Here is a 124,932-nt window from a genome sequence, read left to right as displayed (position 1 = left end):
TGAAGAGCTAACAAAACTTATCGAAACATCAAAAGCCACATGTATGTTAGATCCAATACCAACTAAGCTCTTAAAAGAGATATTCCCTGTAATCTCAGAACCTCTTCTTAATATTATTAACTCCTCGCTATCCTTGGGACATGTCCCAAGAAACTTTAAAATGGCAGTTATCAAACTGTTTATTAAAAAGCCACAACTTGATCCTGGAGAACTGGCTAATTATAGACCGATTTCAAATCTCCTGTTTATTTCGAAAATACTAGAAAAGTAGTATCCTCCCAAATATGTTCATTTCTACAGAGATATAGTACAATTTCAGTCAGGATATAGGTCCCATCACAGTACAGAGACTGCACTTATCAGAGTTACAAATGACTTGCTCTTATCATCTGATCATGCTTTTAGATATTAGTGCTGCATTCAACACGATAGATCACGACATTCTCTTGAATAGGCTAGAGAATTATGTTGGCATTTGTGGAGTTGCATTAGCATGGTTTAGGTCCTATTTAGCAGACCGCTACCACTTTGTCTATGTAAATGAGGAATTGTCAAACCAAACAAAAGTATGGAGTGCCACAGGGATCAGTTTTAGGGCCTCTGCTTTTCTCCTTGTATAAGCTTCCCCTGGGAGATATTATCAGGAATCGTGGAATAAGTTTCCACTGTTATGCCGACGATGCCCAACTTTATATTTCTTCAAAACCTGATGAGATTTCACAATTCTCCAAATTAGCAGAGTGTATCAATGAAATAAAAGAAATTTCCTTCTAATTATTGGACCAAAAACCTCTAAAAATAAGCCGCTAAAATATAATTTGACTCTCGATAGATGTACTGTTACATCATCTTCAACAGTGAAGAACTTGGGTGTTATATTTGATACCAATCTGTCCTTTGAAAATCAAATTACCAATGTTTGTAGAACAGCATTCTTCCACCTAAGAAATATTGCTAAATTATGACACATGCTCTCTGTTGCTGATACTGAAAAACTATTTCATGTGTTCTTGACCTCAAGACTAGATTATTGTAATGTATTACTGGGAGGATGTCCAGCAAGATCAATAAATAAAGATCAATTGGTTCAAAATGCAGCAGCCAGAGTGCTGAGTAGAACCAAGAAATGTGATTATATTAGCCCCATTTTATCGCCGTTACATTGGCTACTTGTTAAATTTCGTATTGATTTAAAAATTCTGTTATCTACGTACAAAGCTTTGAATGGTCTAGCTCCGCAGTACTTAAGTGACCTTCTACCACGCTATATTCTGTCACGTTCATTTAGATCGTAAAAGTCTGGCCTGTTAATGGTTCCTAGAATATCAAAATCCACAAAAGGAGGTAGATCCTTTTCATATTTGCCTCCTAATCTATGGAATAGTCTCCCTAACACTGTTCAAGATGCAGACACACTCCAGCTCCATTCCTGCTTCTTGTTGGACTCCGCTGCTACGTGTCGCTGAGTGATGATGACTAATAGCAGCCGGTGCCATCTAAACATCACTCCAGTCTATTACGATGTACTTCAGAGGATGAACTGATGCCAACTCCAACCATAAGGCATGGGATACTTCATATGCCATTGCCTGAACCTTGGATTTAGGATAGACATCACCGAAATTACCGGCCAGGTTGAACTGCGATGCACCTCACTGAGCTCTGCCTGCATCATCTCGGTCTAATGATGGACTACACTCTTGAAATGGAATACATAGACTATCAATTAATTGCCAACAAAACCCTTCATCAGCCAACTAACAAGCACAATGCATCTACTTGAACTTCTGCAGTTAATCCAGGATGGACTTCAAAGACATTAGTCATTAATCTTACAGTTCATTCAAAATCTTTAAGGGTCAGTGTTTAAAACACTTACTTAGTTTAATCATTTTAAACTGTGAATTGCACTATACATAAGTAATATTGGCATTATATTCATGCTGTTAGCCAGAGGGGAACTGGCCCCCACAGTGAGTCTGGTTTCTCCCAAGGTTTTTTTTCACCATTAACCAACATCTTATGGAGTTTTGTGTTCCTTGCCACAGTCGCCTTTGGCTTGCTCACTGGGGTTACAAACACACTTCACAATCGTACTTTATCAAACTACACAATGATGACTCTAAGATTTCATAGATATTACAGTTTCATTTTCTGTTAATGATTTTCTGTAAAGCTTCTTTGAAACGATGTGTGTTGGGAAAGGTGCTATACAAATAAAAATAACTTGACTTGATAAGTTGAATGGGTGCCAAAATTTTGAAGCTCCAAAAGTCAGAATTAAAGTAATTCATAAGACTCCAGTGGTTTAATTAATGTCTTCAGAAGATATATGTGTGGATGAGAAATGGATCAATATAAAAGTCCTTTTTTACTATAAATTCTACTCCCTGCTCAGTCAATCTCCACTTTAACTTCCACTTTCACATTCTTCTTGTGTTTTTGGCGATTCACATTCTTCACGCATGTTGCCCCCTACTGGGCAAGGAGAATTTCTAGCAAAATAGGACTTAAATATTGATCTGTTTCTCACCCACACACCTATCATACCACTTCTGAAGATATGAATAAAAACACTGGAGTCGTATGGATTACTTTTATGCTGCCTTTATGTGCTTTTTGGAGCATCAATTTTGGTACCCATTAACTTGCATTGTATGGACCTAGAGAGCTGAAATATTCTTCTAAATATCATAATGTGTGTTCTGCAGAAGAAAGTAAGTCGTACACATCTGGGATGGCATGAGGGTGAGTAAATGATGAGAGAATTAAAATTTTTGGGTAAACTATCCCTTTCAGCATTTCTACAAGACAAAAAGTGGCTTAAGTCAAAATATAGTTTTTATTTTCATATCATTGAACATAACCCTATTATCGGCCTACTTCCATCAGAACTATTTTTAATTGTTGGTCTTTGTGCTCATGTGTCAGACGGGTGCTTTTGGAGCATCTCACTTTGGTTGCATTGTGTCTCTAATCATGAGTGTTGTGTTTTTTAAATGCTTTGTCAAGTTAAATGTAGTTTGAAACATTGAAAAATGTGTCTTAAGGTCCCTGCATTCTGACGTACTCTGTTCTGCTGTCTTTGTTTAAAAGCGCATCTGTTGAAGGCTGTGCTGCCTGTTGCTCTAGTTGGTTTGAAGAGGCGCGCTGCCTTTACAGCTGGAGTGCTGACTGTCCCCTACACGTGCGCACATTGGATAAGCTGATAAAAATGGCAATAAAGGTGTTTACATGCAACACAAAATACCCTGGTAAAAGAAATCAGTTTAAGACGTTTACATAACCCTACACCTAGTCTATTTTTTTAAGCGTATTCGGTCTAAGAATTTTCATGTATAAGTGCTCAATGTAGACAAAAAGCTTGTCACTGTTATCCTATTGCATTATATACAGTTAGAACATGTAGCCTAATTCTTTTTCTATGCCAGGTTGCGAAAGTACTAAATCTTTATGATGTGCATTTGTTATTTTGTTGCCTTATTTCACTTGAAGCATGTGCTTTAACTATGTGAACAGTATGTGTTGCATAAAAACAGAATAGTTTTGTAATAACAGCCATAATCACATCTGTAATTGGACAACAAAAATAATTATAAGCTATCTGTATTAGCAAAATGTCAACATCTGTGAATGCCTGTCATTTTAAATAAGCAGGGTTGTAGTTCAGTGTTAGGATCAATGTTAGCTTTTAATGCCTCTATGGCGGACATCAAGAGAACAGATGGGAGGAGTGTTTCTGGAAAACGGTTTACATAGAGCTGTGGACTTCAGATTAGATTACAAAGCAAGTTCCTGCAAGGATATTTTTCTCTCTCTCACTTCTCTACCTGAGCATTAATGTATGTGTCCTCTGTCGATTAAACTCTTGTTCCAGTCTTTTTGTTCTTCCAGAGTGCAGCAGCCACAGCAGCAACTTTGGAATTACCCACAGGTGTAGGACCAATTCAGCAAATTATTACCCCTCAGGGTAAGGCATCACACTCTGGCAGATGTATCTTATAATGTCTTTTCTTAACAATAACATTTATGCCCCAAACTCATTGGTTGAGCCAATGTTGCTGTGTCAGGCTGGTGGCAATGTTTTGACAGCGCCATAGATCAACAGAGTTTACACTTTTCAGGAAAATCAAGAATATCAGTCACAATTTTTCTTTACTCATTTTATCAATCTGGAGTGTGATTATTATTATTCTTATATATATATATATATATATATATATATATACACACACACACACACACACACACAACTGGATTTACAATGTAAAACGTTTTTTAGATAAGAGATGGTAACTGGATGCAATGGGCTGATTTTGACAGTCATCTGACAGCACTGTAGCACATTACTGTTTGATGCATTTATTTTTGTATAATGCATATACTTTTATGCATTACAGCATTTTTTGTGCTATTTTGTACACCCTATAAATTTTTTAAAGTATGGACTATTTTATATAAAATTGTAGTTGGTATTCAATTGTGTTTACTGCACAGTATAAGCAGTGCATTAGTATTGCATTCTGGCCATAGCCTGTCTCTTGGTAATCACTGATGCCCCGTGTTTTCTTTTACTGCTTTTACTGTAATTGTTTAGTGTGGGGATCGTAAACTTTGCATGTTTTTATCTTAAGTGGACAAGGTTTTATTTAATTAACTTAAAATCTAGTTATTTCTGCACTACAGGTCAGATCCTGCAGCTGGTCCGTACTGCCAACAGACCTCAATACATCATTCAGCCGCAGCAGCAAATGGTGTTGCAGCAGCAAGTCCTGCCGCAGATGCAGCCTGGTGGTGTGCAGGCCCCCATCATACAGCAGGTCTGTGCTTTATACCTCACATAAAACCTGAAAACTCTTTCAATGAAACACTCCAGTACATACTGAATGTACAAATGGTGACACATTTCTTCTAGTTCAGTCACAGGACGCCACAAGATATGTTTTGATAGCATAGGCAGGGTGAGGGTGATTAATTTCCATTTCAGCAGAGGTCCATATCATAGCTAGCTATTCCAGATAACGCAATCTGTCTGTCAGCTGTTTTAGTGGTTTACAAAGCAAATATCAGAGCTGATGGAGAACTGTTTACTTCAGAAAGACAACAACACACGGGCTCAGCTTGCACTGCTTATGAAAGGAGATTTTGCATAACAGCTCATCCTGTCATTAACTGAAGTGGCCGATAAAACATTGCTGTTGTCATTCATATGATTTTTATCGACTTCAATTCACACATTTGAACGAAAGCATTCAGCTAACAATAAGAGTGCAGTACACTCTTATTCATTTTACAAATTATACCACATTTAAATAAACTCTTCATACACTTATATATATATATGTATATATTTTCCCTCAAATCAATGCTGAAAATCAGATTAGGGTCTGCAGATTCAGTCTGGGTCTGTTTATGACTCTGTCTGGGTTTTCTCTCTTCTTGCAGGTGTTGAAGCCTCTTCAGGGAGGTATTCCTCAGCAGGCCGGTGTCATCAAACAACCACAGCAGATCGTCCTCACAGGAAACAAAGTACAGCAGAACACTCAGGTCAGCTGTTTTGTCAAAGGTCTTATTGCCATTGTTACTAAGGCCTTCAATCGATTACATTTTTAATCAAATTAATTTCATGATATGCAGATTTAATTATTTGCATATATACAGTAATTATTTGCTGAGAAAGGTTTTCAATTAACTATTCAGTATATAATGATTAACTAATTATAAATGCATTCAAATAGTTTTAAATATAATATATATCATTAAAATTCAGATAATTCAAATGCATTACATTATTGTGGTAGACGAGTAAAGCATTGATTAGACATTACAAAAAGTGGCTTTTTAAGGCAATATATTGTTTATTTCTATATTATTAAACATAAGCCTATCATTGGCCTACAGTCCACAGCAATCTAATTTTGCAATTGAAAGCGTCAATCTGTCCAAGATAGATTTATTATAAGGGCTTTTCTAAAGAGGCGTCAATGTACACATTCGTCAGACAATCGCTTTTGGAGCGTCTCACTTTGGTTTCATCCCGTCATAAACAGGGTTTTTAGGTCGCTGTTTTAAGTTAAACAGTTTGAAACTTTGAAAAACAATCTCAAGATTCCTGCTTTCGGAATTGCAATCTGTCCACCTGTGTTTGAATGCAAGAACATGTTCTCACCTTGTGCTGTTGCTGGTGTCGAACAAGCCTAAAGGCCCCTGCATACTTAATACGAAACTGAAGAATGAACGGGTGTGACGTCATTTACAGTGCTGTGAAAAAGTATTTGTATCCTGATTTCTTTTATTTTTGTGTATTTTTTTTCTTACTAAATTCTTTTAGATCTTCAAATGAGATATAAAACAAAGGCAACCTGAGTAAACACAAAATACAGTTTTCAAATATATATATTTATTTATTGAAGCAAAAAAGTTATCCAACATCTTTATCACCCATGTGAAAAACGAACTGCCCCCTTAAACTTAATAGCTGGTTGTGCCAACTTTAGCAACAACTGCAACCAAAAGCTTCCGATAACTGGAGATCAGTCTTTTACAACGCTGTGGTGGAATTTTGGCCCACTCTTCTTCGCAGAACTGCTTTAGTTCAGCCACAATGGGGGGTTTTCGAGCATGTATGTATGACAAATAATCACTAATGATCACCTGTTGATGATATAGTGTTTAATGAAATATGACAATGTTTACTTTTAATTGTTTATATTAATACGTTGTGACAACATAATATTCATATTAAAGGGATAGTTCACCCAAAAAATGAAAATTCTCTCATCATTTACTCGCACTCATGGCATCCCAGATGTGTATGACTTTCCTTCTTCTGCAGAACACAAACAAAGATTTTTAGAAGAATATTTCAGCTCTGTAGGTCCATACAATGCAATTAAATGGGTACCAAAATTTTGAATCTCCGAAAAGCACATGAAGGCAGCATAAAAGTAATCCATAAGACGCCAGTGGTTTAATCCATGTCTTCTGAAGCGATGTAATTGATTTTGGGTTACACTTTCTAGTGCCATTTAGCGCTCTGCGCATATGTCAAGCACTGGGAAGTGTAATTGAGCTTGAAGTCATGATCGTGCCTAGAGACTGTAATAGCAAATTGGAAAGTGAAAAGGGAGTTACATTTTTGGTGAAATCTTTGTATCTCTCTCTCTCTCTCTCTCTCACTCACTCACTCTCTCTTCCTGTCTCTCATTCTCTCTGTCTGTTTCTCTCTCTGTCCTTCCCATTCGTCTGACAGCTCTCTTTTCCTCTGTTGAGGTTAGGTATCTTCCCTATGAGGATATTCCCATGTTTATTCTATTTTTGGCCTTCCCAGCTTCCAGTATTATGAGAGTGAACCTTGTCGCTGAGTCTTCTCTCTTTCTGTCTGTCAGTCTAGCTACATGCTTTATTGTCTTTTATCTTTGTTTAGCTCTGTTGAGCTTGGTGGGATTCAGACTGCTCTGAGCACCTGAAACACAAACTGACAAATCTCAGTTGCCTCCGCGTCTGAGACCGTCAATCCGCGCATCTTATCACGTGGCTTGTTGAGTGCATTACCGCAGCGACGTAGCGCGTGTGGAGGCTTCACGCTATTCTCCGCGGCGTCCACGCACAACTCACCATGCGCCCCACCGAGAGCGAGAACCACACATTATAGCGACCACGAGGAGGTTACCCCATGTGACTCTACCCTCCCTAGCAACCGGGCCAATTTGGTTGCTTTGGAGACTTGGCTGAAGTCACTCAGCACGCCCTGGATTTGAACTCGTGACTCCAGGGGTGGTAGTCGGCATCAATACTCGCTGAGCTACCCAGACCCCCCGCCTGGCGCTAACTTAAATTGACTGGTGTGTTAAGATGACCTTTTTACTGCTAATTTAAGCATTTGTTAGTTATTTATGTAGCTGGGTCAATCATCTGAATCCTGTTTAAAGCAAAGCGTCCAACTTGAGGACTATTTCTTCATCGGTTTCAACCTTTCACAAACACTAATACCAACTAAAACAAGCAAATATTTTTAGACCTTTGTACATTTAACAGCAAAGATACCAATGAACAGGCAAGATAAGTTTAATGTTGTCAATCACACTCAGTTCATGTGTGTTTTTAGGTATATCATAGTTTTAGTTTTTTTCTCTAACTCTGGCTAAAGATTCGCTCTGTCAGTATGAATCATGTTTGGGCAGACAGAGCTTGCGTTGTCCTATATCTATATGTGTTTACTATTACTGCATTAGGTGTCAATGAAGTGCTTGGTCTGGCCATCCTTCCAACTGTTTATTTATTCCTGAAGCTCAGGCAGCGTCATATTTTGGGGGATGAAACCGAACTGTGCTCTTATGAAAGAAGTGCTCCTTTCAGTCTGTTTTCTGCTGAGGAGAATTTCATCACATACTGCTGTTGCTGTTCCAACAGCATGATCCATTTTGTGCATTGTGGAGCTTTACTGGATTTTGTATTTGACCCTCCATATTTTGTTTTATAATGTTTGGTCTGACTTTTTAAACTGTGCCTTCACACAGTCTGTGACATGATAGATTTTGTTTGTGTGCGTGTGTGTGTGTGTGTGTGTGTGTGTGTTTGTTCCATTCAGAGTATTGACATTTTTCAAATATGTTCATGCTAAAGATTGTTCAACTAAATGGGACATCTCGTCACCTTGGACAAGTGTTGCTTTATTTTTGAGGGAAGTATTTTGAAAAGTTTTAGTGTAGTTCACTATTATGCTCCTTGTTTTTGTGCCTTCCAAATTTATTGTAGATATCAGGTCTTTGCCTAAAAATGGAGAGCCTTTTAACAATAAATCCTACAAACTTTACATTTCGCCTTTTATTTTAATGGCAAGTAAACCAATACTTGTGAAATACTGTCTGGATTAAGTGAGGGAAATTATTAATTCATGGATTAATATACTGTTTTACCAATCAAACTGCTCTGTCTCTGATTTTTATCTCTATGAAGGCTGTTATGTAAGTAGAGTTCTTTTAATATTTTGTTGAATCATTGAAGTTTTTTTTTTTTTTTTTTTTTTTTTTGCATTGGCATTTGCATTTGCTGAACTGTTAATAAAGCACTTTTAGATTGGCTATTATTCTTGGGGTAAGTTTACCTTTTGCAAGTCATTTTACACTATTTCATGCTTGCTGATCAATGAAGCCTCAATTGCAGAGATGGACACACACACTAGTTCACCCAAAAATTCTCACCCTCTTGTCTTCTCAAACTCGAAGGACTAACTTCCCGCAGAACACAAACGAAGATATTTTGAAAGAGGTGATATTTTTGTCCATACAATGCAAGTCAATGGGGTCCAAAACTTTTCAAGCTCCAAAGTTCATAAAGGCAGCATTAAAGAAATCGATATGACCTGAGTGGTTCAGTCCATGTCTTCTGAAGCGATACAATCAGTTTTGGGTGAGAAACAGACCTACATTTTGACCACATGCAAAGGAAGTGTGAGCGTGCTTTTCTCATGAATGCGCCAAAGAGATTGACGTCAAGATTTATAGTGAATGAGGACTTCAATGTTTCTCATATTGCTTTAGAAAAAATTTATGAAACCACTCGAGTCATTTGGATTACTCGAGTCGAAATTCATTTTTGTGGTAATCAACATCATGCCAAAAATGCTGTCGATTGAGCTTAATTTGCATTAAACCCGGAAAATTCCTTTAATGTTAACATGAACTAAGAGTGAACAACGCTTTCACCGAACTTGCTAATCTAAGGTAATGTTCATTTAAATGATACTTTTACATTTTTAGAATGAACATTTTTAAATGGCAACATTAATCAATGCGATATGAACTTACACTGAACAAATTAATGAAGATGAATAAATGCTGTTATAATATTTTGTTCATTGTTAGTTCATGATACCGAATGCATGAATGTTAACGAATTGAACCTTGTTGTAAAGTGTTACTGAATATTTTATCAAATCCATCCTCCTATTAATGTTACAGGCAATTTAACAGAAACTAAACATTGGTTTGTGACTTATTACATTATTCATAAAAAACAATGTAGGCTCATAGATGATCTAGATGACTACATGTAATGGTCCACTAGGTGGTGGTGGTAGTCTCTAAAAAAAAAAAACCATATGTCCATATTTTTATTATTTGCAAGTATATAGCATGTGTTGGACTATTTCAAAATCGTCTTTAAAATTTTGCTTCACTTTCTGCAGCAGTATTGACAATTAGTAAAGCGAATGGTGAGCTAGAAGTCATGATTTTGCAAAGAAAGATAAAAACAGAATAACACTAAATGAAATGGGTGTTTATCCCTTTTTCTTTCTGCCATAACTACCACAACACTAACTTCTTCCTCTGGCAAGACATAAATGCTTCATCTGCAGTAAAAATTCACTTAATTGCAGTTCCCCGTCCACACATACGCTCCTGAATCAGCACTTTGACACCAGCTCTGCAGTGTTGCCTTCATGACTGTTTCTCTCAAATTTTCAGTCATAATGCATGTCCTAATACCTATCCTTTCCTCCCACCCATCCCTTTCCTCTCAGGTCAGGATGCCGTACAGGTTTATGTATTTTCACCAGCTGGGTTTATATGCCTCATTTACCTTCACATGCACTCCATTAGGCTTGTAATAGAGAGCACAGCTGTGTTGATGCCTGAGTTTCATATACAATTTATGCCTACAACAACATCAGCTGATTGAAATTATATCTCTGGCTCTCTCTTTAGTATAGGTATGTTAGGATGTGCATGCGCAGAGTACAGCAGAAGCCATGAGCTTTTATTTTTACTACAATCTACACCCACTTTACAGCTCTTGAGTGTCCTTTGATACCCCAGCAGCTTGTTCACACATGTATGGAGTGCTGTGTATTGAACTCTGCTCTCCACGTGGACAGCCTGATAGTCTAGTCCTTGCGTACATTATTGAACACATGAATAACACAGTGGTTATGCAATGAAGGTATCAGGCGATTCAAGTAGCAGCAAGACACAACAGACAAGAAATGCTTTGATTCCAGACAGCAATGTTAATGTATTGATTCAGTTAGGCTTGAGTTATCTGCAGATTTACATGCAAAAAAAGTCCCCATCATTTAAATACTAGGCAATAATTGTTCGAAACTAAAATGTTGTTCTAGGACCTAACCCTGTCCCTTTTACCAACTGTAACTCTAACCCTAAAATCAGTTCGACACTAGAACTAATGTAATATAAACAATTATGCCCTGTTGAAAAACAACAATGGATAAATAGGTGAATGGGTGATAAATGGGCATTGCCCCCCAAGATTTTCCTTGTGCCACCAAACGCTCATCCGGAGCAATTTGTCTGTGTAACCAAGCGGCATGCCAGTGCAGCTCCTACTTGAATGGGGAAAGACCAAAATCTCCAAAACGAAAAAACAAACAAAACAAAGAACATTTTTCAAATCAGCAGTAAAATCTGACTACACCGGTATCATAAATTGTGCTTCTTTACCTCAGATTATGCTAAAAAACACTATTTTCCCTACTTGTATAGCTTGTGCGCATTTCTTAAGTTAATTGATAGGCAATGTCTTTATCTAAAAGGTGATTGGCTCTTTTATCTGTAATGCGGGACTTCCTTTCTACATCCGTTGACCGTTGGGCCTTGGGCGTTCCAATTTCTCCCATTTTAATAGAAGTGACCCGTTTCTGCTAAATACTCTCTGGTGGTCCTGGAGTAACATTCCTATTAAGCAATCATTGCCCTTCTGATTTTAGGGTAAAGGTTATGGTTAAGGATAGGGAGAGCGTTAGAACCTGGAACAACATTATCAGTCCTCTGATTTTAGCTTTTGAGCTATCATTGGTATGATAAAAAGTAAGCAAAATGAGTCATTTAATGTGATTTCTGTATAAATTTCTGAAGTCAAAGCCTTATATTCAGCCTTTAAAAGATATTTTGTTAGTATTTATCTTTTGTCCATAATGTGCTTGAAAAGGAAACGATCCTAAAAATGTTTAAATATAGTTGTATAAAAGATACACCTTTGTATTTTTATTTGTTCATGTATGTGCAGTAATTTATCTTTCATAATAATCACTGTGTGTTTTAACATTACATCAAAAATGCTCTATAGTGTTTTTTTTTACAGCAATGTTGTTGATTTATACCAGCTGCGTTTTTATGCGCAACCTCGTAACTGAGTCATCAATGTCCTAATGTGCAGTGGAGCAACACCCTTGCTAGAGACTAAATTTGTGTTCACTTCTTGGAAAAGAGTAGGGGTGTAACCCTGGTGTCCTGGCCAAATCCCAAATCATTTATGTTCTAGATCAGTTCACCATAGAATCCCTGAATGCTAAAAAGGGAAACTTTCGGGCTTCGGTTGAATGTAACTGGTGAATTGGATATTCTGAGAATGATTGGAAATTATTTCCATAAATGTGGGGCAAGGATGGAAAAAAATCTTGGTTTCTTGACATGGAGAAAATCTGATGAAGAGGGAGCAAAGTGACGAGAAGCAGCTAAATGCTGCAGTTGATATGGTGTACGGTTTGATGAGAGATTCGAGATAGTGGGGAGCAAGACCATCAGCAGCACTGTAGGCCAGAATCAGTGTCCTGAATTTAATCTATATTAGACTGTCTATTTTTGACCACGCTCTTTTTTTTTCTTTTTTCGGTGAAGACATCAACACTTGTCGTGGAATAAAAGGGCTCTCAACCTCTCCTGCTGGCTACACTACCTGCAGTAAGATAAGACTTGGTCAGCTCACATGCTGGACAGTGGCCTTGTGGGTTTAATGGCCTAAGAGGCTATAGAAGGGTGCGTTGAACAGAAAAGCTAAACTGGCCCAGAAACTGGTACTGAATTTGAAAACGGAAAGAAACTGGCCGCATCAGACCAGGAGAGACGAGACGGGGAGGGACTCAAATCAGACAGTCCTACCAATACGATATGAGCAGGGGCCCTCTGACCAGACTGAGACTGTCACAAAAACACACTCACATGCATGAATTTGTGCATGTGTTGCTTGTATGCAACATTTGAGACAGGAACAAGCAAAGTGATATGCTGTAATGTACACATGCAACACACCCACAACCTTAGATAATGAGGACATTGCCACAACAAAAGGATACAATCGAACTCCAGCAAGACCCCTCCATAGTAACCTAGAGGCTGGAGCATACTTTAATATTTTACATGAAAGACAGCAATGTATAATATTAAATTTATAATAGATTGACAAAGAATTAAACTTTAAAGCATATCTTAGACACTGTTCTAGAGTATAGCGAGCGGCACTATACTGATCCAGGATCAGTCTGAAAGAGGTAGTAAATTCAAGTGACTGCCCTACAGTGACTGAGTAAAGGCCAAAGTAAACTTCAGTTGTCTGCATTGCCAGTAGTCAGACAAATGTAGATCAAGGCCACGTCCACACTAATACGCGTATTTCTCTCTACATTTTGGCCTTCCTTCCACACTGCTTTTTGAAAACGCTCTCCCAAGTGGATACGTTTGAAAACGCCATCTTCACGTTGTAGTGTGGCCTGGGAAAACGGATGAAAATGATGACGTATATGTTGTTTAGTGACGCAGTCATGTGATCCAGTGTTTCCCAATGTGCCGTGAAATAACGTCAGGTGTGCAGTGGAAAATGATCATATTCCACAAAATAAATGCATAACTAAAAAATTAATTCAGGGATGCAAACTCCTCACCTTTCGCAGAAATTTGCCGTTTTGAAACCATAATCGGACACTTTTGTGATTGTGAAGAGCTACGATTAATGTGTAAAAGTGTCTGATGTTTATACACATTGAGGGCTTTCACACGACTCGCGTCAGCACTGCCGAATACATTGAAGTCTATGGAGTGACGCCACTTCACACCAAAGTGTTCAACACACGTTTTTGCCTCACAAATAATGTCTTTGAGAGTTTAAAGCAACAAGAACATCAGCGAATATTGACGCTGACTACCACCACTGGAGTTGCGAGTTTGAATCCAGCGTGTGCTGACTGACTCCAGCCAGGTCTATTAAGCAACCAAATTGGCCCGGTTGCTAGGGAGAGTAGAGTCACATGGGGTAACCTCCTTGTGGTCACAAAGAGTGGTTCTCACTCTCATGGGGCGCGTGGTAAGTTGTGCGTGGATCGCAGAGAGTAGCATGAGCCTCCACATGCTGTGAGTCTCCATGGGTCATGCACAGCGAGCCACGTGATAAGATGCGCGGATTGACAGTCTCAGAAGCGGAGGCAACTGAGACTTGTCCTCCGTCACCCGGATTGAGGTGAGTAACCGCGCCACCATGAGGACCTACTATGTAGTAGGAATTGGGCATTCCAAATTGGGGAGAAAAGGGGATAAAAAAATAAATAAAAAAAAAACTGTTCAAATTTGTGAAGAGATACTGAATGTCTCATAATTTCTATTAATTCAATATTACCTTATCGTTGCCGAATATCAGAGACCCTAGTTATTGAACTAATTTAAATTCACCAAGGAAACACTAAGACCTAAACATAAACGAGCCCTTTTATTACTTTCTGCCAGGGGCGTAGATTCCAAGTACAACCCCCCCCAATAGTTATCCAGCGATCAATGCAAACATGTAAATTCTTCACACTGTAACCCCCCCAATGTTCAAGCCAAATCTACGCCCTTGCTTTCTGCTATCAAAGCAACTGCCATTTTTTTTCTTCCAAATAAATGTTTTCAACGTTTATTGTTCACACCTCCCGCTTTCTTACGTGGCAAACTCTTAAAATCGCCCCTCCGTGGCGCTTTCTGCAACGCTTGTCATGTGGAGGGCAATGTGGTGCTTAAACGGAGCGTTGACACCTCGATGAAATACTGTAGGAAAATGATACAGTACATCTGCTTTGTGTTTATAATTCTTAAACATTCTACTGAAGTCAGTAGAAATGACATGCAAATTTTAATGGAGAATGATGTTATTGAAACTCACTATTAATAGACTATTAGGCCAATTGATGTATTTTTGGATGAAAAATAATGCTCAGACTGAAGGAAAACTATAGATCTGCTTTGTTCTTTTAATGCATATTTTTTATTCGTAAAAAGTGTGCCGTATCAGAAGAAAGGTTGAGACACACTGCTTTAGTGGCTCGTGCACTTTCCAGTTGTGACTGCTGGTGTACTGGATAATGCACTGTTTTCTCTTTAAATCTGTTTTAGCACTGAACGTGCCAGCATTCATCCATCCTTTTAACCGTTTCATCTAAGATGTTTTCCTGATCAAATCAGTTAGTTTTACAGCCCTTATCAGCAATTTGAAGTTGATTGTATCTATCCATTTCAATCACTGTGCATTATGATTGAATTGTATCTGTCCATTTTAATTACTGTATATTTTGTCTTCTGCTTGTATTCTTGCACTGTTTGTACTTCAGTATTGCTAATTACCTTTACTGACACTGAATTACAATCGTTTCCTTCAGCATCTTAAATCTAATCTAGAACATTATATTCACATGTAATTTAATCTGCTTTTTTACTGTATAAGGAAGCCCCGCCAACGGCAGGGCATCAAAAAATTAATTTATACTCATAGTGTTCCTCCCCACGGAAATCTTTAGTAAAAGGCGAAAGATTTATACGATCTGAGAAGAAACATGAGTGTACTGAAGTTAAAACGCAAACCTCCAGGTCCTAGACCATGGACAGCACACTTCCTAACAACGGTGACACCAACAGTAATTATTTTCACACATTTTAGACTCTGTTAAGCATTAGCAATAACTCCAATAAGTGTATATCATGTATTTACCAATCATAATGTCTGACAAATTGATTAATAAAATGTAAAAAGCTTTGTAAAATATAGTACATCGCGTTGCATTGTGGGTAACGTGCTTCAGTCTCTTCCGTTGAGTACGTGACGTCACTGACAGAGAACCCTGATTCGCGATGCTTCGAGAGACTCTTTTATACCGAGGTGTTTTCGACCGTTTGCGGATGCCATACAAATGAATGGAGAGAGCCGTAAACTGACACCTTCCTGTCGCAATGTTGTCCGGGATTTCGCTTATAAAACAGCAATTATATCGTAGTAAACTTCACACATCGTTTTCTCCAAAATAATTGTTTAGTGTATAAAATGTTAAATATTAGCGGACAGGCGGTCAATTCATTAAGTGATTAGCTGTTCCCTCACAAAAGCAGTTTATTAACACACCGAAGCGTCTCCTCCATAGACATCCATTCATAGAGAACGGCCTCTGGTCTCCTCGCCAGTTTACTTCCGCGTTACGCTTTGTTTTGCTAAATTTGAAGGCTCATTCGGTGGAAGTATGTTGTGTGCTACGTCGAGAAAGTATATACAAACTGTATATATGATTATATAGTTTATCTGTTATACTATAATACAGAATAAACACTGAAACAGCCACTGGTTATTCCACGAAATAATACTACTATCACATACTAAAATACAGCATACAAACAGCGAGGACTGCGGCACGTTGCACTAAACCATCCTACCGGTTACATTTCGCTCTATTTCCCTGATTCAACAATATATTTTTATATTTATCGTGTGTATGAAACAATATTTCGCATGGATTTACACAAACTCGGGGAACAATTTTTCCACAGATTGCTATTTCACCTTTTGGCTACAGGCGACACCTACCGGTGAAAGACACACTTACACTCTCTTAACATAAACATCACAAGAACGATAAACAAATATTATAAATCAAAGCCATCGTTGTCATAATCTTCTAATGAAAGCTTTAGTTCGTGTATTAACGACACCATACTGCAAATGAGATAATCTATTAAAGCACACACGTTTTCCAAACAGCCTCGCCAAAACCAGTTAATTATTCTAAACAACATGTCGTGAAATTACTAGATATAAATTATATAAAGTTGATTTAAATATATCCTAAAAGTTCTTTAGTTGAAAACAGACCCACCCTCATCATCATCATCTTCTTATGTTGCACACACACACACACAAACACACACACACACACACACACATATATAATTATAATTTTAATTATAATAATTTATAATTTTCTTTATTTATCACATTATACATTTGCACATATACAGTGAAATTCTTCTTTTTTCACATATCCCAGCTAGGCTGGGGTCAGAGTGCAGGGTCAGCCATGATACGGCGCCCCTGTGTGTGTGTGTGTGTGTGTGTGTGTATGTATATGTATGTATATATATATATATATATAAGCTAGTCAAAGTTAAAAAATAATAGAAAATTAATAACAACCAGGCAAATGACAACCTATCTCACATCACTAACACCCCTGAACAGATTTATGAAATATGCACAGGGTTATCACGGCAATGCCAATCAATTTAACTACTTAGTCTTATTCCCTATTTGTAAATCTATCGGAGAAGAAATATAAACAAAATCTTAAAAATGTCAAAGGCAACAAATGCACATGGCATAAATATTTTCCTTTCTGTCTGTGTGAGAGATAGACTCATAGGCCAAATTGTAATCCAATGTAAAATTTTATATATGAGTGTTTTTTTATTGGTTAACTCTGGATTGTGGCATCAGTGTAACCAGAATGTTCTTCTGGGGCTTTATTCTTTGCAACATGTGCCGGAGACACATTTTCAGCACAAAAGTATCTCTTTGCACTGACTTTGCAATTATGTGAGAGGCAGAGATTTATACATAATGTATGCATGTGTTTTTTCTTTTCTTTTTTTTTTCTTTTTTCTTTCTGTTTGAAAGCACTCAGGCCTTTGATTTAGTGACATTTTGTGTGCTTCTGCATGTGTGCATAGACGGCAGTGTTTGTGTGTGATGCTGAGTTTGAGCCTCTGCTTAATGCAAATGATCAAACATAAACTACACACAAGCAGGAAGTAATAATTAGCATTCTCTGCTGACTTTGCACAAAACAAACAAAAAAAGGCCACTTGCCTATGAAAGAGCAAACTCTGAGCAATACAATTTGGCAGAGGCCATTTGCACTAAGTGCACATAGCGAAAGATGCAATTTGCATGATAGATGCTACACTGAATGTAAGTGTAAATTGCAATCAAAGGCATCTTCTTTGTACTAAGTGCAAATAGTGTTAAATGCCTTTGGCACCCCTAATTAAATACTAACATTCAGTTTAGGGGCTACAGTAACCATGGTATCAAAATTAAACATGGTTACTATATCAGTACCATATAACTGTAGTAACACCATGGTTAAAGGTGCAATATGTAACACGCCTTTTTTTTTGCCAATGTGTGAACGGCTTGTAGCGCAACTTAAAAAATGAGCCCTTCCCAGACTTCCTAGGTTGCCTATTAAAGCCTGTAGACTGATTTTCATTTGAAGGGAGTGGGTCGCTTTTGCCGGGAAAATTCAAAGGATGTGACGTTTTGCGCGCTCCCGAGAACCTTGCCTCAGTGCTTCCGCTATTTAACAGTGTCAACAGACAGTCTGCAACACTAGGTAACATTATCTTAGAGATGGAATCCAGCAAACGGCCGGCTCCAAACACAACACTGACTCCTACACAAACTCCGAGTAAGCCTAAAAAAATAATTTAAAAAAACATTTACTGAATCCCGTCTGGCTAAGCGGGAACGTGATCGTGGTCGAGCGAAAACTAGAGTGAACATTGGCAAGGCATTTGATTCCTGGAGGGACCTTCGTTCGGTTTTGGGGATCAGAACTGACGTTCTTCTTATTGGACAGGTAAGCTTACATAACTGCAAATAATGTGAAATATAGTGCCATAAGGACTGATCTGTGTCATTTTAGCTAACTTTACCTTGCCTGCTAACGCTGACGAATTGCAAGCTACCTTGCTTCGTAACTTTCAAATAATTTCAATAATCTTCTCTTTATACTAAAAGTCAGGTCAATGTTAATCTATAATTATTTAGCAAGGTAAACTACAATAATACATGAAATGAATGCTAGACAATGTTCAAGATAATGCAAAAAGACCCATTCATTAGTGTAACATAACTTGGTTACACAGAAAATATATACAATCTATTATTATAAAACAATAGTGCATCGATATATCAAAATGACAGTTGTGATGGAATCACATCAATACTGAATTGTGTCAACATATTTATAATGTACAGTCTATTTTATAAACAGCTACTGTCATCATCCACCAAATTTAACTAACAACTATTGATAAAGCTGGCTAGCTAGCTAACGCTGACATAGGCTATCGTATAAATGCAGTCAATATATCTTGCAAAGAAAAGTGATTACTTCAAACTACAGTCTCGCATAGTCAGACCTATATCCACATTTTGTTTTAGCCCTGTTCCAGCACTGGAGAGCCAAATATAATATACAGTCTCAAAGTTTCTAGTAAAACAATCATAACTGTGTAATTTTAATTTTTCTACCTCATCTGTCAGCATGATGCCGGTGAATCACGTTCATTCTCTTTGTTTTGGTCATTCTCGCTCGCGTCCCTGTGGAGTGTGTGCGCGTGATCACACAACAGGCTGCAGTTCACTTAACGGCCACAGGTGTCATTAATAACAAGGGTTTCTGAATCTTACATACTGCACCTTTAATTGCATTAAAACTATGGCTTCCTTCCGCAATATTACTATAGTAAAACGATGGTTAATTTTCACCATCACCATGACCAAATCACTGCAAGGAAATCAACCTTGATATAATTTTTTATTTATTATTATAAGTAGTATTAAAGGTAATATTAAAAGTGGAGACAGGAAACAGGATGGGAAAAAGTGGGAAAAAAAGGCAGAATCGAACCCAGTTTGTCTACACAAAAAAGTACATCCACAGTGTCATTACTCATCATGCCACTGCAGCGGCACTAGGGCTGTAGTTTGTCTTCAGTGTGTTTCTACCTGAAGGGATGAATAGCCAATTCCCTTTTGCTATTACAAGTTATATCCCATCTTTTATAATCCTCATTTATTCTTATTATATTAATCAGTTTTCTATTTTCCTTTTACAATAAGGTGCAAGTAACATGTATGTCATCTGAGGGGTGACTGAGGGTCTGGCCCATGCCAGGAATACAATATCAGTGATTATTTATTTAGCCCGGCTCCTGGAGCCAATAAATATGCATTTATGTTGTACTGCATTTATTCGCAAAAATATATATATCTGTTATAATTATTTCATAATTGATCAAATGTTCTGTAACCATTTGATTCTATTTTTATTCAATCAGTAGTAATTGTATGAGAGAGAGAGAGATTTTATTATTATCCATGTTTTTATATGGTTCATAAAAGAAACCATGGCATACAATATATCTACCTCATGTAATCGTTTGAACTTGAACTTCGAGTTTCTTTATGTGATTTTATTGTCATATTAGGTGACTATGTGCTGCGTTTTGGCCTTGTGTGTGTGTTCTCTTGTTTTTCTCCTGGCTCTGTCCTAATTTTCCACAGATGGAGAGGCCCTGCATTCCTTCAAAGATTAGGGAGAAAGTGCCTACATGTTGCAATGTCTAAATCATTCAGTGTTTGGATTGTTTATGGTGCCCTATAACATGAGACATCTGCACATAAGTTCAGTAAAACCAATGATGGGAACCTGATTAATGTTATGGCTAACTAATTGTTGTTTGCATGAAGGTGGAAACAGACCATATTTGTAAAGTGCTAAGATGTTTGAAGTAAGTGACCTATCAGAATCTTTGAAAGAGTTGAAACCTCTAATTCAATTTGCATATGACTGTAATTGCTTGTGAATGTTTTTGAAAGGGGAGTTCTTCTTTTTCTTCTGTCTTTCTGAACTATTGGATTCCATTGACTTGTGATGCTTATTGGAACTGCAGAGAACAATCGGTAAACTCTATTTCAGTTGATTGCAAACCTGAGTCAGAGTTTTTATTCCTCAATATTCATATTGGGGACCCAACTGTTACCCCCAACACACCAGACTACTGGAGAGCAAATAGCCGCACGGAGTGGCAGGTGCTATGTACACCTAGTGCAAATATTCTCTCCAATTAAATTGTCCACTGAGTTAAAGAAAAGTTTTCATTCCTATAACAAATAACTGAGAATGAACATGTAGGTTAAAGTCCAAACAGAATATTTTACATTCACCTCATGCCACATGTTGGTCTCTCCCCAACTCACTCTTTCTCCAGGGGTTGTGCCTGGCCATGCATCAGGGCATCTGACAGATGACCCACCCATTAAATAGTAACAAAGTCTCCCTCCTCAACTTAAACTGACATGCTGGAGACGATCCAGGGATGAAAGTTACACTAATGAGCCCAATCGTTCAGTTTACTTTGGCACTTACCCTAGAATGCTAGTGCACCTTTCAGGGCACCAACTACCGCCCTATATACTAACGCGAACTGGATCTTTATCCCCTCACACCTGTCTGGCTCACTTAAGGTTTCCTCATCCCTTGGATGGACTCCAGAGTGTCCATTTGCAGATGAGTTTCTCAGATGAGGACTAAGAGAGAGACTTTCAGTAAAGACGTTCTATTAGAGTCAACTTTTAAGATAATGGATATGTATCTAGTGGGAAATTGTGGGTAATTTTATGGACATAATCATTGAGTGCACTGACATGCACACCAATACGCTGATAACTACCATAAAACAGCTTATTTAAAAATCTGATAATGTAAGAATGAGATTTGGAATCACTGGGTTACTGGGCTCTGCTTTTAAAACAATAAGCAAAAGCACACACATCCAATGGCGAAAGTGCACTGTGTAGGATGGCCCGGATGCTCAACCAAAAAAGGGGAAAATATCATCAAAAGAAGAAGTCGGAATTCCCACCTTCATCAGACCATAAAAACACAAAAAAAAAAACAATCCTTAAATAACCCAGAACAATTTCTCAGTTAATGTCACATGACTAGACATCAATCAACAAGGATATTGGTTACACTCATTCTCCAAAGTACATAAATGTACAATACACCAAAAAACAAAAATAATGATCTCATTATAATTAAAGGTGCACTCAGTAATGTTTTCCTCATTAAAACATTTTACTCCTAAAGAAATGAATTGTAATTTTGAAACTTATGCATTAAATCATGACCACTCACATGATATGAGGACTCTAGTCTTATCAGTAACCTTATAAAAGCTGTTTTATTCTACGTCGGGCAGGGGCGCCTCATGGGGGCTGCCATTTTAGAATCACATGAGCAGCTAAATACTACTCGCTTAATCTCAGTAACCGTCTTGTTATTGGACAATTTCACTCTTGGATTAAAGTAATCATGGCTGATTGTGAATAGTGAATTTCTACAATGGCATCTGTAAATGAGGATCACTGAGTGCACTTTTATATCATCATAATAATAATAGAACTTATATTTTAAACGACAAAGACACGTGACCTAGACAAAAACAATATAACAATAAAACAAATCGTTAAACAGAACGTCCAAAGGCAAAATATATCAGGTATGGAATACTGTCATATGGAGTTAATTAACAGAGGTTCTGGAGGAGCATGTTAATTTTAATCTGACAAATCACAGCCCACGAGCAGGAGTATATAAGCCGCTGCTTACCTGCTTCCTGTGACAACTCACCTGACATCCCACCTCCACCCCATCTCCACCTATTCTCTAGATTCATTTATCTAAATAAGTAAAGTCCGGGGGGGGTAATCAAGACTCGAGTCAAGTCTCGAGCTCCGAGCCCTCCAGTATATGGACAGCAAACCAAATACATTTACTGCTTCAACATAAGAATACATTAATATACAAACTACTGAAAATGCCATATAGACAAGGGGAAAGAAAAGAGGTTTACTAAAGCATTCAATAAAGGTAAGGAAGCTAAATAAAACCCAAAAGTAAACACACTCATCAACAATCCACAGTGCCAAAGATAAGTATACATAAACAATATGTAGAAAATGTTTCCTGTTTTTGTGTATTCTGTTCTTTTTTGTGTAATATTTATTTATTTGTTTTCTATCTATATGCATATACATAATGGCGTTGGTAGCATGTTTGTTTCAACTGTTTTTACACATGGACCTACATATCACACCGCAGCACTAATTTATATATGTATTTATTTCCGATATTCCACACATCCAATATAGAGTAACGGCCCCCAGTCATAGACAGGGTTGGGAGGGTTACATTTGAAATGTATTCCACTACAGATTACAGAATACATGCTGTAAAATGTTATTTGTAACGTGTTCCATTAGATTACTCAAGGTCAGTAACGTATTCTAAATACTTTGGATTATTTCTTTAGCACTGGTAGATTTTTTTAACTTGTTTTGACTATAAAAACTCTGCCAGTACAGTAAGACAAAATACACATGTTAAAAATACATTCTCTGGAAAACCTAAATATCTTATGCAGTGTTGTTTCTAAAACAAGATAAATCAAACTGATTAAGGAATTTTAGATATTTTTACAGGAAAACTATACAAAAATTATTATCAAGAATACGATTTTTGCCCTAAGATCAAAGGTCTTACTAGAAAAAAAGAAATAATGATCCAACGTGAATTTTCTTGATAAAAAAATATGATCGTGCCTGGTAACGTGTGCATGTAAAATGGCTAGAAATATAATTTTAGCTTAGCGTAAAGCTGACAATTTACACAAGGTTTATTTCTATTTCTTCTGCTCCAAACTTACTTCAAACGTACTTCTCTGTCTGCTCGTATGAATGTAACACATCATAAGAAAGTGTTTCACTGCTGTTCAAATGCACTTTGGATCGCATCATTTATATGTATAAATGTTTTCCATCTGAAAGGACTAAATATTAAATTAAACAAATGACAATAAAATGCAAAGTGATCTCTTCAGTAATCTAAATACTTCTTGAATGTAACTGTATTCTAATTACCAATGATTTAAATTGTAACTGTAGTGGAATACAGTTACTTATATTTTGTATTTTAAATATGTATTCCCGTTACATGTATTTCGTTACTCCCCAACCCTGGTCATAGACAACAGCATTGGATTGATGAGTGGGCTCACCTGTGGGAGGCCTAGACAGATAAAGGCAAGTATTACAACCACATACTCCACCACAATAAAAGTTATACAATCAAATGAGTCACTGTTATGATTATGATTTGCACATGTAGGCTTGGAAAGCCCAGGGAGGAATGGAGATGATAACCAAAAATAGTTGCACTCACCAATGATGTGCCCTCTTTGTTCATATAGGATGATACAATGATTCCCCTACAACAATAATAGAACAGGCTCCATGTTATAGGACGTGGATATCATGTTTCTTTTGCATCTGCGTCAGCTCAAACACAACAGTCTCTCTCTCTCTCTAGATCACACTATCTGTCTCGCCACACAGACAGAGGCAGTCAAGATGGTCAAAGTCAGGGGCTGTACAGTCTGTCCCTACACCGTCTCTGCTACATCATGGATGAAGACTTGTCCACACATGCATTAGGTGCTATGATGATGACCGACACACACACACACACACACACACACACACACACACACTCACACACGTGTCAGATAATGAAATTATAGGACAGTCATGCTGGCTTGTGTGTGTGAGACACATAGATAAACAGTGCACAAAATCCATGCCTTTCCCCAGCATGCCACTGTATTTTCCTTGTTATAAGTGACAGCTATTTATCTCTCACCACAGCTCACACACAAACTGATCTTTGAGAGCTTGTGTGCAAAACAATCTCTGTAATTTAGTTACTGTGTAGTAGTCTCTATAGTAACTCTCTTTTTCCTATCCTTTGACTGTCTACTATACAACACCAAGGTTATGGGTTCAATTCCCAGGGAACACAAAACTTGATAAATATTTACTTTGAATGCACTCTTGCTTTGGATAAAAGTGTCTGCCAATGTATATTATAGCTTCCTACTATACACAATATACAGTATATATATATATACACACACAAAAATACATTATGTAGCCTACTACACTACACTACACTACACTACACAGAATTCATGTATTATGTATTTTTTTGTTTGTCATGTATACTTACTATAGCTACACTATACATATACTATACTATACTATACTAAACTATATACTACTCTATACCAGTGTCGGCCCTACCTATTAAAGGGATAGTTCACCCAAAAATGAAAATTCTCTCATCATTTACTCACCCTCATGCCATCCCAGATGTGACTTTCTTTCTTCAGCAGAACACACACAAAAAAAAAAAAAATATCTCAGCTCTGTAGGTCCATACAATGCAAGTGAATGGTGTCCAGACCTTTGTATCTCCAAAAATCAAATAAAGGAAACATAAACTTTCCGATATGAGAGTGAAACTAACGTGTGACTTTCAGATGTAAAAGTGAAAGTGGAGATTTAGGGTAAAAAGGGACTTAAATTTGTATCTGTTTCTCACCCACACCTATTATAGATTTAACCCCTGCAGTCATATGGACTACTTCTATGTTTCCTTTATGTGATTTTTGGAGCTACAAAGGTCTGATCACCATTCATTTGTATTGTATGGGCCTACAGAGCTAAGATATTCATCTAAAAACCTTTGTTTGTGTTCTGCTGAAGAAAGAAAGTCATAGACATCTGGGATGGCATGAGGGTGATTAAATGAAGAGAGAATTAGCATTTTTGGGTGAACTATCCCTTTAAGCGACATAAGTGGCTGCATAGGGCCACCGCGGCCACTAGGGGGCCTCCTACCACTAGTTCATTATAGCCAAATAATTTTTTTCAATAAGTGTAAATAGCACTGGCCACACAGCCCGGCTGTATGCACGTCAATAGTCTAATGGAACCTGTCAAAACAATAAGAAATATTACATATGCTTTGAAGGAAAGACATGGAGAGGTAAGTATTGGAATTTGACCGTCCTTATCCTAAGAACTAGTGTGGTGACATTAGGACAACAGTTGATTAGTAGTGTGGACAATTGTGGTTCAAGTCTGCCTTTTGCCAATTTCACTGTTCTCCCCTTATCGATCCATGTAAGCAAAGACAGATAGTGTCTACAGGCCATCGGAAAGTCATTTATTTTAAATAAATACATTTAACCAATAGGGTTGCCCATTCCCTGAACCTGAAGAGCAGTAGCGGTTCGAGCTTGTATGGCGCCCTGGGTGAAACACGCTTCAACACGCCCCCAAAGTTGTTGACCGGTGTGGGGGGCTAGGTGATTGTATGGCGCCTTGGGCGAAACCCGCTTCAACATGCCCCCAAAGTTGTTGACCGGTGTGGGGGGGCTAGGTGATTGTATGGCGCCTTGGGCGAAACCCGCTTCAACACGCCCCCAAAGTTGTTAACCGGGGGGGTCTGTGTGGGTGCCTCGTGCCGCCCCCCCGCAAGATGCCTGCCTGGGCAACTGCCCATGTCGCCCATGCCTAAATCCGCCACTGCTGAAGAGACCACTGTCTCTAAATTTTTACGTTTTATGATTTTGAAGAAACAGATGTGTTTATTTGCATGATTTTAAGCTTGCTAAGTTATTGATGTTGGGTGTGTTTGGATAGATGTACTTGTAGGTAGGGGCCCCATTTTGAAAATCTGCTTAGGGCCCCAAAATGGTAGGGCTGGCCCTGCTCTATAGCTACTACATTACACTACACTATACTATACCTAATACTGTGTATTCTATACTATAGACTATTACGGTGTACGTCTTTAGGGTTCCTGTAGCTCAAGTATGGCGCTAGCAACACTGAGGTTATAGGTTCAATACCCAAAACTTAATAAAATGTAGCTTGAATGCACTGTTGCTTTGGATGAAAGTGTCTGCCAAGTGCATAAATATATAGCTTACTCCTATATACAAATTATAGCCTATTATATACACAGAAACATATATACAGTATATGCTACTACATTACACATAAATAATGGACTTTATTTTTCGTTCAGTCTATCATGCATACTAACTACAAAACACTATACATACATACTGTATAGTGCTTTACTATGAATATACACTATATACAGTAGGTTACCATACTACACCATAGCCTACTGTTATACACTGTATTCAATTCTAGAGACTACATCAGTATAACTTTATAGGTGGACACCAGTTGAGCTATTCCAGCAACACCAGTGTCATGGGTTTAATTCCCAGGGAACACAAAACGAAGTAAAAATTTATACCTTAAATAGACTATTGCTTCGGATAAAAGTGTCTGCCAAGTGCATACATGTATAGCCTACTACACACAGAACATACATTATATGGGCTACTAAACTTCACACACACTGGCTGTAGCCTATTGTCTGTCATGTATAGTTACCATAGCTACTATTAACTAAACATACTGTATAAAGTACAAGTATGTAACCAATATGCACTATGTAGCTTACACTACTAGTATACTATAATTTGAAGTAATTTTCACATTTTCTAAAGTCAGCTCCTCATTTGGCTGAATGTAAGTTACACCTGTGAGCTCTCAGAGCACGTGGACTCTTGTGTTCAAAGAGGTATCAGGTACTTTGCTCTTGTGTAAATGAGCGGGACGCGCAATCTGTCAGTGCAACAATCTCTCTCTCTCTCTCTCTCTCTCTCTCTCTCTCTCTCTCTCTCTCTCTCTCTCTCTCTCTCTCTCTCTCTCTCTCTCTCTCTCTCTCTCTCTCTCACACACAGCTGCAGAGAGAAGTTGCGCAACACACACCAGAGACAAGCCACAATACAAGAACATTACGATGGTGCGCTTCAGGACTGAGTCTTGTATATGAAGTGCGTTTAAATACGGAATCAAATTTATGGACGTGAGAGACAATTAATTTAATTTAACTACGCAAACAGCAAACGGAAAAAACAAACTATTTTCTGGACCCCTAAAATAACACTGCAAAGAAGATGGACACGGAACGAGCTGATGGGGATCTTCACAGAAAGTGATTTACGCAAAGGACTTAAAGCGAGATTAAGACGCGTGTGGAAGAGGCTCCAAACAACAGCATCGACTAGGTAACATTTCAGCGGTCCTGACCGGCAATAACGACCGAACCGGATCACACAGATCAATGAAGAATGCGCGAGTGCACACACAGTTGATGAAGCCGGCGGCGGTATCATGCGTGTTTTGCCCGAGCCGAGCGCGCAATCATTGCGGCTGGTGTTCCTATTCATCTTCGTCATGGATGTAGCACCGTCACCGGCTCTCACCGCCGGCTGCCCGGACCTCTGCGTGTGCGACGACCAATTGGTGGTCCAGTGCGCCGGGCAAGAGTTAACCGACTTCCCCGTGGACCTCCCACTGGCCACCCGGCAGCTCATCATCTCCAACAACCGGATCGGTGACCTGCCGGCGCTCCAGCTCAACTACCTGTCGGACCTGGTGTACCTGGACTGCAGCAACAACTCGCTGACGGAGATCTCCGAGTCCACCTTTGGCAACCTACGCAAGCTCGCTTACCTGGATCTGTCTTTCAACACCCTGACGCAGATCGAGGACCGGACGTTTGGCCCGCTGGCCAGTCTGGTCATGCTCAGGATGACGGATAACCCGGGGCTATCGGAGATCCACCCTGATGCGTTCGCGGAGAACGCGGCGCTGCAGGTGCTGGACGTGAGCCGCAACAACCTGACGGCGCTTAACATCAGCTCGCTGATCAGCCTGCCGGCGCTGCGCTCTCTGGGGCTCAGCGGAAACCCCTGGAGATGCGACTGCGACACCGAGGACCTCTGTCTGTGGATCCAGATAGAAGGGTTCAAGTTCCAAGGTGAGGTGCGCTTTGGGATTCTTGCTTTCCTTTTGGGATCATAGGCGAATGCAATGGAATTGTCTATTTTTAATTAGCCAGTTAATTAATTTATATTTATTTATTTAATTTTCAATCGAACCGCACAATGATAACTTACAGCTTCATTTTCTGTAACAAGGTAATTTCTGTAAAGCTGCTTTGAAACGATGTGTTGTGAAAAGCGCTATACAAATGTCAAATGACTTGACTTACTTTCCTTAACACCTGTTTGTCACTGTACACTTCACTATACAATATATCCTTGATCCATGAGGTCATCACGTGCATCACGTCTTAAATTTGATTTAGAGGTAACCTAATATTTAAAGGTGCACTCAGTATTTTTTCCCCCTGTAAAAAAAGTTTTACTCCTGAAGACATGAATTGTAATTTTGAAACATATGTATAAAATCATGAGCACTCACATGAGATGAGGACTCTAGTCATATGAGTAACCTTATATAAGCTGTTTTATTCTACATGGGGCAGGGGCGCTCTCATGGGGCTGCCATTTTAGAATCACATGACCATCTGAATACTACTGGCTTAATCTCAGTAACTGTCCTGTTATTGGAGACTTTCACTTTTGGATTAAATTAATCCTGGCTGATAGTGAATTTCTACAATGGCATCTGGAATTGAAAATTATTGATTTTGAATGATGCTGCATCCACACCACTAGGTGTCATTGTAAGTCCAAGATGACACGAACAAAAAGTTACTGAGTGCACCTTTAATATTTTTTTAAATGTTGCAAATTTATTATGAAAATCCCTGGAATAATTACATTGTTATTTACATTTTTTTGTTCAAGGTGATTAAATCTTTTGGAAGTTTTTTAATGGATGGTACTTGGGGTAAAAAGCCCCCCCTTTTGCAGGGGATAAAGCCCCCCATTAAACATATTGTTTAATATATTTTATTAACTTATTCAATAATAAATTTGTGATTATATTAAGAGGAAATGGTCTATAGTTAAAAATATAGTTATTTTGAATTAGCATTATCTTAATTTGTTATTTAAAAAAGCATCTTGCTGTCTCAAAATTATTAGCATTAGTTGACACATTTTGCACTATAACTATTGCCCCTCTATTGTCTTTTACCCTAAATGTGTGAGCCTTTTACCCCACCACCATTTTTTGAATCAAAACAACCTTCTGTTATTATTTCTTTTTAATCAAATTATGCTGCTCCATCAATATTCAATTTTTTCCCCCTGACCTTAATACACTGTGTTTCCAGAAAAAAGCTAATTTTCTTAAAGGTGTGCCTTTAGCCCTGTTGTACCCTACACTTTTCACAGAGACAACCCCCCTGGTGCAACCTCGCTCAAGCACACATTGGTGTCACAAATCATCTTTTTCAGATAACTTTCAGTTACCAGTCTAAATCATTAGCCACTGGTCTACTGAGTGTTTTCGCTTTTTCCTTCAGGCATCATACCTGATTATAATGGAACTGCTATTTATTAATCATTTAGCTGATGCTTTTATCCAAAGTGTATTACTGAACACAGTGCCCCTGGAGCAATGCGTTGAGTGTTTTGATCAAGGACACAATAGTGATAGTTCAAGGATGTATCAACATATTCAGGACTGTGGGACCAAATAATTTATGAACCAACCATTGGAAATGCTTATCAGTTATCAGCACTTATTTTAATATTGTGGGGGACATGTCCCCATCAATGTGTGAGGTGGTGGTTACAGCCTATAGTTCAGTTACGAGCCTAAAGTCTTTATTCATTACATTACCGAAGCTGCTTCTTTTTCCTTCAGGCTACACTCAATGTACAACTCAATGTTAAATAGTAAAATTGTCATTGAAATGTCACCAGAAAATCACATGAATTTGAAATGCAATTCAGATTATTTTACTGATGACCTTTGAGGTGATTTGAGGATTTTGTTCCAGTGTGTCTGGCCCAACAAATGACCTTAGTGTGAAGGAGAGAGAGGAAGAGAATGAAAGGTCTGCCAATTACCTCCATCATTAGACCTGCAGAGTGAGGAGTTCTTTAATGGGCTTATCACCCCAGTTTGCTTTATCAAGTCATTCAGGCTGTTAATTTGATCTGAAGACTGTGTCTCAGTGGAACAGAAAGGATGCTGGGACAAAACATGCAGGCAGCCCCTTCTCACCTTGCGTGAATGCAGAGCCCATGAAAACACCACTACAAATGATGTGAAAGATGTAGACTAGAAGAATGTGTTTGGTAGTTAGAAAAACAGTCAGTGCTATTTGTATTATTTATTTATGTATTTATTATTATTATTATTATTATTATTATTATTATTATTTGCAGGGCACTTTCCATGAGAAAAATACTTTTTTTAAAAATAAAAGTACTTTTTATTTTATTTTTCAACAAATATTCAGTGAAAGGAGGTGCTTAAGAAAATGTTGATCATCAACCTGAGATGATTCAACTAAATATTATGTGAGCCGTTTATATTTCCTTTTAATTTTAAACAAGGTTTCCAATTTTTGTAACACTGTTAGCAAACTTTGGAAACCCTGATTTATGTAATTTTGTAATGTTTTAGCAATGAAAATAAATAAATGAACAAATAAATAAATATGCAAATTAAATAAGCATTTATGAAGCTAAAAAAAAGATAACATTTTAAAAACTGCTGTAGAATGGGTTACAGGAAATTTGCAAATTTAACCTAAATTAAGCTCAGTAGGGGCCAACTCATTTCTGACTAAATGTTGGTTTATACTTGTTGATAAACTTATATTTCCCATAAAATAAAAAATATATATACACTGGTGGCCAAAAGTTTGGAATAATGTACAGATTTTGCTGTTTCGGACGGAAATTGTTACTTTAATTCACCAAAGTGGAATTCAACTGATCACAAAGTGTAGTCAGGACATTACTGATGTAAAAAACAGCACCATCACTATTTGAAAAAAGTCATTTTTGATCAAATCTAGACAGGCCTCATTTCCAGCAGCCATCACTCCAACACCTTATCCTTGAGTAATCGTGCTAAATTGCTAATTTGGTACTAGAAAATCACTTGCCATTATATCAAACACTGCTGAAAGCTATTTGGTTCATTAAATGAAGCTTAACATTGTCTTTGTGTTTGTTTTTGAGTTACCACAGTATGCAATAGATTGGCATGTCTTAAGGTCAATATTAGGTCAAAAATGGCAAAAAAGAAACAGCTTTCTCTAGAAACTCGTCAGTCAATTATTGTTTTGAGGAATGAAGATTATATAATGCTTGAAAATGCCAAAAAACTGAAGATTTCATACAAAGGTGTACACTACAGTCTTCAAAGACAAAGGACAACTGGCTCTAACAAGGACAGAAAGAGATGTGGAAGGCCAGATGTACAACTAAACAAGAGGATAAGTACTTCAGAGTCTCTAGTTTGAGAAATAGATGCCTCACATGTCCTCAGCTGACAGCTTCATTGAATTCTACCCGCTAAACACCAGTTTCATGTACAACAGTAAAGAGAAGACTCAGGGGTGCAGGCCTTATGGGAAGAATTGCAAAGAAAAAGCCACTTTTGAAACAGAAAAACAGAAAGAAAAGGTTAGAGTGGGCAAAGAAACACAGACATTGGACAACAGATCATTGGAAAAGAGTGTTATGGATCTTACCCCATTGAGCTTTTGTGGGATCAGCTAGACTGTAAGGTGTGTGAGAAGTGCTCAGCAAGACAGCAACATCTATGACAAGTGCTACAGGAAGTGTGGGGTGAAATGTCAGCTGAATATCTGGACAAACTGACAGCTAGAATGCCAAGGATCTGCAAAGCTGTCATTGCTGCACATGGAGGATTTTTTGATGAGAATTCTTTGAAGTAGTTTAAGAAGTTCTGAACATTTTTTCAAATTGTAATAGTAATTGTCACGTTATTAATGTCCTGACTATACATTGCCATCAGTTGAATGCCACTTTGGTGAATAAAAGTACCAATTTATTTCCATAAGAGTAAAATTTGTACATTATTCCAAACTTTTGGCCACCAATGCCAAAAAGTTTCACATTTTTTTCATACAATAACTTGGGTAATCGGGTTGAGTGGTTAAGATTGACGAATTTAGTCAACACTAACCATGTCTGTAAAAATTTAAGGAATGTTACATTTTTGTAATCGTTGGGAAATTATTTAGGGTTTACAAGCAAAATGTGGGATACAGCTAAATATGATGTTATTGTTTTTACTTGTGGTGAAAACAAATATCAGTTATTAGTTTGGTTATCAGTTATCAGCTGTGGGTTAATGAATGAAGTGGAACAGGCCAAAATCACAATTTTAATGAGGAGATACGATACAGTTATTGATGTGTTTAAAATGAACTACTTTAATGCTAGGATAATTTATTGTTATATGATAGTTAATACATTTTTATAGACCTCTAATAGATATTTAATACACAAGAAAAAATGTGGAATATGTGCCCCAAAATATGCTTTCAAAATAGACATGGGCCACCAAAGTGTACCCTATCCATTGAAAACGGCAGATAGCAATTTGGTTCTTGGTGCTTTATCAGCTGTTATAAGTTAATTAAGCTGTTAAAGATAGAAAGTATAGAAATAATAACAATGTACACAAGCTGCCTAATCTATCTTTCCGAAATAAGTCAATGTAGACTTGGAACTTAATTGCGAAAATAGAGCTTTTCTTTTGATTGAACCCTGGCCTCTGCTGTTATTGGGGAGCAAAACCCCAAGAATGCAAAACCTAATTTCTCTCAGTCTACTCAAAGACACACTGTCTACCCCCTCGTTGTCTCTTCCCTGATTGGATTCTCTGATGTTTTGGTGGTGCTGTGTCCACAGAGAGCAGATGGCTAATTATGGCTTTTTTTAAAAGTGGATATGAGAATTCTTGTCCCATTATATAATCCTGTCAGAGCACTCTGGCTGCACCAGCTTACAACAGCACTGATGCTGCTTGCTCTGGGTTTCGAAATATCACCCGCTTCTACCGAGAACGTTTGTGTGTGTGAGTGGGTAAATGCACTCTATGTCTGTTACTAAAAATGTAGAAACGAATGCATTAAGTATGTAATATGTAATGATACTCATGTTTGTTGGTGTGATATACAGGCTATTAAATGTGTTTGGTGGACTCGGACAGTAGATGGAGTGACCACTGTGTGTGATTCACACCACTTTATCATCTGTGAGTCATTACATGTTCTCTGCCTCTCATATTCTGAAAAATACTCTCAAAAGAGATCTACTAAATGCTTCTGTTTACATGAGCCTCAGTCACTATTCACTTTCATTTCATCTTCTTTTCCCAGACTGATCACACAATGAATTCGGCAACAGTACATGTAGGTGGAAATTTCTGCTGCTGAAATCAATCTGTACTTACCAAAATTAGAACCACTGCTCCCAGTGGCCGAAGCAGGAAGCGTTCACATGGCGGCGAATTGTATTTTAGTTGTTAATAATGTAATACAGTCAGCAGGAATGCACAATTTATTAATCATACACCTTAACCCAAACCCCAATCCTAAACCTAACCATCAGTGGAGTAAACCTGTAATTTTTAGAGCAAAATGCAACCTCCTTATTATGCTCACCGTTGAACATGATACTTCTGGTTTCCATGGGTCCAGACTCTCGCTGTGTCCAAATATGCATACTTCCCTACCATACAGTATGCCAATGGAGTAGTATGTCAGAATCCTCAGTATTCATTAAACAGTAAGCGAGAAATACCTGGATGACTATTTCTGGCGAGATTCTGAAGTGCGGATCAACATTTTATGATCCAATAATCCCTCGGGAGCTGAGGAGAGCTCACGTTCAAAACACTGGATTGAAAAGAATGGCGGTGAACCTCAAGTCGGATGGTTCTTTTCAACTGTAAGTGGTATATCCACAAAGAAAGTTGTTCCTTGTGCTTAAATGGTGCTTTTTTAACAAAACTGGATTAGATTATTTTTGCGGTTGTTGTTCTTATGTCATTGTATTCGGGTCAGAGGACAATGCCCACGTTTCTGGATGAAGTATGTCTGAAATGTACGTTGCACACATATTCTGAACTTGTTTTCGCAGCACCACAGTCGAAAAAAAAACAAAAAAACTTAACCATGCCAACTGGCCCGGATCACCAAGTAACGGCACGGTTTCGCAACGAGAACTATTTGGCCCGATGGTGGAAAAGCGGCTTGTGATTCAGCCTTAGCAAACTTTTGACACATGAACCAATGTTTTCATTCATACTGTGTAGCACTTTATTTGAACAAATACAACTCCAATGTTTTTAAAATGAATTATTTAAATTACTAAAATTATTAAAATTAATTGATATATTTTCATTTGATTAAAGTTTAAGGAATTCATTTGATTAGTCACTGTTTTGATGATAAAATGTAATCAAACCATAAAACATGGAATGCAGAAAAATTAAAACGCAAAACAAGGAATTTGGGAAAAATAAAATGGAATTTAGGATTTCATAGGACCCTACTGAGGCTGTCAGGGCCTTTTAGCCTTCTCCTTGTGTGTTCTACGGAAGAAAGAAACTCAAACATGTTTGGAACAACTTTGAGGTTGAGTAAATTATGGCAGAATTTTCATTTTTGGGTGAACTATTCCTTTAAGAAGAGAAACTGTCGAAACCAATGATAAAGAACTGAGGTCAGCATGAGCTATGAATGCAGAATGAAAGTCTGATCTATCACCATCCTCCTTCAGCTTAGGATATTATTGATTGGCAAGAAAATAATTTTTCTGCAGAGATCTCCTCTGCAGTTCCCATCTCAGATAGACACATGTTGTTTTGGGCTACAATCTGCAGATTTCTGGAAGACATTTATCTGAAGATAGTCAAAGCTGTCCCTTCATACCTGCTTCATACCACACACACACACACACACACACACACACACACACACATTGGTGCAGCTATCATTATGAGGACTCTCCATAGACATAATGATTTTTATACTGTACGAAATATAGATTCTATCCCCTACCCTACCCCTAAACCTAACCCTCACAAAAACCACATTTATAGCATAATACCCTTGTAATTACCAGTTTGTAACCTAAAAAAAGTTCCTCGTAAACCACCCACCCACCCACCCACCCACACACACACACACACACACACACACACACACTTACTCATAGCTTGAACACACCATAAAGTGGTTTGACAAACAAAATGTTGGCATATTTGCTACAGAAACAGGGGCGGGACATTTCAAATTGCTTCTCCTCTACAAAAAAATAAATAAAAAAAATAAATAAATAAAAATAAAGACATTTGTGTTAAATGTGTGTTAGTGTGAAGTGTGAAGTCATCAGTGTCAATGAGGCATGTTTTGCTAAGAAAATCAGTTTCCTCACCCACTTTATCTCTGACCTTAAAATCTAAAAGCCCCTACTGACTTCAAACCAAGTTTTACTTCAAATGAACAGAAATGTCCGACAATCTTGGAGGCTTCATAGCAAAGGCACATAATCAATTTTGAATCCATCTCTTTCTAAAAATGTCACATCCTGCTCTGTGACAACATGTTTTTCTTCTGTTTTGTGTTGTAGTGTAGTAACATAGATGTGTGTGTCTGGATGATCAGATGTGAAAGGTAATTGTGAGTCCTCTGGCACAGTAAATGCAGCGTATGGGAGTTTGGGTGTTGCATACTGAGTGGATGCAGAGGCATGTGGCGACACCAGATGCTTGTGCTAATAGGGTCTGATTTAAAGGAGAGCCTGGGGCTCCCACTAAGTTGATAAGTGTGTGCACAAAGTGAATTAAAACAAAATGTGACAATCTTACATAGTGCATTTATAGACACCATTTAAGCTGCAATGTACTGCATGTAGACCCCAAAATGTGTTGGAGTTGTGGCCTAGTGGTTAGTGCACATGCCCTAGATATTCTCTGTGCCATGGTGCACAGAATATCAGGTTTGAATCTGGCCTATGTTGTGTCATGGTAACCACTTAAAGGGATAGTTCACCCAAAGATGAAAATTCTCCCATTATTTTCTCACCTTCATGCCATCCCAAATGTGTATGACTTGACATATGTCAATCAAAATGTAAGTCCTTTTTTTTTCACTCTAAATCTCCACTTTTTCTTTCACCTTTACATCTGAAAGTCACATGTTGTGCCTGTTTAGTTGCACTTTCACATCTGAAATTTAGAGCAAAAAATTTAAATTTTATGGATTACTTTTATGTTTGCTTTATATGATTTGAGGAGCTACAGATGTCTGATCACCATTCAATTGCAGAGATAGTCTTTCTAAAAATCATCATTTGTGTTCTGCAGAAGAAAGAAAGTCATACCCATTTGGGATTGCACGAGTAAATGAAGAGAGAATTTAAATTTTTGTGTGAACTATCAATTTAAGGTACGGTAGACGCTATAATTTACACTTACTGAAAATAGTGGCACATGCTATTTGCACCCTAGTGTAAATTGTGGCAGATACGATTTGCAAAACAGTGTATCATTGTGTATTCTAAAACAGTATATTGGCTAATATAACAATATATTCATTGTATGTAATATAAGTATTGTGTCGGAACTTAAATACATCGCTAGCAGTGGGACAGAACACACCTGAATTGTCACGTAATTCTGTCCTGTCACTTCTGTCTTTAAATGCTGAGCATGGCTCTAGAGAGACCATTCTCCTCCCTGTGCCCATATCATGACCCCCGCTCTCCACCAGCCAATGTGATGTTGAGACGCTGAAGAAAGCCGCCACCCACGCGCATTCGTCCAACAACCCCTCACCCTACCTTCCCACAAACCCTTCTCGGGCTACCATAAGCATTTCACTATAGACACTAGAAAAGTCCTGCCCCTTACTGAAACAAAAATAATGATTGGTTAGCAAATATCCAGTCATATCTGAAATGAACGTTCTGATTGGTTGCTCAGCTCGGACTGTCTTTCTTGCCCGTGCCTTTAGTTTAGCACTCCCAGCTCCCACTGCTCTGTTCGCTTTTAGAGAAAATCTCTGTACACTTTGTAAAATAATAAAATTTTTTAAAAAAATCACTCAACAGTGCTGCGGCATCACCTCAGTAATACTGAAAAGTTATGGATCAAAAGCCTACTCATTCTGGCAGCTATTCATAACATTACTCATTTTAGTCGAGCATACGCAAAATCCTCAGAAAGATAGATGGCATATGTTTACGTATGCGCTAGACTACACTAATGGTTATTACTCATGTAAGTACAACAACAATAAGACTGGTCGCTTTACAGTACATGTCAGTCAGATGCTTTCTTACTGTCAAAGTGGGTGGTTCTTGGACAGAATAAGCTGAAGTGCATACTAGACTTTATGCTGATTGTCAAAAGTCCACTGGATGCTCATGGTGTTTTCTAATTATCTCTAGTTATGGTTCTAGTGCCCATTATGAGTTTGGTGCATTCACATTCTGAATACATATTATTACATTGTACTGTGGATTCACATTTTGTCCCCATGCGTCCTCATTTTCTGACTGCAGATTGGATTGTGACACGCACTGTATATCTCTTTCTGCCTCAGTCTACTATATGAGCAGAAATTATAACCAAGGGTGTCATTAAGATAAGGGAGATTGCTGCTTGCTCAGCTTCTATTGTATCTCGTAATAAACCATTGTCCAGGGCAATTTGATTCCTTATAATTGTGATGTAGTTTGTTAGAATGCGCCTGTGCTCGAGCCCCTCCATTTTGGACAGCACACCAAATCTGTTTACCTTAATGTGCCCCAGGACTATATGAACCTGTGAACTCATAAAACAAAATATTGTCCTAATGAAAGTGAATGAGGACAGGGGCTGTCAAGCTCCAAAATTACACAAAAGCACAATAAAAGTATAATGAAAGTGTTCCATGTGGCTCATGCATTATATTCCATGTCTGCTAAACCTATACAATAGATTTATTTGAGGAACAGACCAAAGTCATTATAGAACAACATGAGGGTGATTAAATGATAACAGACATTTCATTTTGGGGAAAACAACATGAGGGTGAGTAAATTAAACAGACTTTTCATTTTTGGATGAAATGACCAAAGTTCAGCCATGAAACGTTATATGGCACAAGCTTCTTTGAACTTGTTATCTGTTAGCCAAGTGGCTCACTCACGTGACATGTTAAGCCAATCGGCTTGCATGGTGTAAGCTAACTGGTCCTTTGACATGGTAATCAGATAGCCAATCAACTTGCATCTCTCTCTTTGTCTAATATTTAAATTGTTCAGTTTTTAAGTAAAGCCGGTTTCACTGCAGCGTGCTACGAAAGTTTTTCTCTGTAACCCACCACCACCCCAAGTTCACCTGTCTATATCCTCTACAGGGGGATTGTTTGTAATGTCTATTTGTGCAGCAGCATGTCCTACATGCTTGATGCTGCATGTTTTGCATTGTGCAGCAGCAGCAACATGTCCACATGCTTAACTCAGTATGTCTGTATATTTTCTAGCAGTAGCAAGTCTCCGTACTTACTTTTCAGCAGCAGCAGCATAGCAGATCTGGTCCACCAAGACCAATATCCTATCAATTTATCATACCCACATTAATAAGCTAAATCTTTCCGAGAGTTGTCATGACTGAACTATCCCTTTAAAAATTATGGTCATCCTATCTCTGAGGAAAATTGTAAAACAGTTCTTCAAATTTGAACTGTGTTATTAATTATTTGAACCCATATTAAATGCAGTCTGGGTAATTACAATTTTTGGGGGGATACAAGAACATCACGTGACCAGTCCATGTAGTCATCTGTGCCGCGGTCACATTTACCTTTGGTCAGCAAAATTCTGCGAGCAAAGAGGACGTGGGCAGAATGTGAAGCTCGTGTGAAACCAGCAAAAAACCAATTGCCAAGCAGACTCTTTTTAATGCTGCACTTAAGTTAAAAAAGGGGGGGGGGGGGGGGGGTTTAGACATGATACCATGGTACTACCATCATTTGTAGATGGGTACCATGGTAGTACCATAGTATTCCTTGTAAATAACATGGTGCATAAATATGGTAATCATTTTCTTACATTTGGTAGCCATCTGATGCCATCACTGTCCCATAGTACTTTTAGTGTGTCTTAATCAGACGTGCTGTAGTAAATCGAAAAGCGATAAAAGCTCCCTATTTAATAGACGCAACAGGCAGTGAGTGGCAGGACATGTTGTTTATTGCTTGGTTTCTATTTCTGTGGCATTGCACTTGGTATCCCTACCCACAGTGAAATCTCTTTGGTCCAAAATTCAGCTCTACATCAATAATCAAAGTTCAGCCATGAAATACTATGTGGCACAAACTTATAGGTTCTTTGAACTTGTTATCTGTTAGCCAGTTGGCTCGCACACATATGACATGTTAAGCCAATCAGCTTGCATGGTGTAAGATGATTTGTCCTTGTTGCCAATTAACTTGCATCTCTCTCTTTGTCTAACATTTAAATTAACAGAGTTTTTCTCTGAAAACCACCTCCACCCCAGTTTCATTTGTCTAGATCTGCTACATGGGGATTGTTTGTAATTTCTATTTGTGCAGCAGCATGTCATACATGCTTGATGCAGAATGTCTTGCATTTTGTTTAATTTTGCAGTAGCAGCAGCATGTCCACATGCTTAGCTTAGTATGTCTGTGTATTTCCTAGCAGTAGCGAGTCTCCTTACTTGCTCTGCAGCAGCAACGTAGCAGATCTAGTCTGCCAAAACCAATATCCTAGCAATATGTCATACCCACATTGCAAGTCAAATCTTTCCGAGTGTTGTCATGTTTGAACAAATAACATGTTCAAAGAGTTGGCATGGTTGAACTGTACATTAAATGTCAAAAATGTTCACCACACAATCTGCTTTTACAATCTCAGCATTCAAGAAACAGCTAAAAACACATGTGTTCCATGAATATTTAACCAATCCACACTAAATGCACTTACTATTTAACAATTTAAAATAAAAATATTCCTTGTCTGTCTCTTTCTTCTACGATAGCATCTTTACTAGTCACTGTGAGAACTTGGCAGTGTGATACTGTAGATATTGGTGCCTTTTGTGTGACAAATAGCTTGTTATGTTCCTCATTTGTAAGCCACTTTGAATAAAAGTGTGTGCTAAATGACTAAATGTAAATGTAAATGATTGGCTATTATTGTGTGGTGTAGCATATTTGTGTTCAATGTGGACAAATTGCTTGTCGCTGGAAACTTGTTGCATCGCTCCTGGTTGGAACACAGTAAAAAGTTCATAAAGTGAGCAAAACATTTGAGAATAGTTCTTCATACTTGCTTTGCAGCAGCAGCATAACAGATTTGGTCCATCAATATGTCATACCCACATTAACAAGCTAAATCTTTCAGAGAGTTGTCATGACTGAACTATTTTATCCCTTTAAAAAATATATCATCTCTGAGAAAAATTGAAAAACAGTTCTTCATACTGCATATCAATTGATTTAGACAGATTACAAACAGATTTGTCACATGACCTCCATCCATATCGGGAAAGTCATAGAATGCCCTCAACCTCAGATGTTCTCTGGTATCTATATATGCGTAGTTTTGTGTGTGTGTTTTGAGGAGGCAAATTTGGGGTATTAGATTCATATCTGCAGCAGTGAGAACGATGCCCTAAAGCAAGTGTTGCTAAAAAAAGGAGAGAGCGTTGCAGTTACAGTTTGTCTCAGTGAATGCTTGTGTTGTTCTCTGCAGTATGGTGTAGGTCTTCCCCTGTCTCACTCTCTCTCTCTGTCCCAGTCCCTTGATGTCCTTTGCCCTTTTCTTTATTGCTCGTTCTGTCTCTTGGTGATGTAGCTCAGTGGTTGGCTGAAGGGTATCTGGACTGGCCAGCTCTGCTCTCATAGGCACAGTGCCAGAGAACTGGGTGGGCTCAGGGTTAGAGTTAAATATTCATGAAGAAAAGGATCAAAGGGAAAAAAACAAAAACAGAATGAGTGAGTGTAGAGAGAAAGATAAATAGGGAAGTAGATATACAGAAATGGAAAATGATGGCTGTTAGTAGTTTTTACTGAGCTAAAGCTTAAAAATACCTACTGTACATAAATTTGCTGCAGGCAAATATGTTCAGTCTTTTTCTCAGCATGTCAACAATGTTTCAAGGAATTCCTGTCTCTTAGACTCTCTGTCATTATTTAGACCAGTGATTCTCTAGAGAACCCAGATTTTACAATACAAGTGGCGATCCAACACAATAACAAAATTGTTCATCTTACAAAGGTAAACTAAAATGTCAAAGTTAAAATCAAATTTGAAATGTGTTATTCATTATTTTAACCCATATTAAATGCAGTCTGGGTCATTACAACTATGTATTTTTGGGGGGATGCGAGCACATCACGTGACCAGTCCATGTTGTCATCTGTGCCGCGGTCACACTTACCTTTGCATGACGAAATTCTGCGGGCGAAGAGGACGTGGGCAGAATGTGAAGCTTGTGTGAAACCAGTGTTACCGGTCCTGCTCGACCCACTCAAAGTGAGATTCAAACCGGCGTCAGCTGGCATGGGAGCCGGGTGTGCTATGAGGAGGCTACAGCCTCTAGCGTCAGTCGCTAGTGCGCCTCTTGAGGCCAGGGGAGTGACGGCCAGGGGAGTGACGTTTACACATACCGCACAGCTATCACATACCAGCTGGCTCTCCACCAGCAAAAAAATCTAATTGCCAAGCAGCCTCTTTTTAATGCTGCCCTTTATACTCTGGGAGATTGAAGTTAAAAGAAACTCACTGCTAAAATGATATCCTTGTCCATCGTGAATATTCAATGTAGCTGTGTACGAAGCGTCACCCACACAGAGGTCACTGTGAAATCAAACAACTCCCTATTGGTCAATGCAGTTATTTCATGTGTCAAAGTTCACCAAACTTAAACTCCACAGGAAATCCGAGTTGGGAAATTCCTGATCATGAGGATTCCCATTGAGATGACTGTATTTCACCCACGTAATTTTACAGTGCGAACATACACTTAGTGTGACCGCGCCTTAATTTGGCTGATTTCTAGCAAGTGACAGATGAATTTGTGCCAAAATACTGTAGAGTTTTATTGGACGAATAGCATTTGAAGTCAACTGCAAAAGATATGGGAAGCGTTTTCTCCTCCTTTATTCAAGCCTATTTATTTTGGCATCCTAACTATGAATGATTATATTGTTAGTATTGCTTTGTCCCTTCTGTTTGCCATTCTATCAGAACAGACCTGCAGACAGTTAAGAACTAATTTAGACATTCCCAAATGTGACACGGGCCTTGGAGTTGTGTGTGATGTGTTTGATAATGGCCTCTGCATGAGAGCTCGTACTCCACAGACTCAGAGGAAGGTCACCAGACAGAGACTGATCATAATCTACCTCATGATCCCCTCTGATGTCATTGGCAGGAATGAATGTTGTCAAGGGCTTTCTCTGTTCCTTTATTTAGTAATAGTTGACATTCAGGAGAGTTTTATGCCATTTTTGCACACCAGCAAGACTGAATTTTCTTTACAAAGTCATTTTAACATAAGCAGTAGATGAAACTTTTTGCTTGGTGTAAATAATACACATTTTCCACAAACAAAAAAGTACCGTGGTACTATCATGTTTTTTGGGGGGGTTTGTTTAGGCATGGTACCATGATACTACCATGATTTTTAGATGTGTACCATGGTAGTACCATGATATTCCTTGTAATTAACATGGTGTATGAATATGGTAATCATTTAGTAACATTTGGTAGCCATCTGATGCAATCACTGTACCATAATACTTTTAGTGTGTCTTAATCAGATGTGCTGTGGTAAATCGACAAGTGATAAAAGTTCTTTCTTTTAAAGGGGACACATTATGCCCCTTTTTATATGATGTAATATAAGTCTCAGGTGTACCCAGAATGTGTCTGTAAAGTGTCAGCTCAAAATACCTCACAGATCGTTTATTCTACCATGCCTTTATACCCGTTTTGTAGCTTTGTTCCAAACGGGCTGCTTTAGTGTCTGTAGCTTTAAATGCAAAGGAGCTGCTGCTCCCCACACTCCTTTCTGGAAGTGGACTGTGCCTTTCCTGCTGGTGCCATGCATACCCTGGCAACAATAATGCAGGAGAACTTAAACAGTTAAAAAATTATAAATAACACGGAGGACACACTAAGTCAATCATCAGCCATATCAACCTGTAGCTCAAGACTGGTTGACCACTGAAGCTAAGCAGGGTTGAGCCTGATCAGTACCTGGATGGGAGACCTCTTGGGAAAACTAAGGTTGCTTCTGGAAGAGGTGTTAGTGAGGCCAGCAGGGGGTGCTCACCCTGTGGTCTGTGTGGGTTCTAATGCACCAGTATAATTATGGGGACACTATACTGTAAAAAGGCACTGTCCTTTAGATGAGATGTTAAACTGAGGTCCTGACTCTCTGTGGTCATTAAAAATCTCAGGACATTTCTTGAAAAGAGTAGGGGTGCAACCCTGTTGTCCTGGCCAAATTCCCCCATTGGCCCTTATCAATCATGGTTTCCTAATAATCCCCATCCATTAATTGGCTCAATAATTGTACTCTCTCCTCTCCACCAAGAGCTGGTGTGTGGTGAGCGTACTGGCAAACTATGGCTGCTGTCGCATCATCCAGTTGGATGCTGCACACTGGTGGTGGTTGAGGAGAGTCCCCTGTTCACTGTGTAAAGCACTTTGAGTGTAGTGTCAGAAAAGTGCTATATAAATGTAACGATCATTCATTCATCTTACTGTATTGTGCATAACAAAGGTCGAGTTATGAAATATGAAAAACAGATATAGTTGTCGAAAATACCACTATCGTTTCATAATCGTTTTTGAAATAATTACCAGTTTTATTGCACGGAAAATTTTCATTGCATGACCACTCAAGCGGGACTGTGGAGGACACCAATCAGTTTATATCGTAACCGAAACAGAGCTACAGCTTCATTGTTATGGAATAAGGTAGTTAGGGACTAGTTGCCACATTACACAAAGCACAGTGTATTCACAACAAGCGTTTTTCACACAACGTGCAAACAAGCAAATTCAGAAAGCCAAATTGCCAACATTAAAAAAGTATAAAGTGCGAAACTTACGACTTGCAAATCTGAAGTTGGGTCATGGAGAGTTGGTATCAATCCATCCTTGATCCTTAGCTTTGAAGCAAATCCAGCCTTGTGTTGACCATCGTTGATGAAGCAGTCCGAGTTAGCACAAGCGGCTCTAGCGAGGAGATAAATATGGCAGACTGTGTGCTGCTCGCTCAAGTTTTAATGAGGGCGGATCTAAGCTACTTGGGTGGATCTCTTCACCAGCCGTGGGCGGTACCTTTCCCCTTTTGACGTCATAAGGGGCTGCAAACCTGAACAGCTCATTCGGAGACATGGTTTTTTTATTGATGTAGTTGTCTACACACACTGGGAACACATAATTATGTAAAAAAAAAAAAAATGTAAAAGTGGATTTTGCGGGGGGCCTGGGTAGCTCAGCAAGTAAAGACGATGACTACTACACTTGGAGTCTCAAGTTCAAATCCAGGGCGTGCTGAGTGACTCCAGTCAGGCTTCCTAAGCAACCAATTGGCCCGGATGCTAGGGTGGGTAGAGTCATGTTGGGTTAACCTCCTCGTGGTCACCATAATGTGGTTGTCGCTCTCGGTGGTGTGCGTGGTGAGTTGTGCTTGGATGCCGCGGAGAATAGCGTGAAGCCTCCATACGCGCTAGGTCTCTGCAGTAACACGCTCAACAAGCCATGTGATAAGAGCCACTGAGATTTGTCCTTCGCCACCCAGATTGAGGCAAGTCACTACACCACCACGAGGACTTAGTAATTGGTAATTGGGCATTCCAAATTGGGGAGAAAAGGGGAGGAAAAAAAAGTGGATTTTGCATAATATGTCCCCTTTAATATGTGTTACAGGCGATGAGTGGCAGGACATGTTATTTATTGCTTGGTTTCTATTTCTGTGGTATCCCTACCCACAGTGAAATCAAATTGGTCCAAAATTTAGCTCCACATCAATCGTATGATCTTCATGACTTTCACAATATTCAGCGCGAAACATACAACATTACCGGTATTGCATTAATCTTATACTGATGCGCAAGTTATGAATGTCCAACTCAAAATGACATAAGAGCTGTTGAGGTCTCACAAGCCTGAAGTACAACATTAGACTACATAACACAGTCTATACTGTCTCTGAAATTTTAACTGTTATGTTACTTCAGACCTGCGAGACTTCAATCAAGCAGTGCAGTTACTGACTAGTGTTTCATATTACAATGTGTAGTTAAAGATACACACAAGTTTTGTTGTAATAAGTGGAATTTTAAATGAATGAATGTAAAATGCCATCACACCTCTTGTTTGTTAAGATTTCTTATTTAAAATATAGTTAGGACTAATTATTGGATTGCATTTGTCTCTAAAAAGTCTGCAAAGAAACCTTTTATAAGAATTTAAGAAAAAAATTATTTCAGATTTTTAATATCTGCTCTGTAGAAATCTGAAATGATCCCATCTTTGGCAACAGACTGCAGAGGGCACATAATCCAATAAAAATAGCATTTCTCATTTCCAAATAATTCTTCCTCAAAAATACTAAAAGAATGACTGGAAACGTTACTGGAACCTTTTAAGGAACCGGCAGTACCGTCGCTCCCTAGACGAATTTTACACAGTCTGCGTAGGGCACCAACTCCCTAGGGGGGCACCATAAACTCCAACAGCTGCTCTTACTATTGATCGCCATCCGGCGATCCTGGAGCTCTGAGTAGGGCACCAATTTGACCAGCGGTGGCCCTGGGAACCGGAAACGTTAAGAGGAATCGGAACCGGAAACTTTAAATTCCTCACGATTCCCATCCGTAGATGAGACGCAGCCGAGTGTATTCACATCTGGTTGTTCAGGCCACCCTCATAAACTTTACTTCTCCCTGATAGAACTGCATCAGGATATGTAAGTTTGGGCGTCTTGCAATCTACACAAGAGCGAGCAATCATGGATGAGAAACATGGCTGGAGCAACCATGAAACTCAAACACTAATATGTGTTTGAGAGTGTTCAACAGAAAGCCTCAATAACGTATAGAAACAAAAAAGTGCATTTCTCATTTCCAAATAATTCTTCCTCAAAAATACTAAAAGAATTACTGGAATCATTACTGGAACCTTTTAAGGAACCAGCAGTACCGCCGCTCCCTAGACGAATTTTACACAGTCTGCACAGGGCACCAACTCCCTAGGGGGGCACCATAAACTCCACCGGCTGCTCTTACTATTGATCGCCATCCGGCGATCCTGGAGCTCTGAGAAGTGCATCAATTTGGCCAGCGGTGGCCCTGGGAACCGGAAACGTTAAGAGGAATCGGAACCGGAAACTTTAAATTCCTCACAATTCCCAATCCTAGATGTGACACAGCCGAGTGTATTCACATTTGGTTCTTCAGGCCACATTCATAAACTTTACTTCTCCCTGATAGAATTGCATCAGGATACGTAAGTTCGGGTGTCTTGCAATCTACACAAGAGCAAGCAATCATGGATGAGAAACATGGCTGAAGCAACCATGAAACTCAAACACTAAAATGTGTTTGAGAGTGTTTAACAGAAAGCCTCAATAACGTATAGAATCAAAAAGGATCTTTGAAATCATAGCAAAAATTTTCTGCCTGGCATTAGCATAATAACAAAAGTGAACAGCATATAGTGCAGAAAAAGTAGATCGTATTTGTTTTGCAGAGACATTTATGGCCAAGTGTAAATGAAATGTGCATTGCCAATCAATCAAGACGCATGAAAACACAACAGAATGAAACTCACTTCATACCGCATACAGAGTGAAACGGCTCTGTATGATAATCTCCATCCCCCGGCCCCCACTGCACGCTTATCAGAAAGTCCATTCTCATTGATATGCAGAATGAGAGTGGGAAAAAGTCTCCTACCACTTCATCCTCTTAAAGATTTAACATATGCAATTACAAAATTAGTTGGTTTAAAAATAGCAGGCTGCTCTGCTGAATGCATTTGAACTCAGGGCATTTGAACTCAGCCACGCAGGGTTAATAATACCTGCAGCTCACACTCCACTACTGCTTGAGAAGTTAACAAGACAGGTTTAAGAAATGTGCGTGTACATAAATGTTGGAGCAGCAATTTAAAGGTGAAGTTTGTTATTTTTTCTGTTAAAATGCTATCTCAGTTCAGTGTACAGAGACAAACCATTCGTAGGTTGATTTATGAAGTGTGTAAACATTGTGGTACTGTGGCAGTTTCAAAAGCTTACTCTTTTATTTTGAGCAGTTTGACTTGCAAGTTTGTAAGTTTTGGGCTGGACTACCTGTTCTCTGAACAATGGCAGAGCAAAAGACAACCTGGTCTCACAGGATCATGTTACCATACCTACATTTTTACTAAATTATTGTTACATAGCTCGTTCCGTGGCAATTTCCTCGTGAAATAAACTCTAAACCTGAAGAAACAACAGATAGAGCATTGCACATGCGATGCAAAGGACCAAAGTATGAGTCCAGAACAGCACGCAAGCCAACACAGTTGACAGGCATCTGGTATTCGACAGGCATAAGGTTTTGTGAACGAAAATCGGTGGGCCAGCTACTCGGAAGAAAAGCTGTGAAATATCTCTTTAAAGGGATTTAGTCATGGAAGCACCAAGATGCATGAATCACATTTTGGATGACGTCATTTTTCCTGGAGCAATATTTAATGAGCATTGAACTGTGGATGATGTTTTTTAGGTTGATGCAAGCTCTCCCTTTCTAAGTCCCTGTTTGAAAATGCAGTTTTCTTGCTAGTGTAGAACCTAAACTGTATATGCAAGAAGTGCTGCTGATTCATACACAGGCAATGTAGAAGACATGGTTCTTTTGCAGCACACAGCTTGGCACCAATCTCCAAAAAGCCTTTCCAGTTCTCTCTGTTACTGTATATACCACTTCAAAACCTCTTAACAGCGACAAATGTTTCCTGTTATTTTACACATTTTCAATGATCATGATTATTGTGTCAGCCCCTCAAGAAATGCTGAACTCTTTTAGCCTTTTGCATGTTCAGTACATCATGATCGTAAAACACAAAGTATCTCTGTTTAGTCAAGCCCTAAGTTGGTTTGCTGATTATATGAGGGCAAAGAACGTAAGAAACTTCCCTCACAATTCGTAAATAAGCAAAAAGATACTGTCAAATCAAATTAAAGCTTCCTTTACAGCAGGAGATTTCAACTTTGTTTTACTTGCAAACAAGTACTATGGCAGTGATGGTACAAATTCCATTACTAGATTTCAAGTAATGCTCTACACCCTTCAATGAATGATACAGTTAGCCTTTGTAAAGATTCGTTAGCCTATGTAAAGATCCTTTGATTAAATTTGACACATTTTAATAAAAAAAATAATTAAATGTATACAATTTGTATTAAATTCGTCAACAACCCGGTTGGAAAGCCCTGCTGTACTGGATTTAATCATTCATCACACTCACCTTTTAGTAAAGTTTTCAGAAATTCACCTAAACCTGTCCTCATCCTTACCTTAACAATCACTCCCTGCATCTTTAACTAACCCTTAGTTGCCTTCCCCTTCTTTCAGACTATAATTAGAAAATCACGGCTTAAGAGAGACTGAGATAACTTGCAAGTTTTCGGCGCCTTCGCTCTCCTTAATAAAGCTCTGCGTAGGTAAAGACCCTAGTGACTGAAGCAAGGCTAACAGTAAAGCTGCAGGGCGTTGTTTAATTGTGGGTGACACAGCGGTATTGACATTAACCTTGAGCAAAAGTGTCACTGAAAACACAACGGTTTACTGAATAATTCACAGCAATTACCAGCCCTGTGGGAGTTCCGGAAGTTTATGCTGAATAGGGAAAAATTTGGTTTAGCCAAAGCAAACACTTTATCTGTCTGCATTTCTTTAAAGCCACTTTTTGACATTCTGCGACCTCCTGATAACACGGTGTCCTAACCAGGTGTGATGTGACAAGTTTTCAACAACAAGCAATTTGTTGGTCCAGACTGAATGTGAAACCGCTGCGCAACGTGACACAATAACAGCCAATCAGAACATATTTGATGTTTAATGTACAGTTATATGGAGCATGATTTTAGACCAGTAAGATTTTACGCTGGGCAGGGCTACACAACGCCACGCTGCAAGAAATATAAACCAAATGATTGTAGCTTGTTGCAGGCGCAGCTGGTTAAGACAAAAACACAGATTTATATGGAATTTTATTGCTTGTCACATCAAGTTAGGACATGATGTAAGCCTGTTGCAGTAAACCCATCGGGTGTCATTTGAAACTAGGGACTAAAAACAGTTCAAGGAACGAAAACGAAAATTTTTTTTTTTTTTGTTTCCAAGTTTTCACTTAATTATTGTTAGATATGATGCAATAATACAGATTTGCTGACAGGTTTTGACTGAGAAGCAGATCTGTAATTAAATTATACTTAACTGTTAAGTAACTGTATTCTTGTTATGTTTTGTATGCTGATAAATACACCACATAGGAAAACAATTAACTGTTTTTTTTCTTCTTTTTTTTTTACTTATTTTGGTGAGGCAAATGTGTCTTATTTTGGGCTTGTTTTTCCAGACCATGTTACTTGTTTCTCTTGTGAGATCTGGCAATACCACAATTGATATTTCACCTACCCCTTAGTGCAGAGTACTGTGATTTTAAAAAGAACGTTATTACATTTTAACTTTTATTTTGTTCTAACCGGTAACCTTTTGGAAAGGAGACTGAGGAACTTCTGAACCGGAACAAAAAAAAAAAACAAATACAGTTTTTGCTCAGAACGAACCAAGATTCAAAACATTTCATTTTTATTCCCTGTTTGAAACATTGTTCATTGTAGTTTTAGAGTGGGAGAGAGATGGCATTTACCTCGGTGGAATGATGGATAATAAATGACTATACCACCAGCTTTATAAGACAAGTGACCAAATGAACCAAATGAACTCACCCTTATGCCGTCTCAAACTCATTTGACTTTCTTTCATCTGTGGAACTCAAAGATATTTTGATGGAGATATGAGGTGTTTTGAGGTGTTTGCATTTGTAATCTTTAATAAAAAACCTAATAACTCATCCTCCTCTGAAATAACATGAAACTTGATTCATGTTATTGATATCATTTCTCTCTGTCAAGAGTCCACTTCTAACCAGCTGGCATGATTATGTGGGATTACATAAGGTTTGTGCATCTCCAAAATGAAATCCTGTTCAAATAATTACACAAACCTTTTCTGCACTCGGCGAGGCCTGCAGCCTGCACTTGTCTAGAGCTCTATGTCCAATAGTGGAACAACACATCACGACTCGAGAGCAATAAACTAATTGGAATCTTTGAAAGAGCTGCTGATGGTAAAACAATCAAGACATGATAAAAGCATTTGTCTGGTAATCAGGAATTTGGAAATGGCAACAGATGTTCTATTATATTTGTCCTGTCATAGTCACAGGTGTTTCTGTATAATAAAAATAATGAAAATAACAGGATGAAAGGTTATGAGGCTACAGCATGCTGCATCCCTTAGACAGCATGCCATATGTGGACTGTTTTTTGTTAGCAACAAACAGATACAGCGAGCCTTGCTTTAGTTGTTGTGATACAGTATGTGTGAAGGTATGTGTCAGCCTTAACTAGAACATTTGCAATGCTACATCTTTCTTGTAAATTAATGAAGTACTAATTATCTAATTAGGCTGAGGGTACACTGTATGACAGTACAAATTAACAGTTCAAAGTCTGCAATCATAAGTCAGAGATTTTCATATGAAATTTTCTCATCAACATTTCTCATCAAACTCTTTCAACACCCAATTACAATTAACTAATGAGCTATGCTATCCATGGATTTAAGAGCTCTATTACCCTATGCCAACAATTGTCTCATTTGTTTCTATTTCAAGAGAAATATCTGAAATTGATAGCATTGGAACAAAGATGAGCCTCTGAACAATAACATGTTCCTTTGATGTGGAATGCATGTGGTCAGCTATATGAAATAGGGTGAACAGAGAGACAGTCCTCTCACATGATGTCCAGGTCATCTGAAGGAGGCATATCTGACAGGAGTGTCCACATTGGCGTAGCTGGGAACGACCCCTCTCCGAGACCTTAATTACTGAAGCTGACTGACGCTGTATGATGCAGGCAGGACATCACTCTCTGTACAAGTTTATGTGGCTGCTATTAGGCCCATGCAGGGTGTTCAACTAAAATAGTTCCCCCTCTGCCCAGGTTTCACACAGGCTGACTGGACTGACTCAGTAAAGCAGCATATTTTGCTTCCCTGTCAGTTTTTGCTCCAAGAACCTGTTGGTATGGTAGATTAAAGCAGACACCAGACACAGTTTAGCAGAGACGGACCACTGCAATTAAAATGAATGGGAGAAATTGGAACACACAAAGGCAAATGGATGTAGAAAAGAAAAAGAGCCAATCACATTTTAGATACAGACATTGCGTGTCAGTCAACTCAAGAACCCGCATGCACATTAGCTGAACCAGCCTGAAAAATAATGTGTGTTTTTTACGTGATCTGAGCTAAAGAAGCACAATTTATTATACCATTGTTGTCAGATTTTACTGCTGAATTGAAATATGTTCTTTGATCATAATCTTGACCAACAGTTTTGGAGATTTTTCCCATTCAAGTAGATAGGAGCTGTACTTTAAAGCCACTTGTTTAAATTGAAAATAGCTGCCACTCCTGCCAGGGTGCATCCCAAAGATGTCTGACTTGCCTTGAAATGGACTTTGGTTAAAGTGAAGCCTTCAAATTTAAAGGGATAGTTCACCCAACAGTGAAAGTCTTTCTGGAATCAGAGGTGCTGAAACGCTGTTGCCGGAAAACCGTTCCGTACCATTCTGCCCCAATTTAACTTCTGTCAAACTTTGTACTGCGGCACTCAAAGTTCAAACAATTGTAACTTTGATCCAGTTGCTGTTGACTTTTTAAAAAGTCAGCCAATGATTAACAGACAATTTGTCTTTGTAATGGTCCAACTTTTTTCCAAAGTTTGTGATTTTTCACACATGCTTTTGCCCCACTAAAGATGTCTTTTAGAGTATAAAACAACCAGAAATATTTTAGAACTGTAGAGAGAATGCATCATAATTTAGTTTTATTCATTAATATTTACTTTATATTTTCCGATCATCTGAAGACTTCTATAATTAATTTAAAATTCACCACGAGCATCCCATGATGTGTCATCTACACTGCAATGAATGTATTATATTGCCAGGACCTTTTTTCTCTTCTTCTTTGTGAGTCCAAATCCATGTTTCATGGCGCTATCTGCAACACTTGATGCTGCCGTTGAGTTGATGTTCCAATGCAAATACTGTGGAAGCCCCTTTAGGATTCAACCTGGTTTAACCAATCTTCTTTCATTATAAAGATGACCCTTACCTGAATCATGCCTACCATTGTGACAACAAGTTCTTGTCTTTCCTATGTATATAAAACACCAGTCTCTCTCTCACACACACATATACTGTTAATACAGAGTAGAGAAGACATTGTTTTTTCACAGATGTAATATTGTCCAATTTTAAGCAACAAGACATTTTTGTATATCTTTAGGGTAAGGGAGAATGTGACTTTTGGGTAGTTCGATGGTGTGAGGTTATCTCTGTAATGACACATTGTGAGCAATCTAATGTGCAATCGCCCTCTTAGAGAGTGTGTATGTGTGTGTCATATACGATGACGAGGACTGACGCAAGAGAGCTAATATGCCCTCAAGGATAGAAGCAGGGATCAAGCGTGGAAAACGAACAAGAAAGTTAGGCTAATCATAGAAGGAGCTAGTTAGATTAGACATAAATGACAGAGTTATGGTTATGGGATTTAAGAGAATGAGAGAGAGAGAGAGAGAGACAGAGAGAAAGAGAGAAACCCCTTTAGTCTAATCTCTAATGTAATGTAAGGTCATATTTTGGGTAGGGGTGGAACAGAGAAACTTGTGTTTAAATGTGTGTGTGTGGGGGGGGGGTTGAGAGAGATTAAGACAGCAAAATAAACATTTTCTCTCTCAGAGTGAGTATATCACGGTCAGTTTAGTGTCACAATGTGTTTGTGTCTTGGTTTGTTCACTGCGAATGCCTTGTGCATCTGTGATCCATGTAGTGCTTCATCAAAACCCAGTGAGTTTTTAAGGCATCATAGACAAAATGTATTTCACTGTAGGGACAAATCGGCAGTCTTTGATTGCTTAATGTAGGGTTACCAACTGTCCTGGATGTTGGTGCAAAAGAACAAGTCCCGTTTTGAAGGCATCATGTCCCATACTGAAGTGGCAAAATGCTCAACCCCCCACCACTGGGTGGACAGCGAAACGTTCCGTATTGAAGCACTCAAAATGCTCAAGTGCTCCTGTATTCACGTGATGAAAAGTTGCCAACTCTAGCTTTGTGTAACAAGCTCACAGATGGTTGAATAATTCCCTTTGCAAGGAAGCTTAGCCTTCAACAAAGTTCTGTCAGCATCAGAAAATTTTGGTTGCAATACTGTAGTGTGAATGCTCCTACAATAGCCGTCTAATGAAAAACCAATACGATGCTCAGCAATGAGCATCAAAAGTATTGCTAAAATAGTTCAATCTAATTAAAAATTGACTATTTTTCTTTGTATTTTTAGCTTATTCGACTGTGGAGTGCAACAGTCTGGTTCCAGAGGTAAAAATCCCATTTGTTTTCTTCATGGGGAAATAGATTTTTAACAATAACTTATAAACCAAAAAAAGACAGACCTACCATGAGCATAGAGGTTGTTTATGCTTCTGCTTAACCATAAGTCTGCTTTATTTCAACTTCATTATGTCAAAATCATGTTTAATAGTGGAATTTCTGGTGAAGAAATACACTATCCATGATCCTAAAGGAAAATTATCCACTAATCAGAAACTTGAATAAAACCCACCAAAAGAGCCCAGCAGTGACCGCCCACTCGCATAACGCACTGTGCATGACGCAATCAAGTTGATCTCCCAACACCCCCAAACACCTTATTTATTGGAATATTTAACAAGAAAGTTTGAATATATTCTTAATGATAATCAACAACTTTTAATCAATAGCTTCATGTTTTTCCATTGTTTTTAATTTGATTATGTCATTTACAATGCTTCATGGGATTGTAGTTCATTCCCTCATTAAAGACGTTACGTTTAAAAATACTTCTGGAAACAAGATGGCTGAAAAAGTAAACTGGCACTGTTGTATTCTATTTCATTGTTAGCTCTGCAAGGTGTTAGCTTAGCAACATGTTAGCCTCATACTCTATTGGAATCAATTGTGCATATTTCATATTGAGGTTATTGGTGTGGCGCTGCCTTTATATAGTGTTCCAAATCAGTCACTTTTAAGGTAATGTTTCAGTCAGGATGCTGCCATTGTCGACAGCAGACAGCAAAGCTGCTCACTAGGTTTTGGAACAGAACTATTAATTTCTGTCACCACAGCACTTCCTGTCAGACCAAACCATATCACCCCTAGCGCATGTCCCTGAAATACATCCAAATATAGCTCATATGTACGCTCATGCAATCTAATGTCCTGTCACTGTGAACTCAAATAATCCAATGAAGGCTTAAATCAATGCATGGATATTCACATGGGAAAGACTGTCATGTTGGAGGATAGACTTATGAGATCTTCATTTGGTTATGTGCTTATAGGAAGACAGTTGTTATATTTTTGAGCTCATTGAGATGTTCTTGCCTGTAAATAGAGTGTAAAAAACTCATAAAGTTTTTTTTTTTTTTTTTACACAAAGGCATTTATAACACATGTTTTGGAAAATATCTCTAATAAAATCTTTTTTTTGAGGGACTAGCTAAACTTATTCTGTTTGGTACTCAAAATAGAGTTGGTAACTGTCCATAGAGTTTAATTTGTGTTTAACCAGGGATTACCATGCAAGATGTGTTGTGACTATTCTAAAAGGACAGGACACCTCAAATAGTTTCATGTTATTCCTCATTTGACCTGATATCACCTCATAGCTCATATGGCTGTAGTAGAAGACCAACTTGACAGTAAATAAAGCCCAGAGGTCACACTGTCTCTGCTAATCCAGGTGGTTGTTCTCTGTGGCCCAGTTCACAGGGTATGGTACGCACTAATCATCATAATGACTTGCATAATGTCTGTCTGCTATTTTTGTCTGTATGAGAGTAGATTATTTACCTTAATCCCTTTTCTTTATCACCAAGTTTGCAAATGAGTGGTCCTGAACTTACCTTTCCACATATCTCTGTCTGTTGAACATGGGTCACACATGTTTGTTTTAGTGTGTATACTTGTCAAAGCATTTTAAAGCAATATGTACATGATTCCTATTGGAATTTCTATCATCAGTTGGAACCAAATCCTGTAGGACCGTAATGTGAATTTTTCTTATAGGATACAGAAAAAAATAAAATAAAATTATTGTGGTGAGCACAACATTTCTAATCAACATAAAACCTAAAATGAAACATCAAAAAATGATTTTAAAATGTTTTTATTTTATTTTAATTTATTTCATTTTAAATGTAAAATTATTTACTCACCCTCATGCCATTTCATACCTGTATGATTTCTTTAAACACAAAAGGAGATGTTTTGAAAAATGTCCTGGCTGCTCTTTTCCATAAAATGAAAGTGAATGGTGACAGATGCTTTCGAGCTCCAAAAATGATAAAACAGGGGCATTTAAGTATTTTAAAAGTAGTTCATACATCTTGTGTGTCATACAAGTCTTCTAAAGCCATATGATAGCTTTGTGAGTGTGATAGGTGTGACGGTTCCATCACTTCACCACCAAAGGGCGTCGTCACCTGAATACTGAGTTTCTGGGACTCTGAATCATGTAATTAGCCTCTCTGTGTATTTATACACGGTCTCAGCCCGTTTACTGCGAGTATTGTATGTGCTTTCTACTGCAATTTCTGAGCGTATTTCTATGGATTGGTTTTTATGGTACTCTGACTGTTTTGCCTACTGTGACAAATCTCTATGTCTCTTTGAAGGAGGAAGCAGGAGCTGGAAAAACAATCCAACGTAAGTTGTTTATTGTCAGCACTTTTCAGTCTAATACATAGAAAACGAAATGGCTTTTCAACACGCTTAATGTCACACACAGGAATACACAATGCTTCGTGCGTCTCTCTCTCTCTCTCCTCCGGCAGTCTGGACTGCCCTTTTAACCCCCTCCAGCTCTCATTGCAACACAAAACAGCTGTTAGAGGTGATTTCCCACAAGTGTCAATCCTTACCACTCTTCATCTCCCGGCCTTGCTCTCCACAGATGTCGCTCGGCCACGCTCACATCACCACACCTACTTATTTGGATTTTGTGCTTGTCTTGCCTCTTCAGATTTATTGGCCTCTTTTCTGGACAGACTCCTTGTTAATGACCCTATGCCCTCTTTTTGTGGATTTTGCCTATATCCCTGCGATTTGGATTATTGTTTAATTAAACTCTGCAATTAGATCCCTCACATTCGTCTCGGCCTGATGAGTCACAGAATACTTCACCAAATGTCGATCCAGCAGAGTCGACTAATATATCTTCTGAGCTTGCTGAGCTTCTAAGCACTTGCTAACAATTAGACAGGGGCGTTCCACTGCTGTTGAATACACACTTACCAACAGACCCCTAGATGCACAATGTGGCTGGGCCGACGAAACTCTCAAGGTTTTGTATCGCAACGGACTTACTCGAGCTTTACATTGATAAAGCTGTAGCTATCTCTGCTTTAACTGACTCTGAGTCAGCAGCAAATCTTATTGATTACGATCTTGTTCAACAACTTGCCCTCACTACTGTTCCCTGTGTGCCTCCCATCCATATTACAGCACTAGATGGCCATCCCCTGGGCATGAGAATGGTCCAATCATCCACAACCCTCCTCACATTACAGATTGGAGCCTTACATTTAGAAGAGATTTAACTCCTAGTAACACATTCCCCCAAGAATACTCTTGTTTTGGATTTTCCCTGGCTCAAGACTGCGTTTTCCACTCAAAACAGGCACTATGAGTATCAGGTCATGCCCTTTTGTCTGGCCAATTCGCTTTTGGTGTTTCAAGCATTTGTCACCGACCTATTCAAAGACATGATTAACAGATGGGTCATTGTCTATATTGATGACATTCTAATCTACTCCCCTTTTGTGGAGACTCATATCCGGCATGTGCAGCAAGTTCTTCAGCAGCTAATTGAGAATCAGTTATATGCCAAGGCTGAGAAGTGTGAATTCCATCGAACTACCATTTCCTTCCTTGGCAACATCATCAGCGCACAGGGAATAACTATGGACAATGCCAAGGTACAAGCGGTTCAAAATTGTCCATAACCTAAATCTGTGAAGGAACTTCAACGATTCCTAGGCTTTGCTCATTTCTATCAGAGATTCATTCACAACTTCAGTTCCATGGCAGCCCCACTCACTTCGCTGTTGAAAGGTTAGCCCAAACAACTACAATGGTCAGAAGCTGCTAACAAGGCTTTTGAGACCATGAAGACTCGCTTTACTAGTGCCCCCGTACTAAATCATCCTGACTTTTCCAAACCTTTTATTGTGGAGATTGATGCCTCTGAGTGCGGAGTGGGGGCCATGTTATCCCAAAGACATAGGTCACCACTTAAATTTATCCCTGCACATTCTTCTCATGCAAGCTTTCCCCTTCCAAACAGAATTACAATGTGGGGAACCGAGAACTTCTGGCCATGAAATCTGCCTTTGAGGAGTGGCGGCATTGCCTGGAGGGCACATCACACCTTTTCTGGTTCTCACAGACCAAAAGAATGTAGAATATATTCAGGGGGCCATATGATTAAGTCCCAGACAGGCCAGAACAGCTTTTTCACCTGTTTCAATTTCATTGTTTCCTTTGTTTCAGGATCCAAGAACATCAAGGTAGATGCTCCGTCAAGGTTTTATGACTCTCCCCTGCACAGGTATTCTGAGGACACCATTCTTCCTTCATCATTGATAGCCACACTAGTGAGATGGAAGATCATGTACAAGATTCAGCATGCACAAATTTCTGATCCACCCCCGAGCACTGTCCCAGTGCTAGAACCTATGTTCCTGAGCAGGTATGCATACCTTTGATCCAGTGGATTCATTCTTCATTAAGCTCAGGTCACCCAGGCATCCAACAAACCCTGAATCCGTACAGAACAAATTTTGTTGGCCCACATTAGTCTCTGATGTAACCACATTTGTCAAGAGTTGTAACACTTGTGATCAGTCTAAATCTCTGAGACAGCTACCAGCTGGTAAACTAGAACCATTACCCATTCCTCATCGCCCTTGGTCACACAATGCAGTGGACTTCATCACAGACCTCCCTACCTTCCAAAGTAACACAGTAATTTTAGTGGTGGTGGACCGGTTCTCTAAAGCCATTTGATGAAAGTCATTTGATACTCTTGAAAAAGTTGCTCTCTGCCATGGAGACAGCAGAGGCAATTTTCAACCATGTATTTTGCTTTTACGGATTACCTGAAGACACTGTATCTGACAGGGGACCTCAATTCATTTCTAAACTTTTTAAAGCTTTCTGTCATCAACTTAACATTGATGTCAGTTCCACCACAGGTTATCATCCACAATCCAATGTTCAAGCTGAGAGACTTAATCAGGAGATCGGACGATACCTGCGCTCTTACTGCAGCAATAATCAGCAGGACTGGAGCCAGTACTTAACGTGGGCGGAATATGCACAAAATTCCCTGGTTAATGCCTCCACAAAGATTAATCTGTTTCAATGTGTACTGGGCTACCCACCCCCCCATTCCCTTAGTCCGGTGAACCGTCGGATGTTCTATCAGTAGACGATTGGCTTAAAGGAGTGAGCAGACCTGGAACTCTGCACATGTTCACCTTCAGAGAGCAGTCAGATGCCAGAAGATCCAGGCTGATTGTCACCGTAGACCCAATCCCATTCTGCATCCTGGTTAAAGGGTGTGGTTATCCACTCAAAATCTACGTTTGAAGCTGCCATGCAGAAAGTTCAGCCCCAGGTACGTGGGACCAATCAAAATTCTAAAACAAATCAATCCTGTCCCGTATAAGCTGCTATTACCCTCTCACTATCGCATTTCTCCCACCTTTCATGTGTCCCTACTCAAATCTGTGGCCACGGAGAGCTCCATGACAAACTAAGATCCAGTTCCTCCTCCCCCCTTAATGATCAATGAAGAGGCTGCTTACAAGGTCAGGGCCCTGCAAAACTCATGTCGGAGGGGAAACAGGATGTAATACTTGGTGGACTGGAAACACTATGGCCCTGAGGAGCAGTCATGGGTATCTGCTGAGGACATCTTTGACCCCTCTCTCATCTCTGACTTTCACCGGGATTTCAACACCTGAGGGCGTCATCACCTGAATACTGAGTTTCTGGGACTATGAATCACACACCTGTTTTCAGTGTTGTAATTAGCCTCTCTGTGTATTTATACAAGGTCTCAGCCCCTGTATCATTGCAAAGTATTGTATGTGCTTTCTACTGCAATTTCTGAGCGTATTTCTATGGATTGGTTTTTATGGTACTCTGACTGTTTTACATTCTTATTTGGATTTTGTGCTTGTCTTGCCCCTTTGCTTTTATTGGCCTCTTTTTATTGGACTCCTTGTTAATGACCCTGTGCCCTCTTTTTGTTGATTTCACCTATTTCCCTGTGATTTTGGATTATTGTTTCATTACACTCTGCAAATGGATCCCTCACATTCGTCTCGGCCTGATGAGTCACAGTGTGAGGAATAGACAGAAAAAAAAATCCACTTTTAAAATACCCCATTCATGTCTTTATGTGAGGCATTATTCAAATACAAGTGAGGCTCTGTTGTATTAACAAAATAGCCAATAGGATGCTTAGAATTTAAAAAATCTGTAGGAATTTCGGTTTATCCATTACAATAATTTCATGAGGGTTTGTATTATTTTAATCCAAATTATGATAAAAAAATTCAATCACAATCCTGACACATTCTGGTAGGATTTTTGACTAGGGGTATTTACATTCTTAGCTATCCATATTACATTATTAAAATCATATAGCCACCTGATGTACAGTAACAATTATTGTTTAAGTGCATCTAAGCACAAAAAAGGTGAACCAAGTCTGACACGGTCTTAGAGAAATATTTGACAACTATCATGCTTGACTGTATACTGCTTAGTATGGGTGGCAATTAAAATTTTTTGGCTCCATTTTTAATTAAAACATAATGAGCTGTGCTGCCCTCTCATAATGGCTGATCACAGAGCTTTAAAGTACTTTTGTCTGTGGTCGAGGTGCACAAAAAATCTTTGCTGAATGCATAACACTTCCCAGGACTGCGTGACAAAGAGATTAATTATTACCGGCCAGGTTCGCCCACAGTCATTTCTCTCCTTCCAGAAAACGAATGATTTTTGATTAACAATCTTCATAACAACTCACACTGCCAATCCACTGAACATTCATTAACATCTTTAAAGAGAAGTGACAAGAAGATGAAGAAAAATTGCCCGTGGATTTTTGTCTTTTTTATTATTCCAAATTCACTTTAGGGAGGACATAGCGTGTGTAATGACAACTACTGCTGGTTGATTTGTAAGAGATCACAGTTGGACTCTAGCTCTGGCCAGTCTCGGTCTGAGTGTGTGTTTGTGTCATTCTGTCAGGGTGATATATCGAGCTGACAGACTGATGCTCTGTTGGGTTTTAGACTCTAAGAAGGGAATGATGGTTACTGACCTGTTTCTTCTTTAGGGCCACTGCTGGAGGGCCCAAGACTGTGTGTATGTTATGTGTGAGTGTGAGACATAAAGACAGAAAGGATGAAACTGTGTCAGAGACAGATAATAAGACGAGAAACAGGGCTTAAGCAAGTTTATTAACAAATACTGTTCGGATCTGTAAGCTCTAGTCTAGTTGTTTAGTGTTGTTTGTGTTTTCCAGAAGGACAATTGTAAAAACATACATACATTATATCTTATTAATCATGATTTAGAAGGAAGTCTCATAAGGAAGGACCTAGATTGGTAAGGTTTTGGTCTGGTTGGTGAGGGGCATATAGTACAGAATAGTAGTGTGTATATCCTCTATATACCAGTATATATCGTATAAATTGCAAGATGTTACGTTTAATTAATCGAAAATTAATTGCATATATCAATATTTAGTGAGAAAGCCCCTAAATAAATAAACTTTAAAATATACTATAATTTAAATAATTATAAATACTGTACAATATAATATAGGCCTATAATAGATATAATTCAGATAATTCAAATAAATTACATCCTGTACATACTGTATATTGTGGCAGAGAAATAAAGCATTTAGACAATACAAAAAGTGTTACTGACTTTTAAAAGTCAATATATTTGTTTGTTTTATTTCCAGATCATTGAACATTACCCTATTATTGGCCTACTTCCATCTGCGCTATTTTGAATTGTTGGTCTATGTACTCATGCTTCAGACAGATGCTTTTGGAGCTCTGGTTGTGTCGTGTCACTAGTTTTCACTAATTTACTGCACCATTCTAATCTCAGAAATCATAATAAGAATCAGCATTTTATTTATTTTATTTATGCACCCAAACAATTATAAAGCAATTTTAGCTCTGTCTACTGGAGGGTAGTGGACACTGTCCCTCCATCGTAACCGAGCCCACCACCCCTCTAATGGGCACCCCACAAAAAACACTTATAAATACATGTGATATAGAATGTATTATAGTCATTTTAGTCTTATATCTTATATGCCAGTGAAATACTATGATGTCAATGATCCCAGAATGTAACTTATAAATTTTTTCCCTTTTTTCCATTTTTGTATTCCTTCTCTCATCTTAAACTCCCCACTCCCACACTTCCTATCTTGTCTAGATGAGGGGCAGACAGTGTGCCAGGGGCCTCCGGACATGTTGGGTCAACGTCTAGCAGAGGTGGGAATGCAGCTGCGATCGGAGTGCCACCAAGGTCTGGGTTATTGGGACTATCTTTTCTTCATTGCCATTGGCTTCATCATCTTCAGCGCTGGGACGGTGTCAGCATGGGTGATGGGAGTGCTTATGGTTCTCTACGAGCGATACAGCAAGAGGAAGAGTGAGGAGCTAGACAGCGAGGATGAGGAGACGGCCACCCGAGGAGGAGGAGGAGGGGGTAGCCATGGCAATGGGGACCTGAACAAACCAGGCATGCAGGTGTGACCACAAGATGGAGTAATGCTTGGAAAACCTTGATGAAACATGCCTGGAACAGAAAGCGAGTGGACAGAGTCGCAAAGGATTCTGGCAATCTGAGCTTTCGTTTTCTATAAAGAGGTTTTAAGTGCACTTTTTAAAAATGTGTTAACATTAGTTTTAGATTAAGTGGAAGAACCAAATGAGAACAGAGGGCAAGCATGGGAGATTAGATTAATTTAAATTCTGAGGTGAACTCAGACCGGCTGAGTAGATCACAGTGTGTCTAGATCAAGTTATCCTTGTTTCTGAAAGATCCAGGGTTCGGTCTTGGTTAAATGCATATTAGTAATGCTCACACACAAAGCTCGCCCCAGTGTTAATAATGTAATTGGGGCAGAGTGATAGCACTGTGCTTTTACTTTTGAGAGAGAAACAGTGGTTACGTTCACACATAGTTCAATTATAAACAAGAGTGACAACCGCATTGTACAACCAAAGTGGCTCCATTACATTTTCAGGACTCATACTCTCATTTTAAGAGTTATAAAAATAATAGGTGTCATACACTTACCTACTTTGTAAATGGTTACAAATAAATTCTGTCCATCACACACCAAACGACTGATGATCACACACTACCCAACTCTACCCCTTCAAGAAGCAGCATGACAGATGTAAACAAATGTGTATGGGAGCACTGCTGTTATTATTGTTGCTGTTCTGTGTTCCGAGTCGTGAAAAACACTAGAGACCTCAATGCCAGTTGGAAGTGAGTGGTGTTAAAAGTTAAGCTCCACAATGAGGGGGCCTGGGTAGCTCAGTTGTAAAACAAGCTGGCTACCACCCCTGGAGTTCGCAAGTTCGAACCCCAGGGCGTGCTGAGTGACTCCAGCCAGGTCTCCTAAGGAACCAAATTGGCCCGGCTGCTAGGGAGGGTAGAGTCACATGGGGTAACCACCTCGTAGTCACTATAATGTGGTTCGTTCTCGGTGGGGCACGTGGTGAGTTGAGCGTGGATGCCACGGTGGATGGCGTGAAGCCTCCACACGCGCTATGTCTCCATGGCAACGCGCTCAACAAGCCACGTGATAAGATGTGTGGGTTGACGTTCTCAGATGCGGAGGCAACTGGGATTCATCCTCCGCCAACCGGATTGAGGCAAATCACTATGCGACCACGAGGACTTAAAAGTACATTGGGAACTGGGCATTCCAAATTGAAAAAAAAAAAAATATCCACATTGAGAACTTGTTTGAAATCTCCATTTCTTGAGCTTTGTGATCCCGTACGCTCGATTTCCATTGGCTGCTGATTATATGACTTAAAATTTGAGTTGTGGACAAAATTGCCTTAACAGTAGGCTCTAAAATATCAAACATGTTTGATATACTCCAACTTGTTCGAAAAACAATTTGAGGTTAAGAAATCTTAGTCGGTACCATCATATACTGTGAAATTTTCTGTAAGATCTGTCAAATCCAGCTGGCCCAAAATCTGCAAAATGGAGCCAACTTGCATGAACTAGCTCCGAATCGGACGGATGTTAAAGTCGTGTAGTGTAATCCAGCCTTTTGCCTGTGCTGTGTGAACGGAGTCGCACTGGACATCTAGTTGTCTGTCACATCATGCAGTTCAGTGGTTACCCAAAGTTTTAGATCCAATTTCTGTCTTCCACCAAAGCTATTCCTATCGGTTTTGTGGTCTGGGCACAACCCAAATGCTGCACTCTTCAAAATAAAAAGATTGCGCTCAAGGTCATTGTCGGTTAATTAAGATTAGACAGATGCGCCTTGAGTGTACTCGTTTAATAAATTACATTGTGTCAATTGAGACTTTACAGAGTTATGGAAGTTGCCATCATTGTTGCCATCACCATGGTTATAGGCATTATTCAAAGCTGTTGCGAGAATAAAAAAGGAGCTTGACTTTGGTTGTACTTTCATACCAACAGTATTCATCTGCTGTTGTATGAACAGAACAATTCGAGAGTCACACTTGTTAGTTAATATTGATTATCAGTTCCAAACACTGAATGTGTGAATGTAGCCAGCGAAAGGCAGTAGACTGAACAAGAAAACAAAAAAGGAGAACGATAGATAGGTAGAATTTTGAAAGAAGTGACCAGAATTTGAAGACTAATCCAGTAAACTGTCTAATTTTTTATTCACAAGCTTGGAATAGATATAGATGATACACAGGACAGTCTCTCCAGACTCATGCAGTGTGAAAAGAGAGAAAGTAAGATGGGAGACACTTCTAAATTGTCTGCAGATAACTCCATGGAAGGATGAAAACACTTCTTTAAGGGTCATAGACTCATTGACTGGTCATCTGATGGACTGATAATATCTGTATGCCTGTATGCACTGCACCGAGAAGCCTTACACACTAGATGTAACCAGTCCAGCAATAACACTCCTCCAGGTAATACTGAGAGCAATAGAGGGAAGTGTGTGTGTGTGTGTGTGTGTGTGTGTGTGTGTGTGTGTGTGTGTGTGTGTGTGTGTGTGTGTGTGTGTGTGTGTGCGCAGAGGCGCACACAAAACTGCTTTAGGGGTTGGAGATTAAGTATGTCAGCATTCTGTAATTTTAGCAAGGCTTTAATTTTTTTTTTTTTTTATCAAATGCAGTTCCTCCTGTGGTTACCACATGCCTCCCAAGGGCAGAGCTAAAGTCACTCCTCTTGCCTCACATTGCACCATCAACACTGGGTGGAATTCACCAAGAACTGACTGTACACGCTGATAGCATTGTTTATTTGCACATGCTGTCTATGTTGTTTTAGCACCAACTTCACAAAATAAATTACACAAATCTGTTAACAGTACAAACATGACAAATGAAAAAATAAAAATTTGTGCTCAATACAATTTACAGTGCGCAATTCCCCATTTTGCTGGCCAGCAGAATGCAAGTATGCGGAGAGTGCAGCAGACTACTGCAATCTGTCATTCTTTAATTTGACGAAAGTGTGTGCATTGTTATAATGCTCTTCTCCATCATTTTATCACCCCAGATAGCACACGTACATCTCCGAGATGTCTGTTTTAGATCTTTTCATCTGGAAAGCATCACAATATAATTAACATCTTCTAAACATCTTAAAAAGATAATATTTACAAATATTCTAAATCATAAACGTCTCAAAGACATCTGCTGAATGTCTTATTGACATCTACGTGGACACTGGAGTGAATTCTTCCCTCACTTACCATCCTTACAATAATGAATCTCTACATTCAGCCTCAGAAAGAGAAGTGTAGCGCATTCACAGCTCTTCTGCCTTCTTCTGTCTTTAGCAGAAAGCCAAAGCTGTTGGGTTGTTGTGTGATTGAGAGTTGCTAAATCCATCTGTAATGGGTTAAAGAGCTTAGGGGGATGATAATGGTGGACTAGGCTGCTGCTTTTATAACAACATATACTTACTAATCTATGGCTATTATAGCTAATATTCTTTTGACTTTCTGTCCTCTTCTTCTGTCTAACTTTAGAGTTAGTTCACCCTTAAGGTGAGCTAAAAAGTGTCCACCTATGAGGGTGAAATTATGATGACAGAATTTTTATTTTTGGGTGAACTATCCCTTTATACGTAAAAGCTGCCATCACACCTGGTCCCACATGTTAACTGAAGGTGCGTTCACAATGACAGTGCGTAAAATCCTGTTGGTTGCTGGTAGCCGTTCCTACTCGACTGCAGCATCCAACTGTATCAGGCAGCGATCATCTGAGCTCCACTGTATACACTCCTAAAGGTTGTCGCCCTATCACGTTCATGAAGTTGATCTCAACTGCTCAATTTTGTTGCATCACCAGCAGTCTCTGTCACTCATGTATACTCAAATCGCTAGCTCTCATTAAAAATTAATGACTTGCATTTACTTTGTGTGAACTCCCCTAAAATCTGATGAAAAGACCAGCGTAGATAAAAAAAAAAATGTCTGATATGGTTATGGTTATGCTTATGGTTAATACTGGTTTTGTGCTGGTCTATCTGGTGAACCAGCTTAGCCATGCTATGTCAGTCTATAAACGCTTTAGACAGGTACATGTCCCATCTCAACATGTCCCATTTTCAGCGCATCATTCTCTCCCTTTCTGTACTCTCTTTGATGCTCTCTGTCTCACCTGCTGTGTGGCAGACAGTGAGACGTTTCAGATTTCAGGTCATACCGGGGTGTCACCATGTCAACAGTGTCTGGTGTCCCAAAGTGTTAACCCCACCTGAGACAGGCAGTGTAATAATACAATGTGTTATGGAGAAAAGGATTATGAGAATGTGTTTGTGTACAGTTGTGCCAGGAAATATCTGAAGTAACTTCCTCAAAAAAGGAAAAAACAGCTAAAAATTATTCGGCAGGAACTTACGGTGGAGGTGGAATGAATCATGCTGATATTAGCTTCCTGCCAATATAAGGATGAACAGTAGAGGTGGTAAATTTGACCACCTGCTCTGAATTCCAAAAGTGAGCATACATTGCCGTGTCATCGATCTTCAGAAAAAGAGAGAAATCGGGGAGGAGATGTTTTAGTATTTTATACCTCTGTGAATATGAATGTGTAATATAACAGGAGATAAAGAGGATGAGCCCTAGTGCCATCCATTAGTCCAGTTCAGCTCAAGAACAGAACTTTATCTGAGGGCATTTTCACACCTGGCTCGTTTGGTCTGTTTGTTTCAGAACCTGGCGCGTTTTCTCCCTTGGTTCGGTTCATTTAGGCATATATGAACACGGCAATCGCACTCGGATCCACACCAAAACAATCACCGATTGCAACCGAACTCTGGAGAGAACAATATCCCTATAAAAACCATGAACATAACTGAGGGCTCTTTGGAGAAGACATCTGTAGATCAGCACTTCTCTGTAATTCATCATCAAAACATGGATATAACCTTTTGGCAACAATATTAGATATAATTGCATGTTTAAAATAGGAGCTGTTTTATAATTCCTGAGGGAATTGTAGTACAGTCGTTTCTCTATTTTGTATAGCGGCAGAACATAGGTAGGATGGCGTTAGCAACTTTTTGACAAATAAAAAACATTTTTACATGGCTTTACTCTGCTGTTTGTGTGTGCGTGAGTGTGTGTGTGTGTACATGCGAGAGAGGGAGGAGAGAGATCTGTGAGAACAGGCACGTTTCAATGGAGAAATAATGCAAAAACAACTAATGACGGATAAAAGTAACTATGACGGAAACTCTACAACTCATATCCATCTGAGTGATGGATAATTTGTATTTGGAGCACAACATCTAACAGGTCGAAATGCTTGAAAATTCTCTAAAATGTTTAATGGTTGACACATTTTTTTACAGGCATACATTTTTAACCGGTATATCAATGGATGAGCTTAATCCTGGAACAGCGAACAAACTTAGTGACCAATAAGTGGACAGCTTGCTCACATGTGACTTTTATTGACATAGTTTTGGTCTGTTTTGAAATGTTGCCTTGTAAAAGCGAACCAAACCAAGAAGAAAATGCAACATTGTAACAATGTAGTCCCTGTTTCGGAACAAAGCAAACAGTCTACAGGTCTGAAAGCATACAACACAGCAGTCTACCCTGCTACAAACCGCAATTACCATAAGCAGTGCAGCGGGGTGGCCTGAGTCTGAAAGATCTGTAGAGACACTCATATTCCCACATACACATACACAAGATAAAGCTAATGAACCACAGCAGCAGCACTTACAGTGTTTTCCCAAGCAGTGTTATATCCTTGAGAATGCACAAACATGCATTAGAGAATGTATTAATAAAAATTGCCAAAAGTGTATGCAGTTTTCATTAGAAATTTTCAAGGTAAATTAAAGTCCATCAGTAGAATATTAGCACTGGTCATTGTTAGCATTAGCTATTTTGCTAATCTGAGGCTGAAGCTAATGCTGTGTCCCATTCAACTCGGAAAATTGGAATTAGCTGCTATTAACTTGGTAATGTGCGGTAGAAGGGCACTTTAAGTAGGGACCTATGAAATCCATTACATTTTTTTGTCCAAATTCCATTTTATTTTTTTCCCCCAATTTGGGGTTTTCTGTTTTAATTATCTGGATTCCATTATTATTATTATTATTATTATTATTATTATTACATTTTATTGGTGATTTAAACTATTTAAATTATTTAAATGATAATTTGTAAAACTGGTATCCATTTCATCACAAATTTGTGAAATAACATGAAATTCTGCATTTAACAGTTAATTCCATTCTTAAAATCAGAATCAGAATGAGCTTTATTGCGAAGTATGCTTACACATACATGGAATTTGTCTTGGTGACAGAAGCTTCCAGTGCACAAACTATACAACAACAACACAGAGATAATAATAATAAAAACATTGACTAAAAATAAATAGCAAATAGAAAATATAAGTATATATAGAAATACACAATAAAAAAATTATATATATATATATATATATATATATATATATATATATATATATATATATGTACAAATACAAATCTGTTATATACAGATAGTCCAAGGGAATGTATTGGCAGAAGAGGTAGGATATGTTGGATAAATATAAATAGACTAAGCTGTGTATTGCACATAATTATTGCTCAGTGGGGCAGTTTTATCTGTTCATGAGATGGACAGCCTGAGGGAAAATCTATTCTTGTGCCTGACGGTTCTGGTGCTCAGTGCTCTGTTGCGCCGTCCAGAAGGCAACAGTTCAAAACATTTTCCAGCCCTTTTCCTCACTCTGGAAGTGTACAGTTATTGAAGGGAGGGCAGGGGGCGACCAATAATCCTCTCAGCAGTCCGAACTTTCTTTTGTAGTCTTCTGATGTCCGATTTCGTAGCTGAACCAAACAAGACAGTTATTGAAGTGCAGAGGACAGACTCAATGACTGCTGAGTAGAACTGTATCAGCAGTGCCTGTGGCAGGTTGAACTTCCTCAACTGGTGAAGGATTCACAATGGAGTCAATGTGGGTCTCCCACTTCAGGTCCTGTGAGATGATAAAGCCCAGGAACCTGAATGACTCCACCATTGCCACAGTGCTGTTCAGAATGGTGAGCGGGGTCAATGTTGGGGTGTTCGTCTTAAAGTCCACTATCATCTCCACTGTTTTGAGCATGTTCAGCTCCAGGTTGTTTTGACTGCACCAGATAGCCAGTTGTTCAACCTCCCTTCTGTATGCAGACTCATCGTCATCCTGGATGAGGCTGATGACAGTAGTGTCATCTGAAAACTTCAGGAGCTTGACAAAGGGGTCATTGGCAGTGCAGTCGTTTGTGTACAGGGAGAAGAGTAGTGGGGAGAGCACACATCCCTGGGTGGCACCAGTGCTGATTGTACAGGTGCTGGAAGTGAAAGTGATGTCCTTCAGGTGGGCCAATGCCCAGTCTCTCAAAAGACTTCATGATCACAGAAGTCAGAGTGACGGGCCTGTAGTCATTAAATCCAGTGATTCTGGGTTTCTTTGGGACAGGCATGATGGTGGAGCATTTGAAGCAGCAGGGAACTTCACACTGCTCCAGTGATCTGTTGAAGATATGTGTGAAGATGGGGGCCAGCTGGTCAACACAGGATTTTAGACAAGTGGGTGAAACACCGTCTGGGCCCTGTGCTTTCCTTGTCTTTTGTTTCCGGAAGACCCGGCACACATCCGCTTCACAGATCTTAAGTGCAGGTTGAGTAGCAGGAGGGGGAGGAGGGTGGTTGCAGGAGGTGTTGATGTTTGTGTGAAGTGAAGGTCAGAGCGGGTGTGGGGTGTGAGACTGGGCTTTTCAAATCTACAGTAAAACACATTCAGGTCGTCAGCCAGTTGTTGATTCCCTACAGTGTTGGGGGATGGTGTCTTGTAGTCAGTAATGCCTTTCAGGCCTCTCCACACTGATGCAGGGTCATTAACTGAAAACGTGTTTTTCAGCTTCTCAGAATAGCTTCTTTTAGTCACTCTAAATTCTTTTAGTCACTTTAATCTATTGTGTTTCTGGCCTGATTGTACAAGATTTTATCCCCACTTCTGTAAGCATCATCTTTGGCGAGTTTTGTTCTGTCCAAATTTTTCTCAACACAGAAATCATACGGCCTTTAGTTAGACTTCCAAATTGGAAAATCAAAGTCTGAAGACTTAAATATAAATGAATAAGAATAAATAAATTGCTAAATTATTTGCAGTCAATACCACAATACAAATCTTTCAATCTTTCAAACAGAGTTTAACCAGAAGCCCCACAATGATCTAGCAGACCATTTGAATTTATTTCCTTTAGCATTAGCTTTTTTTCATGCTAATGTGAGCTTGAAGCAAATGTTGCATTCCATTCAACTCTGAAAGTCTGAATTTTTATTTTCCTACTTAGAAATGTTCAATAGAACACCACTTTCCCACAGTCATGGAAAACTTGGAAATGTCGGAATTTTACAATTAGCAACCATGGCAAAGTCATGGAAATTAATAAACAGAGTGAGTCTTTGCACTAGGTGTAAATAGCACCTGCCACACCATGTGGCTATTTGCCCTCAGATAGTCTGGTGGAAACAGAAAATAAAGACAAACTGTGACACCATGTGTCGCTGCAATGGTGTATTGTGTTAAAATGTTGTGGGTGTGCTTTTTTTCATGTGGACGACCCGTGTTCGATTCCCCCTTTTGTCACACTTTTCCACATCCTGTTTCCTGTCTCCGCTCTTAATATTTCATTTAATGGTACTTATAATAATAAAAACAAATTAATATAAAGGTTGATTTCCTCACAGTGATTTGGTCTCTGTGACTTCGGCGAGTTGAAAGAGAGGTTTGATCTGGGTAAAATTAACCATAGTGTTACTACAGTAATATTGTGTTAATGTAGTAACGATGTTTTACTTTTTTGGTTACAATTATTTTACTATAAAATACCATGATGATACTTTGGTTACTGTAGTAACATTTTTTAATTTTTGTAAGGGAAGGTTATATGGTTAGGTTTAGGTGTAGGGGTTGGTGTAGGTGGTGTCTGAGATTTCAAGTAGGGATATCCCACATCCGACTTTAAATAAAGTGCAGAAGAAGGCTGTAGCAGCTCACTTGCTTTTGAGATGCAGCCAAAGTTTTTCTTTTGTGTTCTCAATGTGCCAAAAAACTTGTATGAAAGTGTGGTGCAGGCTTGATAGAAGCTTAAATAAGATATACCTGTATGCAGAGAGTAACTGATTTGAAGAAGTGTTTGTTTCAGTTTTAAATACAGAATCTGCAAAATAGTACAGATTTGAGTTCTTTAGTTCCCTATCTGTCACTCACTCGACGTTGTGTTGATGTAGTGACACTAGGGGTCACTCTTGGGAGCCCGAGACACCTCTGGTCTTTCATAAAAAGCCAATGAAAATTGGCGAGTGGTATTTGCATGCCACTCCCCCGGACATACGGGTATAAAAGGAGCTGGTATGCAACCACTCATTCAGATTTTCTCTTCGGAGCCGAACGGTCATGCTCACTGAGCTGAATACTACTGTTCATTCACCTCTGCTGGATCTGACGGTGCATTTCAGCGGCTTCTCCCCCCTCTGCACTGGTGCACTGCAGAGAATGCCCCTGGGCGCTTCGGCAGGAATAAAAGAGAATATTTCTGTAAAAGAGTATATTTCTCTAAAAGAGCAGCACACATGGAACGTCTTTTTAAAGACATGTCTTTCTAAAGATGCTTTTCCGATTGTGTGTTATTCCTGGTTGCGCTCGTTATCTCTCGCCTTCTACGTTCACGATCACTGTCTTTCGTGTCTGGGCACTGCTCATGCGGAGACAGCGTTCGTGGATGGTCATATTCTCATTGCGAGGATATGTCCATGGCAACGTTGCAGTCACGGCTTGCCTTCGTAAGAAAGCAAGCCACCCCAGAGGCTCCCCGCCTCGGCGCGGCTAGCACTGGGATTTGGGGACCCCAATGGGACCGCCTCCGCCGGGTATCCCCCCGCGGACCTCCCATTCCCCAGCACGCTCGTCTGCCCCAATCGGGCTTCCGGATGAGTCCGCCAGCTCATCTCACGGCGAGTTCGACCTCTTATTCGGAGCCCGCGAATGTGATGAGCTCTCGAAAGCAGCATCGGAGAGTGGGCTCGTCCAGTCGGAAGCCTCAGCTGGGCTCCTCCCTTCGGGGACGATTGCCCAGTCACAGGCTGATGTGGAGATGATGACATGCTTTCCCGGGCAGCCGCGAGCATCGGCTAGAGTGGAACCCTCTGCTCTTCCCTGAACCCTCGCGGCTCGGTGATTGGTTCCTGGACTCACGCCGCCGCTCAAAGCCGCGCCCCGCCCCCGTTCCTTTCTTCCAGGTCACGGGAGTGCTTTCCTTCCTGCAGGAGAGGTTGGAAGGGAGGCTGTCCCCTTCCACCTTGAAGGTGTACGTTGCCGCCATAGCAGCACACCACGACGCAGTCGACGGTAAGTCCTTAGGGAAGCACAACCTGATCATCAGGTTCCTAAGAGGCGCCAGGAGGCTGAATCCCTCCAGACCGTGCCTTGTTCCCTCATCGGACCTCTCTGTAGTTCTTCAGGGTCTACAGAGAGCCCCCTTTGAGCCTTTGCAGTCAGCTGAGCTTAAGGCACTCTTTGAAGACTGCCCTCCTGTCTGCGCTCACTTCCATCAAGCGGGTAGGTGACCTGCAAGCATTCTTTGTCAGCGAAACATGCCTGGAGTTCGGTCCGGGTTACTCTCACGTGATCCTGAGACCCTGACTGGGCTATGTGCCCAAGGTTCCCACCACCCCTTTAGGGACCAGGTGGTGAACCTGCAAGCGCTGCCCCAGGAGGAGGCAGGCCCAGCCCTTGTCGTCGCTGTGTCCAGTGCGCGCTTTACGCATCTATTTGGATCACATGCAGAGCTTTAGAATCTCTGAGCAGCTCTTTGTCTGCTTTGGTGCACAGTGGAAAGGAAGCGCTGTCTCCAAGCAGAGGATCGCCCACTCGCTCACTGACACCATAACTATGGCATATGTCGCCCAGGACATGCCGCCCCCGGTAGGGCTACAAGCCCATTCTACCAGGGGTGTAGCGGCTCCCTGGGCCCTGGCCAGGGGTGCCTCTCTAACAGACATTTGCAGAGCAGCGGGCTGGGAAACACCCAACACCTGTGCAAGGTTCTACAACCTCCGGGTGGAACTGGTTTCATCCCAGGTAGTGGCACACAACACAAGCAGATAAGCCCGGGATAGCTGGCTGCTTGCACATAGCACTTTCCACCTCCTTTGGAGCTGAAGACGTGCACCATTAATTCCCAGTAGTGTTCACAAACTTTGTTCCCTGGTTGACTTCCTCCGAGCCCTGTGGCAGTCGAGTCTTCGGAGAGATTCGCTGCTGGCCCTGTACACGCACTAACTAAGAGCCCTGTTCTGGGGTAGGTGCTCCGCATGTGGCGGTTCCCTGTAAGGCTAACCCCATGCGAATATATATCTTCTGCTAATTCATTTCCCTGTTGGCAAACTGCGTCTTCCTTGGACAGAGCCCCTCTGCCCCAGTCTCCATGTTTGTAGTAACTCCTCCCCCATTGGGCAGGATCTACCTTGAAGACTCTCCACATGGTTGGAAAGACCATGTGATGTATTTTTCCACTTAAATATCCCCCCCTCTCTTTGGGTGAGGTGTGGTCTCCGCAGTGTCTTCCCCTTGGGAGGGACACCCCCCGACTAGACCTGGCGGCCCAGTCGGATAATCCCCCTTCTTTTTTAGGGAGTGGAAAAAAGAAGGGGAAAAGAGGCCATGACTGGGTTAAGCCTGTCTCTATCTTTTGGGTAGTCGACTTGTCCCCAAAAAGGGCTGTTCGACCTAGTGTGCTGGCTATGAGGCACACAGTAATCTGCCCACCACACACCGCCAGTTCACGTAACACAGTTCAGCCAATTGTGGCGTTTCGTGTAGGAACCCCTAGTGTCACTACATTGACACAATGTCGAGTGAGTGACAGATAGGGAATGTCATGATTACTTGTGTAACCTCCGTTCCCTGATGGAGGGAACGACACGTTGTGTCCCTCCTGCCACAATGCTGAACTACCCGCTGAAATGGCTGGACCTTATATCGGCTCCTCAGCATAAAACCTGAATGAGTGGTTGCATACCAGCTCCTTTTATACCCGTATGTCCGGGGGAGTGGCATGCAAATACCACTCGCCAATTTTCATTGGCCTTTTATCAAAGACCAGAGGTGTCTCGGGCTCCCAAGAGTGACCCCTAGTGTCACTACATCGACACAACATCTCATTCCCTCCATCAGGGAACGGAGGTTACACAAGTAACCATGACATTTTTAACTGTTATCTGGATGGGCTCAATGATGAACTGGATGAGTGTTTCTGTACCCTCTGCAGTAAAAGGCTCGAGCTGTGCTCTGTGAATCTTTAGATTTGCTGGATCGATTTGCTCTCTGCAGCAGTGTGTCAGTCACACTCTGTCCATCATGCATGAAGCTATGCTACATTTAAACACATAGCTGCAACCATCTCTTCTCTTCTCGTCTTGCCTCATACTCATCTCCTCTAATTCTTTTCTGTTTTCTTCTTTTCTGTTATTGTCGTCACATCTAATTCTTGTCTTATTCTCGCTCGTCTCCTCTCATGCTCATATCTTCTGTTCTTGTATTTTCTTATCTTGTTTTTGTCTCATCTCTTCTCATCTTATTTTCATCTCTTTTCATCTCTTCTTGTGTTCTCTCATTCTCATCTCGCCCAAATCTCATCTCCTCTCATAATCTTCTGTCATTCTTGTCTATTCTCTTTTCATCTCTTTCTGTTTCTTCTTTTCTTGTGTCATTTTGGCTCTTGTTTCATCTCCTTTCATTCTCATCCTTTTTGTCTCTTCTCATTTTGTTCTTGTCTCATCTCTTTTCATCTCATTCTCATCTCTTTTCCTCTCTTCTTGTTTTATCTCATTCTTATCTGCCACATTCTTGTCTCCTCTCATTCTACTCTCATTACCTTCACTTCTTTTTATTCTGTTTTCATCTCCTCTCATTCTCCTCATCTTTTTTCTTCTTTCATTCGCGTCTATTCTCATCTCATTCTTATCTTTTTCACCAGGTTTTCTCTCATTCTTGTCTCACTTTATTCTCATCTCCTCTCATTATCTTCTCTCATTCTTGTATATTCTCTTCTTGTCTCATCTCATTCTCCCCTCTTCTCATCTTGTCTCGTCTTCTGTTCTCTCATTCTTGTCTCTTCCCTTCTTGTTATCTCATCTTTTTTATTTTATCTCATTCTCATCTTGCCTCATAATCGTCTCTTCTTGTCTCCTTTTATTCTTATCTCTTGCTCTCTCATTCTCATCTCTCACTTTGTTATTTCTTTTTTCTCATCACATCTCTCATTTTTGTCTAGTTTCTTCACATCTTGTTCTTGACTTGTCTTTTCTTTTCTTGTCTCATTCTCATCTCTTTTTGTCTTCTCTCTTCTGCAGTAGGCTGGCCCTCCTGTCCCCCTCTGCCCTCACCTTTGTTATCTCTGCAGAGCTGCTTTTGTGAGGGTACTGCTTTTGTAAGCTCTCTTCCTGTGTGTTAAGGAAGAGGAGGACTTCATCAGGGCAGATGACAGCTTTCCTCTGGGGACTGAAGCTTGCAGACTTCCCCTCTGAGTTCTTTCAACCACTTCAAGTGCAGTGTGGACTTGTCTCCTTGCAGCTGGGTGTGTGTGGACATTTTAGGAATGTACCTCTATTATAATCATTTATCAAAACATTTGAAATAAAAACTTATCTGAAAGTATCTATAACAAACCAGAGAAACTCCATGGCATCTGTTCTGAGCTGTATATAGCTGTATATGACCTTGTATGCAGCACATGAACATGTTGCCTGACTTCATTTCAGAATGTTATTCAAACCTGAAATTATATCTTCCATATTAGCCCCATATACATGGTCACTGATCAATTTAATGGGGTGTGTGATGGATTACAGGATAATTTAGAGGCAACAGATTACTTCCCATGCCAAACATTTGCTCAGTTTGCAAGAGAGGTCATCTACTCTGATAACCTCTCTTGAGCTCTTGGCACACTGTAAGACAGTAGAAGGTTCTGCTGCAGTTCAGATCAGAAAGATGTGGTCCAGGCAGAGGTGTATAACAGACCGGGCCAGTGCCCTGGGCTGCAAGGTCTGGCAGCCCATCAACTTTGAAAACATATGTTTATATATGCCTGAATATGTGGCCACCACAGCTGTCAGCTTATACAAGGCCCCCTTAACAGGGCTCTGTGTCTTTGAGGGCCACCAGCCCACTTATAGGACCCTTTTGCCTTCCTGTTTCTAATTTTAAAAAATTTGAGCCACTCTTTAAAAAAAAATTTCACTATTATTTCATACTTTAGGCTTTATAGAGTTAAGCTTTATGCTTTGTATGAAAAGTGCTGTCGAACAAAAATATTTATTATAATATTCATTGCTATAACTGCATTTCTCTCCAATATTACAAAAATAACAGGGCTTAGGTGGTTGGGAAAAAGAAGATATTGATATTTTATTTTGTGTAGTACAAAAGTGCTGACCTATAAATGTAAAATTTGTCGAGACAAACTATAATGTTGGTGTGACAAATCCTTGCCTGAAAGTTTAAAGTAGTTATAAATGCTTGAAGGTAGACATTTTTACAGGTCTTACAGTAAGAGAAAGAAAGAATGAAAGAAAGAAAGCATCTTAAAGCAAAATAAAGGTCTTGTGTGTACGTTTTGACCGCTGAAGTTTGAAATCATGAACATTCAAAAACAGACTCTTAGATCATTTAAACATTTTGTTAATATAATCTACTCTAATGTGAAAGACTAAGGGCTTACATGATGCCTTCACAGGACTTTCCGATGGGAGAATAGTAATGGTAGCCAAGCTGAAGGGTCATTGCAAACAGAATTTACAATAAAATGTCCAAATGACTACTATTTTTTGAGTCCTACACCTTTCAGCTCATTGAAGCTCTCACAATGGAGGGTAAAGTCTTGAAAGGAAATAGGGAATAGGGATGCTCACTTCTGAATGGAACATACCTCATCATTCAGATGAGTTAGAACTGAACTTTTTGCCAAGTTTCACCAAACCCATATGTACATGCTGTAGGAGTCTATTTGTGAAATTCTTTTATTTAAATGTCTGATGAAGTTAAAATATGTCATAATGTATAATGTACTCTTGTTTTTTTGGATGCATAATTTGTAGTATTTACAAGTATTTACATTGAGTTTATGTTATGTTTAACAGGGGGTATTCAATTAAAGTTCCAAGAGGTCCGGTCTCTACATTTCCTTCCCAGCAAAGGTCTAGAGTGTCAGTAGTCAGTATACCGTAGCTATGAAATGACTTCAGGAATGCTTAATCAATTTTATGAAATAGTTATTATAAATTTACAAATTGGCAGCAATAGTACTTTGTAAAAGAAAAAAGAAAAAGTCATAAAGTCAAAACAGTCTCTTCAAAATTATGCAAGGATTATGACATTGGGGCCCCAGAGACAAAGCCAAAGTAGTGGGGTTTTGGGAATATTCTACCAAAAGATTAAAATATTTCAATAAGTTCATCAATCGAGTGCACTTTGATATGAATATTAAAAGATCAAATCACTGTTTGTTTTGAAGCTGAATACAACAGTCCAGTATTTGTGTTTGAATATTTTAGATACTTAAGTGGTATAGCAGGCCTTATGACTAAAGAAAGATACATTATGGGAGTTCAGGGGTGTCCCCCGAGAGAAAATGTGGAAAAATTTAAAAGTCTGAATGGACCGTTTTTATATTTTCCATAAAGTGAAAATCTACCAACAACAAGTAATGTATGTCACAATAGTAAAGCTTAAAATACTGTTAGCTAAAGTTAAGGAGGACTATAAATGGAATTTAAATATCAAATAATGGAAACAGTCTCATGAGAACTCCACTAAATTACTAGTAATATCAAATTTCTGGTTGTTTTTCCTTTCCATCTATACCAGAGATGATGACATCTTTGATTAATTTTCAGTCTGTTTGTGAAAGACTTTAAACATGCTGATCATAATACAGGCAATTTTTGATGCAAAAAAAACAAAACGTAATTGTTTCAAGGCGCTCTGTGGTCGCGTGGCGCCATGCTCTGCACGCATTGCTGGTTTTAATACATTTTATGTCATAAACCAGTGAGATTCGATACACCCTGTTCCATAACTGTTCTAAGAAGACAATATGTCAAAGAATTCAAAATCCTCGGGCTCTGGAGACATTAAAAGACACTAACGTGCTCAAGCTGAAGCCCCTGAGCAGCAGGCCAAAAGCCTGGGACTCAATTTGGCCAGTGAGGTGAAAGAGATTCAGTGTCAATTGTTGAACATGTCAGCAGTGCTGACGAAGGTCATTGCTGACTTGGAGGATCTTGCTGTTATATGTTCATTGATCACTGCCATAGAGACGAAATTCACTGAGTTGGTTACAAGAGTGGCGGTTGTTGAGAAAAGGGTAGATTATCTGGAGTCATCGGAGAGGGAATTAGCTGCTAACCTTTTAGCGACCAAAGTAGACTTGGAGCGCGTCTGGGAAAAGTTGGAAGACCTTGAGAATCATAACTGGCGAAACAGCTTCTGAATTGTTGGAATTCCGGAAGACAAAGAAGGCCGAGGTATGGTGAAATTCCTAGACGAGCTCTTCTTGAGTCTGCTCGACATAGGCCATAAGCTGGAAATCGAGCAAGCTCACAGAGTTCTGGCTTGGACATCCGTGGAGGGAGACAGGCCCTGATCAATTCTGGCCAAATTTCTGAGATCATCCGATAAAGATATCGTGTTACGTGAGGCGAGGCGAACCATGGCATTTTCTTGTTCCTAGACTTTGCGAATTCGACAAGAGAGAAACGTGATTGATTCAAGGAATGCAACAAACTCTTACATCAATGGAAGGTCACTTTTGCACTGATGTTCCCGGCCAAATTGAGAATAGATTCTAAGGATGGCTGCAAAATGTTTACATGCCCACAGCAAGCGATGTCCTTCATAAAGTCAATGGAATGAGTAAGTCATTGTATGATGCTCTCGATGCAGCCAAGTGGCCCTGACTCACTGAACATTCACTTGACTGTCCAAGGAAAATTAGCACCTTTTTGTTTCATTTTGTGCTGGTTCTGCTAGCGGCTGGAGCTTGTTTTGTGTAGAAACACACCTTCAGGACAGTTATGTGGATGAATCTACACGTTCTTTGTGTTTATTCCACCTATTGGCTGGAGTTTGTTTTATAGATTATTTTCTGTTGTGTAATTCTGTCTCACAAAATTTGTATAGAAGCACCGGACTTGAGCAATCCGATGGCAAAGTTGTTGCGGAGACTCTCGTAGGCGTACATGGACTGTTTGAGTTTAGAGGGATGGACACTGGTTGGCGCTGTCATGCGCGGGGTTAATGCGCACATTTTTCTTTTTTCTGTTTTTTTTTGGGGGGGGGGGATTGGGGTTTGATTGTTGCACCAATGTTGGAATGTGGTCTTTATAATTTTATTTTTGACACACAATCTATTTTATCTAATATGTCAATATGTTAGTATGAGTGAATTATCTCTCTCCATGTGGAATGTGAAAGGGTTGGGGCACCCCATAAAAAGAAGGAAGGTTATTTCTTTTCTTAAACATGAAAATATGATATAGCGTTTCTTCAAGATAAGCATCTTACCCCGCAGGAAACTGAAAAATGTGGGAAGATATGGGGTGGACATGTTTTCTTTAGTGCTATCTTAAGTAAGAGCAGGGGAGTCATTACATTGATAAGTAAATCTACAATTCAAATGTCTCAAACAAACTAAAGATAAATTAAGAAGATTCATTTTTGTTTTAGCAGAAATTCAGGGGCGAAGGTTGATTTTGGCTAATATTTACACACTTAACGCTGATGATCAGGGCTTTTTTATAGATCTTGAAGGGATGTTGCAAGCCGCTGGCACCCCTCATGATATAATATTGGGAGGAGACTTTAATCTTTTGATGGACTCAATCCTTGATCATAGTGAAGCAAAAGTGTGTAAGCCCCTTAGAGCAACATTGACGCTTCACAGGATGTGTAAAAATCTTGGTCTTACAGATATTTGGAGACTTTTGAACCCATCTGGTAGGGACTATACATTTTTTTCATCAGTCCATAAGATTTATTGTAGAATAGATTTTTTTATATATATCTAAGTCCCTCATTTCATCTGTTGTGGATTGCTCAATTGGAAACATCTTAGTCTCAGATCATGCCCTGGTGAGTTTAGAGGTGTTGCCACATATGGAGAAAAAGAGATCATATAGTTGGCGCTTTAATGTATCCCTTTTGCAAATTCCTGAATTCCAACATATGTTAAAGGCTGAAATCAATGTTTATATGGAGATCAACTGGTCCACAGTATCCTCTGTGGGTGTGGCTTGGGAGGCACTTAAAACAGTCCTTAGATGTCGGATCATACAGTATGCCTCATTCATCAAAAAATCCAAAGCACGAGAACTTAAAAGTGCAGAGGCAGAGCTGAAGCGCCGAATGTCATCTGATGGCCTCAGAGAATTGACCTGATTGAAATACAGATATAACACTATTTTGTCGCGGAAGATGGAGTTTTGGCTGTTCACGGCAAGACAGTCATACTTTGAGTCGGGGGACAAAACAGGAAAACTTCTGGCTAGATATATAAAGCAGAGAGAGTCTTTTTCTTCCATTCCCTCAGTGTAATCTGCTGGTGGTGAAATATTTACCTCAGCCGTTGATATTAATAATGCTTTTAAATAGTTCTATCTTGATCTCTATAGCTCCACATCTTCGTCTACTGATGAAGATATTAGAATTTTGTGGAACCATCAGAACTCCCTAAACTGATGGCTGAGAAAAATAAATCTCTTGATTCTGAGATAAACTTGGAGGAGCTTGGTGAGGTAATTAAGGCCTTGCCTACAGGCTTCGGGGCCAGACAGCTTTGCCGCTGAATTTTTTAGATGTTATGCTACAGAACTGGCTCCACTTTTGTTAGAAGTTTATATGGAATCATTAAAGAATGGAAAGCTTCCGCCAACCATGAAACAAGCCCGGATCAGTCTGATTCTTAAAAAGGACAAATATCCAAGCGAGTGTAAGAGTTACCATCCAATTTCCCTGATCCAGCTAGATGTAAAAATATTGTCAAAAATTTTGGCTAACCGATTCAGTAAAGTTATAACATCTCTTATACATATAGATCAGGTGGGTTTATTCGGGGCTGCAGCTCTTCTGATAGCATTAGGCGTTTCACCAATATCATGTGGTCAGTGGCAAATGATCAGACTCTGGTCGCTGCCATCTCACTTGACACCAAAAAGGCATTTGATATGGTAGAATGGGATTATCTTTTTAAGATTTTGGAAATATACGGGTTCGGAAATACTTTTATTGGATGGATTAAGTTACTTTATAGACACCCGGTAGCGGCAGTACAAACAAATGGATTAATTTCAGATTATTTTACTCTGGATATGGGCACACGGAAGGGTTGCCCTCTTTCCCCATTATTGTCCTGCCCTGGAACCATTAGCAGCCACGATAAGAAGGGAAGATGATTTTCCAGGGGTGGTGGCGGGAGGTATGGCGCATATGCTTTTGCTGTACACTGATTATATTTTATTATTTGTCTCCGACCCTACTATATCTATGCCTTGCCTCCACAGAATTATTAATTCCTTTTCTAAGTTCTCAAGATACAGAATCAATTGGTCTAAATCCGAAGCTTTGGCTCTGACAGCGTACTGTCTGGTAACGGCTTTTCAGCCGAGTGCCTTCCAGTGGCCCAAACAGGGCATTAAGTATTTGGGCATTTTATTCCCAGCAAATTTGTCTGATTTAGTTAAAGGTTTTTGATCGATGTGGGCAGGTGGGCTTCATTACATTTATCTATGATTGGGAAGGTTAATGCAATTAAAATGAATTGTATTCCAAAATTTAACTACCTGCTACAATCTCTCCCTGTAGATGTCCCCCTCTCTTATTTCAAGCAATTTGATAGCATAACGAAGTCCTTCATTTGGAATTGTAAACGTCCTAGATTACATTTCAGTAAGATGCATAGGCTGATTGACAAAGGTGGGGTAGGCCTACCCAAGATTTTGTTTTATTATTATGCATTCAGTCTCAGGCATTTGGCACATTGGTCGCTTCCACCTGAGAGAGCCCCTCCCTGGTTTTGTATTGAACAGGAAGTTCTTGCCCCTATTTCACCATTGCAAAGCCTTTCTATCAAACTAATTAGAGAAGTTAAGTTACAGCCTGTTATCTCGCATTTGCACTCGGTATGGACAAAAGTGTCCAGAGTGTTTAATTCGGACATTTATTTAAATGTTGCCTCAAGCATATGGCTGAACCCCAAATTATGTATTAATAAGTCCCCTTTTTGCTGGTCAGAGTGGATTGTGAGGGGGGTTACTTCACCCTACACTACTAATTCAGAGTCTGGGGACGGAGCTTTAACTTCTATCAAGAGATTATGGGAGAAAGATTTAAACTTGGTATTGGAGGAGGGAGTGTGGGCTAGGATTAAACAAAAAGTCAAGTCTGCATCTAGAGATGTAAGGGTGCAATTCAAGATTTTACATCGATTCTATTGGACCCCCTCTAGATTGTATAGGCTTGGTCTTAAAGACACACCCACCTGCTGGCGATGTCAGTCAGAAGATGGAGACACAACCCATGTCTTTTGGAAGTGTGTTAAGATCCAAGAATTTTGGTTGAAGGTTCAGAGTTTTATGTGTAAAGTATTGGGCACTCATATTTTATTTTGCCCCAGACTCTGTATTTTAGGCGATGGGGCAGTCATCAATATAGAGAATAAGCACATAAAAAATTGGGTCCTAACCAGCATCATGATCGCCAGACAGATAGTTTTAATGGATGGAAGTCGGCCAGAGTGCCCCCATTTCAGGAGTGGTGCTCGGAGATGGGGAGGGTGGCAGCTTTTGAAGAGGAGTCATCCAGAAGACTGGGGAATATGGACTTGTTTTTGGGTAAATGGGGCAAATATCTGGCGTTTTTGGAGGGCTCTCTGTGGAGAGAGAGGTGTAGTGGTTAATGTGTGTGATTATTATATATATATTTGTGTGTGTGTGTGTGTGTGTGTGTGTGTGTGTCTATAATCAAGTGACCATTGGGGTGCTGTTGGGGGTCAGGGTGGGGTTTGGGATGGGGGGGGGGGGGGGTAATAGTGGGGGTTAAGTATTGATTCTGTTTGTATATGTTTTGCTTTTCTTTGTTTAATATATGAATCAATAAAAAACAAATTTATAATAAAAAAGGCAATCAGGAAGCACGTAATCCTGTCACAAACCTGGTTTTACTGAACCGTCAGATTCATTTCAGACACATGAAGTTCACTTTGCTTCATTCTGGTTTTCTGCAGTGTGTTTTAGCAAAAGATATTGCTGCTTACTGTATTTTTCTGCTACGGCCTAATGCACGCAATTGGATAGGACGCAAATCTCGTCACGAGACTAATTTGCATAAATGCATGCGATTGGATAGGACTTGACCCCGGGCTGGTGTTTCTTCACCACTGCTAGAGTCAGAGAGAGGCTGCGCTGCGCTGCACTTGGTAAATGGCGCCCAGTCAATCATGTTTGAAAGCTGTCTGAAATTAATTTATTGACTTCGATATCATTACGTTTGGTGCTGTTCGGTCCATATTGACCCTTTGCTGGGTCCGGACACGGACCGTGGTCTGCCATTTGAGTGTAACTGATGTACAACAAACATTAAAATGGTACTGTCTCTTTAAGAACAGGGTCTGTTCAGCAAATCTGGAGCTATTTTAATGGGGGAAGCATCTTTTTAATATATAACGGGTTATATAATTAATCTTCTTTTCAATCAGAGCAGTTCTCATTAGAGGTCTGACTGCATGGGTAGTCAAATATCATGTGACCCTACAGTCAAATTTTAAGCCCTACCCGAACCAAACCAGAAATAACTCAGTCTCTTTAGAATTTCTTCTCCAGGCAAGTAAATCTGTTGCTAGAGACTGTACAGTATTTTACAGTATTTAAGCATCGTAGACAACGTTTATAACAGTGTATCACATTCGAACTTAGCACACCAAAGTAAAAGGAAAAAACATTGGTTTAATCAAGCACAGAAACTTTCCTTGGTGCTGAACAATCTGGAATCATTTGTTTCAGTGTAACAATCACAGGGGAATAGTTCACCCAAAAATTAAAATTCTTTCATCATTTACTCACCCTCATGCCATCCCAGAGGTGTAGGACTTTCTTTCTTCTGCAGAACACAAACAAAGATTTTTAGAAGAATTCTTATGCTCTGTAGGTCCAAATAATGCAAGTCAACAGGGTCCAAAACTCTGAAGCTAAAAAAAAATCACATAAAAGCAGCACAAAGTGAATCCATACAACTTCAATGGTTAGATCCATGTCTTCAGAAGCAATATGATAGGTGTGGGCGAGAAACAGATCAATATTTAAGTCTTTTTCTATAAATCTCTACTTTCACTTTCTTCTTCTTTTGCTTTTGGCGATTGACATTCTTCATGCATATTGCCACGTACTGGGCAGAGAGGAGAATTTATAGTAATTTTCATTTTGGAGTGTCTATTTGCACCCCGGTGTAAATAGAATCTGCCACACAGGGCAGCTATTTGCACCCCAATAGTCTTGTGGAACCACAGAAATATACTATAAACTAACCAATAGATGTCGCTGCAGTGGTGTGAGGTGTAAAGATGGTGTGTGAATATTTAGTGGTGTCCTAGTGACCGTGGTTTGAATCCACGTTTTGTCCCACTCTTTTTCACATCCAATTTCCTGTTTCCATTCTTAATTCCTTTAATACTGTATTACTTAAAATAATAAATAAAAATTAATATAAATGTTGATTTCATCGCAGTGATTTTGTCACGATGAACATCGGGGAGTGCAGAGAAGGGTTTGATCCGGAGGCAGGGTCTGTTGATCGCACTCGTTCTCGTGTGAAACCATGGTTACTGTAGTAAAACCAAGGTTATTTTTTCTTAGATAAGGTTAAGGTTAGGTTTAGGGGTTGAAGTTAATGTAGTGTGTCTGTGGGACTCTATATAAACACAATAAACGCACTGCAGTGATGCCCATACTATATGTTAGTATTTAAATATGGGTGCAAATAATATCTGCCATTATTTGCACTGGGGTGTAAATAGCAAATACCGTTATTTGCACAAGGGTGCAAATAGCATCTGCTTTTTCATTTTTGGGTGAACTATTCCTTGAAGTTCTCTTTCCCACCTGAACTTCAGAATGTCAAATCTTTGTAACATGTGCACTAAAAAAAAAAAACTAAATTCAGTGCAACAGAACACAGTTGTCTCAAGATGCATTTTTAAAAATGTAAGTCTGTTTTAACTTGACACGGTGTTTGAAAAATGTGGCGGTCCTGTGCGAGACACTGAAAAAACAGCAAGATGCGGTGAAAGGATAAAAAATGTCAGCCCACCATATTTTTACATAGAAAACAATTGAAAAACAGCACAGATGCACGCAAAAACAAGTTAGCTATGAACAGCGTCATTTTTTATTAATTGCAAACCTGAACCCTACTGTTATAAAGTTATTCTTGAAAAACTGCACATAATCAAATGCATCAGTGAATTGGCCAAAATGAATCGGACTACTTGAAAAAACTACTTGTCACACCACTTCTATCAGGAAGACTCACAGACTTGAGTAAAGTTTTAGATTACATTTATTTGATGAATGTAAAACAGGAATGTAATGTCTCTTTTTGGCGTAAGCCCAGTCTGACGGTCCGAAGTTGTACTCGGAACCATCAGATCCTGCTGGAGATAGGAGGCAGGGGCGAGGAACCTACCCCCGTGCAGGACAGGACTCAACTAGTGGCGGTGGGGTGGTGAAGGTTGCCGTGTTAGCACACTGAAACAGCAATGTGATAGATTGTGAGCAGACTAATAAAGCGATGGCTTATATGTGATTGGCTAGGAGTTACCTATCTAATGGTGCGATGATGTACAGCTGCTAGTCTTCCCGCTAGAACTACGCTGCGCTTACATTGAAAAGTTACATTTTGTCATTTCTGTGCCACTAGCATCACCAAATGGAATTGCAAAAATAATGATTGTTTTCAAACATGTTTCCCAAACACTCCCCCCATCTTCCATGGGCAAACAAATAGCCCTGCCCCAGATCCAAAAGAACAGGAGAAATTAACAGGTGACTTAAACAGGTGATGTCAAAGCTGTTTTACGCAAAGAGAGACAGTGGGACCAGAGTGAGGCTGGAAAGGAAATGTGAGAATTTGTTTTCATCTTTACATTCAAATTCATTTGTGGTTGTTTTCGAAGCAGCACAACATGAAATATTCAAGAGCATTTAATCTCTGCTTAGTGACATTCACATCTGAGCTGCTTGTTCTTTAAATGTAAGTGTGCATGTGTGCACGTGTGTGTGTGTGTGTGTGTGAGCACTGACAATTGCACATTCTGTAGGGATTTCATATGAATCTCTCAGACAGCTGCCTGCTCGTTGTGTAAGGGGTGACACACAGAATCACAAAGGGGCCCAAGGGGGCCCCTGACCTATTTACAGCCCTTATCCCTCTGGTCACTTACAGCCAAGCACACACACACACACAAACACACAGTCTCTGTCACATTCCTACACAAAAAAAACATACACAAACATAAAATGGCAGTGTGTGAGAATGGATGTAGAATACCAAACTGAGATATGCACCATTCCCTATCTGTCACTCACTCGATGTTGTGTCGATGTAGTGACAATAGGGGTCACTCTTGGGGGCCCCAAACTCCTCTGATCTTTTTTAAAAGGCCAATGAGAATTGGCGAGTGGAATTTGCATGCCACTCCCCCGGACAAACGGGTATAAAAGGTGCTGGTATGTAACCTCGCCGAGCGGTTCTATTCATTGAGCTGAATTCATCCGCTGAGTTCATTCACCTCTCTCTGCTGGATCTTACGGTGCATTTCAGCGGCTTCTCCCCCTCTGCATCTGTGGTTTGCAGAGAATGCCCCTGGGTGCATCGGCAGAACATTTAAAAAGAGTATATTCTAATAGAGTACATTTTCTTTCTGAAAGAGCGGCACACACCTTTCCGTTTGTGTGTTATTCCTGGTTGCGGTCATTATCTCTCCGCTTCCGATGGCCACGATCGCTGTCTTACGTGTCTGGGCGCTGCTCACGTGGAGACATTGTTCATGGATGGATCGTGTCCTCATTGTGAGAACATGACCATGGCAACATTGCGGTCGCGGCTTGCATTCGTAAGAAAGCAAGCCACCCCAGCGGCTTCCCGCCGGTCCTTCTACCTACGGGTTTGAGGCCATGTTGGTTAGCGCTGGGGGTGATTTGGGGACCTCAATGGGACCACCTCCACCGGGTATCCCCCCCACAGACCTTCCATTCCCCAGCAAGCTCACTTGCCCCGGTCGCACGCTCGGTCGAGATCGCTGGCTCATCTCAGAGTGAGTTCGACCTCTCATTCAGAGCCCAGGAAGAGGACGAGTTATCGAGAACAGCATCGGAGAGCGGACTTATCCAGTCAGACGCAGAAGCTTCGACTGGGCTTCCTCCTTTGGGAATGGTCGCTCAGTCCCAGGCTGACGTGGAAATGACGGACATGCTTTCCCGGGTGGCCGCAAGCGTCGGGCTAGAGTGGAACCCTCCACTCTCCCCTGAACCCTTGCGGCTCGATGATTGGTTCCTGGGCCGTTCACAGCCATGCCCCGCCCTCGTTTCTTTCTTCCCGGAAGTGCATGAGGAGCTGACAAGATCGTGGGTGGCACCTTTTACTGCCCAGTCCTGATCTTTCAGCTCCCCCGCTTTCTCTACCCTCGATGGTGGAGCGGCCAGGGGGTATTCGATGACCCCCAGGTGGATAAGGCAGAAACTCCTATCCAGGGCCTGTAGGTTTACATCGTCCCTGACGGCTAAGGCCTATGTTGCCGCTGGACAAGCCGCCTCTGCCCTGCATGCCATGGCTCTCCTGCAAGTACACCAGGCTAACGCACTAAAAGAACTGCACGAGGGCAGTTCTGACCCGGGAGTGATGCAGGAACTGCGCTCGGTGACCGACCTCGCTCTCCGGGCGACGAAGGTCATGGCGCGGTCTCTCGGGCAGACGATGTCCGCCCTCGTGGTCCAGGAGCGCCACCTTTGGCTCAACTTGGTTGATATGCGAGAGGCTTCACGATGCGGTAGATGGTAAATACTTGGGGAAGCACGACTTGATCATCAGGTTCCTGAGAGGCACTAGGAGGTTGATCCCCTCTAGACCGCGCCTCGTCCCCCCGTGGGACCACTCTGTAGTCCTTCAGGTTCTACAGGGAGCTCCCTTTGAGCCCTTGGAGTCAGCTGAGCTTAAGGCACTCTCTTTGAAGACTGCCCTCCTGACTGCGCTCACTTCCATCAAGAGGATAGGGGACCTGCAGGTGTTCTCTGTTAGCGAATCGTGCCTGGAGTTCGGTCCAGGTTACTCTCACGTGATCCTGAGACCCTGACCGGGCTATATACTCAAGGTTCCCATGACCCCTTTTAGGGATCAGGTGGTGAACCTGCAAGCGCTGCCCCAGGAGGAGGCAGACCCAGCCTTGGCGTTGCTGTGTCTGGTGCAAGCTTTACGCATCTATTTTGATCGCACGCAGAGCTTTAGAAGCTCCAAGCAGCTCTTTGTCTGCTTTGGTGGACAGCGGAAAGGAAGCGCTGTCTCCAAGCAGAGGATCACCCACTGGGTCAATGATGCCATCACGATGGCATATCAGGCTCAGGATGTGCCACCCCCTGCGGGGTTACGAGCCCATTCTACCAGGAGTGTGGCGGCCTCCTGGGCCCTGGCCAGTGGCGCCTCTTTGGCAGACATCTGCAGAGCAGCGGGCTGGGCAGCACCCAATACCTTTGCGATGTTCTACAATCTCTGGGTTGAGCTGGTCTCATCACGAGTTGTGGCAGGCACGAGCAGGTAAGTTCCGGGACAACTGGCCGGGTGTACTGCTTGCGCATAGCGCCTTTCCCCTCCCTTGAGGGGAAGACGTGCACTCTTGACTCCCAGTAGTGTTCACAGACTGTGATCCCTGGATGACATTCCTCCTTAGCCCTGTGGCAGTTGAGTTTGCGGAGAAACTCGCTGCCGGCTCAGTAAGTGCGCTAATGAGGCCCTGTACTGAGGTAGGTGCTCCCCATTTGCTGGTTCCCCCGAAGGCAACCCCATGTGATATTTTCCACAAAATCATTTCCCTGTCGGTAAACTGCATCTTCCTTGGGCAGGTGCCCCTCTGCCCCCGGTCGCCATGCTTTGTTGAAACTCCTCCCCCTTTGGGTAGGACCTACCATGGGACCTCTCCACATGACATACTTCCGACAAGGCTCAGTAAGACCATGTGACGTATTTCCACTCAAAATACCCCCCCCCCCCCTTTTTTTGGGCGGGGTGTGGTCTCCGCAGTGTCTTCCCCTTGGGAGTGACACCCCCCCGATGTAGACACTTAGGGCTCCCAGTCAGTTAACAAATTCCACTCCTTTTGGGGAGAAAAGAGAAGGAAAAGAGGCCTCGGCTGGTCTAGCCTGTCCACCTATTCGTTGGGCAGTCGACTTGTTCCTGAAGGACTGTTCGACGCTCATAAAGAACGTTGGGGGAGGTTACGTGACGGCCTGGTGCACTGGCTACGGGGCACACAGCAGTCTGCCCATCACACATCACCAGTTCACGTAACTCAGTTCAGTTAGTTTGGGCATTTTGTATAGGGACCCCTAGTGTCACTACATCGACACAACGTCGAGTGAGTGACAGATAGGGAACGTCATGGTTACTTTCGTAACCTCCGTTCCCTGATGGAGGGAACGAGACGTTGTGTCCCTCTGGCCACAACGCTGAACTACCTGCTGAAATGGCCGGGACCTTATCTTGGCTCCTCAGCACAAAACCTGAATGAGTGGTTGCATACCAGCTCCTTTTATACCCGAATGTCCGGGAGAGTGGCATGCAAATTCCACTCGCCAATTCTCATTGGCCTTTTAAAAAAAGATCAGAGGTGTTTGGGGCTCCCAAGAGTTACCCCTATTGTCACTACATCGACACAACGTCTCGTTCCCTCCATCAGGGAACGGAGGTTACGAAAGTAACCATGGCGCTGTCTTTAGCAGATCGATATGGGTTTTTCAATAGCATAAACAGATATGACATCAAGAGAACAGAGTGGCTGATGGCCGATGTGTGACCACCTCAAAGTTTAAAAGATTTGAGATTGAATATTTGCTATAAAGTCAAGTCAGATTGTGTGTGTGTGTGTGTGTGTGTGTGTGTGAACCATTTGATAATAATGCTGCCCTAAGATGGTGTGTATTGGCATATTTGGGCTGGGCTTCACAGCACATTGGCACTTTTTTATATGGGGATGTTCAAGAAGCACAAGAAGATGCTTAAATATTCAAGTCAATGAGGCTTTTGATCATGCAGTGCAGAAAACAAAACACATAGACATGCAGTGACAATGAAATCTCTACATCACTGCAGCCTCTTCAGATGGTATAGGGATTCTTAAGGAATCATTTGGGGTTCCTCAGATTCCACATTTGCAGAACCCCTTTGAAGAACCTCTTAGCACCATTGCTCTTAGTTCCTGCAAGAACTCTAAAGACTTCAGTAACCCCATCATAAGGAAAAGGTTTCAAGACACTTAAAATATAGAAGCTCTTAGAGCACATACTAAAAAGGATATTTGAAACTCCTTTAAAGGGTGCCTGGAGGTTCACCAGAGGGTTATAGTGTGTGATACATGCAATGCGCTTCTGACCAATCCTGTCTTAGCAACTGTTGCCCTGCCACCATTACTCTGACACACGTGTGCTATTTTCCAATGACAGCCTATGGGAAAAATGTGGGTTTGAGGGCTTTTAAGCAGGATTTTATCAAAATAATAAAAAAAAAAATGTAAAACACGTTGTCATTTGTAATAGTGACACAAGTTACACAGAGGGGATACCTGCAGTATTTTGCTTTCGATGTTTTTTAAATAATCTTAAAAAAAAATCAGGAGAAGAGCATATTATGGATTAAACTGTGTCAGCCCTCATTCCCAAATGAACATATAACATTTGCAATAACACCTAAATTTGCTCCAAGGTAAGTTAAAGCTAATAAATGAACGTTAATTAATTCGATTCAAGTCATAGTAAAAGCAATAGTAAATAAACAGTTCACAGCATCAAAATGAGTGTTATGAGATGTTATAAACAGCTCTGTTCACCTACGCTAATGTTATTAGATGTGTAATCGATAATAAATGTTAAAAAAAAGTTTTTCTCTTTTAAAGTGACTGAAATAATCATTTGCCTTGATTCTGATTCTGTCTCCTCAGTTTTTAATCAAATTACTATGTAATTTAACCATTTCTTTTACAAAAAACTTAAGATAAATATGCACTACAATGTCACTCTTCATACCAGCCCACATAAAAATATTATCCATTCCGTTTATGAGAATATTTAGCTAAAAACCACGTCATTCACACCAGTCTTCCATTCATTCCAATGGGGAGTTCTGCAGAGCTTGTCAGAGTGAGCGACCTTAACTAAGGATGGCGGAGCTTAGCGAAGGGTCAATTCCTCACTGTATGAACATCTAGGGCTCTTTCAGCTCTTCAAGAAGCTCTGTCTATTAAATAAAACTCTAGTAACTTATATTAAGTTACATATCTTAAAAAAAATATCATTGAATATACAGTTTATGGATTTTTTGTTGATCTGTGTTGCTGTTTTATTTTCTTACTCTGGTGTGAAACATCACCTATATTAGCACAAATGTGGAGGATGCAGGTAGACAAGATCAGCAGTTTTCTTCCAGGCTGCCACTTTTGCTTTAGTCTAGAGACACTTTGAATGAACCCTGTAATGAGTGAGCCGTGTAAGTGTGTGTATGGCTGGATGTGTGTGTGCATGTGGCTCATGTGTTCATGCACTGCAGCCTGTCAACTTTGTACTTATATTAACAATAAAGGTCATTTGAGTGAAGGAGGTGTCTTCTTTGTCTTATTACTGATCATGGTCCTCTCTCTCTCTCTCTCTCTTTCTCACACACACACACACACACACACACACACACACACACACACACACACACACTCACACACACACACACACACACTGTTTTTGGCCAGCACAGCACTCTTTTTTCTTTGAGAATGGTTAAAACACTGCATTGATGCAGGGATGAGAAAATGATATTCACAAACCCAGTCGCAAATACTTCTTTAAAGAAGCCATATTTGACTTATTTATATTTAGAGCAATTAATGTTTGACAGGGTTTTTTTGCACTAAAAACTGTAGGAATTTATTTTTTACCTTATTTTGTATTTATTTATTTTATTCCTAGTGCTTTTATTCCAATATAATAATCTTTATAGAATAGCTAATAATAACCACATAATAAAATTATATAATCTTATCTCATCCCTCAGAATTAAACCTGTTTTCAGATGTCAACGACGTCTGTTAGGTGTAATATGATTACAAAGTAATTATTTACTGTAATCTAATTACTTTTTTTATTGAAAAATCCCATGTAAACATTACATTTTAATTCTTGTAATCAGATTACAGTTACTGACATTCAATTAAGTACTTTTAAGCACATTACTTGGTTTACACATATTTCTAAAGTAATATTTGTGTAGAATACATTTAAAACATGAATTGTTTATGTGCACATCTGTTTGTGTTTCTGTGACAGCTGAGGAGTCACTAACGAGTTATAGTAAGGAAGAAACTTGAGGTGCTCAGCATGACTTGTGTGCGACAATGAACCAAAAACATTTCTGTGAACTTTTTTCCATGTAGTAATCATTTGAGTCATCTGATTACAATTTAAAAGAAGTAATTAGTAATTGATTACTTCAAGTAACTTTGCTATGATTGGCTAATAATGCCACAACCAAATTGCAGAATACTGATTAAGCCTTGATATGTAAATATGGGTGGTCGTATGTCAGTGGGCCCATGGTTGTGACATCATAACTATGACAAGGGGATACTGTACTTTCCATAAGTGGACTGGAGAGGGAGCTTTGCATTGTGAACATTTGAGTATGTATATGTAGTACATCAAGTTAAATGGGTCAGAGCACAGTGACAGACAAAAGAACCCCCTGGAGAAAAATAAAGGTTACAGCTTACTCATGGGCAGTGCAAAGCTCAAACCGCTTGGTTACTGTTATCCAAATAATTGTCAAAAATGTCTCTGTTCAGGCTGTTAATCAGGTACATAAATGCAATCTTCTCTTCCATAATCTTTACCTTCTACAGTCACTTTCTTATCCAAAAACACAACTTCTCCTACAACAGAAATTACTCCACATTAAAGGGTTTATTCACCCAAAAAAAAATTTTTTCATCATTTACTCACCTTCATGACAATCTTCATGCTGTGCATGCTTGTCCAAATATTGAAAGCATATAGTGACCAAGAGCTGTTAAGTACCCAAAAAAAGGTACTATTAAAGAAGTCCATATAACTTCTACACTTTATTCCTAGTGAAGCCATACGATTGTTTTTTGCAAGAAACAAAGTGAAATATAATCTCATTTGCAGCACATTCAAATTTGGCACATCATAATCAGTTACAAGACACATAAGAACCAGTGTCATTTGCTGTCTATACTGTGTACAGTATTTTCTGTATCTGTTGTTTTATCATTTAAAATGTAACAAGCTTCTTTTTGATACATGTTCTGCTTGAAAATTGCAAATTTGTTTCTTAAATGCAAAGTAATTCATTAATTTTTAAGTTAAGCTTAAGCGTCCAAATACTTTTTGGGGCCATTGTATACAGTATATATATATATATATATATATATATATATATATATATATATATATATATATATATATATATACTGATCAGCTACAACATTAAAACCACCTGCCTAATTGTGTCCCCCTCGTGCCGCCAAAACAGCACCAACCTGCATCTCAGAATAGCATTCTGAGATGATATTCTTCTCTCCACAATTGTACAGAGCGGTTATCTGAGTTACCGTAGACTTTGTGAGTTCGAACCAGTCTGGCCATTCTCTGTTGACCTCTCTCATGAACAAGGCGTTTCCATCTGCAGAACTGCCACTCATTGGATGTTTTTTGTTTTTGGCACCATTCTGAGTAAATTCTAGAGACTGTTGTGTGTGAAAATCGCAGGAGATCAGCAGTAACAGAAATACTCAAACCAGCCCATCTGGCACCAACAATCATCCATGGGATTATCTAATCAGCCAATCATGTGGCAGCAGTGCAGTGCATAAAATAATGCAGATATGGGTCAGGAGCTTCAGTTAATGTTCACATCAACCATCAGAATGGGGAAAAAATGTGATCTCAGTGATTTGGAGCGTGGCATGATTGTTGGTGCCAGATGGGCTGGTTTGAGTATTTCTGTAACTGCTGATCTTCTGGGATTTTCACACACAATAATCTCTAGAATTTACCCCGAATAGTGCCAAAAACAAAAAACATCCAGTGAGTGGCAGTTCTGTGGACAGAAATGCCTTGTTGATGAGAGAGGTCAACAGAGAATGGCCAGACTGGTTTGAACTGACAAAGTATATATATATTTGCCATATTTATCTACAAATACTGTATATATTGGTGCATGCACACTGGCCCCCACACATACTTTCTCTTTTGTGTCACTTCATCTGTGTCTTTCTTACTTTTTCTTTCTTTTATCATCTTTTTTGTCTCATCTTATCATTTAGAAATGCTTAACACATACAGACAGGGTAATCCAGGCCTTGTGTCGACTGCCAGTTCACTGGAAACACAATCACAGCTGACAGTTATGTGTCATCAGCACAACAGCACGGCGGGGTAGAGATGGCAAACGCACAAATCCAGCCTGCACATCGATATACACACAAACAGAGATGTCTTCAATCACAGGATTATGCACACACACACACACACACACACACATACACACACACACACAAACACACACACACACACACACAGAGAGAGAGAATAATGCCCTAAATGTTCGGCTCTGACTATTTTGGACAGAGGGAAACACTGAATAATCTGTGCTATTACAAAGAGAAATACATTTATATTCATTGGTTTATAGACGCCAAATTAGCCCATCATAATATGAAGAGAAACCTACAAGTAAACCATTAAAGTTTAAAATGTTTATACTGTGGCGCTTTTAAAACATTGCTGTTTATTCGAGTATCTCAACTAGTCTGACATAGCAACATTTGCTTAACCGATGGTGTGAGTTTGGGTTTGGCTATCTTTTTGTTGGCCAATGGAAGATGGGGGAAGTTTTTGGGAAAGCTGTATGAAAAGAGTAGTTCATTTTGCAATTCTGTTTGGTGTCATTAGAGCCACAAAAATCACTCAATTTACCTTTAAAGTGCATTTAAGGTACACATTTTATCAGAATGTGTGTGTAACGGGTAATGATGGGCAAGGAGGAGGCGGGAATCAGCAGAACAGTCAGCATAACTTTAATGACATAAAAGAACTGAAACATAACATAAAACACATAGACATGCGCGCACACACAGTGGCCGCATGTCTCTCTCTCTCGAACTGGCGCCCCTGGCTCGTCTTTATCCCCCTCCCGGCTGATTAGGTGACTCAGCACCATGCTCTCCTCCTCGTCACTGTGTTCCCTGGTAATCGAACCCATGACCATTGGTGTTTCTAGTCCCATGCTCTCCCAGCTACAGGAACAAAAAACTGAAGAAATAATGGGGAACAGTGATGTAAAGAAGGAAAGAAACAGAGATTGAGTGACCTTGGCATCTAGTCTACATCTACCACCGTGATGGCAACACTCCCTCAAAGTAGGCAACAGGCACCCTAGTCTGACCTCCCTTCCCCTCTCTCCTCGATATGCCTCTTTTTATAGCTGGCCATGTTCATAAATAGAGAAGGTTCCTCCCAGGAGAACAAAGCTCATTACAGAACTGCAGATCCTCAGGATCCCCGTTTGGGATCTTTCTCCGGCAGGTCCGCACCTTTTCCTAATTTGGACGGTTTTGGCAAGAATTTCCCATCTCAATCTCTGCTCTTTCTTCACTACTCCAGCGAGATAAAAATAAATAAATAAATAAAAATCATGAAAAAGAAATATCCCTTTCGTAATGAGGTTTGCTAATGCATGATAACCGTCTGCTATGTCACACTTCTACAATTACAGATGCAATGTTCCTTTCATTGCTTCCTGGATGCACAATTGAAGAATTGAAAGGCTCATATCTTAGTTAGCATTTAGTGTACTGCATTACAGTTGATGATATCGCTGATTTCATTTCAAGTTCCTGAAGCTCAGTTGGTGGAGCATTGCACTACTAACACCAAGGTCATGGATTTGATTCCCAGAGAATACATTAACTTATAAAATCTATATTCAGTACATGTGCCTTTATTACACTGCATGCTGCTTTGATAAAAATGTCTGTCAAAGGAATAAACGTAAATGTAATCGCTGTACAGCTGTACTGACAAATTTAAATATTATGTCTGTCACTCAGCACTCAGGATTCTTTTCTGGTAAACTGAAATGTGTTACACTCCAAGCTGGTGTTAAATAATTAGCTGTATAATTGGAGCAGGGTCACTGTTGGCACATACACATCTTGAACAGGAACATTGGTGCTATGTACATTATGCAGTTCTGATTGCCAGTGTGCCATTCTGTTTCTTGTGTGCTTTTGTGTGTGTGTGTTACAGAGCGCTGTGAGGGATTTCTATCATTATCACTGAACAATTATATCCTAAATATAACCGTGCACACTGACTCACACACACAAACATATACGCAGTGACCCTGAGGCCTATCAAGTGGTTTGCAGTGTATAAAAATTACGTTTGCAGGTAACCCAAAGTCGTCAGCACTGTTTGTGAGGGTGGGGGCCATTACATATTTCTTACCTCAGTCTATCTCATTGTAAACAAATAACATGAAATACTATCCCACATAAATACATCAAGAAATGCTGTGGTTTCATTAAGTTGTTAATTTTTATCCAATTATTAGTGTTAATGTGTCACATTACTAAAATGGATTTAGAATACAGGAAGAAGTTTATTTTGTCTGCCTTGTTAATTCCAGACAATGTTATGTAGCAATGAAAATGCCAATTTTTTAAGATTTGTAGACATGTTGTTTAGCAATTTCAGAAAGGTAATATATGAAACTTAAAGCTGCACTACGTTGCCATTATTGATTGAGTAACCTACATAAACACTATACTATTGGGTCAGATTTGGCCCGAAATAACTGTCTAATGTCATTCATCCTTGCGTCGTTACGTCATGTCCGTAAACATAGGAAAGAAGTACCGGCTGTCTCGTTTTCCAGCTGAGGACACTGTTCAGTTCAGTGTCACACAGTTCAGGATGGCATCACTGCAGACTGGATGGATGTTTATCTGTTATCCATTTAGTGAAGTTGTTTACACGTTATAATGCTTAGATATGTAGGGCTGGGTAATTTAATGCAATTAATATTTTTTGTTTAACGCTTTAAAAAAAATTAACACAAATAACGCAGTGTCCATTTTTTGTACTTCCTGAAACTTCACGCGATAGGAGAAAGGTGTCCCGAGTTGTTCCGATTAGGGTGGGGTGGGGCTAGGGCATCTGCTGCCTGCAGGAACAAACCCAATGGCTTTTACAATGGCTAAAACTTGATTTTCTCCACTTTCTGTGGCAAAAATTGGCATATACATTTTCAGGAGGTGCACGCTGAACTCAACTGCACATCCAAACACAGAAAGGAAACTGATTTTGTGGAGCAGTGCATGCTAATTCATCACACGCAACGTATGTCCTAGGCATAATAAACATGGGAGCGGATTTACTGTACGGAGAAATATGTACCCAGGCATATGAGAAATATGGGCAAGCTGCCCTATCTCAATAACTTTCATCTGCACCACTTTCAAAAGTGGAATCGTCCGAGAGAGACCCAGTGTGCAATAAAGAACTGAAGGACCAGATTAAATTTTGTTGCGCTTTTGTGTAGTGTTAGAAAAGCACTATAAGTGTAAAATTATTTATTCAAAATATGTAAATAAGAGTGGTTTTAATCTTCATCAAAGCAAGTAATATTTCAGTTTTAAATGTTTCATCGTATAACATAATTATTATTATTATTATTATTATTATATAATTATATTATTGATATATTCTTTATTTTTTCTCACCAGATGATATGTAGGCTACATTAATTGTGGAATGTGTTTTTAGCTTTGTTTTTTCCAGTTATTTTTGACATTAATATCTGGTTTATGTCTGCAATGTGCAAGTAAACGTTTAAGTTTATGTGCAGTGTTCAAGTATAACAATGTTATTCTGGAGGCACGAGGTGTCAAGCAATTGTGAAATGTCAAGCACACATTTTGCAACGAATATTAAATACAAATACAAACATTAAAAGAAATGAGAGAAAAAAGTAATTAAGCCTACAAACAGGTGAAAGCACCGTTTATCAGAAAGTTTTATGATAGAATACACTCGAGGCTTATTTTTTGTGCACATATTTTAACATAATGTGGAGGACATAATTAGTCAAATTACATGTGCAGAATTAGCTAAATGCAGTGGAATAAATAGCAAGAGCAAGCCTCTATACATTTCTAGAAGAGAAAAGGGAGAAAAATGAGCATGCTTTGTTTTCTCTGCAATACTCCGTGTGCAGGAATATTATGAGTAGATTTACAAATATTTAAACCTCTATGGAGCATATAAACTGTTTCGGAATAAAGGCTAAACCATGCAATTACCTTAATTGATGATGTGGATATTAATGTGGTCAGCTTTAAGAGACGGACAGAAGAGCTCCACTATAAAATCATCACGTCAGGAATTCAACATCGCACTCAGATTGGTTTATGGATCCTTACGTGTGAATTGTGTGCAACAGCTGGTGTTAATGTGTTAACAGACATTTTAGAGGAAAATGTGAATGATATAGTATAGTTAATGTTACTCTTGTCAAGATTAGATTTCTGAGACGCGCACAAATAACGGAGACTGAAATGGAGTCAAGACCGCGGCCATCCGATGATCACACTGTGTGCATTTTCATTCATAAGGTTTACACTAGTAATATTGGCTTGACAGACTCATAATTGCTTTGGGAATGTTTATTTAAAATTTCACTTAATACCTGAGCTCGTTGGGCGGTCAGTGTTCAGAATATTTCTTGTATTATTCGGATGAATTCGTTATTCATTTTGAAGTCATTATTCGTGCCTTTCCGAATAAGGTATTCATCTTCGGGCACATCCCTAGTATATAGTATATACAGTATACAGTATTGTGCAAACTTGCGCTTGTGAAAAATGTTGCATAGTGAGGATGTCTTAAAAAAATAAATAGTTTTCATTTATCATTTAGCATCATACAAAGTCCAGTAAACATAAAAAAAACCTTTAAAACAGCACCAATTCTCCTAGGTACACCTGGACACAGTTTTTCTTGGTTGTTGGCAGATAGGATGTTCCAAGCTTCTTGGAGAATTCACCACAGTTCTTCTATCTATGTAGGATTATAGTTCCAATAACACCATGTAGCGCTCTGCGCATGCGTTAAACACTAGGAAATGTAATCGAGCTTGAAAACATGAACATGCCTAGAGACTAAAATGGCAAGATGTACTGTAGAGTGAAAATGGAGCTACATTTTGGTCTGTTCTCACCCAACACCGACTGGAAATGTTAACATGCAGAGATGCTTCTGTTCATGAAAAATAAACTACCCCTTTACATTTTCAAAATAATTCTTATTGGTAGACAGCCTTTTACATAGCCTATTGTTTATTATTATTTATTTTTTATATGAAATTTTAGATTTTTGACCATTTTGAGAATATGAGAGCTATAAATGATTTTGTTCGTTAGTTTGTTTTACAGTTGCTGAAACCAAAAATTCAGTAGGTCAGCTCTCTTGATTTTGGTAATTTAGTGATAATTTTATATCGTTTTTTTTTTTTTTTTTTTTTTTTTTGTGAAATTTGTTTTATTTTGGATTATTTTGTGACAGCTAAAATTACTTTTGATGATGCCTTTTGAGTAACAGTTGCTGAAAAATAATAAAAACACTTTCCTCAAATCATCAGTCTCACAGTATTGAATTTGAAAACTGCAACATTATAAAAAAATAAAACAAACAACAGGTATCGTATCGGTGACAACCAAAGAGGAAGAATTGGTACTTGTACTCAGTCTCCAAAAAATGGTATCGGGGCATCCCTAATTAGTGTATACCTTTTATTTGCACAGTAACAAATTTAAGATCATTATGTGCCTTATCCAGACTGAACACCATCATTGCAATGGAGACAGTGAAGATAGGTAAGACAATGATGATATCATGAAGAAGACTTTCATTTTATGAATATATATATATATATATATATATATATATATATATATATATATATATATATATATATATATATTTAACCAACATCAACACAAGCAAATGTGCTGTTGTACTATAGATCATCACGGCTGTGATTTGGCCGTAACTACGTGGTGCTGATATTCAGTATAACAGCCTGACTGTGAGAGTTATATGACAGTTCTATATATAACAAGTCAAGGCACAACATTGCTAGTTATTTTGAATAATTTTTTTCTCTGCTAATAAAAATAGTTCCAAAAGAAACCAAATCATGATCAACCATTGCGTGTTGCCAAGCAACACAAACTGGCAGCCTGTCCTGAACGCTATGAACATGGACAAGCGGAGTGATACAAACAGTGATGCATCCTAGTGCTGTTATAAATATTAACACTCTAGGAATGCTGCTTGTCCAGTCAGATTAGAGGACCAGAACTATCTGTTATTGGCAATTACACTTAAACTGTTAAGGCATAGTGTGTAAAACAGAACAAAGAGTGTGGAGCAAGGACTGGTTAAGACAAACAAGACTACAGCATGTTCAGCAGACTGCATTGTGAAATAAAGTCGGTCTTACTGCACTGGATGTGCTGCACATGTGTCTGCTATACTGCTGCTGCAAGAGTGTTTAAAAAATTTTGTTCTCTATTTTAAGCTCTCTTCTGTATTGCTTCAAGTACTGATTCAACAAAAGCTTCTGGGATAATGCAAACCCCTGACCCAAACACGCACTCTCAATCTCTTTCTTTCTCCATCACCTTACAGTATATCCTCATGCTTACAAAATATGGTGAGCATTCTTGTCTATACTGATGCTTTTATTCAAAAACATAGGATTCAAGGGAAGGGAAGGAATAGGCTTATTAGAAAATTACAATGAGCATGTTTACATGCACACCAATACTCTGATAACTCCCACAAATCTGCTTATTTTAAAAATCCAGCAAAGCAAGAAAACAGCGTTTACATGAGATTTGAAAAAAAAAAGTTATTCTCTGCGTTTGATGTCGAGAGGCATTTAATGTCACTTCATCAAACGCAAGAGGCATGCTCACAACACGTGCGCACACTGAATAAGCTTGTAAGAATGCTGGCTAAGGTGTTAACATGCAATGTGAAATCGGCATAATGGGCAAAATTTACCAGTGTCGACGGAGGAAGATGGAGGAAGGCTGTTAAATGCTTTTACATGACAACACATGTTGTAAACGCGGTCAATATTCTTTCTAAAGTATTATTATTAAATTCAGTGCTTCAGTCTATTGCATTATGTGACTACCCTTACTAGAGTTCTGGCAAACTAACCGCAAACTTGCCACAAATTTGCCACTCATTATTTTCACATGCAAATGAGCTTGTAATTCGATGCAAATGTTTGCCAGAAGTTTGCAGCACTTCACCGGTAGTGTTGAACCTGCAAACCTTTGGTAACAATGGACAATTTGCCACAAATTTGCCACAAAGCTCATTTGCATGTGAAAATGATCAGTGGCGAATTTGCGAAAAGTTTGCAGTAAATTTGCCATTAACTCTCGGTTTTTGTAAGGGTAAACGTTAACACCCATTATTGTTTAATGCTTACACACACACACACAAATTACACATAGAATGTTACACTGAGTCGGATTTCATTCAGCCAGTCATATGTAAGGTAAAAATGCATCATAACATTTGCATAATACATTCTGATTGGTCTTTTCTACTATATGTAAACCATTTATAGTCACTGTTACACCGTACAGTGATTTTGTGGTGGTTCTTGTGTGTAGTCGACAGAAAACTAGATGGCAGCTCTGAGGCAGCATTTCATTTGCACCCCCAGACTATTTGACTAAAGTGAGAAATAGAATCGTCACATGGTGCCAGAGAAGCAGCTGCTTATATATCCTTGTGTCACGTTTAAATGTGTGTTTGTTCATGTTTTGTGTTCATGTCTTTTATTTTGAAAATGTAGGTCATGTGATATCCTGTTTCCCTCCATGTTTATGTGTCTTGTTTTCATTGGATTATTGTCTTGTTAACTCGTTATCAGTCTTGTCGTGTCATTGGTTCATGTTTTAGTAATCTTGTTATCATGTTCATTATTTTAGTTTAGTGTTGTCATTGGTTGTCTGTCAAGTGGTGTCCCATGTCCATGTATTTAAGCCCTCATGTTTGCCATTGTCTTTTGTCAAGTAGTGTGTTGGTGTAATGTTGGCAAGGCAAGGCAAGGCAAGGCAAGTCGTTTATGTTTGTTTTGGATTCACGTTTTTTAAAGAAACTGCACTTGGCTTCTCACTTCATCATCGTCCTCGTCCGTTCCTGTCTTCAACCTGTCTGCCTGCTCTGTAACGTTACTGAGCAGGCAGGACAGGCTGAAGATAGAAACGGATGAGGATGACGATGATGAAGTGAGAACCCAAGTGCTAGATGAAGAAGGTCCTCCCGAACTTACGTTTGGAAATTCATATAAAACCTGCGCCTAAAATTTTTTGAACACTATTTTTTGCTGTCTTGCAAGCAATGATGTTTCCTTCAGCAAAATACAAATCTAGTTTACTCGTAAAACCTCAGTCACACATTAAAAATGCAGTCTTTTGGTTATTTAGCTCACAAGCCCATTTCCACCTAATAGTTGATAAAATCTGTTTATCGAAGGCCTCTGGCAGAGATGCTGTAAAGATGTAAAAGTACCATGAATCTGTGCACACATACACATGAAAGCTTCTGGGGGTAGCCGAGAGAAAGCAAGAGAGAGGTGGGGTGAGAAAGCTTGCACTGTGCTGCAGGCGATTGCTAAAAACAGGCCTGTTGTTCCATGCTTTTAAGATCAATATGAGAATAGAGTGAGCTATGAAGAACAGAAGATTAAAAGGCGTATATCCAACTGATGGGGCCATCACTCACTCTTGAGGGAATTAAGTATTGATTTGGATTAAAATATAATTGTTTTTGTTGGTGAGGCCGTGTGTGTTTTTGTGTTAGTGCTCTGCACCTTTTGAAAAAAGTAATACAAGTATGATATACAGTTGCCATCCTTGATCTTTACGAAAACTATAGGCTTTAATTTACCCAAAACAGATTTGAAACATAATATTTATAGCTCCTGTGCATAAAAAGTTCACACACATTATAATCTTGACGAGCAGTTTTCTTTCATGTGTTTTCACGCTAGTGCCATCTTTGATTTTTTTATGGGAATGATTCAGATCAGATTCAAATTTCTTTATTATCATTGTAACACAATTACAACGAAATACTGTATGGCTCAGTCCAGACAGCAGCTTATAAAACACAATGAAAGTATCAATTCAATTCAATTCAAAATCAAAATCAATAATTTAAATCCATTGATATATATACACAAGATAAGAGTTAGGATAAAAGTCAGGATAAAAGTCAAGATAAGAGACTGTTGTAATCATTAAAGTGCATAAGTAAGTAAATCAAGTCAATAAATAAGGTGCACTAAAAGAATACTTATAGCAGCTTGTGTGTGATTTCCAGTGAGGGAAGTGCTCCAACAGTCTAGACACAATGATCCTGTATAAGGATTGTGGAGGCTACAGCTCTTGGAAAGAAGCTGTTCCTCAGTTTGTTTGGCTCAGTAGGAGAGTATACGCTCTATGGTTCTATGGTAAAAATTCCTGAGTAATTTTGAGGTAGTTGTGCTTTTTTCAATTTCCATAGGAAGAATAGTCTCTGTTGGGCCTTCTTCACCAGATAAGATGTGTGCTGTCAGATCACATGAAATGTAGACTCCCAGGAACTTGAAGTGCTCTACTCTTTCCACTTCACCATGTATGTAGAGGGCAGCATGTTCTGTTTTCTTGAACCTTCTGAAGTCCACAATGATCTCTTTTGTTTTTGTGGTGTTGAGAGTCAAGTTGTTGACCTGACACCATCGGGCAAGATGGTGAATGACAACGAGGCTGTGAGGGATAGACTTATCATCTCTTCAATGGCATGCATGGTATAAAGCTGTATAAAGCTCCTAGATCACATCTGATTTTCCACAACTCATGTTTAGTTGGGGCATATTGAAGGGCTTGTCCTTTTTTTCAAGGCAGATGCTATTTGCACCCTGGTGCAATAATGGTATATTCTATTTACACCCCAGTGCAAATAGTGGCAGATACTAATTGCACCCTTGTGCACATAGTGTCAGATGCTACAGTATGTGCACCCTGGTGCAAATAATGATATATGCTATTTTCACCCAGTTCAAATAGTGGTAAATATTATTTGCACCCCAACCCTGGTGCAAATAATGGTAGATACTAATTGCACCCTGGTGCAAATAGTTTTAGATACTATTTGCACCCATTTTTAAATACTTACATACAGTATTTGTATCACTGCAGTGTGTTTATTGAGTTTATTTAGAGTCCCACAGACAAACTACATTAACCCCTACCCCTAAACCTAACCTTAACTTGACCATAGAAAAAATAACCTTGGTTTTATGACTGTAAGCACTTTGAGTGTAGTGTCAGAAAAAAGCACTATATAAATGTAACATTCATACATTCATTCATTCAGTAACCATGGTTTCACACGGGAACCGAGTGCGATTGACAGACCCCACCTCCAGATCAAACCCTTCTCTGCACTCCCCGACATTCACCATGACCAAATCACTGCGATAAAATCAACATTTATATTCATTTTTATCTATTATTTTTAGTAGTATTAAAGGTGCTGATTTAAAAAGTTTTACACATTAATGAATGAATTGTGTTTTTGTGAAGTTTGATCCGAATGGTGTACACTCACATGAGATTAAGACTGTACTCATAATAGTTTTCTATAAAAAAGTGTTTTATTCTACATGGTTCACCAAATTCAATGTGTTTCGCCATGTTGGAATCACATGACCTGCGGTGTTTCAATAAACGTCGAAGAAGTGAATCCTTGCACTCATTGGCTGCCACCTGTGTAGCTACGCTTGGTTATGCTTAGAACATTGTTGTTTTTGACGCGAAGAACGAAAAGAATCAGAATGAGCTTTATTGCCATGTATGCTTACACACAAGGAATTTGTCATGGTGACAGAACACAATGAAACATACTTATTTATCGTGCTTTAGCAGTGGAGACAATGGGAGATCCTGTAGCTGTACTGCTGAAGAAGCAAAAAAAGTTCTGAAGCAATTTGCTTCAAGCAAGAAGACAGAAAGACTGGCAAAGGCAAAAATCGGTAAGGATAAGGCATTTACGTCTTCATTAGTTTAGTGCCAAGTAGCTTGGCACAGCGATTGTTGTGGATTTTGTGTAAACCATGACATTGGTTGCTTGGAAATAAAACAAGTTCTTCAAATATAGTATTCATGGACATGCTAAATTTGATCATCAAAAACTATTCTATTCTTTCCTTTACCATTACATTCTGTATCGCTAGATAATTGAGGTTTATGTTACGCTAAGCAGTTCTCTAATAAAGGTCATAACTGTCTTTAGACATAACGTGAAATGTAGACAGTCTCCAAAGATTATTGATATGAGAGACAATAATAATCTGTCCTTAACAGTAGAAGCATGTTCACTTGATATCTGATGTTTGTTTTTAGGCAAATTATATTATAGGAGTAATAAATAACTTTATAAATCACCTCAAACACAGACATTTTCCAGATGCAAATGATATTCCGAAGCTGATGGGGGCAGCAGAGACGATCATGCTGATCCACGTCGTAAGATGTCAGTATAGCGTCTAACACCACTGTAACATTGGTACTTAAATACACGAAGAAGAGCAATGCTAACGCCAGCTAGAGAACTACTGAATGCCCCTTTAAAGGAAACATTAAGAGTGGAAACAGGAAATCGGATGGGAAAAAGAGTGGGACAAAGCACAGGTTCGAACCGTGGTCGCTAGGACAACAGTACACATTCACACACTGTCTTTACACCCCACGCCACTGCAGCGACATCCATTGGTTAGTTTGTCGTATATTTCTATGGTTCCGCCAGACTATTATGTTGCAAATAGCTGCTCTGTGTGGCAGATGCTATTTACACCGGGGTGTACACATTTTTGGCAAATAGCCAGTAGGCTATAGTTACATCAAAACTGTGAACCATAACTTGTTACTTGCTGGGTGGTTGCAGGTTCTATTAGGGGGATTATTGGACAAAAAAATTGTGCAGGGCAAAATGGGTAAAAAATTTGAAAGGCTGAGTAATTTTTTTTTTTTTTTTTTACTTTGACAAGTAGGGTATAATGGGCTAAAGGCCCCTCAAGGTAGGCACTTTTGATTTTATTTTATTTCCCAAAACACTAAATAGCAACAAAAATTATCACAGCACTTTCCTGAACACCTGTTTGCCACTATCTGCCCTTTTCTGAACTTGGAAGTGTTCCATGATTCATAATGGATGCTTATTTTCGTTTTCCAGTCTCCAGTCTTTTCACTCGCATTTGCGAAATTGTCTTAGTGTATAATGTGATGTTTAGTGTATTAAATTTATTTTAGCATGTGGGTCCATAGTGCTGATACTTTAGTGTCGCAATGACTGTTTTTTGGCAGCTGCCTCGCCCGTTAAAATTCAAAGAGTGGGTGGATGACACAAAGCTATGAACCGAGGTTAGTTATGTTGTAATCATAAACTACTTTGAGTTGTTGCAACAGCCAACAACTGCATAAATTGAGCCTGAACTCATTTTTACTCCAACTAACATTTAATGGTTGTTGTTCTCCATCTGGAACGCTTGTACTGGTAGTTTTTACATTGCTTCTTGAGGAGATCGGAACTAGAAAATAGTCCAGTGGCAATTAATTCGAGGATGCTCAAGACTACAAGTAAAACCTTAACTTATGTGACATTTAAATGTGATACCAATGACTTCATGCCTCTTTCTATGAGTAGAATTCACACAAGATCAGTAAAAGAAGCTGTTTAAACACTTGATGATGATTTCAAGTAAAATATATGCAGTAGATAATGCTTAATTTGTCATATTTACATTCTGCACTCATGGCGCTAATGCGCTAACACACTGTATGATATATGCAGACATTATATTCTGCTACTGTAATTTATGATGACACTAACTACCGCAATGATGAGTATTAATTGGCAGAATACACACAAAAGAATGATGATAAGATGCCAATCTTACTTCAGGCAGATTTGTGAATGGATTTTTGGCTGCAGAGGAAACATGAATGAAGCAGCATATCAAACTACACAATGAATGGGCAGTTAAGAGTATTTGAGTACATTGATTCCTTTTGAAGACTAATTAAACAAAAAAGATCACATGACCTTGGAAACTGTCTCTACACGAATGATCGTACTGTCATTAAGTATTGTCATTAATGCAGAAAATAACCTGGAAAAAAGCAGGAGTTGGACAAATGGTTATACTTTAATTCTTGAACTCCCATGCCCAGAGCTAACCAGCTAACCAGTATCTTTTGTGCTGCTGTCCAAGAGTGGAATTATTTGTCAAAAATGACCAAATAAAAGTCAAAGTAAAATAGAATAAGACATTTCAGTCATGCTTTACATTATAGTCCATTACTACTACTGTGTATGTTATGACATGTCCTTGTATGTAACTATACCTAGGATTTGAACAAACCCCTAACCCTAAGTTTTAAACTCTTCTGGCATTAATTGTGCTTCGGACATGAATGGTGCCTCAAATTATATGGTTTGTTTGTGAGAGGTGTGCTAGTCCTTTTATAAACAATTAAACCAGATTCCTCCTGCCAAAGGATGAACAATAAACAATGAAAGGAGAAAAAAAATCCAATAGACTTACATTAAGGAGGTACCCAATCTTGCAATTTTGACTTGGGCCAGAAAGGAATCAAACAGCAATCACCTGAAACACCCTAGCAACCGCATATCAATGTCCTAGCAATGACCAACAACACCTGAATTGTAGTGGGGACATTTGCATGGGAAAACACCATTCATATTTTCCACAGAAAATGTAAAAATCTACTTCATTTTAGTCATGTGTAACATGTCAAATGGACAATGAAAGTGTTACCACCATTTCTAGAAATCACATGACAAGAATGTGAGGGGGTGCTGAATACAGCACACCCATGCTGATGAACTATGTACTACAAAGAATAGCATATAACCTGTTTCTTTTGTCACTTTCACACCGCAGTCAAAGCTCTGGGTTTGATCTCAGAGCCGAATAATCCGAATAATATTTTTCTCCCTTTTAGCGTTATAGAAGGAGAACTCAGCTGGCCTTTATCAGGTATCAGGTTGGGTATGTGTTTCAACAAGCCTTACACAATGATAACCACAAAGATTGCCCTAACTGGACAAGGATTACAATACATCAATGTGTGCTTTTTATATCAGTGCTGTACCATCATTTGTTTGCTGAGATAAGACAAGCACTTAGTTCAAGTGTGAAATGTAATTTTAGAACAGGTTTGATTTATAAAGTCACCAGGGAACTAATCCTAAAACTTTGCCAACAGAACAGATTTGAATCAGATCTGCTCTATAGTTGTATATGTGTAAAGAACAGACTTATAAGAATAGATATTTTCTTTTATCTTCCCTCTCTTTATCCACATCAGCGTTTTATTCCCAACACAATGCTAATATAAATGCATGCCAGTAGCCATGGAGAGCTCGTCAGTGTCACTGGTCACATTATTTTGTCAAAAGCCCTAGTTACCCATGGTAACCAACTGGGTGACAATAACAAACCAAGGGGAAGACATTCAGACACTACATATCTTGATTTAGCTTAAAACCAAATTATATTTAGGATTTTTTTATTTATTTATTTATTTTTTTTCAAGACTCTTTAAGAAGTTTTTAGACACTGGACTGACTGCTGCTTTACAGTAAGTTCCTTTTACATTGTCTTGATAAAGTTTTGCCATTATGAGCTCTGAGACTGAAAACATTACCCTACATTGTAAAAAGTAGTTACTGTAAATACGGTTGTTACCATACGGTGCTATTTATACTTGATCTGACCTTAAAGCAATTACTTTCACTGGTGTAACCTATGTATTGAAGCATGAAGCACATTTTTTAGGTTGCCTGACAAAACAAAACAAAGGAATTGACAGTTATTTCTTACAATAAAATACTGTATTCAGAATTTTATTGTGAAATCCATGCAGGCTAGGTAACAAAACAAATTAAAAATATATATAGGCCTACATATTTTATATATTAATATATTGCACTGCATATTGGGATAATAGTGCATATACTGAATAATACGTTTGAACTTTTTATACATTTTTCTCCCTGTGTAATAATTTTACAGAACACAATTTGTTGCTTATACCCTTAGTATGATCATAACTTGCAATCTACGCTATGTTGCTTGATATAGTAGAGAAATAGTATATATTTTATAATCTAAGTCATAGAATACATACATGTAATTTAATAGATTGAAAAAGTACTTTTGTAAAAAAAGAAAATACAGTGAAACTATGACAACTCGTAGCCAGGAATACACTGTATAATTTTTAGCGTAAATTTGAACTATGTTAAATGTAAATAGGATGTGCTGGACAATGAATGTATTATGAGAGCACTTCAACAACCATTGTTCTGCAGTGTTTGAGTGCATAAAGCATTTTCTCAGGCATGCGCACAAAAGCCTGTCGTATAAGCTCTTGATGTGCGTGGGGGGGAAAGGTAATTCTTCCCATTATTATGTGTGCCAATAAACCTAACCAGTAAATGATTTGATTGATGATGAGGAACTTTCTTCACATGCTCGTAATGATCTCTAATTAAGACATATTCAAATGGTTTTCCTGTCCTCCCTGGTATCCATTAATGACTGAAACTAATTGCTCTTCACGGTCTCTTCAAACATAATAAATTCTGCCACTGTTATGTTAGCTGATGAATAATAAGTATTGCTGACTAAACATGGAATTTAAAAATCATCCACAAAATGGCTTGTTTCAAAATCGGTCCTAATCTCTTCAATATTCATGGTTGGAATTGTTCATGCATTATGGTTCTTTATGATTAAATGCTTAATTGTATCTGTGTGTGAAAATACTAATTTCACCTTTAACTGGTCTGAAAATCGTTAAACTTATCTTGTAAATTTTTCTGTAAATAAAGGGCAGAAACTTACAGAAAACAGAGAAAAACTTTATATCTACAGGGAGGTGGTGTTAATATGTATCACCAACCCTGATCAGCTACACCAAGGCCAAAAACATATGATTAAAGACCCAACACTGCCAGTTTATTTTTTAATCGATAACAAGCTAATAGGGCCGACAGAACAGAGAGATTTAAAGTTTTATCGACAGGGCTGCTCTATTGCTTTATTCAAGCCCATTATTCATCCACAATGACCTAAACAGGCAGACTGCAGCCTCCACACATTTGACCGATGGATACTATGGTCAAAGTCCTTCATCAAAGCTTGTATCCCTTATCCTGCTGTGGTCTCTCTCTCTCTCTCTGTCTCAGTCCTTGGTATTTTCGTTGGAAAGATCTGTTGTGTAAACATGTTCTGATCTTGTCAAAATGTCTTTAAAAAGCTGTCATGAGATTATTGGGTGTTTTAGTCATGAGAGATTAATGTCAGTTCTACTGCAGACTAAATTGTATTAATTTTCAAATCTCCTCCGAAGCCCTGCCAATGGATGCCCTTGAATGAAGGACATGTCCAAGAAAATGTCTCACAGGAACTAATAAAAAAGCATCATTATAATATAATATAATAATAAAAAAACTCATTACAATCTAGGCCTAATTAATCAATGACAAGTTTGCTATCCTCCTCTGGCATTTGATTAGCTCTTCAGAGGGTCTCTTTACTTTTGTTCCAAAACCTAGTGAGTTGCCAAGGCAGTATTTATAAATACTGACATATATAAGTAATATTTGTGTGTGATATGTCTTTTTGTGTTTAAAGAGTATGAAGTCATTAGCTTAGCTTCATGCTAACACCACACTTTGGATTCAGACATTATATCGCTAAAAATAGTTTAATCTAGTTGAAAATGTACCATTTCACCCAATATTTGTGTGTGATATATCTTTTTGTGCTTAAAGAGTATGAAGTCGTTAGCTTAGAAAAATGCTAATGCCACACTCTGGAACCAGACATTATATGGCTAAAAAAAATTCATCTCGTTAAAAAATGTAACATTTCGCCCAATATTTTTGTGTGTTATATATTTTTGTCCTTCAACACTATCAGGTAATTAGCTTAGCAACATGCTAACGCCACACTCTGGAATCAGACATTATATCACTAAAAATAGTTCCATCTAGTTGAAAATGTCCCATTTAGCCCAATATTTGTGTGTGATGTCTTTTTGTGCTTACAGAGTATCAATTAACTTAGCAACATGCTATCGCCACACTCTGGAATACACTGTGAGCCTTAGTCAAGTCCTTTTGTGATCTTCGCATGAGCAACGCTTTATGTGTGGCATGTGTGAATAACCATTAAGAGAGTTGATGCCAATGAAGTGCACTTTAAATCAGTCACTTATCAGATTCCATGTCTATAGATGTGGTGCTGTTCCTGTAGCTTAAATGGTTAAAGAAGGTAAATTTATGATTCCAATATTATCAAATTTATTGCTGATTTGAAATATGTTCTTTGATCGTAATCTTGACCAACCGTTTTTGAGATATCGGTGTTCCCCCCTTTTAAGTAGATAGGAGCTGCATTGGCATGACTGAAAATAGCCTCCCAAGAGCATTCCAAAGATGGCTGATAGTGAACTGACTTGCTAGAAAGACTTTGATGGTAATGAGTTCAATTCCAAAGGAACACATAAATATGTAAATTGAATGTGTAGCTTATATGCTTTATGAGTTGCTTCGGATAAAAGCATCTTCCAAATAAATGTAAATGTAGAATGCAGCTGTTTATAGGCAGTGAGTGAGTCTATGTCCTTTGCAGGGACATGGGAGAACCATAGGTCCCTTTTAACACCTGTGACTGTAATTAACTGCGTGGTTGTCAGGCTGTAGATCTATTTGTTTTTGGCAGATAATGGTAGTTCAGTGTTCCAGCATTAAGAATCTTCTCAGTCGATCCAGTTGTTGAAAAGCAAATGGGTATATGAGTGAATGAGATGATTGAATAATTGTATTCTGTTGGTAAGTGGGACAGACACGATGAATATGGTTGTGCATAGAAATGGAATGAGTAACATTGTCGAGCTCGACAGCCCATGGGGAAATATACTATACTAAATACCGTATGTGTGCATACAAATTAGTATGTTGGGGTATATGTGTTATCCCCAGAGCTGATGTTAAAAATACTTAGTACACACTTGGTTTATGTTTTGGATTTTTTTATTAGAATAAAACTTTGTGAATTATGAATTTGTTGCTCATGGTTTGGTTTGGTATTTCTGTGTGTGTACAATATGGCTATATGGGTAGCAGTTACATAATATGTCTATGGATTTTTATAAAAAAAATTTTTTATCAACATCAAGATTTAAGGTAAAAATGTATACAAATGTATAAGAAGTGTATATTCTTAATAATGTGATTCGTCACATTTTAAATCACCTTTTTGCTCTGACTAGTTCACTTTGATTGGTCTTGTGATGTCACAAAAATATATATATATAATATATAAATGAAACTCGAAAAAAATCAAAATGAGAGTTTTGTGGATTTTAGTCCCTGTCTGTCAGTTTTGAGGTCATCTATCACAGGTTTTATTTTATTTTTTTTTTGTCTAATAAAAATTATTTTAAGAATGACTCAATGCCATGCAGTCTCTTAATTATTATGAGGTCATAAAAGCTGCATGCATTGCTAATAGTTATAAAAGAATCAACAAATGCTTTTTAAAACAGTTTTACGTTAAGTATAGCATGTCAAACCGCAGGATATGTTAACTTTCCAAAAATATTTAAAGCTGAAGTATTTTTCTGCACCACTAGTGCAAAAATAAACATTGTTTTCAAAACAGCTTTCTGAATACGGCCCCCGTCTGCAATTGGTCAAGCATAGAGATAGCCCTGCCCTCAAATCATGCCATTGGTTGAGTAACATTGTTGGGGCAGGCCTAAGCGTGTCGCTCAAAACAAACAGAGCAATTTTCAAAGTGCCATAGAAAGACAGTGCTTACAGCTTCCAAGAAATTAACCTATGAATGGCTTACTAATAGTTGTCTCTGCACATTAAGCGGGGATAGGAGAAAGTATTGTAACACAGAAAAAGTTCCTCATACCTCAGCTTTAATAGTAACTACCAATGTACTGGTGTGTATCATCAGGCATGCATCATGGTGACTGGTGGCTGTGGCCAGGTGAGGCTCAGAGATGAGAAGAGAGGAGGACAGAGGCCAGACTGGTAGAGGGTCTGCAAAGACTCAACACACTGACCAGAGATCAGCGCAGACAACACAGAGATCTAATCTCCATCAAAACAGGTGTGCAATCAATTATATCTCTCTTTAAGAAGAGCATTCATTTAGAGCATGTATTGGATTAAACTGTATTTGTTCCATGTCAGGTAATCCCTGGATAAGAGGACTTCACAGTCTGGGGCTACAAACCTCCAACAATGATGCTGTTCGCCCTGCTGTGTCCCACAAGAGGACCCTTTTACCAATCATCCCACTGGCTAGGAGGGATACAAACAGTCATAAGAAAGTTCAGAGCTCAATTGATAACACTTTTTAATTGCCTTTCTCACTGTCTTTGGCCACATACAAACTAATCTGTTTACTGTAAGTTTTCAAACCTCTTGGAAAACACTGTATCAGCAGACTGATCTCACAGTGAAATCTGAAACAGTAGGTTGACTTCGCTCTGTGATTACCGAAATGCAAAACACTGCCCCATTGTTGCCAAAGCGGTAATTTTTCATTTTCTCCATTTTCCAGGTGTAATGTCCACAAAAGCGAGTTGGGAAGTGTGTTGTTTTCAGCTGTACGGCAATACAATGTAGAGCAGTGGTTCTCAACCCTTTTTTTGATGAACGCCCCCCTACATTACCTTAATTAATTATATTCCCTCACTCCCCTAATGTAGCCTATGACAAATTAAATAGTGATATGATAATATTTATTATCAATTGCTAAGTATAGTTATAGTTACTATAGTAAATTCAAGGGTGGTGATGTAGAATTCTGTGCTGAATTCAAATGGTTTCCGCTTCTCGTGTCTTGATTCTCACTGATTCTCGCAAGTTTAAGAACTTGAGCTTTAAGAACTTTATGCTCACGCTGCTCTGTCCATTGAGCTGTATCCATCTACAGAGCCATACAGGTGCATTAGCGGAGGTTGTGCCTCCACCTGTGTATTTGACACTGCTAAATCAGATACAGATACTTCAGATGTGTCACTGTGGCGGCAGGGGCATGGTCGAGCGTTCATCCGGAGAGAGAGAAAGTGGTAAGGATGCATATACCTGAGCCAGATAATTACTAACACCTGTTTCCAATTGCAGTAAGCTTGGGGAGAGCAGTATAAAAGGGACCACACCAGCGACAAGAGAGGGGGAGAGCTACTGGTCTGAAAGAGACTGTACTGAAGCTAAAGAGTATTGTGCTGAAAAGCTCCCTAAGTTTGTTAATTAAAGCTTACCTTGAGTTGAAGAATCCAGTTCCCAGTGTCCTCCTTTCCCTCCCTATGTCAAGTCTTGTACAGTCACAAGACTTCAAAATCAGATGAACCATGGTACAAATGCGTACCAACCTGTTTAATTGAGAACCAACTGATATACTCCAAGTCTAGATAAACGTTTTAATGCAAAGAGGAACTTGGAGATAGATTTGATTATTATGACTGATAAATGCCCCCCATTTGTAACCTAATGCCCCCCTGTCTATTAATTTGCTCTCAGCACCCCCTGACATCCTTTGAAAGCCCTCTGGGTGGTGAATGTGTGGAAGCACCAATGAGATTTTAAAGCTATGCCGAATGGCATAATTTTCAGTAAATAGTGACTTCAATTTTGGTCTGTTACTCATAAAAACCAAGTAATATGGACTACTTTTTCTATGGTACTTTTATTTTCTCTCCCCATCCACTTTCATTGTATAAAAAAGAGCAGCGTGAACATTCTGCTAAACTCGTGTTCCAATAAAGTAAGAAAGTCGTTCAAGTTTAAAACAACATGAAGTGGCATTAATGAGGACAGAATTTAAATTTTTAGGTGAACTATTCCTTTTCGAAGAAATCAAGACAGAATGAAACAAATGGGCGCAAGCAGTTAGAGATGTACTGGAATAATGAAAAAGGTTTTTGGAATAGCTACCCAAAAACAGTACTATGGTATAACCATGCTTTTTTGGTATAACCATGATGAACTATGGTAATAGGATGTTTTTTGGACACTACCTGTATGATAATACCATGGACCTTGAGGTAGCATGTAAATACTATTGCGTGTGAATATGGTAATCATACAGTACCATGGTACATATCAAAGTACCATTTTAATGCTATTTAATACAATCACACAAACCCATAGTACTTTGTATATGGGTATTTTAATCTAATAAACACTCCAAAGCATCCATATTAATCTTATAGTTTGATGAAACAGCTCTACGCACATTTACCATATATTTAATTTGCCAGTGAGGCCCCTGATAATTCTGATGGAGTTCAAAAAAGGAAGTCTGATTTGCCAACATGAAGCTAATCTCTTTAGTGCCTCATTATATAACATGACTATCCAGCTCTGTCTTCCCCTACTGTATATCCCAGCTTCAGCTGTGGCGTGTACCCCACTCTGCCATTAGTCTGGAGTTGCCATGGATTTCAGTCAGGAATGAGAGAATTTCAATTCCACCCTTGTCACAGCACAACTTCAAACAGTATATAGAAAATTAGTCCGTGGCAATTAGGATCTTTTTTTCGAGGTATGATTTTAAAACAGGATGCTAGACACCCCTAAGTGTTTTTATTAGGTGCTGGAACCCAATTGTATTTGTTAAGATTTTCTTATTATTATTATTCCTCCCTTTTTCTGCCCTAAAAGTGTGTGGGCAACAAAATGTAAGTCTTAGAGGCACCAAATTTGGCAGGATGGTCCCAAATACCCCCCATCCGACCCTAGGTGGTGCTAGAATAAGGCTATTAACTCTGGAACGGTTAGAGCTAGAATACAAATAATAATTTTTTCCTCTGAATCCTTGAGTCAAGCCCAATAAAAATGTATAAAATTTCTCATTACCCATTTTGAATTTCCTTAAAAACCTACTTTTTAGAACTCATCCTAGACCATTTGTCCGATTCACAATTTAGTATAAATCATATTCAGATCCTCATGGTAAACCGGTACAGGCAGAATTTTGATATGTCAAATCGTTTTGAAGATATTAGCGAATCAATTAGTTCGGTTATGTGCAATTTGATTCATAGACTAATATCTTCTTAACACAAAGTTCAAATGAGATGAAACCCGGTGCACATAATCAACAGGACATTTTGAGCATGCATGCAAATTTTCATACAATTTTACCCATGGGGGCACTACAACAAAAAAACTGTCAGTTTAACAGCCATTTGATCGATAAAGTTCAAATTAAATATGCATCTTCTTTGGTTCAAGTGCTAACATATCTTTAAAATATCAATTAAAAAATCAACAAAAATGGCCGCCAGCAGCCAATCAAATTTCAGCAGCTAATAACCTGCTTTGTGAGCAGCTGATACAGGTTGCCAAAATTAGGCCGTATACCAAATTTAGTGAGTTTCAGCTACAAGGTGGCGCTATAATGAGCTAACACACTTTAATAATAACTCTGGAACCTTAGGGGCTAGAATAAAAATGTATGTTTCCTCTGAACCCTTTAGTGCCCCTGAATCAAATGGTCATATGGACTTAAATTTCAGCAAACAAATATATACAAAATCTGCCACTTTACCCAAAAAAAAAAAAAAACTTTTTCAAACTCGTGCTAGACCATTCTTCAGATCATGCCCAAATTGTGGTCAAATAATTTTGAGACAGTGGCGGTCAAACAATACTCTGACGGCGAGGATGCCAAACATGAAGTGAGGCTATTTCTTTGCACGCTTTGGAATAGTGAAACAAAAATGTGGTATATGATATAAGCATCATGTCTTGAGGGACCCTCAGCATTTTGGGGACAGCGCTACCTCCTGGTCAAGAAATCCGATTTTTATTTTTATTTTTTCCTTAAAACTTTTAAGAAATTTGTTCTAAAATCATGAGACTTTTTTGGGCTCCTTAGGATATACCGAGTGCATGCATACCAATTTTATCCTGGTCAGCCATATTACCCGTGGGTCATTTTGAATTATGTCTAAAAGGTACTTTTTTAAACTCGTCCTGGGCATTTGTCTGATTCACACAATATTTTTGGTGATACTGATACTTTTTTGGGTGTGGCATGTTATGACTAATTAGCCTGTATCTGATAAGTGCAATATTCTTACTAAGCAAAACTTAGTACATGTGAACAACAGAACATTCCGAGGTCATATGCAAAATCTCATACATTTCAGATGATAGGGGGCACTATAACTAAAATCCTAATTGTGCAACTGTGATCAAAGCAGTTGAAATTTCACACCAAAACAGTTATGTCCACAGTATCTACAGGATCTATTCTGTCAAATGTAATTATTTTGGTCATTTCTCCACATGTGCTTGGACCCTGATAATTTCCGCTTGCAGCTATATTTTTATTATTGACTTTAACATTCCAAAAATTACACAAATCACCTTTTAGCATGCGGAAAGGGCATACTGTTATGACTGTGCTAAAGGTTTCAAATTCTGCTTTAAGATGGTAGGGTGATGGTAAACCTTACAATAAATGTGTTTTTGTTTGTGTATGCGTGCACATCTGTGCTGTAGGAATGTAAATACAGTGTTGTGTGTCCCTGAGACTAAAAGCAGTGTGTGTGCTTTCCGATTACACTCTTTGAGCATTGATGGGCATCTGTGATTGGGGGGAGTTTCCTTAAAATGGGATAATCACACACACATACACAAATCCATCCATCCACAAACACATTCAAAAACTGAAATATTTTTATAAACCCTATGATTCAGGCCCCAAATGATAGGTTCATTTATTAATACGGTTTTGTTTCAGTGTCTACCTCTCAGATTTTTCCTTTCTCAGTGCTGTCTGCTTTGATCAACACATTTAAAGAGATGAATGAATGAATGTGAATTACAGAGAGTGAGGATGTTTGGGACAGAAGGATAGAAAATGTGATCAAGAGTCAATGAACCAAAGGAAAGGAGAAAAGATGCGGCAGACTAACAGTTCTGAGCTGCTAATGAGAGCTGCTTTCTTGTGTCCTTGAGCAAGACACTGCTTAAGTTTCTCCAGTGGAATTGTCCCTTCAATTATTAAACTGAAGGTTGCTTTGGATGACAAGCATCTGCTAAATGACAAGAAAGAGAGGGAAATAGAAATAAGGGCTCAAAATATTAAAACAATTAAAAACCAGTTGAACTCATGTTTTAAAATGAACAGGTTAACACACTTCATTAATTTTTCAAGAAAACAGTATCATTAAGGATGTCAATTAACATATTAATTTAGTTAAGTAATTATATAAACATTAACAGAATCGTACATGCATTCCATATCAAAGGATGTTCATATCATTTGAGCAATGCAAGCATGAAATAGACCTACCTTCATTTTCACAACAGAATCTGTCACTATAACAAAATTTTTGCAAACAGACATTTACCTGCCTTGTTCTACAATTCGTTGCAGTTTCCTGGTGAAATTAACACTAGAGGTGCTATAACAACTGTGCGTTTTATTCACTTTCACACAAATCACGACTAGAAGAGTTGATTATGACTTTATTAATTTTTTCCCACTGTTACTCACACACTGCTGTGTTATGATCTCGAAAACACTTCTACTTTAATGCACCATTTAAAAAATTGTACATTTTAATGCTTATATTACAGACCCACCTAGCTGATGCAAACTTACGTACTGTACATCTGTATGATCATTTGCTTAGAGACATTTTTCAAGAACACATCATGTGATTGTTTTGTTTAATTACCTTCAAAAGGAATCAAATCTTCTCAAATATTCTTAAGTGCCCATTCACTCTGCTGTTTGATACGCTGCTTCACTCATTTGCCGTCTGCAGCGAAAGCCATTCACACATCTTAAGCATCCTCATATTTACAGTAAATGTACCTCTAAACGTCTTGTCCAGCTTTTTGGTGGGTGTCTGAATGTTCGCAAGCAGTATTTCGTTGCTCAGGTGTTTCAAACTTCTTTTTAGCTCTGAGCGAAGAATGAAGAAGCACTTTTCCATGAGTGTGCCAGGGCCTTAATGCTCCCTAATAAATTTTAGTGCACACAAAACAGCTATTTCGTTAAATAGTCATAAGTATGTAGAAAGAAATTTCTCAATTTCATACAGGGTTTCTTTTTATATGGTTTCTACAGTAACAGTGTAAATATAGCTTGACTAAAACTAGTAAGAATGGCAAAAAATTTGGCTAAAGTTAAGTCAACAAATGTGTTTAAATTGAGTTAAAGCATTTACAGTGCAATATGGCAAGACCTTGTTCAACCTATGAGTTTACACACTTATTCAGAACTCATTTTCTTTTACAACACACCATCCTTTGCCAACTTGAATCAAATTTACAGTCTCTGTCAAGCACTTGTAAAAACTGTCTGGTATGGCTGGTTGAAGAGGTGAGGATGGATGTAAGATTTACTGTTTACTTCAGCAATGTCTCGTCTGGCCGGCTCCAATCAGGGCTTGTTGGATTGGGGCAGCAAACTGTCGCTTAATCATAAGAGTGCCACGAAAGCAATGTGCCTGTCTGAACCCTTTCTCAGAAGATGAAAACATTTGACCTAATGGAGTGACAGTCATACTGTCAAAAGTGACTAAAGTGTTGTACATCTTCTGTTCTACTGAACTCTAGTTCTTGGAACTAAAATGTTACACTGTCATTTTTAGCAATGTAATGGTTTGTTTGATAGCTATACACTGGAGAGGACATCTCAGGACTTGTCTAAATGTTCTCTTAAAGGAAAGTCAGCCAAGAAAGCAGAAGCTGCTAAATGGATAACAGAAAGAGTGAAAGAGGATCTATCTTGACACATTGTTTGTCTAAACATTTCCTGAAGTCAAGGACTCATTACCAGCATTGGTAATGCTGCGTAAGACAATACTGTAGCTCTGTTTTAAAACCTAGTGAGCTGCCTGATGTTAACTGCCTACATAGGCAGCTGCCCTTTAAGTTCACACCCACAATAATATGCTTTCGGAACTTCAGAAGATGCATTGATTTTGCTATGTTTATGGACTGCATTTTCCTCCACCAAAAACAGAGCCTTTTGAAAACACTCTCTAGAGCCACATCCTTAAGAAAACGATGACACTGGGAAATTGTGTTTTTAACCGAATATGTGTTAGTGTGGATTAGGGTTGCCAACTGTCCCGTATTTGATAGGACATCTTGTATTTTGGCAAAAACGAAGGTACCCCATACAGGACGCCTTTTTTCCTGTAATTTAGCAGCGAAACGCTCAGACGAACGGCAAAATAGCCCCTATTAAAGGCCTCTTGTCCTGTATTGAGCGGAAAAGTGTTCAGTTTGAGTTGAGTTGGGTGCAACGTCCTGTATTGAAGCGCTTATACTGTTCATGTATCCCGTATTCTCATGGCAGTAATCTGGCAACATAGTATGGATGTGACCTGAGACAATATCCTAACTGAAATGGAAATTCTCAAGTTACTGGTTTGAAATGCTCTACGTAGGCAGCAAATTCGTCCAGTAGCAAAATAGTGCTACTCAAGTTAAGTGCACAAGATATGCAACTCATAATTGATTTCAATAGAGTTCGGCCTTGCATGCTTCTAATGTAACGATTCCGTACTCCAATAACATACAGTATCAACACAAAAACTTAAATACTTGGATTGAAATAGATTAAACTTTGAATTTACTGTTACTTATTGAACATTTTAGATTAAATACAAGTATATTCATAGTCGACATGTCTCTCAATTCATTTCACTTGTTGCAATGTAGCCTATTCTGGGATTGTCTTAATACATGTAATGCATAATTTTGCTGCCTACCTTTTGGAATAGCCTTAGTGTGCACCTTAGAATTTTGTCTAGGTAGTAGGGTTGCCACCTGTTCTGTGTTAGCCGGGATGTCCGTATTTGGCCAAAATGACAACGTCCCGTATGAGATGCCTATAGAGTGCAACAGTGCCTGCCAACTTTTTTAGCTGTCTGGGTTGCAGAAGTATTTTCCCCATTTATTTATTCGATAGGCATTTCATTAAAGCTTTCATAAACCAGTTCTAAGCCACGAACCAAACCAACCAGCTCTGATGTGAATCATAAATATAAAACTATTGATTTTAAGTTGCTGATTATAAGTATAGAACAATACATTTTACATTTTCTTGCAAAATTTGCAGTTATTTACAAATATATAAGCAGTTTGAGAGTATAGGGAGGCAGAATCGATTGCATCATTCACAGTGTGTCATGCGAGTCATTTGGAGCATTCTTGAAGATTATGGGTTGTGTAGTTCTTCAACAGGAATTCCTCAATTAAACATGATTTCTGAAAAATTGAGATGAAAAAACATGACTGATGGCTTTAACAGAAGCATTTACCTTTAATTAGTAACCTCGGAGCTCATGGTAGGTCAGTATTAAAAGGTTTAAAGTTCATTAAAAATCTATTCACCTAAAGGAGAAAAAATAATAATGGGATTTTTACTTCCTGAACCAGACTGTTGTGCTCTATTGTCCCGTATTCAAGCGGGAAAATGCTCAAAGAAACCCCCCACCCCATCAGTCGGGTGGCAAAATGCTTGAAGGGACCCCGTTGAAGAGTCCCATATTCACGTGGTGAAAAGTTGGCAACCCTACTAGGATTTGAAATAAAGCCATGGTGGTAACAACTATAGAATTGAAGGGGGAAGTGTCCCCCAATATTCAGAAGAGTGGTCAATCAATATGTGTTTTTCAGTGATTCTTAAACTTTTACTTTTGTTCTCCCCAATCTTTAATATTTGGTTACATCCATGAAAAGAGCCTATGGTCACTCCTGTCATTTTTTGCTGCTCTTCTGTGATTGGTGCTGACTAAAGACTTTGACACTCTCTCCAGGTCCATGAAACCCCAGTCAGTATCTTCTCTGCAGGCTCGTGTTCAGGAGTTTATCAGCAGTGGGGAGAACAGCGTAGAACACTCCGCATGGACAATCTGCCTGCCGGACCTAAAGCGACAGACTGTCACCTCTCTAACAGCTACAACCACAAATGCAGAAAGAGAAAAGAGCAAGGAGAGAGATGGAGAGAGGGAGGGACATACAGAGGTTGGGGTGTTAATGAGGGTCAGAGAAAAAGAAAAGGAATGGAAGGTACAACGGGAAAGAGGAATAGATAATGAGTGAGAAAATGAGATAAACGGGAGTAGGTGTCTATCCTCTCCTGTTTCTTTCTCCTCTGAGATGCTAGCTCCTGATGGACATTTAAGAACAGTTCACACGTTACCAAACTTTGCCCAAGCCCTGGTTGAAGCACGTAAGGCAAGATTCATCAGACACAGAGGACATCCGCTGTGTGAGCGAGAACTTACCATCCGAGAGATATTTTCGAGAGTTACATCCAGTCTGTCAGAAACAAAAAACATGACCCAATGAATTGGATTGACAAATGCAATTGTCTTTCTGGTGTTTCCTATTGACCTGTTTCGGTAACGTCACTTTTTCTGCATAGCCACCACATTTTTGACCATCAGCGGCAAGAAGCAATGGCGATGAATAGAAAAACACCCGTGAAAAGATATCAAGAAAAACATCAAAAAATAGCTTTTGATCCATGCCAAGTCCTGGGAAACATGTAAACAGATCTGAAGTAAGCACAAATAATGCCAAATTCGGCTTTCATGTACATTTTAATATATTTTATTAATCTCTGTATGCCCGCAAGTCTGATGTGTGACCGGCGAGTACACATGAACGGTTTAACATTGTCCTATGTGCATTTCCAGTTTAATTGTATCTAACCTCGATTATGTTATAAATTTAAATGACATGTTTACAGATAACTGACTAGGGGTGGGTAAAATATTGTTTTCCGATTAATCGCGATCTTCAATTGAACATATCGATCTCAATATCGATTCTTAAATCCCAAGATCGATCTTTCACTCAGTGTGCAACCCTCTACTACAATAAGAGGAAATCACTCGCATTTGCAACCAAATTTCTCATTGTGCGACTAAAGTGAATATATTTGGCAACTGGTTGATAAATGTTTACATTTCACTCACTAGTAATTGTGTAGTTTAGTCGTGAAGTGTTCAGCAGTGAGATCCTTTCACAGCGTATTGAGAGAAAAAGTTGTTCCGTGTAATGTGTGTCCAAGACGAGATCCACGCAACCCATTTGTCATTGAATACGGTCTCTTTTAATACCCTTTCTGTTCTTTACTGTCAGTTGTTGATCAAAAACAACTAAAAAAAAAACCCAATTAATTCTAATCACGCATCGCACAGATGAGTCAAAGCCATTCAAGTTCTCTCTTGATAACATGCGCACAGAGATCTTATAGTACTGAGATAACAACCTTCGCGGTTCTATAATTGGAGAGAGCATAACGGCTGTAACGGTCAACTAGCATTTTACGACAGTTTGCTGATGCTATACAAATTAATGGAGAGAGCTGTAAACTGACCGTAAATCGTCCGTAAAGCAATTTTATCATAATAAAATCCACACATAGTTCACTCTAAAAGGATTGTTTAGTGTAAAACATGTTGAAGATTAGCGGACAGACAGTTAATTCATTAAATGATTAAAAAAGCGGTTTATTCAGCATTGTG

General features: G+C 39.1%; 2 protein-coding genes and 1 non-coding gene across 6 annotated transcripts; 2 read left to right on the top strand and 1 right to left on the bottom strand.

Annotated features, from left to right (window-relative positions):
• Nucleotides 1-3,839: 3,839 nt before the first annotated feature.
• LOC127416119 (transcription initiation factor IIA subunit 1-like) lies at nt 3,840-9,094 on the top strand. Its single transcript, XM_051655272.1, has 4 exons — nt 3,840-3,970; nt 4,687-4,820; nt 5,446-5,547; nt 8,235-9,094. The coding sequence occupies exons 2-4, from the start codon at nt 4,752-4,754 to the stop codon at nt 8,286-8,288; spliced, it is 225 nt and encodes a 74-aa protein (XP_051511232.1). The 5' UTR covers nt 3,840-3,970; nt 4,687-4,751; the 3' UTR covers nt 8,289-9,094.
• Nucleotides 9,095-15,488: 6,394 nt separating this feature from the next.
• On the bottom strand, nt 15,489-15,603 carry LOC127416545 (U5 spliceosomal RNA). The gene has a single exon (XR_007893131.1). It is a non-coding gene; the product is annotated as a U5 spliceosomal RNA (small nuclear RNA).
• An 11,984-nt stretch (nt 15,604-27,587) lies between these two features.
• LOC127416104 (leucine-rich repeat-containing protein 52-like) lies at nt 27,588-78,140 on the top strand. 4 transcript variants are annotated; one of them, XR_007893041.1, is made up of 3 exons: nt 27,588-28,624; nt 62,512-65,234; nt 76,202-78,140. XR_007893041.1 is itself a non-coding variant. In XM_051655252.1 (3 exons), the coding sequence occupies exons 1-3, from the start codon at nt 27,976-27,978 to the stop codon at nt 76,202-76,204; spliced, it is 969 nt and encodes a 322-aa protein (XP_051511212.1). In that variant the 5' UTR covers nt 27,588-27,975; the 3' UTR covers nt 76,205-78,140. The 4 variants fall into 4 exon arrangements, 1 of the variants encoding a protein (XP_051511212.1); XR_007893040.1 differs by lacking the exon at nt 76,202-78,140 and adding an exon at nt 67,490-67,825; XR_007893039.1 differs by lacking the exon at nt 76,202-78,140 and adding an exon at nt 65,441-67,468.
• Nucleotides 78,141-124,932: the final 46,792 nt, after the last annotated feature.

The sequence above is a fragment of the Myxocyprinus asiaticus genome, chromosome 25 (genome assembly GCF_019703515.2).
Source record: "Myxocyprinus asiaticus isolate MX2 ecotype Aquarium Trade chromosome 25, UBuf_Myxa_2, whole genome shotgun sequence".
NCBI classification, from domain to species: Eukaryota; Metazoa; Chordata; class Actinopteri; order Cypriniformes; family Catostomidae; genus Myxocyprinus; species Myxocyprinus asiaticus.
The sequence above is the reverse complement of the archived record's forward strand: the minus strand, read 5'-3'. Positions and strand labels throughout refer to the sequence as shown.

Excerpts from the sequence above, each read along its gene's own strand:
- LOC127416104 (XM_051655252.1), top strand. The coding sequence starts at position 27,976 with ATGCGTGTTTTGCCCGAGCCGAGCGCGCAATCATTGCGGCTGGTGTTC. Across the intron at positions 28,625-62,511 it reads AGAAGGGTTCAAGTTCCAAG|ATGAGGGGCAGACAGTGTGC; the intron begins GTGAGGTGCGCT and ends TATCTTGTCTAG.
- LOC127416119 (XM_051655272.1), top strand. The coding sequence starts at position 4,752 with ATGGTGTTGCAGCAGCAAGTCCTGCCGCAGATGCAGCCTGGTGGTGTG. Across the intron at positions 4,821-5,445 it reads AGGCCCCCATCATACAGCAG|GTGTTGAAGCCTCTTCAGGG; the intron begins GTCTGTGCTTTA and ends CTCTTCTTGCAG. Across the intron at positions 5,548-8,234 it reads AAGTACAGCAGAACACTCAG|GTGTCAATGAAGTGCTTGGT; the intron begins GTCAGCTGTTTT and ends TTACTGCATTAG.